Source organism: Pongo abelii, chromosome 1 (assembly GCF_028885655.2).
Source record: "Pongo abelii isolate AG06213 chromosome 1, NHGRI_mPonAbe1-v2.0_pri, whole genome shotgun sequence".
In the NCBI taxonomy this organism is placed as follows: domain Eukaryota; kingdom Metazoa; phylum Chordata; class Mammalia; order Primates; family Hominidae; genus Pongo; species Pongo abelii.
In genome coordinates this window covers 90871632-91015810 of record NC_071985.2, presented here as the reverse complement: position 1 = coordinate 91015810, position 144179 = coordinate 90871632, and the positions used below count along the sequence as shown (strand labels likewise).

The 144179-nt window shown below is 37.6% G+C and overlaps 2 protein-coding genes, 1 long non-coding RNA gene and 1 pseudogene across 10 annotated transcripts; 3 read left to right on the top strand and 1 right to left on the bottom strand.

Moving 5' to 3' along the window:
* Window positions 1-24419: 24419 nt before the first annotated feature.
* On the bottom strand, window positions 24420-27958 carry LOC100457018 (olfactory receptor 10J3-like; annotated as a pseudogene).
* A 28970-nt stretch (window positions 27959-56928) lies between these two features.
* On the top strand, window positions 56929-57860 carry LOC100445189 (olfactory receptor 10J4-like). The gene is given in 2 exon segments (XM_009235520.3): window positions 56929-57124; window positions 57127-57860. Coding segments are annotated over 2 exon segments (930 nt in total).
* A 6590-nt stretch (window positions 57861-64450) lies between these two features.
* On the top strand, window positions 64451-65425 carry LOC100454479 (olfactory receptor 10J1). The gene is given in 1 exon segment (XM_009242312.4): window positions 64451-65425. A coding segment is annotated over 1 exon segment (957 nt). The 3' UTR covers window positions 65408-65425.
* A 13386-nt stretch (window positions 65426-78811) lies between these two features.
* LOC112130626 (uncharacterized) lies at window positions 78812-106332 on the top strand. 8 transcript variants are annotated; one of them, XR_010141383.1, is made up of 6 exons: window positions 78851-78988; window positions 83069-83177; window positions 90716-90801; window positions 99799-99879; window positions 103062-103334; window positions 106019-106332. It is a non-coding gene; the product is annotated as an uncharacterized LOC112130626 (long non-coding RNA). The 8 variants fall into 8 exon arrangements; XR_010141387.1 differs by lacking the exon at window positions 90716-90801 and adding an exon at window positions 80428-80494 and having other exon boundaries at window positions 78974-78988; window positions 83045-83177; XR_010141381.1 differs by lacking the exon at window positions 90716-90801 and having other exon boundaries at window positions 78812-78988.
* The last annotated feature ends 37847 nt before the right edge of the window (window positions 106333-144179 follow it).

Genomic DNA, 144179 nt, shown 5'->3' with positions numbered 1-144179 from the left:
TAGCAGATCTGTGAGAAAAGGCCACTATCCTCCAGACCCCAGAATGTTAGATCCACCAACAGCTTTTACCAGGTGTCTGGAAAAGTGCAGACACTCAAGGCCAGCCCATGAAAGCAGCCAGAAAGGAAGCTGCACCCTGCAAAGCCACAGGGGAGGAGCTGCCCAAAGCTATGGGAGCCCACCACTTGCATCAGCACAGTTTGGATGTGAGACATGAAGTCAAAGGAAATCATTTTGGAACTTTATTGTTTAATGATTGCCCTATTGGATTCTGGACTTTCATGAGGCTGTAGTCCCTTCATTTTAGCCAATTTCTCCAATTTGGAATGAATGTATTTACCCCAAGCTTGTACCCCCATTGTGTCTAGGAAGTAACTAACTTGCTTTTGATTTTACATGTTCATAGGCAGAAGCGACTTTTCTTGACTCAGATGAGACTTTGGACTTGGACTTTTGAGTTAATTCTGGAATGAGTGAAGACTTTGGGGGACTGTTGGGAAGGCATGATGGTGTTTTGAAATGTGAGGACATGGGATTTTGGAGGGGCCAGTGGTGGAATGATATGATTTGGCTCTCCGTCCCCACCTAAATATCATCTTGAATTGTAATGTCCATAATCCGCAAGTATTGTGGGAGGCATATGGGAGGCACGATGTGACATAATTAAATCATGGGAGAGGTTACCCCATGCTGCTGTTCTTGTGATAGAGAGTGAGTTCTCATGAGAGCTGATGGTTTTATAAGGGATTTTTCCCCCTTCTGCTCAGCACTTCTCTGTTGCCTGCTGCCATATAAGACATGCCTTTGTTCCTCTTTCACCTTAAGCCATGATGGTGAGGCCTCCCCAGCCATGTGAAACTGTGAGTTCTTTAAACCATTTTTTCTTTATAAATTAATCAGTCTTGAGTATGTCTTTACCAGCAGCATGTGAACAGACTAATACATGAAGAGTTGTTGTTCAATGGATGTAGAGATTCATTTATACAAGATGAAAAGAGTTATGGAAACGAACGATGTTTGAAAGTTATGCATTTGACAATGAGTTACTATCCAAAATGTATAGAAAACTCAAACAATTCAATAGCAAATAATAATAATGGTAATTTTAAATTGGCAGACTTGAATAGACATTTCTCAAAAGAATACATAAAAATGTCCAACAGGTAGATGGCCGAATAGGAACAGCTCCAGTCTACAACTCCCAGCGTGAGTGAGACAGAAGAGGGGTGATTTCTGCATTTCCATCTGAGGTACCATGTTCATCTCACTAGGGAGTGCCAGACAGTGGGCGCAGGTCAGTGGGTGAGTGCACCGTGCACCAGCCAAAGCAGGGGCGAGGCATTGCCTCACTCAGGAAGTGCAAGGGGTCAGGGAGTTCCCTTTCCAGGGGTGACAGACGGCACCTGGAAAATCGGGCCACTCCCACCTGAATACTGTGCTTTTCCGACGGGCTTAGGAAATGGTGCCCCAGGAGAGTATAGCCCGCACCTGGCTCAGAGGGTCCTATGCCCACGGAGTCTCGCTGATTGCTAGCACAGCAGTCTGAGATCAAACAGCAAGTCGGCAACGAGGCTGGGGGAGGGGAGCCCGCCATTGCCCAGGCTTGCTTAGGTAAACAAAGCAGCCTGGAAGCTTGAACTTAGTGGAGCCCACCACAGCTCAAGGAGGCCTGCCTGCCTCTGTAGGCTCCACCTCTGGGGGCAGGGCACAGACAAACAAAAAGACAGCAGTAACCTCTGCAGACTTAAATGTCCCAGTCTCACAGCTTTGAAGAGAGCAGTGGTTCTCCCAGCACGCAGCTGGAGATCTGAGAACCGGCTGACTGCCTCCTCAAGTGGGTCCCTGACCCCTGACCCCAGAGCAGCCTAACTGGGAGGCACCCCCCAGCAGGGACAGACTGACACCTCACATGGCCGGCCAGGTACTCCAACAGACCTGCAGCTGAGGGTCCCGTCTGTTAGAAGGAAAACTAACAGAAAGGACATCCACACCAAAAACCCATCTGTACATCACCATCATCAAAGACCAAAAGTAGATAAAACCACAAAGATGGGGAAAAAACAGAGCAGAAAAACTGGAAACTCTAAAAAGCAGAGTACCTCTCCTCCTCCAAAGGATCTCAGTTCCTCACCAGCAATGGAACAAAGCTGGACGGAGAATGACTTTGATGAGCTGAGAGAAGAAGGCTTCAGACGATCAAATTACTCCGAGCTACGGGAGGATATTCAAACCAAAGGCAAAGAAGTTGAAAACTTTGAATAAAATTTAGAAGAATGTATAACTAGAAAAATCAATACAGAGAAGTGCTTAAAGGAGCTGATGGAGCTGAAAACCAAGGCTCGAGAACTACGTGAAGAATGCAGAAGCCTCAGGAGCCGATATGATCAAATGGAAGAAAGGGTATCAGCCCTGGAAGATTAAATGAATGAAATGAAGTGAGAAGGGAAGTTTAGAGAAAAAAGAATAAAAAGAAACGAGCAAATCCTCCAAGAAATGTGGGACTATGAGAAAAGACCAAATCTACGTCTGATTGGTGTACCTGAAAGTGACGAGGAGAATGGAAACAAGTTGGAAAACACTCTGCAGGATATTATCCAGGAGAACTTCCCCAATCTAGCAAGGCAGGCCAACATTCAGATTCAGGAAATACAGAGAATGCCACAAAGATACTCCTCGAGAAGAGCAACTCCAAGACACATAATTGTCAGATTCACCAAAGTTGAAATGAAGGAAAAAATGTTAAGGGCAGCCAGAGAGAAAGGTCGGGTTACCATCAAAGGGAAGCCCATCAGACTAACAGTGGATCTCTTGGCAGAAACCCTACAAGCCAGAAGAGAGTGGGGGCCAATATTCAACATTCTTAAAGAAAAGAATTTTCAACCCAGAAATTCATATCCTGCCAAACTAAGCTTCATAAGTGAAGGAGAAATAAAATACTTTACAGACAAGCAAATGCTGAGAGATTTTGTCACCACCAGGCCTGCCCTAAAAGAGCTCCTGAAGGAAGTGCTAAACATGGAAAGGCACAACCGGTACCAGCCACTGTAAAATCATACCGAAATGTAAAGACCATCGAGACTAGGAAGAGACTGCATCAACTAACGAGCAAAATAACCAGCTAACATCATAATGACAGGATCAGATTCACACATAACAATATTAACTTTAAATGTAAATGGACTAAATGCTCCAATTAAAAGACACAGACTGGCAAATTGGATAAAGACTCAAGACCCATCAGTGTGCTGTATTCAGGAAACCCATCTCACGTGCAGAGACACACATAGGCTCAAAATAAAAGGATGGAGGAAGATCTACCAAGCAAATGGAAAACAAAAAATGGCAGGGGTTGCAATCCTAGTCTCTGATAAAACAGAGTTTAAACCAACAAAGATCAAAAGAGACAAAGAAGGCCATTACATAATGGTAAAGGGATTGATTCAACAAGAAGAGCTAACTATCCTAAATATATATGCACCCAATACAGGAGCACCCAGATTCATAAAGCAAGTCCTGAGTGACCTACAAAGAGACTTAGACTCCCACACATTAATAATGGGAGACTTTAACACCCCACTGTCAACATTAGACAGATCAACTAGACAGAAAGTCAACAAGGATGCCCAGGAATTGAACTCAGCTGTGCACCAAGCGGACCTAATAGACATCTACAGAACTCTCCACCCCAAATCAACAGAATATACATTTTTTTCAGCACCACACCACACCTATCCCAAAATTGACCATATACTTGGAAGTAAAGCTCTCCTCAATAAATGTAAAAGAACAGAAATTATTACAAACTATCTCTCAGATCACAGTGCAATCAAGCTAGAACTCAGGATTAAGAATCTCACTCAAAACCGCTCAACTACATGGAAACTGAACAACCTGCTCCTGAATGACTACTGGGTACATAACGAAATGAAGGCAGAAATAAAGATGTTCTTTGAAACCAACGAGAACCAAGACACAACATACCAGAATCTCTGGGATGCATTCAAAGCAGTGTGTAGAGGGAAATTTATAGCACTAAATGCCCACAAGAGAAAGCAGGAAAGATCCAAAATTGACACCCTAACATCACAATTAAAAAAACTAGAAAAGCGAGAGCAAACACATTCAAAAGCTAGCAGAAGGCAAGAAATAACTAAAATCAGAGCAGAACTGAAGGAAAAAGAGATGCAAAAAACCCTTCAAAAAATTAATGAATCCAGGAGCTGGTTTTTTGAAAGGGTCAACAAAATTGATAGACCGCTAGCAAGATTAATAGAGAAAAGGAGGGAGAAGAATCAAATAGATGCAATAAAAAATGATAAAGGGAATATCACCACCAATCCCACAGAAATACAAACTACCACCAGAGAATATTACAAACACCTCTACACAAATAAACTGGAAAATCTAGAAGAAATGGATAAATTCCTCAACACATACACCCTCCCAAGACTAAACCAGGAAGAAGTTGAATCTCTGAATAGACCAATAACAGGAGCTGAAATTGTGGCAATAATCAATAGCTTACCAACCAAAAAAAGTGCAGGACCAGATGGGTTGACAGCCGAATTCTACCAGAGGTAAAAGGAGGAGCTGGTACCATTCCTTCTGAAACTATTCCAATCAATAGAAAAAGAGGGAATCCTCCCTAACTCATTTTATGAGGCCAGCATCATCCTGATACCAAAGCCTGGCAGAGACACAACAAAAAAAGAGAATTTTAGACCAATATCCTTGATGAACATTGATGCAAAAATCCTCAATAAAATACTGGCAAACAGAATCCAGCAGCACATCAAAAAGCTTATCCACCATGATCAAGTGGGCTTCATCCCTGGGATGCAAGGCTGGTTCAATATACGCAAATCAATAAATGTAATCCAGCATTTAAACAGAACCAAAGACAAAAACCACATGATTATCTCAATAGATGCAGAAAAGGCCTTTGACAAAATTCAACACCACTTCATGCTAAAAACTCTCAATAAATTAGGTATTGATGGGACGTATCTCAAAATAATAAGAGCTATTTATGACAAACCCACAGCCAATATCATACTGAATGGGCAAAAACTGGAAGCATTCCCTTTGAAAACTGGCACAAGACAGGGATGCCCTCTCTCACCACTTCTATTCAACATAGTGTTGGAAGTTCTGGCCAGGGCAATTAGGCAAGAGAAGGAAATCAAGGGTATTCAATTAGGAAAAGAGGAAGTCAAATTGTCCCTGTTTGCAGATGACATGATAGTATATCTAGAAAACCCCATTGTCTCAGCCCCAAATCTCCTTAAACTGATAAGCAACTTCAGCAAAGTCTCAGGATACAAAATCAATGTACAAAAATCACAAGCATTCTTATACATCAATAACAGACAAACAGAGAGCCAAATCATGAGTGAACTCCCATTCACAATTGCTTCAAAGAGAATAAAATACCTAGGAATCCAACTTACAAGGGATGTGAAGGACCTCTTGAAGGAGAACTACAAACCACTGCTCAAGGAAATAAAAGAGGACACAAACAAATGGAAGAACATTCCATGCTCATGGGTAGGAAGAATCAATATCATGAAAATGGCCATCCTTCCAAAGGTTATTTACAGATTCAATGCCATCCCCATCAAGTTACCAATGACTTTCTTCACAGAATTGGAAATAACTACTTTAAAGTTCATATGGAACCAAAAAAGAGCCCGCATCACCAAGTCAATCCTAAGCCAAAAGAACAAAGCTGGAGGCATCACACTACCTGACTTCAAACTATACTACAAGGCTACAGTAAACAAAACAGCATGGTACTGGTACCAAAACAGAGATATAGATCAATGGAACAGAACAGAGCCCTCAGAAATAATGCCGCATATCTACAACTATCTGATCTTTGACAAACCTGACAAAAACAAGCAATGGGGAAAGGATTCCCTGTTTAATAAATGGTGCTGGGAAAACTGGCTAGCCATATGTAGAAAGCTGAAACTGGATCCCTTCCTTACACCTTATACAAAAGTCAATTCAAGATGGATTAAAGACTTAAATGTTAGACCTAAAACCGTAAAAACCCTAGAAGAAAACCTAGGCATTACCATTCAGGACATAGGCATGGGCAAGGACTTCATGTCTAAAACAACAAAAGCAATGGCAACAAAAGCCAAAATTGACAAATGGGATCTAATTAAACTAAAGAGCTTCTGCACAGCAAAGGAAACTACCATCAGAGTGAACAGGCAACCTACAAAATGGAGAAAATTTTCGCAACCTACTCATCTGACAAAGGGCTAATATCCAGAATCTACAATGAACTCCAACAAATTTACAAGAAAAAAACAAACAACCCCATCAAAAAGTGGGCAAAGGACATGAACAGACACTTCTCAAAAGAAGACATTTATGCAGCCAAAAGACACATGAAAAAATGCTCACCATCACTGGCCATCAGAGAAATGCAAATCAAAACCACAATGAGATACCATCTCACACAAGTTAGAATGGCAATCATTAAAAAGTCAGGAAACAACAGGTGCTGGAGAGGATGTGGAGAAATAGGAACACTTTTACACTGTTGGTGGGACTGTAAACTAGTTCAACCCTTGTGGAAGTCAGTGTGGCGATTCCTCAGGGATCTAGAACTAGAAATTCCATTCGACCCAGCCATCCCATTACTGGGTATACACCCAAAGGACTATAAATCATGCTGCTATAAAGACACATGCACACGTATGTTTATTGCAGCATTATTCACAATAGCAAAGACTTGGAACCAACCCAAATGTCCGACAATGATAGACTGGATTAAGAAAATGTGGCACATATACACCATGGAATACTATGCAGCCATAAAAAATGATGAGTTCATGTCCTTTGTAGGGACATGGATGAAATTGGAAATCATCATTCTCAGTAAACTATCGCAAGAACAAAAAACCAAACACTGCATATTCTCAGTCATAGGTGGGAATTGAACAATGAGAGCACGTGGACACAGGAAGGGGAACATCACACTTCGGGGACTGTTGTGGGGTGGGGGGAGGGGGGAGGGATAGCATTGGGAGATATACCTAATGCTAGATGATGAGTTGGTGGGTGCAGCGCACCAGCATGACACATGTATACATATGTAACTTACCTGCACGTTGCACACATGTACCATAGAGCCTAAAGTATAATAATAATAATAAGAAGAAGAAGAAGAAGAAGAAAAAAAAAGGCACAATCCAAGATTCATCACATATTAACTGTATGATCCTCTGCAAGCATACAGTTTTCTTTAATTCATAGGATTCTCAATCATATAACAGGAATCTGTGACTACCAAACAAAATAATGCTTATAACGTACTTAGATTTTGCTAGCATAAAGTAAATGTTCAATAAATAATGTTTATTTTTGTTGTTGCTGAAAAAAAAAAATGTCCAACAGGTATGTGGAAAAAATGCTAATTATCACTAATCATCAGGAAAATGCAAATCAAAATCACAATAAGATGTTATCTTATTATATTAGAATGGTTATTATTTAAAAAGTCAGAAATGACAAGTGCTGGCAAGGATACAGTAAACAGGAAACCCTTATTCACTGAGGGTGGGAATGTAAATTAGTCTGTACAACCATTAGGGAAAATAGTAGAAAGTTTCCTCAAAAAATCAAAAATAGAACTATCATGTGATACAGCAATCCCACTACTGGGCATATAACCAAAGAAAATGAAATTAGTATGTTGAAGAGATAGCTACACTACCATGTATATTGTAGCCCTGTTCACAATAGCCAAGGTATGGAATCAACTAAGTGTCCATCAATGGATAAATGGATAAAGAAAATGTGGCATATATACACAATGGAGTAGTATTCATCCATGAAAAAAAATGAAATCCTGTTATTTGCAGCAATACAGCTGAACCTGGAAGACATTATGTTAACTAAAATGAGCCAGGTACAGAAAGACAAATGCCATATAATCATTTCTGGAATCTAAAAAAATTGATCTCACAGAAGTGGAGTGTAGAGTAGTGGCTTCCAGAGGCTGGGGAAGGTGAACTTGAAGGGAAGATGGGTAGAGGTTGGGCAAAGGATACATAAATACAGTTAGATAGGAAGAATACATTTTAAAGATCTATTGTACAGCAAGGCAACTATAGTAATGACAATTTATTGTATTCTTATATAATGCAATGCGAGAGAATGTTAAGTGTTCTCAGCACAGAAAGGATAACTGTGAGGCAATGCAACTGTTCATTAACTAAAATTACCCACTACACATGTACATATATTTCAAAACATCATCTACAAAACAAATGTCTACAATCTATCTGTCAAGTAAAAATATTTTCAAAATTTTTAAAATTTAAACAAAAAGAGGACATAGAAAAAGAACAAAATAAACCCAAGGTAAAATGAAATAAGATGATAATAACATGAAAATTAATTTAATAAATAAATAAAAATTAAATAAACATACCTTAAAATAATTTCATAAAAATTACAACAATAATAGGTCTTGAAAAGATTGTTGAAATTTAACCTTCAGTAGATATGATGAAGAGCAAATGGCAAAAGGACCACTTACAATAAAAATACTTCCCAAAAATGACATAAATAATAATACAAATAAAATTTTAAAAATTGTAAGATAATAGCATGGAAAGCTTTAAATCAATAAATTTGAAAATGTAGATTAAGGTGTTGTTTGTTTTTTTCTTGTAAATTTGTTGGAGTTCATTGTAGATTCTGGATATTAGCCCTTTGTCAGATGAGTAGATTGCAACAATTTTCTCCCATTCTGTAGGTTGCCTGTTCACTCTGATGGTAGTTCCGTTTGCTGTGCAGAAGCTCTTTAGTTTAATTAGATCCCATTTGTCAATTTTGGCTTTTGTTGCCCTTGCTTTTGGTGCTTTAGACATGAAATCCTTGCCCATGCCTATGTCCTGAATGGTATTGCTTAGGTTTTCTTCTAGGGTTTTTATGGTTTTAGGTTTAACATGTATGTCTTTATTCCATCTTGAATTAATTTTTGTATAAGGTGTAAGGAAGGGATCCAGTTTCAGCTTTCTACATATGGCTAGCCAGTTTTCCCAGCACCATTTGTTAAATAGGGAATCCTTTTCCCATTGCTTGTTTTTGTCAGGTTTGTCAAAGATCAGATGGTTGTAGATAGGTGGCATTATTTCTGAGGGCTCTATTCTGTTCCATTGGTCTATATCTGTTTTGGTACCAGTACATGCTGTTTTGGTTACTGTAGCCTTGTAGTATAGTTTGAAGTCAGGTGGCGTGATGCCTCCAGCTTTGTTCTTTTGGCTTAGGATTGACTTGGTGATGCGGGCTCTTTTTTGGTTCCATATGAACTTTAAAGTAGTTTTTTCCAATTCTGTGAAGAAAGTCATTGGTAGCTTGATGGGGATGGCATTGAATCTATAAATTACCTTGGGCAGAATGGCCATTTTCATGATATTGATTCTTCCTACCCATGAGCATGGAATGTTCTTCCATTTGTTTGTATCCTCTTTTATTTCCTTGAGCAGTGGTTTGTAGTTCTCCTTGAAGAGGTCCTTCACATCTCTTGTAAGTTAGATTCCTAGGTATTTTATTCTCTTTGAAGCAATTGTGAATGGGAGTTCACTCATGATTTGGCTCCCTGTTTGTTATTGGTGTGTAAGAATGCTTGTGATTTTGGCACATTGATTTTGTATCCTGAGACTTTGCTAAAGTTGCCTATCAGCTTAAGGAGATTTTGGGCTGAGATGTTGGGGTTTTCTAGATATACAATCATGTCATCAACAAGTGGGTGAAGAATATGAACAGACACTTCTCAAAAGAAGACATATATGCAGCCAAAAGACAAATGAAAAAATGCTCATCATCACTGGCTATCAGAGAAATGCAAATCAAAACCACAGTGAGATACCATCTCACACCAGTTAGAATGGCGACCATTAAAAAGTCAGGAAACAACAGGTGCTGGAGAGGGTGTGGAGAAATAGGAACATTTTACACTGTTGGTGGGAGTGTAAACTAGTTCAACCATTATGGCAGTTGGTGTGGCGATTCCTCAGGGATCTAGAACTAGAAATACCATTTGACCCAGCAATCCCATTACTGGGTATATACCCAAAGGAGTATAAATCATGCTGCTATAAAGACATATGCACATGTATGTTTATTGCAGCACTACTCACAATAGCAAAGACTTGGAACCAACCCAAATGTGCATCGATGATAGACTGGATTAAGAAAATGTGGCACATATACACCATGGAATATTATGCAGCCATAAAAAATGATGAGTTCATGTCCTTTGTAGGGACATGGATGAAATTGGAAATCATCATTCTCAGTAAACTATCACAAGGACAAAAATCCAAACATTGCATGTTCTCACTCATAGATGGGAATTGAACAATGAGAACACATGGACACAGGAAGGGGAACATCACACTCTGGGGACTGTTGTGGGGTGGGAGGAGTGGGGAGGGATAGCTTTAGGAGATATACATAATGCTAAATGGCGAGTTACTGGGTGCAGCAAACCAACATGGCACATGTATACATATGTAACAAACCTGCACGTTGTGCACATGTACCCTAAAACTTAAAGTATAATAAAAAAAGGAAATGTAGATGAAATATGCAATTCATTTAAAATATAAATTTACTACATTGACCTGAGAATAATTAGAAAATGAACACACCAATAAGCCAAAACAAATAAAAATAATAGTTAAAACATACTTTGCATACCCACTCAAGAGAAAGACATGAGAACAGATGGTTTTTCAGGCTAGTTTATCAAACTTTTCAAGAGAAAGATATGCAAATTATTTCAGGTTACACAAAAAGAGAATAATCTCCGCAACTCAAATCATAAGGCCACTAGCCTCAAAAAACCTTATATTTTACCAGAAATAGGCAGTTAAAAATAAGAAATGAAGTCCTATGTCACTTATAGATTGGAGCAAATATTCTAAATAAAATTTTAACTAAAGTAATCTATAGTTAAATTAAGCATGTCCAAATGTGTTTAAGCTAGAAAGACAAGGGTGACTCAACATTTAAAATTATATTAACAGAATTTACTATATCAAAAATTAAAGAATAAAACACATGATTATCTGAAAGGATGAAGAAACATAAAAATATTATAGACTCAACACATAATTGATTTTAAACATTAGACTAGAAAGGGATTTTCTTTACCTATGAGTAGCTATCAGAAATCTAGGCCAAATATCATACTCCGTGACAAAACATTTTGAGCATTCCAACTAAAGTCAGAAAAAGACAAAAATATATATATACATGGGTAAAAAAAGACAGTATAATTTTTTTGCTACTCTTTTCTTCTATTTGATTAAAAATACAACTGCATAAAGAAATAACTACAAAGATGTGTCGATAAATTTGTATAAAGATGTTATATGTATGACAATAATTGTGCAAAGAAAGATGAGAGAATGGAGTCATATTTGAGCAGTTTCTGTACACTAAGCAAATTAATAGGAATAGGAATAGGAAATAGATTATTGCAAGGTAAAAAGTTAATTATAATCCTTGGAGCAACCACTAAGAAAATATTTAAATATTTAAATCTAGTAAAAAAGTTACTTAAAATGTGAAACTAGAAAATATCTATTTAAATGTAAAAAAGTCAATAATGGAAGACTAGAGGAGCAAAAAGGCAGGACATATAGAAAACAAATGACAAAATGGTAAATGTAAATTCTACCTGTTCAGTAACTACATTAAAGAGAAATAAGTTAAATCATCCAATTAATAGGCAGAGATTGACAGAATAGATTTAAAAATATGACTCAATTATATGTCTGTCTACAAGAGACAGACTACAGATTCAAAGACATAAACAGGTTATAAGTAAAAGGGTGGAATAAAATATGTCATGTTTTATTCCAGCCACTTAAAAAGATCTATGGCTATATATTAATATCAGAAAAAATAGATTTCAAGGCCAAAATGTTCTAAGAGAAAAGAAAGATACTTTATAGTTGTAAAAGTTCAATTCATCAGGAAGACTTAACGCTTGTAAATTAAATATGCACCTAAAAATACAGCATCAAAATACATGAAACAAAAACTGACAGATTTGGGCTGGGCAGGATGGCTCACACCTGTAATCCCAGCACTTTGGGAGGCTGAGGTGGGCAGATCACTTGAGGCCAGGGGTTCAAGACCAGCGTGGCCAACATGGCGAAACCCCATCTCTACCAAAAATACAAAAATTAAATGGGGGTGGTGGCATGCACTTGTAATCCCAGCTACTCGGGAGGCTGAGGCGGGAGACGCACTTGGACTCAGGAGGCGGAGGCTGCGGTGAGCTGAGATTGCACCACTGCACTCCAGCCTAGGTGACAGAGATTCTGCCACAAAAAAAAAAAAAAAAAGACAAACCCTTATCTAGACTAACCAAGAAGAAAAGAGAGAAGATGCAAATCACTAAAACAAGGAATTAAAAAGAGGACATCTTAAATTTCCTGTGTGGTTACTAAAAACAAATAAGTAAATAAATAAATACTAAAAAGTGGACATCACCTTTAAAAAATACAAACTACAGAAATAGATTTAAGAAGGAATAGAAAATCTGAATAGTCCTGTAACAAGTAAAGACATTGCATCAGTAATGAATAAACTTCTCATAAAGATAGGTCAGGCCCAGATGCCTTCACTTGCAAAGTGTAGCAACATCAAATAATTCATATCAATCCTTCATACACTCTTCCAAAAAAAAGAGAAAATACTTCCCAACCCATCCTATGAGGCCATTATTATTTCTTGATACCAAAACCAATGACATCACAAGAAAAAACTGTAGATCCATATTTTTTCAGAATATAGATATAAAAACTTCAATAAAATACTAGCAAACTTAATCCAGTAACAATTCCATATTTAGGCATATATCCAAAAGAAATAAAAACATACATCCACACAGAAACTTGCAGACAAATGTTCATAGCACCATTATATTCATAATAGCCAAAAAATGTAAACAACACAAATTTCTGACAACCGATTAATGGATAAGCAAATGTGACATATGAAAAATTATTCTGCAATAAAAAGGAATGTAATATTGATTCATACTGCAACATTGATGAACCTTGAAAATATTCTGCTAAGTGAAAGAAATTAGTCACAAAGAACCACGTATGGTATGATTCCATTTATATGAAATGTCCAGACAGGCAAATCTACAGAAACAGAAAATAGTTTAGTGTTTGTCAATGGCTGAAGGCAGGAGAGAAATGGAGGATGGCTGCTAATGGATACAGGGTGTTTTGGAGGTGGTGAAAATGTTCCGAAATTAGATAGTAGTAATAGTTGTAGAACTTCATGAATGTACTAAAAAACACTAAATTTTGCACTTTAAAAAGATAAATGTTATGTTAGGTGAATTACAACTCAATAAAGCTATTATGTTAAAATATCCCATTTATATAACAACAGAACACTGAAGCATCTTATAAAAACATAACAAAAAAAACTATATCCTTATGTAAAATATTATGTAACCTTAATGAATGAGATAAATGAAGAGCCATATCCATTGATGGCTTTTCTTTAAAGTAGACAAAGACGTCAAATCTTTCTGAATCAATCTACAAATTCAGTGCAATCCTAAAAAATAAACCATGTGAGATGTTGCATGAATACTAACTCTAAAATTAGTTCAGAAGTGTAAACTCATTCCTTTAACAAGTATTTACTGAGTACTTATACTATGTCAAGCATTATTAAAGTTGTTAAGAGTACAATAATTGAAATAATAAGCTTTCATGGAATTTATATTTAGTAATGCACTAAAATAGACAAGACTTTTAGAAAAAAATTACAATGAGTTTCTTGATCTAGCAGATATCAAGATATATATAATCAATCAATATTAATTAAAGAAGCATAAAACTGGCAAAAAAAATAGCCACAATAGATTTATACAACAGAATATAACTCAAAAACAGATGTGTACACATACACTAATTTGGCATATGAGAAAGAGAAAAGGAATGTGATTAAATAGACCCCACTTTGATAAGTGCAAACATGAAGCTCTCTTTGAATAGATTTTTTTTGAATGAACTTTTTGGCTCTGAACTCCAGTGTGCTTAGAGCAAGCAACTATTAAAAAAAAAAATCCATCCAGTTGTTTATCTCCCTGCTCAATATTAGCAGTCCAAAGAAAGGGTCTCAATTGATTATCAGCTGATGCTATGAAGCAAAACATAGACTCTAGTTTGCTGGCTGGGGTCAAGGAACAAGAGAAAATCAGCAGGAAAACAAGTTTTGGAAAGCCCATCTCTCACTCATATACTGAGCACTAATGGGTAAGAAATCCCCCTTAGAATCTCCTGACCCTGGCTCCAAATCCCATTTCTTCCCCATCTTCCACTCAGGCATTCTTCTTTCTGATGCTTCTTTTAATGGGCCAAGAAATGCTCAAAGACAATAGAGGTCTGTGACCTTCTCATTAGTTTTGTTTGCTCACAACTCCCAAGAAGTGTTGCTTTCTCATCCCCACTTCAAGTTTTTTGCATTTTGTTTTTCTTTTCTTTTTTTTATTCTAAAACTGAGTGTGGTCAGTGTAAAGAGTGGGAGCATTAGTAAATACAGCTCATAGCAAGCAATACACTTAAACAATAGTCTAAGTGTGCTCAAAGAGTAGTGGGAAGCTCTCTTCCAGGGGGTCTATGAGATCAAACTGTTTTCATGATAATACTGATATTATTTACCTTTTTCATTCATTCTCTCATGAGACAGTTTTCCAGAGGCTACATAACATGTGATATGGCAACAGATTGGATATAGAAGCATACATAATAATCCAGCTATCTTCTATTAAACCAGACATTAAAGAGATTTGCAAAAATGTAAAGTAGTGCCACTCTTCTAAATATTTTGTTGTTTTGGTTATTTTTCATAAAAATGTTATTTATATTAACACATAATAGGTTCATTGTTAATTTCAGATAAATTAACAGTTTTAAAATTATCCATTTTAATTTCTACTACAGTAAAATAATATGGACAAAAGTTCATAGGGTCCCCAATAATTTTTAAGAGTTGAAAGGTTCCCATGATCAAAAAGTTGGTAGCCTTGAAGGTCACCAACCTTCTAAGAGCCAGCTGTGGCAGAGTAGCATAAACAGGAAATAAAGCCCTCAATAGACATGGCTTCAAAAACTGAGTGAATAAAATGATTAATATACTAGATTGTGGAGAATAATAGTTTAAATTAGATAATGTGTATAAAATTTCTAGCAGAGCACTTAACGCATAGACAATAATTAATTCATAAGTGCTTTCTTCTCTGACTTTGGAATAAGAACCACCAGGCTCAGGGAGAGAGGTGGAACAAGATGGTAGAATAGGAAGCTGCACCAATCATCCCCATAGCAAGGACACCAAGTTAACAACTACCTACACAGGAAAACAACACCAAAAATAAGGTAAGCACTCATAACACCTGGTTTTAACTTCATATTGCTGAAAAAAGCACTGAAGAGATAGAAAAACAGCCCTGAATCACCTATGCCACCCCTCCCCAACCCTCACAAGCATCTCTAGGTGCTGGAGGAAGGAGAACACAATTGTGAGGCATTGAACTCAGTGCTGTTCTGTTAGAGGAGAAGGGAAAACCAACAAACTCAGCTGACACCCATACCCAGAGGGAGCATTTAAACTAGCCCTAGCAAGTAGGGAATTGCCAATCCCAGTGGTCTGAACTATGAGTGCCTGCAAACCTCACCACCAAGGCCCAAAGTGCTCTCAGTCACAAAGTAAACTTGAAAGGCAGTCTAGATCATAAGGACTGCAACACTTAGGTGAGTCCCAGGGCTGAACTAGGCTCAGAGATAGTGGACTTGTTGTGAGGAGTGGGCATGGAATAGACTGAGAGACTAGCTAAGGAAGCCAAAGGAGTGCTGGGATCATCCCTCCCCTAACCCAAGGCTGCACAGTTCATGGCTCCAAAAGACACTCCTTTTTTCCACTTAAGGAGAAGGGAGGAAAGAGTGAGGAGGACTTTGTCTTGCATCTTGGACACCAGCTCAGCCACAGCAGGTTAGGGCACCAGTCAGTCAGGAGGCTCCTGTTTCAGACCCTAGCCCCCAGCCAACATTTCTAGACACACCCTGGTCCAGAAAGGAACCTGTTGCCTCAATGAAAAGGACCCTGTCCTGCCAGCATTCATTGACTGCTAAATAAAGAGCCCTTGGGCCCTGAATACCCAGCAGTGATACCCATGTACTGCACTGAGGGCCTTAGAGAGCCTCTGAGACTTGCTGGCTTGAGGCAAAACTCAGCACGTTACTAGCTGTGGTGGCTATGGGGCAAAACTCATTCCACTTGAGAAAAGCAGAGGGAAAAGTAAAGGGGACATTTTCTTGCACCTTAGGTAAGAACACTGCCACAAGGGGTAAAGCACCAAGTGGAATCTTGGGGGTCCTTGATTCCAGAACTGGACTTTTGGATGGCATTTCTGGACCTGCCCTGGGCCAGAGGGGAGCCCACTGCTCTGAAGGGTGAGTCCCAGGCTAGACAACATTCACCACAAGCTAACTTAAGAGATCTTAGGCCTTAAAGGAATATTGATGGTAGTCTGGCAGTACTCCTCATGGCCATGGGCGGTGGTGGCTATGGGGGTGAGGTTCTTCTGCCTTTGGAGAAAGAAAGGAAGAGTGGGAAGAACTGTGTCTTGTGGTTTGAGTGCCAGCTCAGCTGCAATATAATAGAATACCAGATAGTCTCCTAAGGTTTTTGACTCTAGTCCCTGACTCCTGGATGGCACTTCTGGACCCACCTGGGGCTTGGGGGACCTTGCCACTCTAAAGCAAAGGACACAGGCCTGGTTGCCTTTGCCACCTGCTGATTATAGAGCCCCAGGGCCTTGAGTGAACATAGGCAGTAGCCAGGGACTGGCTACAGCAGGCCTTGGGCAAGCCCCAGCACTATGCTGGCTTCAGGTCTATGCAGTCATAGTGATGGTGGCCACAGGAGTGCCTGTGTCACTACATCCCCAGCTGTAGGTGGCTCAGAAAAGAGAAAGAGACTCTGTATGTTTGGGAGAAAGTAAGGGAAGAGACTAAGAATCTCTGCTTGGTAATACAGAGAATTCTGGTAATCTTATTCAAAACCGTCAAGGCAATACCATAGCAAGAGTCTGCAAGAACCGCAGCATTATTGGACTTAGGGTGACCCCTAAAGCAGAAACAGCTTAAATCACTACACCCAAGTCCTTTCAAATATCTGGAAAGCCTTCTCAAGAAGGATGGCTGCAAATAAGCCAAGACAGAGAAGATTACAATAAATACATAACTCTTTGATTCCCAGACACTGAAGAATATCTACTAGCATCAACCATCAACATTGTCCAGGAAAACATGACCTTACCAAATTAACTAAATAAGGCACTAGGGACCAATCCTGAAAAAACAGAGAATGTGACCTTTCAGAAAGGGAATTCAAAATAGATGTGTTGAGGAAACTCAAGGAAATTCAAGATAATACAGGGAAGGAATTCAGAATTCAATCAGATATATTTAACAAAGAGATTGAAATAATTTTAAGAAACCAAGCAGAAATTCCAGTGCTGAAAAATGCAATTGGTATACTAAGGAATGCATAAGAGTCCTTCAATAGCAGAACGGATCAAGAAGGAGAGAGAATTAGTGAGCTGGAAGAAAAGCTATTTGAAAATATACTGTCAGAGGAGACAAAAGAAAAAAGAATAAAAAACAATAAAGTATGCCTACAGAATCTAGAAAATAGTCTCAAAAAGGCTATTTTAGAGAATTATTATTGAGAACTGGTAAGAATTTTTGGCCTTAAAGAGGAGGTAAAGAAAGAGGTAGGGGTAGAATATTTATTCAAAAGGATTATAACAGAGAACTTCCCAAACCTAGAGAAAGATATCAATAGCAAGTGCAAGAGGGTCATAGAGCATGAAGCAGATTTAACCCAAAGACTACCTTGAGGCATTTAATAATCAAACTTCCAAAGATCAATAATAAAGAAAAGATACTAAAAGCAGTCAGATAAAAAAAAAGCAAATAACATACAATGAAACTTCAATACATCTGGCAGTGGACTTCTCAGTGGAAGCATTACAGGACAGGAGAGAATAACATGACATATTTTAAGCGTTGAAGAAAAAAAAAAACTGTTAGTCTAGAATAGTGTATCCAGCAAAAATATCCTTGACATATGAAGGTAAAATGAAGACTTTTCCAGACAATCCAAAGCTGAGAGGTTTTATTAATACCAGATCTGTCCTATAAGAAATTCTGGCCAGGCGCGGTGGCTCATGCCTGTAATCCCAGCACTTTGGGAGGCTGAGGCGGGCATATCATAAGGTAAGGAGATTGAGACCATCCTGGCTAACACGGTGAAACCCGTCTCTACTAAAAAATACAAAAAATTAGCCGGGCATCATGGTGGGCGCCTGTAGTCCCAGCTACTCAGGAGGCTGAGGCAGGAGAACGGTGTGAACCTGGGAGGTGGAGCTTGCAGTGAGCAGAGATCGCACCACTGCACTCCAGCCTGGGCGATAGAGCGAGACTCTGTCTCCAAAAAAAAAAAAAAATGCTGAAGGGAGTATTTCAATCAGAAAGAAAAGAACATTAATGAGCAAAAAATAATCACCTGAAAATAGAAAATTTACTGGTAATAGCAAGTAAACAGAAAAACACAGAACATTATAACACTGTAACTGTTGTGTGTAAGTAAACTAATCTTATACTAAGTAGAAGGACTAAATGATGAACCAATAAAAAATAATAACTACAACAACTTTTCAAGACATAATCAGTACAATAAGATATAAATAGAAACAACAAAAACTTAAAAAGTGGGAGGACAAAGTTAAGGCAAATTTTTGTTAGTTTTCTTTTTGCTTGTTTGTTTGTTTATGTAAATAGTGTTAAGTTGTTATCAAGTTAAAATAATGGATTATAAGATAGCATTTGTAAGCCTCATGTAACCTCAAACCAAAAAATATGCAATAGATACACAAAAAATAAAAAAGGAAGAAACTAAATTATATCAACAGAGAAAATCATCTTTACTAAAGAAAGATAGTAATGAAAGAAAGAAGAGAAGATCACAACACAACCAGGAAACAACAAAATGGCAAGAGTAAGTGTGCACATGTACCCTAAAACTTAAAGTATAATAATAATTTTAAAAAAAAGAGTAAGTTCTTACTTATCAACAATAACATCGAACGCAAATGGACTAAACTCTCCAGTGAAAATATATTGACTGGCTGAATGGATGAAAAAACAAGATCCATTGATCTTTGCCTACAAAAAACACGTCACCTGTAGACACACATAGACTGAAAATAAAGGGATGGAGAAAGATATTCCATCCCAATGGACAACTAAAAAGAGCAGAAGTCACTATACTTATATAAGACAAAATAAATTTCAAGATGAAAACTATAAGAGAAGACAAAGAGTGTCACTATATAATGATAAAGTGGTCAATTCAGCAAGGGGATATAACAATTTTAAATATAAATATTTTAGAAAATTTAATTATATATTTATTATATAAAATATAACTATAAAGTACCCAATATATAAAAGATATATAAAGAAAATACTATTAGAGGTAAAGAAAAACATAGGCCCCAATACAATAAGAGCTGGAGACTTCAGTACCCTGCTTTCAGCATTGGACAGATCTTCCAGATAGAAAATCCATAAAGAAACCTCAGACTTATTCTGCACTATAGACCAAATAGACCTAATAGATATTTACAGAACATTTCATCCAAGAGCTGCAGAATACACATCCTTTTCCTCAGCACATGGATCATTCTCAAGGATAGACCATATATTAGGTGACAAAACAAGTCTTAAAACATTCAAAAAATGTAAATAATATCAAGCATCTTCTCTGGCCAAAAGGGGATGGAACTAGAAATGAATAATCAGAAATTTTGGAAAATATACAAATACATAAAAATTAAACAATATGCTCCTGAATGACCAGTGGGTCAATGAAATATTGAAAAGCTTCTTGAAACAAAGAATAATGGAACCACAACATACCAAAACCTATGGGATATAGCAAAAGCAGTACTAAGAGGGAAGTTTTTAGCTATAAGTGCCTGCACCAAAAAAAAAGAGAAAAAACTTCAAAAAATAATCTAACAATGCATCTTATAGAACTAGAAAAGCAAGAGCAAACCAAACCCCAAAATTAGTAGAAGATAAATAATAAAGATTAGAGCAGAAATAAATACAATTAAAATTTACAAAACATAAAATATCAATGAAATAAAAAGTTGGGTTTTTGAAAAGTTAAACAAAATTGACAAACCATTAGCCAGACTAACAAAGAAAAAAATAGAGAAGATCTAAATAAATAAAATCAGAAATGAAGAACGTGGCATTACAACTGATACTGCAGAAATTCAAAGGATGATTAATGGTTACTATGAGCAAGTATATGCCAATAAATTGGAAAACCTAGAAGAAATGAACAAATACTTAGATACATACAACCTACCAAGATTGAACCAAGAAGAAATAAAAAATCTGAAAAGATAAATAACAAGTAATGAGATTGAAGCCATAATAAAAAGTCTCCAGGAAAGAAAACCCAGGACCTGATGGCTTCACTGCTGAATTCTACCAAACAATTATAAAACTAATACCAATCATACTCAAATTATTCCAAAACATAGAAGAGGAAGGAATATGTCAAACTCATTCTACAAGGCCAGCATTATCCTGATACCAAAACCAGACAAAGACATCAAAAAAAGAAAACTACAAGTCAATATTTTTTATGAATATTGATGCATAAATCCTCAACAAAATACTAGCAAACCGAATCCAACAATACATTGGAAAGATCATTTATCATGACCAAGTGGGATTTAATCCTGGGATGCAGGAATGGTTCAACATTTGCAAATCAATCAATGTGATACATTACATCAAAAGAATACAGGACAAAAACCATATGATCATTTTAACTGATGCTTAAAAAAGCATTTGATAAAATCCAACATCCCTTCATGATAAAACCCCTAAAAATCAGGGGATAGAAGGAACATACCGCAATGAAATAAAAGCCATGTATGACAGACCTACAGCTAGTACCATACTGAATGATACTAGCTGAATGGGGAAAAACTGAAAGCTTTTCCTGTAAGGTCTGGAACACAACAAGAATGCCCACTTTCATTACTGTTATTCAGTATAGTACTAGAAGTCCTAGCTAGAGCAATCAGACAAGAGAAAGAAAGAAAGGGCATCCAAATTAGAAAGGAAAAAGCCAAAGTATCCCTCTTTGCAGATGCTATGATCTTATGTTTGGAGAAACCTGAAGACTCCACAAGACAACTATTAGAACTAATAAACAGATTCAGTAAACTAGCAGGATAAAAAACGAACAAACAAAAATCAGTAGCATTTCTATATGCCAACAGTCAAAGATGTGAGAAACAATTTTTTAAAAAAATCCCATTTACAATGGCCACACATAAAATGAATTATCTAGGAATGAACTTAACCAAAGAAGTGAAAGATCTCTATAATGAAAACTATAAAACGCTCATGAAAGTAATTGAAGAGGACATCAAAAAAAGCAAAAAGATTCCATGTTCATGGGTGGAAGAATCAACATTGTTAAACTATTTATAGTACCCAAAACTGTCTACAGATTCAGTGCAATCCCTATAAAAATACCAATGATATTCTCCACAGAAATAGAAAAACCAATCATAAAATTTATAAGGAATCACAAAAGACTCAGAATAGCCAAAGCTAGCCTAAGCAAAAATAACAAAACTGGAGGAATCACATTACCTGACTTCAAATTATACCACAGAGATATAGTAACCAAAACAGCATACTAGTGTCATAAAAACAAACACATAGATGAATTGAACACAATAGAGAACCCACAAACAAATCCACACACCTACAATGAACTCATTTTAAACAAAGGTACCAAGAACACAAACTAGGGGAAAAAGGACTGTCTCTTCAATAAGTGGTGCCGGGAAAACTGGGTATACATATGCACAAGGATTAAACTAGACCCCTATCTCTCACCATGCACAAAAATCAAATCAAAATGGATTAAAGACTTAAATCTAGGACCTCAAACCATGAAACTGCTACAAGAAAACATTGGGGGAAAATCTCTAGGACATTATTAACCTGGGCAAAAATTTCTTGAGCAATAACCCACAAGCACAGGCAACCAAATCAAAAGTGGACAAATGGGATCACATCAAGTTAAAAACCTTCTTCATAGTAAAGTATACATTTGACAAAGTGAAGAGATAACCCACAGAATGGAAGACAATATTCTCAAACCATTCACGTGACAAGGGATTAATAAACAAAATATATAAGGAGCTCAAACAACTCCATAGGAAAACAATCTAATAATCTGATCAAAAATAGGCAAAAGATTTGAATAGACATTTCTCAAAAGAAGACATACAAATGGCATGCAGGCATATGAAAAGGTGCTCAATGTCATTGATCATCAGAGAAATGCAGATCAAAACTACAGTGAGATATCATCTCACCCCAGTTAAATGGTTTATATCCAAAAGACAAGACAATAGCAAATGCTGGCATGGATGTGGAGAAAAGGGAACACTTGCACACAGCTGGTGTGAATGTAAATTAACACAACCATTATGGAGAACTTTTTGGAGGTTCCTCAAAAAACTAATAATTGAGCTACCATATGATCCAGCAATCCAACTGCTGGGTATATACACAAAAGAAAGGAAAGCAGTATACCGAAGAGATTGTACTCCTATGTTTGTGGCAGCACTGTTTGCAATAGCTAAGATTTGGAAGCAACCTAAGTGTCCATTAATAGATGAATGGATAAAGAAAATGTGGTACATATACACAATGTAGTAATGTTCAGCCATAAAAAAAGAATGCAATCCAGTCATTTGCAACAACATGAATGGAACTGGAGATCATTACGTTAAATGAAATAAGCCAGGCACAGAAAGACAAACATTGCATGTTCTCACCTACTTGTGGGATCTAAAAATCAAAACAATTGAACTCATGGACATAGAGAGTGACCAGAGGCTGAAAAGTATAGCTGGGGGCTTGAGGGGGAGGTGGGGATTGTAAATGGGTATCAAAAAATATAGAAAAAATAAATAAGACCTACTATTTGATAGCACAACAGGATAACTATGGTCAAAAATAACTGTACCTTTCGAAATTACTTCAACATTCTCTTGAAAAGGCTTGAGTTGGAGAAACTGGAGGTGTTTCAGCCAATAATAGCATTTAATGTCTTCCATCTTTTAGACAATCCAGGAATGAATATAGACTCCGGGAAAGGAACTAGGCACCTATTGTTTCCAGTATCCTTTTTCACACCCATCGTCAGAATTGCAGCATAGGATTCTGCAGGTTGTGCAGTGCGTGACAGTGCCACATTTGTAAATGATACAGGAGTATCATTTACAGCTCACACATCATAGATTTGTGATAATTTATTAGGAGAGGGAAGTAAAATTATTATGGCAGTTTTCAACAGAAATGTCTAGAGAAGATGCTTTTTTCCCCTAAAATGCATAGACATGCTTCATGGAACAGTGACAGCCTTGCCTGTACTATCCAATGAAGACCATGATTTTTCTCAAGAAGTTGCTGCTTCGTGTTACTCCATTCATTACAAAGAGCAAGTGACAATGATAAGAGAACTAGATCCAAATCCTATCACTACAACTGTCTAGTTTCGTGTGCCTGGGCAGATAAATTCTATCTATATGTGCTTTAGTATTTTCAGGTCTAAGATAGGGATGATAACATAATTGTTTCCCAGCCTACTCTATAGGGTTCATTAAGGATCAGATGAAATCCCATATGTGAAAGTTCCTTATAAACTATAAAGCAATGTACAAACATAGAGAACTTTGTTGTCAGTGTGATAAAGGGTAATTCCCCGTCTTTATACCCCATGATAATGGTGGTGCAAGACATAAGGTAGCGCTATCAAGGAGAAACAGTATATACTCATGGCTCACCATGGGCTCCATGGGGTGAGGGTGATGCCTACACCAGTGAAAGAGGAACCAGTAAACTTATACCAAAGTTTGTGAACAAATAAAGACATGAGGAAAAAAGGTGGATCTAAAGGGGAAATTGTATAAGGAACAACTAAATAAACACATTCCATTTTCCCCTCTGAAGGTTCCCTAGCCTCAAAACAAAATAACATATCTGAAGCTTTTTACAAGGTGTCCAACATGAATCTTCCATTTTTGTGTTATTTGGCAGGAGTAAGAACTGGTGAAACTCACAGGCCCTTTTACCTGGTTTCATGGGAATATGACTGCTAACCTGAGAGAAGGCATGTCCTGTGATGACATTCCAGGAGCAGGCCCCATAGAAGGCTCCCTGGACTGTGGAGAATCACAATATTCCTGACTGCCAAAACTTTGGAGAAGTAAGCACATGAAGGGAGACCACCACGATCTTGCCACACTGGGGGTTGAACAGTTTCTTCTTCATGGCTCTGCATAGAGCATCTTTGAGCTCCTTTTTCCTCTGGCTGTACATGACAGAGTTCAGCAGGGGAGTGATAATGGTGTAGGTTATTGAGATGAGTCTGTTCTGTCCCTGGAAACTCTGGGACTTAAGCTTCAGGTAGATGATGCAAATACAGCCATAGTGGCTGATGACCACTATGAGGTGGGAGGTGCAGGTGGCACAGGCCTTCTTCCTACCCTCAGTTGAAGCAATCTTAAGGATGGTGCAGATGATGAGGTCATAGGAGATAAAGTTCAGGCCCATATGTAGGACAAGGACACAGACACTGACAACAAAGTTGATTATCTCATTGACAGTGGTGTCTGTGCAGGCCAGCTTCAGCAGGTGTCTCACATCACAGAAGAAGTGGGAGATGACAAAGGCATCACAAAAGGGTAGGCCAAACATAGATGTTACTTGGCAATGGCCATGCCCAGGCCAATCCTCAGTGACTCAGATCCCAGCCAGACACAAGCCCTCTTACCTATGAATACCGTAAGGGGTTGCAGATGGCCACATAGCAATCATATCCCATGGCTATGAGCAGAAAGCAGTTGTTGATGCCAAAAGTCAGATAGAAGAGCTGAGTGACACAGCCTTGCATGACAATAAGCTAGTGAGGATTCAACAGGTGAGAAATCATATGAGGAATAATGGCCACCATGTAGCAGGTCTCAGAGATAGACAGCAATGCTCAGGAAGAAGTACATGGGGGTGTGGAGGTGAATGTCCAGGCGAATAATGGTCACAATAATCACATTGCCAGAGAGTCAGCAGGTACAAAGTTAGAAAGACAATAAAGAAGACAAGTTTGTGCTGTCACCTGAAGCTGGAGAAACCTTCAAAGAAGAGCTCAGTCACAGCAGTGGACTTTGACCTTGGCACTGAAGAATGTCTAAATCTGAAGGAAATGGACAAAGGAAAGACAGAGGTGAGGCTCTAATTATGTAACAGATTACACAGTGGTCTGAGCAGCATCAGTTTTTTGGATTCCTTGGATAATGTTCCAGGCACAGGGGTTATCTTTTTTCCTCTACTGATCAAGAGCTCAGCACTCTTGGGAATAAACTAAGAAGCTTCTAATGACCTACTGGATTAAGGGCAGAGATCAAAGGGAAGGAAATTTCAACATAATGTGAACAACGAAATTACGAAAACAGCTACCCTACTTGACCATTAAAGAGGTGGGTCCAGGTCAGAGGGGAAGAAAATGATGAATGGGCCAGGCACTTCAGCTTCCTCTATACTTACCCTTAATCTGAGCCTTTGATGATACAATGAGGAGGCAGAGATAGTGAAGGTTGATAAGTATCCAGGGTTAATCCATTCATTTTCATCAGTATGAATTGCCAGCAAAGACTGCCCTGGGAGGATCCCAGATCAAGCATTCTTCCCAAATATCTGGAGTCCTGGGCATTACTTTCCTTAGCTCTGCTCCTTTAGATGACTAGTGCAAGGCCAGGCTGTGGGCGAGCCATTCAAACTACAATAGTGGCTATGTTTTCAGAAATAGAGGTCACTGTTTTGGTCTTTTTTTTCCAGTTGTTCCCATAACAAATATTTCTGCAGTAGAAAACTTTGTCAGGATGTCATTTCACACATAAGTGAAGAACAGGTAGTGAAAAAATGCAGAGTCAAAGGTTATGAGCATCTTCAACTTTGAGAGAGTGCCATGTTTTTCTCTATAAAATTTTTACCAAGTGATCTCTCACAAAGAATGTATCAAAATGCAATTTTCCATTGTTATGCCTCAAAGAGGAAATAGAGTGTAATGGGAAGCAGTACGTACTCTGAAGCCACACTGCCCAGAATTTAATTTTGGTTCCACCAGGTCATAACTATGTAACTGTGGGCAAGTTATTTAACTTGTCTGTGTCTCAATTGCTTTATCTCTAAAATGAGCTTAATGATAGCACCTTCTTTACAGAGTTATTGTGAGGATTAAATCCATTAATATCTCAAAGTGCTTAGAAAAGTGTCTGGCACCTAGTGAATGCTATATGGTACTCTAAGTGTACATAAAGTCTGAAGCATTCCATCAGCAGAGATAGTAAAGGAGGTGTGTTTAACCAGAAGACTTCCAATGATGATTTTAGAAAGAATTGGAAGCCAAAGACAAAGGACAATAATTACAGAAACTGTGCATGAATACAATCAATTTTATAACCTATTCAATGTGCTTATGCAGTTAATTCTTGTATTTCTCTGTGAAATCAGTGATAAAATTCACAACTGATCTTAAAGGGAGAAGAATTCCAAAGAAGAGCATTAATTAATTTATTTATTCGTCAAATATTTCTTATTCCCATACTATGTGTCAAGGTCCATGAATTCAATGGCTAGTACATTTTAGTTTCTCGGTAATTATTTACTGAGTGAATAAAGAATGGGAAAGAGTCCCTGATGTTAAATAACTCACAACATCAATAGAAAAGAAAGGTAAATGGGAGTAACAATGTAGAGAGTAAGGGCTGCTATGATAGAGCTTAGTGTAGGATGATATGGAAACATGAAGAAGGGTTCCTAACTCAGTCTTAGGGTCAAAGAATACTACAAAGGAGGTATTGTCCAAGATAGTAAAGGAAAAGTGAATAAGGCTTATGTTGCAGGCAGCATCAAGTAAGAGGGCCCAGCATTTCTAAGATCCAGATGAAGCAGCATGAGAATCTCTGTAGCTCAGTGGTTACATATGGAGGACCCGGAAACAGAAGGCCCGACGATGAATTCTCATTCCACCTTGGGCAAAGTCTGAACCTGTCTGTAACACAAGTTCCTCATCTATAAAATGGGTAATGTTAGTACTTAACTCATAAGAATACTGTGAGGCTCAAATGAGTCAATACATAAATCATTGAGCAAGGTGACTGACAAATAGTAACATCCCAAAAAATGTTGGCCATAATTATTATTATCATGATTAGAGAAGATTATGTCATGTTTAGGGAATGAAAGGGTGGTTCTGAATGGGTCTAGGACTTTGTGCTTCATAACAACATTAAAGAGGCCGAGTCCTTGGGAACTGCTATAAGGAAGAAAGAGAAACCAAGCTACAACCCTGGGATTGAAAAGCACCATGGTGTGTGGGATTTTCCAAAACACAAATGATGAATTTGATATGTCATCATGTACTTCCTAGTATTGTGTGAGTTGAATGAGCCTATATTAGCTCTGTGCATTCCATTCATAACTGTATTTAAATGAATCACATCCCTTCTCTGCTTCTTTTACTGCAGACTTCAGAGTCTCTTCTTATCAGATAACTTGCACACTGGAGATCTTGAGACTCTCACCAGGGCATTTCCCCAGCTATTCTCTGAATCTTCTGCAGTAGTGTGAATGAGAAATTTACCTGCGCTGCATGAAGCTGACCAAGGATTTGCATACGGATTCTTTTCTTTTGACTGCTCACCAATTAAACCCATCTCCGTTTAGTTTTTAACTTTTTAGGCCTGTATACTTAGGAATAGCCTATTGTGGCATCAAATTCCACTTTCTTTTTAATTAGTAAGTCAGAACATTGTGCTTTAAGCATACTCCATACTCCGTTTTTCTAATACATTATTTTGCAATTTCTCACTGAGACTTACCTGCCTCTTCCTACCAGCTGCAAAGAGATTTTGGTCATTCATTTCCATTGATTTTATATCTTCACAAACTTTGAGGAGTCTACCTATACATTTCCATCAAGATAATTAACCACTTAACTTTACATGTATTATCTATCTCTAATCTATCCATAATGATAAAGTCTCTCCATTATTTTAATGGCTCAAATGTTGAAGACAGCTTCTTTTCCAATTTTTAAAAAATTATATTATTTGTTTTTATTAATCTTTCTTAAATGTATGTATAGCTCACACTTATTTCAATGAGTTTTTTAGGTTTCTAAATTGGCACATAATATTTTACATATTTATGGGGTACATGTGAGTATTTGTTACATGCAGAGAATGTATAATGATCAAATCAGGGTATTTAGGTTATCTATCACCTTCAGTATTTATCATTTCTATGTGTTGGAAACATTTCAAGTCCTCTCTTCTAGCTACTTTGAGATTTACAACACGTTGTTACTAGCTGCAGTCACCCTAACCTGCTGTGGACAATGAGAATTTATAACTTCTAACTGTATGTTTGTAACCATTGACCAACCTCTCTTCATCACTACCCTCCTACCCACACACCCTTCCTAGGCTTTAGTATCTACTGTTCTGTTCTATACCTCGATGAAATCAACTTTTGTAGCTCCCACATATGAATGAGAACATGTAAAATTTTTCTTTTTGTGTCTGGCTTATTTCACTTAATGACCTCCAGTTCCATCCATGTTGCTTCAAATGATGGGATTTCATTCTTTTTATGGTCAAACAGTATTCCATTGTGTTTATATACCACATTTACTTTGTACATTTGTCAGTTGATGGCCACTTAGGTAAATTCCATATCTTAGCTATTTTGAAGAGTGTTGCGATAAACATGAAAGTGTAGATATCTCTTCAATATATTGATTTCCTTGCTTTTGAACATATACCCAACAGCAGAATTGCTGGATCATATGGTAGCTCTATTTTTAGCTTTTGAGAAATGTCATACTGTTTTCTATAGCAACTGTACTAATTTACATTCCCACCAATATTGTATAAGAGTTCCCTTTTCTTTGCATCTTCTGTTATTTATTAATTTTAGTAATAGCCATTCTAACTAGGGTAAGATGATATATCTCATTGTGATTTTGATTTGAATTTCCCTGATGATTAGTGATATTAAGCATTTTTTCATATACGGTTGGTCATTTTTTGTATATCTTCTTTTGAAAAATGTCTATTCTTGTCCTTGCCCACTTTTTACTTGGATTTTTATTTTTACTGTTGAGGTGAGTTCCTTGTATATTCTGGATATTAGTCCCTTGTGGGATGAATAGTTTGCAAATATATACTCCCATTCAATGTGTTGTTTCTCAACTCTTGATTGTTTCCTTTGCTGTGAAGAAGCTATTTAGTTTAATAGAGTTCAATTTATCTGTTTGTTTTTATCTATGCTTTTGAGGTCTTCACCATACATAAATCTTTGCCTGCATCAGTATTCTGAAGTGTTTTCCCTACATTTTCTTCTAGTTATTTCATAGTCTTGGGTCTTACATTCAAGTCTTTTATCCATCTTGTGTTGATTTTTTTATATGGTGAGAGATAGAAGCCCACTTTTATTCTTCTGCATATGGACATCCAATTTTCCCAGTACCACTTATTGAAGAAGGTATCCTTTTCCCAATGCATGTTCTTAGTGCCTTTGTCTAAAATCAGTTGACTTGAACAAATGAATGTATTTCTGAATTCTCTATTCTGTTTCACTGGTCTGTGTGTCTGTTTTTATACTAATACCATGTTATTTTGGTTATGATAGCCTTGTAACACATTTTGAAGTCAGGTCAGGTGATGCCTCGAGCTTTGTTGTTTTTGCTCAAGATTGCTTTGGCTAGTCAAGCTCCTTTTTGGTTCCATACAAATTTTTGGATTGCTTTTTCTAATTCTGTGAAATATGACATTGATATTTGAATGGAGATTGCATTGAATCTATAGATCACTTTGGGCAATATGGTAATTTTAATGATATGAATATGGTAATTAATTTTAAATATATGACTAATATTCAATTTTAGTAATATGTTAATGATATTAATTATTTTAAGAACGTGAAAATATTAATGTGATTATTTAATGATAATTAATTGTTTAATTTATGAACATGAGACATCTTTTCATTTGTTGTGCCCTGTTAAATTTCTTTCATCAATGTTTTATAGTTTTTCTTGCACAGCTCTTTCACCTCCTTTGTTAAATTTATTCCTAGTTTTTTTTCAGTTATTGTAAATGGGATTGCCTTCTTTATTAAAGAAATAAAGAATTCACTAGGTCACTATTCATGTATAAAAATGCCATTGATTTTTGTGTGTTGATTTTGTATCTTACAACTTTACTAAATTTATTTATAGATTTAAGAGGTTTTTTCAGTGGAGTCTTTAGGTTTTTCTAGATGTAAGATTATATCATCAGCAAAGAGGGACAATTTGACTTATTCTTATCCAATTTGAGTATCTTAGTTTACTCTTGTTTGATTGCTCTGGCTACGACTTCTAGTACTACATCAAATAAGAATGGTGAAAGGGAGAATCCTTGTCTTGTTCCAGTTCTTAGATAAAAGGCTTTCAGGTTTTCCCCATTCAGTACAATGTTAACTGTGGGTTTGTCATAAGTGGCCTATATTATGTTCAGGTATGATCTTTCTTTGCCTAGTTTCTTGAGACTTTTTTAACATGGGGGAATATTGCAAAATAATTTTTCTTCATCTATTGAGATGATCATATGGTTTTTGTCCATCATGTTGACGTGATGTATCGTGTTTATTGATTTGTATATGTTGAACCATTCTTGCATCTCTGGTATAAATCCCACTTAATCCTGGTGCATTATTATTTTTTTTGATGTGCTGTTGGTTTTCGTTTGGTAGTATTTTGTTTAAAATTTTTGTATCTGTGTTCATCAGGATCATTTTACTGTAGTTTTCTTTTTTGTTGCATCCTTGTTTGGTTTTAGTATTAGGGTAATGCAGCCTCATACAATGAGTTAGAGAAAATTTTCTCCTTTAATTTTTTTGAAATAATTTGAGGAAATTGATGTTAGTTCTTTTTGGAAAGTTTGGTGGTGTTTTTTCAGGGAAGCCATCCAATTCTGGGATTTTCTTTGTTAGGAGGCCTGTTATTATTGATCCAATCTCATTACTCATTATTAGTGTGTTCAAGTTTTTTATTTCTTCCTGATTCAAGTCTTGGTAGGTGATATGAGTCTAGAAATTTATTCATTTCCTCTAGGTTTTCTATTTTGTTAGTGTGTATTGCTCATAATAGTCTCCAATAATCTTTTCTAATTCTGTGGTATCAGTTGTAATGTCTCCTTTTTCATTTCTGATTTTATTTATTTGGGTCTTCTCTCTTTTTCTCTTGGTTATTCCACCTAGCAGTTTATTGATTTTGTTTATCTATTAAAAAACATTTCATTTCATTGATTTTTTAATTTTTGAGTCTCTATTTCATTTAGTTCTGCTTTGATCTTTATTATTTCTTCTACTAATTTTGAATTTGTTTTGTTCTTGCTTTTCTAGTTCATTGAAGTAAATCATTAAATTGTTTATTTAAAATCTACTTTTTTCTATACGTGTTTATTTCTATAAAATTCCCTCTTAGCACTGCTTTTGCTGTCTCTCACAAGTCTTGCTATGTTGTGTTTCCATTTTATTTGTTTCAGTACATTTTATTTCTTCCATAATTCCTTTCTTGATCAAATGGCCTTTGAGGAGTGATATGGTTTGACTCTGACCACACCCAAATCTTATCTTAAATTGTAGTTCCCATAATTCCCACACGTCATGGGAGAAACACAGTGGGAGGTAATTGATTCATGGGGCAGGTCTTTCCCATACTGTTCTCATAATAGTGAATAAGTCTCATGAGATCTGAAGCTTTTAAAAGTGGGAGTTGTCCTGCACAAGTTTTCTCTCTTGTCTGCCATCATGTAAGACATGCCTTTCACTTTCTGCCTCCTCACCCACATGGAACTATGAGTCCACTAAACTTCTTTTTCTTTATAATTAACCAGTCTCAGGTTGTCTTTATTAGCAGTACAAGAAAAGACTAACAGTAAATTGGTACCGGGAGTAGGGTGCTGCTGTATAGATACCCAAAAATGTAAAAGCAACTTTGGAACTGGATAACAGGCAGAGGTTGGAACAGTCTGGAGGGCTGAGAAGAAGACAGGAAAATGTGGGAAAGTTTGGAACTATCTAGAAACTTATTGACTGGCTTTTACCAAAATTCTTATAATGATATGGACAATGAAATCCAGGCTCTGGTGCTCTCAGATGGAGAAGAGAAACCTGTTGGGAACTGGAGTAAAGGTGATTCTTGTTATATTTTAGCAAAGAGACTTGCATCATTATGCCCCTGCCCCAGAGATTTGTGAAACTTTGAACTTGAGGGAGATGATTTAGGGTATCTGGTGGAAGAAATTTCTAAGCAGCAAAGCATTCAAGAGGTGACTTGGGTGCTGTTAAAAGCATTTAGTTTTAAAAGGGAAGCAACATAAAAGTTCAGAAAATTTGCAGCCTGACAATGCAATAGAAAAGAAACTCTCATTTTCTGAGGAGAAATTCAAGCCAGCTGGAGAAGTTTGCATATGTAACAAGGAGCCAAATGTTAATTGCCAAAACAATGGGGAAGATATCTCCAGGGCATGTTAGAGCAGCAGCCCCTCCCACCACAGGCCAGGAGGCCTAGGAGGAAAAAGGGTTTTCCTGGGCCAGGTCCAGGGCCCCCCTGTTATGCACAGTCTGTTGGTGCCCTGAGTCCCAGCCACCCTAGCCATGGCTAAAAGGGAACAAGGTACAGCTCAGGTCATAGCTTCAGATGGTGCAATCCCCATACCTTGGCAGCTGCCATGTGGTGTTCAGCCTGCAGGTGAACAGAAGTCAAGAATTGAGGCTTGGGAACCTCTGCCTAGATTTCACAGGATGTATGGAAACACCTGGATATCCAGGCAGAAGTTTGCTGCAGGGGTGGGGCCTTTACAGAGAACCTGTGCTAGGGCAGTGTGGAAGGAAAATGTGTGGTTGAAGCCCCCACACAAAGTCCTCACTGGGACACTGGCTAGTGGAGCTATGAGAAGAGGGACACTGTCCTCCAGACCTCAGAATGGTAGATCTACCAACAGCTTGCACTGAGCACCTGGAAAAGCCACACACCTTCAACACCAGCACATGAAAGCAGCTAGAAGGGAGGCTGTACCCTGTAAAGCCACAGGGGTGGAGCTGCCCAAGATCATGGGAACTCACCTCTTGCATCAGTGTGACCTGAATGTGAGACATAGAGTCAAAGGAGATCATTTTGGAGCTTTAAGATGTGACTGTCCCATGGGATTTCAGACTTGCATGGAGCCTGTAGCCCCTTCATTTTGGCCAATTTCTCCTATTTAGAATGAGTGTATTTACCCACTGCTTGCAACCCCATTGTACCTAGGAAGTAACTAACTTGCTTTTGATTATACAGGCTCACAGGCGAAAGGGACTTGGCTTATCTCAGATGAGATTTTAAGCTGTGGACTTTTGAGTTAATGCTGAAATGAGTTAAGACTTTGTGGAGCCGTTGGGAAGGCACGATTGGTTTTGAAATGTGAGAACATGAGATTTGGGAGGGTCCAGGGGCAGAATGATACAGTTTGACTCTGACCCCACCCAAATCTTAGCTTAAATTATGGCTCCCATAATTCCCATGTGTCATGGGAGAAACCCAGTAGGAGGTAATTGAATCATGGGGATGGGTCTTTCCCATGCTGTTCTTCTGATAGTGAATAAGTCTCATGAGATCTGATCGTTTTATAAATGGGAGTTTGCCTGCACAAGTTTTCTCTCTTGCTTGCTGCCATGTAAGACATGCCTTTCATTTTCTGCCATGATTGTGAGGCCTCCCCAGCCACATGGAACTCTGAGTCCATTAAACCTCTTTTTCTTTATAAATTACCCAGTCTCAGGTATGCCTTTATTAGCAGTGTGAGAACAGACTAACACAAGGAGCATGTTGCTTAAATTACAAGTATTTGTACAGTTTCCAAAGTTCCTCTTGATTTCTAGTTTTATTCCACTGTAGTCTTAGAAGACATTTCATATGATTTCAGTATTATTCGATTTTTTGAGACTTGTTTTGTGTCCTAACATATGATCTATTTTGGAGAATGTTTCTTTTGCTGATGAATGGAATGTGTATTCTGTAGTTGTTGGATGAAATGCTTTGTAAATGCCTTTTAGGTTCATTTGGTTAAATATGCAACTTAAATTCATTTTTTGTTTTTACTTTTCCTTCTGGATGATCTATCTAATGATGAAAGTAGGGTGTTGAAGTCTCCAACTACTATTGTATTGGAGTCTCTCTCTCTCTTTAGATGTAATAATATTTTTTATATACGGATGCTTTGATGTTGGGTGCATATATGTTTATAATTTTTATATCCCATTGCTGAATTTATCTTTTGTTATTATATAATGACCTTCTTGTCTCTTTTTACTGTTTTTGACTTAAAGTCTGTTTCATCTGATATAAGTATAGTTTTTTCCTGCTCACTTTAGTTTCCATTTGCTGTAGGGTATATTTTTCTATTCCCTTTCTTTCAGTCTATATGCTTCTTTCCTGGTAAGATAATTTTCGTAGGCAGCATATCGTTGGGTCATATTGTTTATTCTACTCAGCTAGTCTATATATTTTAAGTGGGAAGTTCAATGTATTTACATTTAAGTTTATTATGGATAGATGAGGGCATATTCCTGTAATTTTATTGATTTCTGGTTGTTTTGTATATTCTTTCTTTCTCTCTTATTGTTTATTACTGTGGTTTGCTGGAATTTTGTAGTGGTAACATTTGAATATTTTTTCTTCGTTGTTTGTTTGCTAAACCAGTGGTTTTTACATTTTCATGTATTTTAGTGATAGTAATCTTTCTTTTGCTACCAGGCATAGGACTCCCATAGGACTCCCTTAAGCATTTCTTGTAGGATCAGTCTAAAGGTGATAAATTTGCTTATTTGGAGAGGACTCTATTTCTCCTTTATATATGAAGGATAACTTTGTTAGGTATAAAATCCTTGGTTAGTAGGTTTTTTTTTCAGCACTTTGAATACATCATACTATTATCTCATGGTCTGTATGGTTTCTGCTGAGAAATATGCTGTTAGTCTGATCAAAGTTCCTTTATAAGTGACTAGATGCTTTTCTCTTGCTGTTCTTAGAATTTTGTCTTTTTCTTTGACTTTTGACATTTTTAGTATAACGTGCCATGGAGACCTTCTTAAATTGTATCTATTTGTGAATCTTTGAGACTCCTATATCTTGATGTTCCCAAATCTCTTGCTAGACTTGGGAAGTTTTTAAACTATTATTTCATTAAATAGGTTTTCTAAAACTTTTGTTTCCTTCTTGTCTTCTGAGATACCACAAATTTGAGTACTTGGTCAATTTCTGGTGCCCCATATGTCAGATAGGCTTTGTAATTTTCCTTACGCCTTATACGAAAATTAATTCAAGATGGATTAAAGACTTAAATGTTAGACCTAAAACCATAAAAACCCTAGAAGAAAACCTAGGCATTACCATTCGGGACATAGGCATGGGCAAGGACTTCATGCCTAAAACACCAAAAGCAATGGCAACAAAAGCCAAAATTGACAAATGGGATCTAATTAAACTAAAGAGCTTCTGCACAGCAAAAGAAACTACCATCAGAGTGAGCAGGCAATCTACAAAATGGGAGAAAATTTTCGCAACCTACTCATCTGACAAAGGGCTAATATCCAGAATCTACAATGAACTCCAACAAATTTACAAGAAAAAAACAAACAACCCCATCAAAAAGTGGGCAAAGGATATGAACAGACACTTCTCAAAAGAAGACATTTATGCAGCCAAAAGACACATGAAAAAATGCTCATCATCACTGGCCATCAGAGAAATGCAAATCAAAACCACAATGAGATACCATCTCACACCAGTTAGAATGGCGACCATTAAAAAGTCAGGAAACGCTGGGCGCGGTGGCTCACGCCTGTAATCCCAGCAATTTGGGAGGCTGAGGTGGGTGGATCACGAGGTAAGGAGATCGAGACCATCCTGGCTAACATGGTGAAACCCCGCCTCTACTAAAAATTACAAAAAATTAGCCAGGCGTGGTGGCGGGCGCCTGTAGTCCCAGCTACTCGGGAGGCTGAGGCAGGAGAATGGGATGAACCCAGGAGGCGGAGCTTGCAGTGAGCTGAGATCGCACCACTGCACTCCAGCCTGGGTGACAGAGCGACACTCCGTCTCAAAAAAAAAAAAAAAAAACCAAAAAAAAAAAAAAAAGTCAGGAAACAACAGGTGCTGGAGAGGATGTGGAGAAATAGGAACACTTTGACACTGTTGGTGGGACTGTAAACTAGTTCAACCATTGTGGAAGTCAGTGTGGCGATTCCTCAGGGATCTAGAACTAGAAATACCATTTGACCCAGCCATCCCATTACTGGGTATATTAGCAAAGGACTATAAATCATGCTGCTATAAAGACACATGCACACGTATGTTTATTGTGGCACTATTCACAATAGCAAAGACTTGGAACCAACCCAAATGTCCAACAATGACAGACCGGATTAAGAAAATGTGGCATATATACACCATGGAATACTACGCAGCCACAAAAAATGAGTTCATGTCCTTTGTAGGGACATGGACGAAACTGGAAATCATCATTCTCAGTAAATTATCACAAGGACAAAAAACCAAACACCACATGTTCTCACTCACAGATGGGAATTGAACAATGAGAACACATGGACACAGGAAGGGAAACATCACACTCTGGGGACTGTTGTGAAGTGGGGGGGAGGGGGGGAGGGATAGCATTAGGAGGTATACCTAATGCTAAATGAGGAATTAATGGGTGCAGCACACCAGCATGGCACATGTATACATATGTAACTAACCTGCACATTGTGCACATGTACCCTAAAACTTAAAGTATAATAATAATTTTAAAAAAAGAAAAAATTTAAAATGTTTATAACCCTCTGTTAAGTGTAAAGAAAATATTGTGCAAATTTCATTTGGTTCTGCTTTGACAATTTTTAAGACATCTTAATGAATCAGAAACCCATGCAATCAATGGCATCATTTGCAATTTGGGGTAAATTCAATTTAATAAATACACTCGAAGAGTTCTTGAAAAAAAATTTTGCCTGAGTTATTTCAAAAGGCCCATTTTTTTTGCTTTATTATTATTATTATACTTTAAGTTTTAGGGTACATGTGCACAATGTGCAAGTTAGTTACATATGTATATATGTGCCATGCTGGTGTGCTGCACCCATTAACTCGCCACTTGGCATTAGGTATATCTCCTAAAGCTATCCCTCCCCACTCCTCCCACCCCACAACAGTCCCCAGAATGTGATGTTCCCCTTCCTGTGTCCATGTGTTCTCATTGTTCAATTCCCATCTGTGAGTTAGAACATGCAATGTTGGGATTTTTGTCCTTGTGATAGTTTACTGAGAATGATGATTTCCAATTTCATCCATGTCCCTACAAAGGACACGAACTCATCATTTTTATGGCAGCATAGTATTCCATGGTGTATATGTGCCACATTTTCTTAATCCAGTCTATCATTGTTGGACATTTGGGTTGGTTCTGTCTTTGCTATTGTGAATAATGCCACAATAAACATATGTGTGCATGTGTCTTTATAGCAGCATGATTTATAGTCCTTTGGTAATATAGCCAGTAATGGGATGGCTGAGTCAAATGGTATTTCTAGTTCTAGATCCCTGAGGAATCGCCACACTGACTTCCACAATGGTTGAACTAGTTTACAGTCCCGCCAACAGTGTAAAATGTTCCTATTGCTCCACATCCTCTCCAGCACCTGTTGTTTCCTGACTTTTTAATGATCGCCATTCTAACTGGTGTGAGATGGTATCTCATTGTGGTTTTGATTTGCATTTCTCTGATGGCCAGTGATGATGAGCATTTTTTCATGTGTCTTTTGGTTGCATAAATGTCTTCTTTTGAGAAGTGTCTGTTCATATCCTTCACCCACTTTTTGATGGGGTTGTTTGTTTTTTTCTTGTAAATTTGTTGGAGTTTATTGTAGATTCTGGATATTAGCCCTTCGTCAGATGAGTAGGTTGTGAAAATTTTCTCCCATTCTGTAGGTTGCCTGTTCACTCTGATGGTAGTTTCTTTTGCTGTGCAGAAGCTCTTTAGTTTAATTAGATCCCATTTGTCAATTTTGGCTTTTGTTGCCATTGCTTTTGGTGTTTTAGACATGAAGTCCTTGCCCATGCCTATGTCCTGAATGGTAATGCCTAGGTTTTCTTCTAGGGTTTTTATGGTTTTAGGTCTAACATTTAAGTCTTTAATCTATCTTGAATTAATTTTTGTACAAAGTGTAAGGAAGGGATCCAGTTTCAGCTTTCTACATATGGCCAGCCAGTTTTCCCAGCACCATTTATTAAATAGGGAATCCTTTCCCCATTGCTTGTTTTTGTCAGGTTTGTCAAAGATCAGATAGTTGTGGACATGTGACGTTATTTCTGGGGGCTCTGTTCTGTTCCATTGATCTATATCTCTGTTTTGGTACCAGTACCATACTGTTTTGGTTACTGTAGCCTAGTAGTATAGTTTGAAGTCAGGTAGCGTGATGCCTCCAGCTTTGTTCTTTTGGCTTAGGATTGACTTGGCGATGCGGGCTCTTTTTTGGTTCCATATGAACTTTCAAGTAGTTTTTTTCAGTTCTGTGAAGAAAGTCGTTGGTAGCTTGATGGGGATGGCATTGAATCTATAAATTACCTTGGGCAGTGTGGCCATTTTCATGATATTGATTCTTCCTACCCATGAGCATGGAATGTTCTTCCATTTGTTTGTATCCTCTTTTATTTCATTGAGCAGTGGTTTATAGTTCTCCTTGAAGAGGTCCTTCACATCCCTTGTAAGTTGGATTCCTAAGTATTTTATTCTTTTTGAAGCACAAAAGGCCCATTTTTAAGTTTTGAGATTTTTTTTGTCTGCTTGATCTAGTCTATTGCTGAAGATTTCAAATGTATTTTGTATTTCATTTAATGAATTATTCAATTTTAGAAATTCTGTTAGGTTCTTTTTTATGTTATCTATGACTTCAGTAATTTTAAAATTCACAACCTGATTTTTTTCTGATTTTTTATATTGTTTTCAGTAATCTCTTTTATCTCACTGAGATTCTTGAGTATCAATATTTTAAATTCTTTTTTGGGGATTTGGCAAATTTCATTTTGACTGGGATCTCTTGCTGGAGAATTTTTATGTTACTTCAGAGGTGTTGTATTAATTTCATGTTTCCTGTGTTCTTCCATTGATATCTGCACATCTGGTGCAATAGTTGCTTTTTCCAATTTTTTGAATTTGTTTTCATGGGGGTGGAATTTTTCCTGAAGATATATCTATGGCATTGGTTGGTTAGGGCACTGTGGCTTGGATCGTGGGTGCATACAGTGGTGTAGTGTCTCTATGATTTATTTAGCTGTACAATGTCAGTGGTGTCTGTGATTTCCTCAGTGGCTTATGGTGTAGTAGTTAGTAGAGGCTGTGGTGAAGTTTGGATAGGAACTGGAATGCCAGGTGAACTAGTCTTTGGGCCTGGGTGGTGATGGCAGTGGGATGATCATGCCTGTTCATGACCCAATGTTGACGTACACTGGCACTGATTTTAACTTGTGCAAGCAGGCTGATTCTTGGGGCTCCAGGTGACTTGCTTGGGTACCAGCAGTGGCAGGGAGGGTGGGCAGGTTCTTAAGCACCTGGGCATCAGGCATGGCATGGGCAATGACAGTAAGTGGCAGGAAAACCCTCTGGGACCCAAGCAGTCCACGGTGATGTTGGCGGTTGCTGCAATGAGCTGTACAGGCCTGCAGGTGGCACATCCATGTGATGCTATCTGTTGTAGCTGCAGGTTGAGTGTGCTTGACCTCACACCCCAACAGTAGTGTGCTCAAGTGCCAAACACTGTTAGGCTGGGCTGGGTGATTTCCAGGCCTCAAACAGTGTGCTGAGTACTGGAGTTGGTGGATCTGGGCTGGGCAGTCTCCCCGGTGGTGCATTCAGGTATTGGCTTTTGTAGGGAGAGACAGGGTGATCCCTAGGCCCCCAGAAGAATGCTTAGGTGGGGCAGCAGTGACTGCACTGTGGCCCTACTACTGAGGAGTGTGGAGTTGCTTTCAGTGGAAGTAACCTTAGGCATGTTGCTGGGGACTGTGCATGATGCTTGTGCCTCAACCCTGCACCAGCCTGCAATGGAGGCAGCTGTGAGCTGTGGAATTTTTCCTTGGGGCACTTAAAAATGTGCAGCCATCCCTCTGCAGGTGAGATGCAGGGGTCTCTGCCCATGGTTCCCACCTTGATCCCAGGAGTAGCAGCGGTAGGTACAGAATGTCAGTGGGGCTTCAGGGATGTGGAGATGCAGAGGCTGTTAAGCCCTAGGGCAGGACAGAGACTAGTGGAGGCTGGGCTCTCAAAATGATGCTGTGTTGCAGCTGCACAAGACTCCGGGGGTTGTGGGACCCAGCATGAGCTCCCTCTGGAGCAGTGCCTTTGTGTAGTCCCCAGGCAGTTCTCTATGTAAGTTTTGAACCTTACTAGAGTTGAGCTCCTTTCCTGTGGCTAGAGTTGTAGGAGTCTTGGGTGGAAATGAGGACCACTGGGGGGCTTCTTGCTTACCTTTTCCCCATATTAGGGAACCTCTTCAGGCTGCCAGCAGATCCCAGCTGAACAGGCTACATTGCTTCCCTCTCCTTCCTTGCTTCTGGTGCTTCCCATAACTGTTCTGTTGAATTCTAGTGTTCTCAAATGAGCTATTCAAAGTAATTATATGTTCACTAATTTGGTTCCTCTCCATGGAAGAGGTGAATACCAGATGCATCTAGTCAGCCATCTTGAAGCCCCTCTTCTATTTCAATCCTTTCCAATTTTTCGAAACCAAAAATACATTTTTTTCTTTATACAACAGATGGTTCATGTAGCCTCTTAAAGAACATATCTCCCTTATAAAAGCCATGCTGCTTTTCTCCTACAGGTGATGCCAATGCTTCTACACTTTATTATAGAGGCCAATATTTACCCCACCCACTGCCACACACAATATATCTTCTTTCCCATTTAGCTTTTGGTTTACATGCTTGAATTGACTGTGACAATTCTCTGTGGGCCTCTTACATTTCTGTACATCTTGTGAAGACAGGCACTGATGATCCGTTGATCCATATGATTTCAAAGATATTTGTATAGGGAACAGCCTTGAAACACAGAGACAGTGTCTCCCTCTGGAGCAAAGAGCAGGCAGGCATACTGCATATTATAGCAGATTTAGTCTCCCTAAGCCCAGGGTTGCACATTTCTAATATAACTCACTGTACTTCCCATATTCAAGTAAAATACTGCAGATTTACATTTTCCAGAAGGGTTTGAAAGTTGGAGAGGAAGTGCAGTGTAGACAATTGAGGAGATTAAGAAAATTCTACCAATCATGCAGAGAGATTTTCCTCCAGTCTCCTTTTTCTTCTTTGACTCCCACAATTCTGGCAACTAGGTTTACAACCACCAGAAAGAACATTAAAGGAATTCTTCCTAGGGAAATGAAGAATTCTGAGAGAATAAACTTATAGATACTGACATCTGGGTGCTTTCTAATGAAAACTACTTGCCATTGTATTGCTGTCAATGCAAGAAACACACCCAGAACTTTCAATTGGCTTATTAGAGCTTTTTTATTAGATATGAATGGACAGCCACGGTGGTTTCTAAAATTAAAAGCTACACTACATCTGTAATCCCAGCACTTTGGGAGGTTGAGGCGAGTGGATCACTAGGTCAGGAGTTCAAGACCAGCCTGGCCAAGATGGTGAACCCCGTCTCTAATAAAAATACAAAAAATTAGCCGGGTGAGGTGGCAGGTGCCCGTAATCCCAGCTACTCAGGAGGCTGAGGCAGGAGAATTGCTTGAACCCAGGAGACGGAGGTTGCAGTGAGCAGAGATCATGCCACTGCACTCTAGCATGGGTGACAGAGCAAGACTCCATCTCCAAAAAAAAAAAAGCCACACTGGAACAAGCAAACAGGAAAAATTAAAAAATTGGAAAAAAAATAGAGATAATGCATTAAAGGGGAAATAATTTAACATTTACATATGTGTTAATATGCACATACATATGATTTAAATATATGTAAATATGCATATATGTATATGCACATATATGTGTATACATGTACACGAATATACATATATTCAAATTAAGTATGTATTATATATAAATATGTAAATATATAATATAAATATATAAGTATACATATATGTATATTGAAATACATGTATGTGTGTGTATATATACATATGATGTGTATGCACACATGTTTAATATCCTCAATGAGATGAAAGAACTGAGTGTGTCCGTGAAATAAAAACAGGCTTCTACAGAAAGAAAACTTTGGAAAATAAGACAGTTTCTTTCAATAATACATTAACAAATTGGAAAATAATTTTGAGGAAGTCTTCTAGAAAATGTAATAAAAAGATTAAAAAGTTAGGAAATAAGAGACAAAACAATGTGAAGATTGATAGAAGAGGTAGAATGTCCAACAAATATGAGTTCCAAACAAGAAAATAGAGGAAGAACAGCGCCAAGGAAAATAGTATTTCAAAATACTTGAAAAATATAAATTTCCAGATTCAGTAATAACATAGCAAGAAAGAAAATAAGAAAGGAACACACATTGAAGAGTACCATCATGTCACATCAAAATTCTAGGGATAAAGAAAAATGCTAGGAGTTTCCAGACAAAGAAAGGGAGAAAAACACATTGTATTAAAAGACTGAGACTTTAAATGAAATTAGACTTTTCAACAATTGCACTAGAATTTGGTAAACAATGAAACAATGCCTTCAAAATTGTGATATAAAATTATTTCTAAAATAGATTAATACATCCAACAAAATACAACATATGTGGATACAATAAACATATTTTTAGAGAAGTGGACATTTCAAAAAATTTACATCCCATGTTTGTGTTCTCAGATAGTTATTGAAGAGGTTCTCCATCAAAATGAGGGATCTAGGAAGCAGGGAAACTAACACAGGTGAGAGACAAGAAAATTCCAGCATGTTGGTGAGGAAAATCTCCAGCACTATAATCATGCGGCAGTCCTAAAGAACAATCAAATCCAGATTGCAGGAGAGTAAAGAACTTCAGAATGGTGGTATTAGGCCAAAAAGAAACAAAATAACTAGAAGGCTAAATAAATAACTAAATAAATATGACCTGGGGAGATTATCTCATGTATTTGACTGTACCTAACTGTATCTAACTGTATCTATAGATAAAAGGCTTTATAGTTCTGATGGAGAGTTTCAGAATTGATTCAAGATACTTCACAACTTAATAGCAGAGCTCAATTACAAAAAATTAGCAAGAAAAAAATTGCAAAGAAAGAGATATGAACTTATAGTAAGCTGCATGGTTCGGTTGTGAAAAATATGTTCATATCATAATAATGTATGTTCTGAAAATAGATTTAATTTTTACTGAAAGGATGACAGGAGAAGTATGTGGGTGTGTTTGTGTTCATGTACACAGAGATGGTGTTGTAAATGAGCTAGGAAGTCAAGAGAGAATGCCTAACATTTAGAAATCAAGAAATATCATTATGTGCATATTTTATACAATATAACAGAAACATAAAGATGCATAACACAAGAAACAGGTAAAAGAACTGAAAGTGGCTGCCTCCAAAAGGCAAGAATTATGTGTGGATAATAACTAACTTTTAAAATAATGTAGTGCTATTTCACATCTTAAATTCTATATTTGGATTATTTAGCAAAAATAAAATTAAACTGTAAAAATTAAGGATGACTGCTGGAGAAATAGAAATGGTGGATATCTAACTGCATAGTGTGCATAGTAAACAATGGAAACAAATTTTAAAAAACAATTAACCAAAAGGCTGGCTAAGAAACAAGAAGAAATTAGGAAAACCTAGTAAATAAAAAATATAAAATATGGTGTAAGTAATATTCAAAAATTTATTTAATTACAATAAATGTGAATGGATTAAGCTAATTAATGGAAACACAGAGGCTCTCAGACTGAATTTTAATAATCTACCACTTCAATTTTTTTAAATGTATATTAAAATGACAAAAAGTTGGAAACTAAAGAGGCTGAAAATGGTATTCGAGCAAATGAAAACAAAAAGAAAATTGTTGTAATATTGCTCATAACAAACAAAATATTATTTAAAGTGAAAACAACTAAGGAACTTATGATGTTGATAAAGTAATTCACCAGGAAGATACTCCATTTATGAATGTATAAGGCCTTAACAACTTAGTTTTAAAATGTACTATGCAAAAACTGATAAAACTACTAGGATAAATTGGCAAACACACAATCATAGCTGGAGACAACACATTTTTTTTTTGATACTAAGAAAATATTCAATGGTTTAGTAGGACTTAAAAGAGTTGTAGCAACAGGCCTAATCTAAAGCTCAAACCTTCATAAAGAGAATGTTCACTCTTTTGATCCCAAAGGATGTCTCAGTATTGATATTATGTAAATATTTTTTCATGGACCACAATGCAATAAAATAAGAAATCAACCAAAAAAGAAGTAGCCAAACTCTTCTCCATTAACCTTCAAAGATCTATGTACATCATAGATATTTAATAAACACGTATATAGCACTTACTATATGTTAGCCATTATTCTAAGCACTTTGAAATATTTACTCATTCAGTCTTTAATATTGCTTGAGATAGGTAGTAGTATTCCTCTCAGTATACAAATAAAATTGAAGCACAGAGAGGTTGAGCAATATGTCCAAGGTTATGTAGTTAGTGAGTGGCAGAGAGAGACACAAGTGCTCTTGACTCCTGTATTAAGCTTATTCTCTTAACATAAGCATCTAAATAAACTATGAGTTAAAGAAGAAATAAAAATAAAATTTTAAAATATATACTACTATGGCTTCACAAAAAGAATACAAAACTAATGACATGGGGGGGAGGAGCCAAGATGGCCGAATAGGAACAGCTCCGGTCTACAGCTCCCAGCGCGAGCGACGCAGAAGACGGGTGATTTCTGCATTTCCATCTGAGGTACCGTGTTCATCTCACTAGGGAGTGCCAGACAGTGGGCGCAGGTCAGTGGGTGAGCACACTGTGCACCAGCCGAAGCAGGGGCGAGGCATTGCCTCACTCGGGAAGCACAAGGGGTCAGGGAGTTCCCCTTCCAGGGGTGACAGACGGCACCTGGAAAATCGGGCCACTCCCACCCGAATACTGTGCTTTTCCGACGGGCTTAGGAACCGGTGCCCCAGGAGAGTATAGCCCGCACCTGGCTCAGAGGGTCCTACGCCCAAGGAGTCTCGCTGATTGCTAGCACAGCAGTCTGAGATCAAACAGCAAGGCAGCAGCGAGGCTGGGGGAGGGGCGCCCGCCATTGCCCAGGCTCGCTTAGGTAAAGAAAGCAGCCTGGAAGCTTGAACTGGGTGGAGCCCAACACAGCTCAAGGAGGCCTGCCTGCCTCTGTAGGCTCCACCTCTGGGGGCAGGGCACAGACAAATAAAAAGACAGCAGTAACCTCTGCAGACTTAAATGTCCCTGTCTGACAGCTGTGAGGAGAGCAGTGGTTCTCCCAGCATGCAGCTGGAGATCTGAGAACCGGCTGACTGCCTCCTCAAGTGGGTTCCTGACCCCTGACCCCCGAGCAGCCTAACTGGGAGGCATCCCCCAGTAGGGGCAGACTGACACCTCACACGGCCGGCCAGGTACTCCAACAGACCTGCAGCTGAGGGTTCTGTCTGTTAGAAGGAAAACTAACAGAAAGAACATCCACACCAAAAACCCATCTGTACATCACCATCATCAAAGACCAAAAGTAGATAAAACCACAAAGATGGGGAAAAAACAGAGCAGAAAAACTGGAAACTCTAAAAAGCAGAGTACCTCTCCTCCTCCAAAGGAACGCAGTTCCTCACCAGCAACGGAACAAAGCTGGACGGAGAATGACTTTGACAAGCTGAGAGAAGAAGGCTTCAGATGATCAAATTACTCCGAGCTACGGGAGGATATTCAAACCAAAGGCAAAGAAGTTGAAAACTTTGAAAAAAATTTAGAAGAATGTATAACTAGAATAACCAATACAGAGAAGTGCTTAAAGGAGCTGATGGAGCTGAAAACCAAGGCTCGAGAACTACGTGAAGAATGCAGAAGCCTCAGGAGCCGATGCGATCAAATGGAAGAAAGGGTATCAGCCCTGGAAGATGAAATGAATGAAATGAAGCGAGAAGGGAAGTGTAGAGAAAAAAGAATAAAAAGAAACGAGCAAAGCCTCCAAGAAATGTGGGACTATGTGAAAAGACCAAATCTACATCTGATTGGTGTACCTGAAAGTGACGGGGAGAATGGAAACAAGTTGGAAAACACTCTGCAGGATATTATCCAGGAGAACTTCCCCAATCTAGCAAGGCAGGCCAACATTCAGATTCAGGAAATACAGAGAACGCCACAAAGATACTCCTCGAGAAGAGCAACTCCAAGACACATAATTGTCAGATTCCCCAAAGTTGAAATGAAGGAAAAAATGTTAAGGGCAGCCAGAGAGAAAGGTCGGGTTACCATCAAAGGGAAGCCCATCAGACTAACAGCGGATCTCTCGGCAGAAACCCTACAAGCCAGAAGAGAGTGGGGGCCAATATTCAACATTCTTAAAGAAAAGAATTTTCAACCCAGAATTTCATATCCTGCCAAACTAAGCTTCATAAGTGAAGGAGAAATAAAATACTTTACAGACAAGCAAATGCTGAGAGATTTTGTCACCACCAGGCCTGCCCTAAAAGCACTCCTGAAGGAAGCGCCTGCCCTAAAAGAGCTCCTGAAGGAAGGCACAACCGGTACCAGCCACTGCAAAATCATACCGAAATGTAAAGACCATCGAGACTAGGAAGAGACTGCATCAACTAACGAGAAAAATATCCAGCTAACATCATAATGACAGGATCAGATTCACACATAACAATATTAACTTTAAATGTAAATGGACTAAATGCTCCAATTAAAAGACACAGACTGGCAAATTGGATAAAGACTCAAGACCCATCAGTGTGCTGTATTCAGGAAACCCATCTCACGTGCAGAGACACACATAGGCTCAAAATAAAAGGATGGAGGAAGATCTACCAAGCAAATGGAAAACAAAAAAAGGCAGGGGTTGCAATCCTAGTCTCTGATAAAACAGACTTTAAACCAACAAAGATCAAAAGAGACAAGGCTATTACATAATGGTAAAGGGATTAATTCAACAAGAAGAGCTAACTATCCTAAATATATATGCACCCAATACAGGAGCACCCAGATTCATAAAGCAAGTCCTGAGTGACCTACAAAGAGACTTAGACTCCCACACATTAATAATGGGAGACTTTAACACCCCACTCTCAACATTAGACAGATCAACGAGACAGAAAGTCAACAAGGATACCCAGGAATTGAACTCAGCTCTGCACCAAGCAGACCTAATAGACATCGACAGAACTCTCCACCCCAAATCAACAGAATATACATTTTTTTCAGCACCACACCACACCTATTCCAAAATTGACCATATACTTGGAAGTAAAGCTCTCCTCAATAAATGTAAAAGAACAGAAATTGTAACAAACTGTCTCTCAGATCACAGTGCAATCAAGCTAGAACTCAGGATTAAGAATCTCACTCAAAACCGCTCAACTACGTGGAAACTGAACAACCTGCTCCTGAATGACTACTGGGTACATAACGAAATGAAGGCAGAAATAAAGATGTTCTTTGAAACCAATGAGAACCAAGACACAACATACCAGAATCTCTGGGATGCATTCAAAGCAGTGTGTAGAGGGAAATTTATAGCACTAAATGCCCACAAGAGAAAGCAGGAAAGATCCAAAATTGGCACCCTAACATCACAATTAAAAGAACTAGAAAAGCAAGAGCAAACACATTCAAAAGCTAGCAGAAGGCAAGAAATAACTAAAATCAGAGCAGAACTGAAGGAAATAGAGACACAAAAAACCTTTCAAAAAATCAATGAATCCAGGAGCTGGTTTTTTGAAAGGATCAACAAAATTGATAGACCGCTAGCAAGATTAATAAAGAAAAAAAGAGAGAAGAATCAAATAGATGCAATAAAAAATGATAAAGGGGATATCACCACCGATCCCACAGAAATACAAACTACCATCAGAGAATATTACAAACACCTCTATGCAAATAAACTAGAAAATCTAGAAGAAATGGATAAATTCCTCAACACATACACCCTCCCAAGACTAAACCAGGAAGAAGTTGAATCTCTGAATAGACCAATAACAGGAGCTGAAATTGTGGCAATAATCAATAGCTTACCAACCAAAAAAAGTCCAGGACCAGATGGGTTCACAGCCGAATTCTACCAGAGGTACAAGGAGGAGCTGGTACCATTCCTTCTGAAACTATTCCAATCAATAGAAAAAGAGGGAATCCTCCCTAACTCATTTTATGAGGCCAGCATCATCCTGATACCAAAGCCTGGCAGAGACACGACAAAAAAAGAGAATTTTAGACCAATATCCTTGATGAACATTGATGCAAAAATCCTCAATAAGATACTGGCAAACAGAATCCAGCAGCACATCAAAAAGCTTATCCACCATGATCAAGTGGGCTTCATCCCTGGGATGCAAGGCTGGTTCAATATACGCAAATCAATAAATGTAATCCAGCATATAAACAGAACCAAAGACAAAAACCACATGATTATCTCAATAGATGCAGAAAAGGCCTTTGACAAAATTCAACAACCCTTCATGCTAAAAACTCTCAATAAATTAGGAATTGATGGGACGTATCTCAAAATAATAAGAGCTATTTATGACAAACCCACAGCCAATATCGTACTGAATGGGCAAAAACTGGAAGCATTCCCTTTGAAAACTGGCACAAGACAGGGATGCCCTCTCTCGCCACTTCTATTCAACATAGTGATGGAAGTTCTGGCCAGGGCAATTAGGCAGGAGAAGGAAATCAAGGGTATTCAATTAGGAAAAGAGGAAGTCAAATTGTCCTTGTTTGCAGATGACATGATAGTATATCTAGAAAACCCCATTGTCTCAGCCCAAAATCTCCTTAGGCTGATAAGCAACTTCAGCAAAGTCTCAGGATACAAAATCAATGTGCAAAAATCACAAGCATTCTTATACATCAATAACAGACAAACAGAGAGCCAAATCATGAGTGAACTCCCATTCACAATTGCTTCAAAGAGAATAAAATACCTAGGAATCCAACTTACAAGGGATGTGAAAGACCTCTTCAAGGAGAACTACAAACCACTGCTCAAGGAAATAAAAGAGGATACAAACAAATGGAAGAACATTCCATGCTCATGGGTAGGAAGAATCAATATCATGAAAATGGCCATCCTTCCCAAGGTAATTTACAGATTCAATGCCATCCCCATCAAGCTACCAACAACTTTCTTCACAGAATTGGAAAAAACTACTTTAAAGTTCATATGGAACCAAAAAAGAGCCCGCATCGCCAAGTCAATCCTAAGCCAAAAGAACAAAGCTGGAGGCATCACGCTACCTGACTTCAAACTATACTACAAGGCTACAGTAACCAAAACAGCATGGTACTGGTACCAAAACAGAGATATAGATCAATGGAACAGAACAGAGCCATCAGAAATAATGCCACATATCTACAAGTATCTGATCTTTGACAAATCTGACAAAAACAAGAAATGGGGAAAGGATTCCCTATTTAATAAATGGTGCTGGGAAAACAGGCTAGCCATATGTAGAAAGCTGAAACTGGATCCCTTCCTTACACCTTATACAAAAATCAATTCAAGATGGATTAAAGACTTAAATGTTAGACCTAAAACCATAAAAACCCTAGAAGAAAACCTAGGCATTACCATTCAGGACATAGGCATGGGCAAGGACTTCATGTCTAAAACACCAAAAGCAATGGCAATAAAAGCCAAAATTGACAAATGGGATCTAATTAAACTAAAGAGCTTCTGCACAGCAAAGGAAACTACCATCAGAGTGAACAGGCAACCTACAAAATGGGAGAACATTTTCGCAACCTACTCATCTGACAAAGGGCTAATATCCAGAATCTACAATGAACTCCAACAAATTTACAAGAAAAAAACAAACAACCCCATGAAAAAGTGGGCGAAGGACATGAACAGACACTTCTCAAAAGAAGACATTTATGCAGCCAAAAAACACATGAAAAAATGCTCACCATCACTGGCCATCAGAGAAATGCAAATCAAAACCACAATGAGATACCATCTCACACCAGTTAGAATGGCAGTCATTAAAAAGTCAGGAAACAACAGGTGCTGGAGAGGATGTGGAGAAATAGGAACACTTTTACACTGTTGGTGGGACTGTAAACTAGTTCAACCCTTGTGGAAGTCAGTGTGGCGATTCCTCAGGGATCTAGAACTAGAAATTCCATTTGACCCAGCCATCCCATTACTGGGTATATACCCAAAGGACTATAAATCATGCTGCTATAAAGACACATGCACACGTATGTTTATTGCGGCATTATTCACAATAGCAAAGACTTGGAACCAATCCAAATGTCCAACAATGATAGACTGGATTAAGAAAATGTGGCACATATACACCATGGAATACTATGCAGCCATAAAAAATGATGAGTTCACGTCCTTTGTAGGGACATGGATGAAACTGGAAATCATCATTCTCAGTAAACTATCGCAAGAACAAAAAACCAAACACCGCATATTCTCACTCATAGGTGGGAATTGAACAATGAGAACACATGGACACAGGAAGGGGAACATCACACACCGGGGACTGTTGTGGGGTGGGGGGAGGGGGGAGGGATAGCATTGGGAGATATACCTAATGCTAGATGACAAGTTGGTGGGTGCAGCGCACCAGCATGGCACATGTATACATATGTAACTTACCTGCACATTGCGCACATGTACCATAAAACCTAAAGTATAATAATGATAATAATAATAATAATAATAATAATAAAAGAAAAAAAAAGAAAAAAAAAAGAAATAAAAAAAAAAAAGTAGCCAACTAACATCCTAATTAACAAAATATTACAAACTAATTTATTTTAGGACTGTCCTGCTTTTTATTTATTTCGGATCACTTAAAATGTCAGCATGTGCCTGGTAAATGTCTCTGTTAAAATACAAAATCTACTCCAGGGATGCATTAGAGAAAAATTTTGAAAACTCATTTGGTAATTGCATCTCACTGCCCATCAGTTAATCTGCTTATATATTCATGCATCCTGAGAGACAATTTACTGAATTAAATCCTTGGAGATCAAATTCAGTTACTTAAAAACAAAATGTAATTTTTTTTCCAAACAACAACTTGAAATTAAAATTTTAGGCCTCCCAATTTTGCTTTTATCTATTTATTGTTAGTGTTACATAAAAATAAAATTATGTTACTAACACAATAGTACAGCAAACATACAAGGTATTTATCAGCCATAAACACTAATGAAATAGCAAAATGTCTGTCTGTTGGGAATTTCACTTCAACCACATCAAGAACTCACAGTGCATGCCATCATTCCTTTAGTCTTCATTATTCAAACAGTGTTCACTATAACATTATCAATGAAGTAAAAACAAGGCTTATAACTCTAAAAAAAAAAAAAAAAAAAAAAAAAAACTAATGACATACATCCAAAGCAGTTCTCAGAACTGCTTTATATATTTACTGGAAAATAATAAATGAATATTTAAATTCAAAAAGTTTCCAAAAGAGTAGCAAATCTAGAGAAGGTAAAAACAAATAATTATGATGAATTTAAATGCAAAAATAAAGAAAACTAAAACAGTAGATATTTTATTTTTTAAGTTCGAATAGTTGAAGAGATTAATTAGAAATGAAACCCATAACAGCCATGATCAACAAAAATCAAAGAGACACAAGAAACAATATCAAGTAGGATACAAGGGCAGATACAGAGGAACAAAATACTTATAAAAGCATATTTTGAACAACTTTATACTAATTTATTTTTAAAAGGTATATAAAATGGGCAGATTTGGAGAAAAGGATATATTACCATAATTAGACAAGAAATAGAAAATGTACTAGAATAAAAACCCCATAAAAAGGGAAAGGCTAGTAGTGAAAAACCTACTCTTTCCAAAAACAAAGACACAAAAAACAACATCATGCTCAGAGGATAGAAAGGTGTGAGATTTAGCCAGCATTTAAAGAGGCTGCTAATTGCAAACCTTTCATACCAAAAATAGCCAAGTAGGAAAGGATAATTATCAGCCAATAATGGATAGATGAAAACATAGTAAACTGAATTCAGCAGTATATAAAAAGATCAAGTAGGGGTTTCCGTTAAAACGTATGAATGAGCCAATATTTTAAAAATCTATTAATGTAATTCACCCCTAACAACTTAGAGAATAAAAAGCATATGATTATGTCAATAAATGCAGAAAAGAAACTAGCTGAAAATTTAACAGACCATTTATGATAAACTTGCAAACAAACAAGGAATAGAAGGGAACTTCCTTATATCTGCCAGAGATCTACAGCAAGCATCATGTTTAATGGTTAATAAAACATGAAAAACATTTAAAGTCTGAAAAAAAGACAAAAATGTATCTATAACTGTTAGTATTGAATATTATATTTCATAACCAAATGCAACATGGAGAGAAATAAATAAGAGAGATAAAAATCAGAACAGAAAAGACAGAACTGTCAAAATGTGCAGATGATGTAGTCGTCAATATATTTTTCTCCTTTGTCAGAAAAAAACCTACATTCATCCTAGATTTTCTTAGCCTTTTTCCCCTAAACCCATCTTTCTTCAGATAAACACACAATAAAACTTATATTTAAAAAAGTCAGTCACTTTCCTGTTCACAATTTCAGTATTGGGGTTTCCTTTTCTTTCTCATAGGTTTCAATTCCATTCTATTTCTAATTTCAAAGAGCTACATGTTTAAATAGCTACCAGGAGCACTATAAAGAAGAGACATTGACAAAAAAGGCCCAAGATTAACTGATTATTTCAAGGTCTTAATAAGGCTTGCTGCCCAACTTTAAGCCTTCTTTTAGCTGCTCCCTGAAGGATTTCAAACAGTCCTAATGAAGTTATGCACTGGCCATTCTTAAGCAGTGATAAATATGCCGTAAATTCATCTCTTGCCTGTGGGACTTTGGATCTTAATAGCTTATGAGCTCAAGTATTTCCAGTTTCTGTTGGGTAAATGTTTGAGGGCCTTAAGAGAGATTATGTGGAATTGAACTGAATGCCTGGCAACTCTTTCATGCTTGTCAGTCTCTCCCAGCTTACTTGGCTAGTCAAAGACACCACAATAAACTGTCCTGCTTTCAAATATTTATTTTTCAGTATGCTGGTACTTAGAGAATCTCTAAGAGAAAGGTACAAACTGGGCACCAGAACTAGGAATTACGGAAGAGCCCAAGTCTTAGGGTATCCTGGGGGATTTGGTATCCAATTCTCTTCCAACCTTCAGAAAGGCCCATCTTGGGCTCACCTTCTAAAAGGAAAGCAAGGATGGGTCACTTGATGGACTAAGTGCTGGAGAGAGAAAGAGGGAGCTACAGAAATTACTTCAGTAAAGCTCTTCCTTCTGATCTCCTCAAGGAGAAGGTGCTCAGCTTTTTGTGGGTAACACACAGGGGTGGCCAGGTACTGCAAAGCAGGGAAAACTGGCTTACGCTACAGGTGTAGTGTTAGCCAGTTTCTGCTGTATTCCATGCTCCTAGCATGAGAGACATTCTGTAAGTATTTGCTGAAGAAATCAGTAAATGAATGAGTCATGGTTCCCACAATATTCAAACTGAAGAGACCTCAGAGGTAGGTCCTTCAGCAGTTAGGACAGAGATACCCTGGAGTGTGAGTGATTTGTCTCACGATGCTGCATCCTTAAACATGATTGGTTCTGAGGCCCTCCCCATAATGCGATCATGAGGTATGAGTCCTCTTCAACCACGGAGCAGTCCAGGACCTTATGCTGATGCAAAGACTTCATTCCTGTGGGAAAAACCAAGATTGTCTAAGTACTAGCTGTACGATTGTTGATGAGCCACTTTTATAATGAGATCCCCAGACATCAGAGTGTTTGGATTGTGCTATTGCTGCCTTGCAGACAGTCACTGTGGTTTTGGGGACAGGGACCTCAGAGTCCTAGCGCACAGGAGAATGGTCCTGTTGGGCAGCCAGCAATTCAGACTTAAAGGGATGGGGCAATGGGGAGGTGCAGGAGAGCCTGGTGCTGCTTTCTGTATGTTTGTTACTCCCAGATCTGACTAATCAGGGAGATAAATTAACTGAAAGGTCCTGGTAGGTTCTGTTTTACTTCTAGTCCTCCCGTTTGGAAGATTCTCTGTGTGCTGTGTCTGCCACAGTACAATGGGAGTCCTGGAAATTCTAGTTTCAAGCCTCACTCTCCTGAATCCTGAATAAGCCTCCATCCTGCCCAGTGATATGTAAGTCACATTTCAGGACTTGATGCAGGGATTCTTGTTCTGTAACTAAATGTGACCTCGTGGCCCTCATCTCATAACCTCATGACCCTCATCTCTCTCTTTTATCTCCTGAGATAATTATCAAGTGGAAAAAATGAATATGCAGCTGTGTCACAAAACTTAAGAATCAAAAAGCATAAATAGTGAAAAAAATCACCCAGAAAGGATAATCTGGGTACCAGCCTTAAGGAAGGCAAAGCTTCCAAAGCCTAAATGCCTTATCCAGCATATTCTCATTGAAATGCTGTCCAGTCTCCGCAGCCCTCAACAAACCATCTCCATCCCAGACTGTGCCACTCAGCATTTCTTCATAGCAGTCTCTGAGATAGATATTAGCACAGTCTTCATCTTACAAGTGAAGAAATTGAGGCCTAGAGAGGTGAGAACTGTTTCCAAGGTCATATATGAGTAAGTGGGGCTTGGGTTTGATCACAGAGGTATTTAACTCCAGACTACCCTGCCCCCAAATCCCACACATTTCAAAATCTAGAGTTGGAAGAGAAGTGAGTATGGAAAGTAAAGACCGGACCTTCCAACAGGGGTTGAAGAAATTAATGACAACGACCATCCATGAACATGAAAAAAAGAAACAGAGCAAAAAAATTATGGTGTGTGTGTGTGTGTGTGTGTGTGTGTGTGTGCGCGCGCGCATGTTTGGGTGGCCAAGCATACAAATAGAACCCAGAGTTATGGGGAGTGGGGATGGGAAGGACAGAAGAAGGGAGGAAAGCAGAAATTTAATGTGGTATTTGCTCGCTATGTATCAGGAACTGCACTTGGCAATTTACATACAGTAATTCATATGGTCTCCATAGCAACACTATGAAGTAGATATTATTATTCTATTTTATAGATGAGCAAATGGAGACAAATGAAACGAGCAAAGAAAATCAGGCATCCCTCCATTTACACTGGGGTTAAAGCCAGAGATTATTATGAACTTAAATATTTTGTTGTTACTATTGCTGTTGTCTTATAGTTACTAGTGTTTTAAATCTATAAAAAACCTTCCAAGCCTTCGTTGTGTATACAGACTAAAAAATAGAAGCAGAAACTACCCTCCACACGGAACGGGGAGACTCGGGTATTAAACACGTGATATTTGGGGCTTTTGGAAGAAAGCAGGACTGAAAAGAGAAGTGGCTATGCACCACAGAATGTTCTAGGTCAGCACACTGGACTACCCACACGGGAGAAAAGGAGTGTCTCCTCTCACTTCCTTATTCCAGACACCGGCCACTGTGAATTTGAACCTTGAGAAAAGGCAGTGCTTTCTACCTTGACTTACCAAATGGAAGCCCTTCTGAACAGAGATGGAGCAAGTTTTGAGAGAGGGACTCCAGAGTCCTGGGACACAGGAGAATGGTCCTCTCTTGACTTCCCAGGGGTGTGCCTCACACAGCCATCTGTCCTTGGCTTGAACTCATTCCAGAACTCTTTAGGTACGTCCCTTTGCACTGGCCTTTGACGAGCAATGTGCTATTGCTGATTTAAACCAGGTGAGTCTGAGTAGAGTTTCACGCCTGGGCACACGTATTCAGTGCTTTCTCTGGTCTACATCTACTTCTAGTCAAACCAGTTTCCAATACATACAGTCTCTGACTTTATAATAGTGTGAGAGTGATATGCATACAGAAGAATTTATACTTCAAGTACCTATACAACCGTTTGGTTTTTCACTTTCAGTACAATATTCAAAAATTACCTATGATATTCAACACTTCATCATAAAATAGACTTTGTTTTAGGTGATTTGCCCAGTTGTAGGCTAATGCAAGTGTTCTGAATACATTTAAGGTAGGCTAGGATAAGCTATGATGTTCAGCCAGGTGTATTAAATGCATTTTTAACATGATATTTTCAACGTATGATGGGTTTATCAGGATGTAGCCTCATCATACATTGAAGGGCATCTGTACTACCTTTACACATTTACTTCCTGTCAACAGACACATACTACATCTGTCCCTCAGTCTCAGGGCCCAGAGAACCTTGATGGGTCCTTCAGTACTTGCCTGTGTCTGAATGTTGAGAGCATCTGAAACCCAGAGCTACACTCCATTTCAGTGCCTGCACATGGCTGATGATGATCCTGGACCAGCCTACTGTTTCCAACCTGGATGCTTAACATTCCCACTTCATCTCTTTCAGACTCAGATTCTCCTCAATGCCAAGGCCCAATTTCACGGTTGTGACAGAGTTTACCTTTGAGGGTTTCCCCATTTTTGAGTGGCATCACAGACTCATCCTCTTTGTGTTCTTTTTGGTCTTGTACCTTTTGACCCTTGCCAGCAATGCTATCATCTTGACACTTATCCGCCTTAACCATCAACTTCACATGCCCATGTATTTCTTCCTGAGTGTGCTATTTCTGAGACCTGTTATACCATGACCATCATCCCCCAAATGCTGTCCAGTCTCCTCAGTCCTCAACAAACCATCTCCATCCCAGGCTATGCCACTCAGCTCTTTTTCTATCTCACTTTTGGTGTCAATAAATGCTTCCTGCTCACAGCCATGGGGTATGACCGCTATGTGGCCATCTGCCGCCCCCTACGGTATTCAGTCATCATGGGCAAAAAGGCTTGTATACAACTGGCAAGTGGATCCTGGAGCACTGGCCTGAGCACAGCTATCATTCAGCTGTCTTCTGTATTCAGCCTTCCCTTCTGTGATGCTAATCTCATCTCCCACTTCTTTTGTGATATCCGGCCCATAATGAAGCTCACCTGTGCAGACACTACTATCAAGGAATTTATTACTTTGCTCATCAGTCTCTGTGTCCTTGTTCTGCCCATGGTCTTGATCTTCATCTCCTGTGTCCTAATGGTCACCACCATCCTCAAGATTGCATCAGCTGAGGGCCGGAGAAAGGCCTTTGCTACTTGTGCCTCACACCTCACAGTGGTCATTGTCCGCTATGGCTGTACCTCTTTCATCTACCTAAAACCCAAATCCCAAAATTCCCTGCAGGACAGACTTATCTCTGTGACATACACTGTTATTACTCCTCTGCTCAACCCTGTTGTATACAGCCTGAGGAACAAAGAGGTTAAGGATGCCTTGCTCAGAGCTTTGGGCAGAAAGCCTCTCTCTTAGGTGCTGGTCAGTTCAATAACAATCAAAGAAAAAGAGTTTGATGAGGTGTCACAGTGAGGGGGACAATCAGATGAGAGATACTGTGAAAGAACCAGGTGGCTGATCTAGGCAGCATCTAGGAATTTATTCCCCTCATAGATTGAAACAAGGAAGAAAAATATTAATGAAAAAAAGAAATAGATGGATTTGCCAAGTCAGATATATGGGTTTACCAAGCTTGATGAAAATCAAATAAGATAAATGATATCCAGCACTGCACTATAATGTTAGACATTATTCCTGTTACTCTTGTCATAAGGTATTGTAAACCAGCAGGGAGAATAGGAAGAATATATACTATCATATCATAGGAGTTTATGTAAGCTAAACTTGACTTCATGAATGACACAAAGGTACAAAAGGCCACCAGCACCCCTTGTCTGAAGATGGGACCAACTCTAGGGCACAATTCTAGATCCCTCCATTAGATCAGGCTGAAGTTATGCTCCAGCTAAGACTGTGTTCTTGCATAGTGATTCCCCTGCCCCATCCTGCTTCTCTCATTCCCTTTCCTCTGAGGGAACTCCTTAGTCAATCACTGTACCCAATACCTTATTTCAGGCTCTGCTTCTGTGGAACCTGACCTAAGCAAGGTGGTACCTATGTCTATGGGGCAATTATTCAGACTTCACTGCGAGTGCTCTTTTTGCATCTGTTGCACTTAGAACAGTGCCTGGTGCATAGTAGATGTTAAATATTTATTAAAAGGAAGAAAGAAGGAAAGAAGGAAAGAAAAAGCAAGGAAGACTGCTGTGAGCAGCTAAAATACACTAGAAGGTAGCTCTTCTCTCTTGTTTTCCTTCTATGATTTTAACACTTTCAGGCTGTTTGTCCTTCTTTGTGACATCTCCTTTTGGTACATTTATTGAATGTATCCTAGATAGTAGTCATTATTTTAAGTATGTTATTAATTTAATCTTCACTATAAATCTATGAGATAGATATTTTATTATTCTTTTTTATGGATGAGGAAACTGAGACCTCAAATATGTAATTCCTTAAGGCAGAATCAGGATTTAAACACGTGCAACCCAGCCCTGAAGTCTGTAGTTGCATTGTAAGCTCATGATGTTCATTTTAACCAGCTTTCTCCTCCATAATAACTAATTTATACTGCTCCATACTCCTAGGAAAAGGAGAAGCCTCCACCCCATTCCAAATTGTGGATTTACACATATCTCAGATCCTATTCGTGATATCTTGGACTTTGGAATCAGTCTGGAAGTTTAGAAATAGTGTATTATAATACACTCCTTTTCCTAAAATACTTTGGTGCATCCCTTTTTCACTCAGCACAACCCCAAAGAGGAAAATAGGAAAGGAAGTCTGAAGTGGGCCAACAACTACTGAAGAACAGTTATTGTTTACCCTGAACCCCAACTCTAAGAACCAATGACCTTGAGTAGGAGATGCTAAAACAGTATGATATTGTAGATAGAGTACAGGCTTTGAACGGAGCGGCATGCATTCCCAATCATAGATCCGCCATTACAAGCATGTGTCCTGTTATGATACTTAACCTCCCTGGTGTTTGTTTCCTATCTGCATGGTGAGGCTGACAATATCAACTCCCAAGGTTGCTGTTAGAAGTCAACAATGTTATGGACATACCATTCCCTGGCACATGGAAAGCTCTCAGTGCCTTCTCCACCACCACCCTCCACAGACATTGCTCCCTGGGTCACTCTGAGGTCAACGTCAAGTCACTCTTGATATGGACACAGAGCCCTAGCTTTAACAATAGGATTCTCATTTGTTCTTTGTCAATAGAATTCCCTTTTGCCCAGGAAGTCTTGACTTTGTAACTGGGCTTCTATTATAGTCCCTGATCCTATGTTCCAGCAAAAGGAAACTAACTATTCTCCGAGGGTCTTCCAAGTATTACTTCCTGGATATACCCAGGACCTTATTTCAGGCTCTGCTTATGTGGAACTAGACCTAAGCAAAGTGGTATCTATGTCTATGGGGCAATCACTCAGACTTCACTCCGAGTGTTCTTTTTGTGGTTAATAAACCACTAAGAGCACCTGTCTGCATTTCTCCTCCAGATTCCCTTTATTTATGCCCTCCTTACTGACCTGCCGAATACATCTCATAACATCATTCCCTCTTCTCTCCTAGTTGCCTCAGAGTCACTGCAAGAATTCCCAGGGTTCCTGTGGGCATCAATTCTCACATGCAGTCTGAATAAATACTGACAAAAGCATCTGCAAGTATTTTTTGAAGTACCATAATTCATTTGAAAGCACCAATTACTAATTCATAGTTCTCCTTTTCAGAACTTATTTTTCCTATCAATAGGTACAAATAGTACAACTATTATTATCCAAATATTATCAATTTGGAGATCAAGAAATATTTGAACGTAAAAAGGGGTTTTCATACACAGACAATTTGGACACGCCAGCTCTAGGTGACAGAAATAGTGTGGAAGACGGTGTGAGAGTAGACCTAACTTTAGGAACCTCAGTTAAATCTGTTTTGAGCCCTATCCGGGGCCCTGAAAGACTCCCATTGACAATTCCAAAGCCTTCTTAAGAGGTCTAGACCCAGGATCCTAAACTAAATTGAATGCCATAAACAAACTATAATAAGAACTACTGGAATCTGTTCCCCAAATAAAGCAGTCTGCAGAACTAGAAGATTTTGCATTAGGTTATTTTGGCTGTTTTGCCAGCTTTGTTTCTATAGTCACTCCACATGTGTTCATTTTTTTCTAGCATAAAATCCCAATATATTTGCTATTGGTGGCAGATTGGACTTTCTGTACATCCCTAATCTGTAAAATTAGATACTGCTACTGACTTCGGAGGGTTATTTGGAGGCTTATGTGAGACAAAAATCTGTGAAAGTGTTTGATAAATATTAATTGCTACTGAAGTGGTATACCTGTCCTTTTTGCCAGATACCACATTTTTATATCATCAACCCAGTTCCCCATTTCTACAGTCTTCGTAATTTGTCCCAAAGCAATAGTATCATAAAGACTTGAGCTCTTTTGCCCAATTCTACTCTTTTCCTGTTGAGATCTCATAGCCACCAATGATACCTGATCATGAACTGTTAATACGGAGATCATTTTCTTTGCTTCATCTGTTACAAGAAGAAGCTATGTATATTTATAAATAATCAGAGAGTTGGCATGAATGAACCTGATGAGAGCAGTTTATGAAATTATTGGTTCTTTCCTCTCCTTTGAGCCACACATTGAGTCAATTACAAGCCCTATTGATTTCCCTCAAATGTCTCTCACATGTGTCCCTCCCCTCTGGGCCAATTACCACCCCTCTAGATCAATCCCAATTATCTCTGTTACATCAGCAGCCTAGCTGGTTTTTCTTCCTCTTTTTTGCCAACTTCAAATCCATCTTCACACCACTCACAGGTCAATATACCAAATCCCAGTGCAGGGTAGTTTTTTTTTTTTTCAACAAGGAAGCAAAATCACCAGAAAGAACAGAAAAGGGAAAAAAATGGTTAGTGGTTTAAAAAAAAAAAAAGAATGACTTCCTTAAGAGGCCAGTTGCTAAGGAATTTTAGAGTCTAAGAACAGGAGAGATAAGTGAGAATCACTTGAGAGGCTCTTAAAAGTGATACATTCAAATACTCTTTTGTAATCTGTTCTTACTTTACCTACACAATGTAATTTTTCATAATCAACCTGAGTCTAATCAAGGACTGTCTCCTCCCTGTCTCACTTACAGTTACATTTCAGTTATTATGATTATCACCTGCAACTAAACCCTGAGCTCCTGAAAGGTTGGTGCAGCACCTCATCCATTTCTGTATTTCCAGCAACTAGCACAGGGCCTGACATATGCTAAGTGCTTAAAGAATGAATGGATGCAGATAAATATCACACGAAAGACTAAGAAATTTTTAAAGAAGTAGTAAACAACTCATGGAAAGTATTCAGTGAGAAGTAAGTTTGGAGTTGGGTCTTGACAGACAATTAGAAGCTTACCAAATAAAGGGAAGAAAAATCCAGGCAAAGAGAACAGTGTTCAAAAGCTAATTTGTTTCCTAGCCTCCAGGAGAGAATCTTTGGATCTAAAGATGGTGTACTTCCAATCCTGAATGCCACAGGACAAGGACAGGCGGCATGAACTGCCCTCTGCAGAATGATGACCATATTTAAATACTTCTATTCCAAAAAGAAAACCAGATTCTTATACTAGATAGGGTTCCTGCCTATAAGCAAAAGGCCCTAAACTTCCTTAAATCCGAGGTGGTATGGCTCTAAGCTTGAGCTGCCTAGATTTGTCAATATGAATTTCTAAGACACATCTGTAAAAAAATAAAAAATAAACCACATGCACATATACACACTCACAATGTGCTTATTCAAACAATTAAAATCAACTAAATAAACCAGCTTCCTCAAATATTATTTCAACTTGAAGCAAAAACTTTCCCCAGGCTCCCCAAGCGCTAGCCTGGAATTAAGTAAATGAGCCTCACACATAATGAGACCTCCAGGTACCTGATACCTGCATCCTCCCAGCCCCAGCGGGGTGGCTCTCAGAATGTCTTCAGGGAGTGACTCCCAGAAGCCCAGCTGCCTGATCCTGGGAGAGCATCTCCTCTGGCTTCAAAGACTTTTCCACACAGAGGGGTTATCAGGAATGCCTATGACTCTCAAACCTAACTATATTCCTACTAGTGTGTGTTTATGCCCTGCCTGCTCAGCCTCAGGTCCTGCCGTAGGCACTCTTGGTCACCTTGCTCACCTTGGTCACCCTGTGCCTATCCATTGTGGCCAAGAGAGCCTGACATTTCAATCTTTACTCCTCGGCCTCCTCCAGCTCAGCTTTCTCGTTGTGCCTCAGTGCTAAGCAGAGTCATGTGAGTGGTCTTCAGAAGAAGGACTGAAATGGGGCTCATTACATATGAGCTGACTTTATTGTGGTATTTCAGCTCCTATCACAGCTGGACAGGTCTTCATAAGCTATGTTTGCTCTTCCTTCCATTTCCTTTGAAGAATTATAGACTTCCAAGAGTGGGGAGGATGCTAACCAAATCATAATAGCTGTTCTTCTACCTCAAGACAGACAAGTTTCAGCCAGATAAGATGATATTTTAGCCATGTGCTTCTCAATGGGAACTCTATTGGTATTTGGAATAAGACAATTCTTCCTTGGGCAGAATCACTACAAGTTTTGCAGGACATTTCACATCATGAATGGCCAAGAGCTTCTGTGCTCATTATTGTAACAGTTAAAAGCTCTGCCAAGCATTTCTGATTTCACCTTAGAGGCACCATACCACTCCGTGGCTGGACTACTACATAGTTTTTGCTCAGAAGCCTCACAGAAGACAAATGTCTTTAGACATATATTTTAGTATCAAATGATTTTCTTTATTGGAAAATATTCTCTATTGCAGCTTTACTTTCTTTTTAGCATTCTTAGTGTAAATGATTAACAGCTGGTCATCAACTTCTTTTAAATAGATTTTTATGAAATTGAAGAAAGTCTTCGTGCGTACTAACCATCATTGATGTGATTTACTTTATGCAAAGCTTCTCTTTCTGAATATGCATAAGCAAATCAGAATATAATTTAAATACCCTACAGAAGCTTACTGTTTAAAGAGATAAAAATGTGAAATATTGCATAAATTGAACTGATCCCCTTCCTTCAACAAAATGATGTATCTTTGGTGTAACTGTTTTTTTATATTCAGGGTCTGCTTTTGCTTTAGGTGAGGGACACTTAAATTTGCTGTATCTTTCCTGATACAATTGTTTATCTCTGCAGAGTGGGTGTAGGCTTACTCATGAAGTTGTATTGGCTATAAATTTGCCTTCTAGTTTAGGGAAGGTAAAGATGTAGCATAGTTTATAACATACGTGAATCAGTGCTCTGAACTGTCAGCAGACTTCCATCACTCGGACAGAAGTGGGGAGAGGCTGGTGGTTGGCTAAGATTTTCCTTTTTCTTCTTGAAGACAAGAAGAACCTTTTTACTTTGCTTCTACTTCTTAAAGGATGTGCAAGGGGGATGATTCATAGTTTTGAAAGAAAAGACATCAGTAGTCCATCCCTAAACAAATTATTTTCAAGCACCCAATCCATGCATAATTTGGAGCTAGTGAAATATGAAAAGATGTAAAAGGTATTATAAAGTTGCTAAGTGTTTGTGTGAGGTGAGGCAGCAATAATGGGGTAAAAATAATCCAAATAAACCTGAGAACCTCCGAGTGTAATACGGTTTTATGAAGGCCTGAAAATGTGCACTCATCTCTGAAGAATAGGAAAGAAATAAGAGGAGAAAAGAGGAGCCATTCCAGATGTCAGGGAGGAAGAGTAAAAATGAAGTAGGAGCATGTATGGTTATACAGTGAACAAGTGAGACTATATGATTCTGTGATGCATGGAAAATTATAACAGATGGTCACAGAGTAAAAATATTTTAAGTAAAGATAAGTAAACCCAGGGATTAACTTAATCCACTAGGAAATATATCACCAGATTTGTAACTGAGAACTATTGAACTTCAATCAATTTCAGAAATGTGCTTCTACTGCTTTACTGAGACTATGTGACTTTTATGCTTTTATGTTTCAGATTGGGGAACCAACCAATGAAAAGAGAGAACTTTACTCTCATCACTGATTTTATTTTCCAAGGTTTCTCCAGCTTCCGTGAGCAGATCACCCTTTTTGGCGTGTTCCTTGCACTATACATCTTAACCCTAGCAGGCAATATCATCATCGTGACCATCATCTGAATTGATCATCATCTTCACACACCCATGTACTTCTTCCTGAGAATGCTGTCCACTTCAGAGACTGTATATACATTGGTCATTCTCCCAAGGATTCTCTCCAGCCTCGTAGGTATGAGCCAGCCCATATCATTGGCAGGGTGTGCCACACAGATGTTCTTTTTTGTAACCTTTGGCATCACTAACTGCTTCCTGCTCACAGCAATGGGATATGACCGCTATGTGGCCATCTGCAACCCCCTGAGATACATGGTTATTATGAACAAGAGGCTGCGTATCCAGCTTGTCCTGGGGGCCTGCAGCATTGGGCTGATTGTAGCAATAACACAAGTGACATCTGTATTCAGATTACCCGTCTGTGCTAGAAAGGTGCCCCACTTCTTCTGTGACATCCGACCTGTGATGAAGCTCTCCTGCATTGACACCACTGTCAATGAAATCCTGACTTTGATTATCCGTGTGCTGGTGCTTGTTGTACCTATGGGTCTGGTTTTCATTTCTTATGTTCTCATTATCTCTACAATCCTCAAGATTGCTTCAGTTGAGGGCCGGAAGGCTTTTGCCACCTGTGCCTCCCACCTCACTGTGGTCATTGTCCACTACGGATGTGCCTCCATTGCCTACCTCAAGCCCAAGTCAGAGAACACCAGAGATCATGACCAGCTGATCTCGGTGACCTACACTGTCATCACTCCCCTACTGAACCCTGTGGTATACACCCTGAGAAACAAAGAGGTCAAAGATGCTCTGTGCAGGGCTGTTGGTGGGAAGTTTTCCTGACCATTTAGGAAGAGTTCTCCTGAGCCTGTCAACATCCACACTAGGCAGGAATATGAGGTGTAAACTCACAAACCCTTGGCTCCTAGAGACCTGCCCCTTAAATAAGAGGCAAAAGAGGAATAGCAGTTTCATACAACTGGGAGTCTGAAGCTTTAAATAAAGTTACTGGATGGAGTGTTATCCCTGTTTTGGGGTATAAATAGACAAACAAGGATAAGATATCCCTAAATAAAGTAGTGTGGGCTGAGAATTTTTTACTGACCTTTTGGTTTCTTTGTGAATCTCCACCTAATGAAGGCAATAGAAAGCCCCTTGAGAAAATAGAATCCAAGACACACTTAAAATCTTTTTCCTACAATCCCTTTCTTCCTATACTAGAGCACCAGGGCTTCTAAAACTGGATTCCCTATTGGAGTATGTTTATGACATGTCAAGTAATAAGTTACTGTGTGGGGAGGGAGAGTGGCCTCAGGATTAGATAGCCCAGGAGAAATAGATGTTCTCTCCTGGATGTGTTAATTTATCCCAGATTCTAGCAAAACTGCTTATTAAAGATGGTGAGCATACACAGTTTAATTAGAGATACTGGCAATTCTACAGTCATCATGACAGTGTTTTGAGGGCACAATCTGAGATACTCAAATTTGGTTAAATCAGAAAACACATAATGGGCAAGAGCTATGAACTAGCCTCTGTGCTAGGTCCTGGAGAAATACATATTAAAAAAGCTTCCTTGTCTGGCTTCAGGAAGCTACAAGCCTAGTGGTAAAAACAAGCATTTGACAGTATGGTTTCATTTCTTTATGATAAGTGGCATTTACAAACAATTAAAGAAGAACTCAGAAAAAGAAAGAAAGGGAAAGGGGAAGAGAGAGAGACTGTTGGAGATGTTAGAGAAGTTTTTAAAGAGGAGGGGACCTGTGATGTAAACTGTTTTTAAAACACAAGAGATTGTCTGAATGATAAGAAAGAATTGCAAAGAGAAGAAACAATGTAGCTACAGGTATGAAAGCAAATGGACTGATCAGGGAACGAAAAATGATTCAGTTGTGCTGACTCCAGGACATGGAGGAGGTGGGGACTGAAGGAGATAAAACCAGAAGGGTAGGTGGGGGTCATATTCTGTAGGCCTCATATGCCAAATTAAGGAATTTCAGCTTTAACTTTTTTTTTAAAACAGAGTCTTGCTCTGTTGCCCAGGCTGGAGTGCAGTGGCACAATCTCAGCTCTCTGCAACCTCCACCTCCTGGGTTCAAGTGATTCTCCTGTCTCAGCCTCCCGAGTAGCTGGGATTACAGGCATGCGTCACCGCATCCGGCTAATTTTTGTATTTTTAGTAGAGACAGGGTTTCTCCATGTTGGACAGGCTGGTCTCAAACTCCTGACCTCAGGTGATCCACCCACCTTGGCCTCCCAAAGTGCTGGGATTACAGGCGTGAACCACTGCACCTGGCCAGTTTTTACTTTTAAACATGAAAACTACCCAGGACTTAGGAGAACTAGGATTCAGTTTGTGAAGCATCTATATGAATTCTTAACATCTTTATCATACTTAGCTCCCCTGAGATATCTAAAAAGCCGTATGGCTGGAGGGAGACTTTGGACTCCAAGCCAAAAAACTCATGAGTAAAAAGAAAATGTGACTAAGATATTGGGGAGAATACACAGAAATAATTATGTACTTAAGATGAAGCTGAATCAGACTGTCATAGAGAACATGGAGTGGAGGCTGTCCAAGGACTGTCACGTAGATTTGGGGTTTGAGATACAGATGAGCACCAAGGGAAGAATAAGGATTTGCTGTCAAATCAGTGACTAGGCTGGGCCTCAGACCTGGTGGCAGTATGGTCTCAGGGCACACTTTCTACTAGGCTGAAAGGGTGGACTCTTTAATCAGAAAGGCCTTCGAACAAACAAACAAACAAACAAAAAAATAGCAGAGATCCAAAGGACACATGTATCTGCATTCCAGACCACAATAGAACTACTAGGGCATTTTTCAGGATTAACAAGGTCAATGGCAAAAATAAAACCATATCTAAAGTTCTCTAAGAACATCATAAGGTGGCTAAAAGTAACTAAGACAAGTTGTTAACTGACAAAAAAAAAAAACTGAAAAATTAAAAGCAAAACATTGCTGGTAAAGATTTTGACAGGCATTCGGTAAAAGTTCATGAAATGTTTACCAGTCATTCAATAAACATTCATAAAGTCTTTACTATGTGCCAGATACTATGCTAGACATAAAAAAATCTTGAAATAAGCCTTGTACTATCCCTTAAATAGTTTCCAGTCTTGAAAGGGAGATGGGCTTATGCAGAACTCACTGTAATTCAATGTGATGGAGAAATGAAAAAAGTATGCTTAATATTTAATGACAAAAATGTAAGCCCCGGGATATTTTTTCCTGATCTATATAAAGCTAAATCTCATTAAGCTAAGAATGGACTTTGCATGTTGAAGTTCAGTGAAGTAAATGCCTGTTACCTGGACAGTAAGGTTGCCTTGATCTGTGTGTAGTGCTATCTCCTGGGGCCAAAGGCTATGCAGCTCCTGCTGGGCATCACTCAGAACATTTCATCACCATGGAATTTTAGAACATTTATCACCCAGGTTTTTCAGAAACCTTGTTTGAACAGAATAGCTTAACAGTCAGACATTATGGAATCAAATGTTTTCAACATTCCCTTTTTTTGGAATTATTTTAGTCATCATTCATGCTCTGTATCACTGCTTTCATACTGCAGCCCCTTGCCACAAGACAATTTCCCAACCATTATCTCACTAGGTCCTCAGAACAATCTCAAGGGAGACAAGGATAAGGCTCTCATTATACAGATAATAAGACTGAGATAGAAAAAGGAATGAAGGCAGAACTTGAACTTGCACCAGTTGGCTGGCATTTTCTGTTTTCCTAGAATAAATCCTCACCCAAGGGCAACTCACAATGAGGATAGTGATGTACTAGAGAAATCAAACCAGGCAAAATTTACATTATCCGGGGCCTCAAACATTCCAAATAAATCAAAACCTCATCCTGGAGGCTTTTCCAAGAGAGGTCCTATGTAAAAGGGCCACCTGGGACCCTTACTCTAGCCAGTGGGGACTCACAAGGAAGATCATCTCCAGCACAGCACAAGCTGTAAAGTCTTATTCATGCAGAACCAGCTAAGAATTTAGGGAACATGAGGATCCATTTTCTCCAATATTAAAACAAATTATAGAAAAGCATTTGGAGCTCCACAAGCAAACCTAACCCTTACTTAAACAGATTCAAGAATTCAGTAGACACTGTGCTGCGTTAGATCTGGAGCCAGGTGCTGGGAATAAGTGGTCAATTATGCCAAGTGTCTGGCCTGTGGACAGAGAGACTGCCATATATATAGCATATATATATATATATATATGGCATATATATATAGCATATATATATATATGCCATATATATAGCATATATATATGCCATATATATATAGCATATATATATGGCATATATATATAGCATATATATATGGCATATATATATAGCATATATATATAGCATATATATATATAGCATATATATATAGCATATATATATAGCATATATATTAACATAGCATATATATATATGGTAGACTATATATATATATCAAATATATATATATATTTGGTAGACTAATGAATGCTAAACTAGAGCACAGAAGGAAGGGAGCTTTAGTTCCAATTGATGTTTTTAAAGTATAAATAAAGAATAATAAATGCAGGTTCTTGGCCAGTCACCTGGCTCACCTCTCTTCAAGCACATACTAAACACCATTAGCAATAAAGGGACAGATCATGCAATAGAGTGATTTGAGATCTTTATGGCGGTGCAGGACTCTTTTTTGTAAGGAAACTTCCAGCAACTCAAACTTTAAACTCTTATTTCTGTGGATGCCATCGAAGACTTTAGAAAGCATGAGTACCTCACTCACTCACTGCCTAGTAGAACTGAGGCTAGGATATGTTAAATGCCTTTGCAATATTTCTGTCAGACACACACTCCCTCCTCCCCAGCAATCTACAGACATATATCTCTGAGACATCTGTAAGCCCAAAGGAAAGCCTATGCACTTGTACTGGGTGGGGGTAGGGAGACACAATATAAACCTGAAGGCCACTGAACTAAGATAGAGGTTAATGATTCACCCACAAAGACCTCTTGAAATTGAGTCACAACATTTAAGCAACTCAACCAGGAATAGAGAGTTAATGAATGAGAGAGCTAAGGCTTCAATTCAGTCTGCTGACTTCAAGCCTTCCCATTCTTTATGTTGTAGCTATGAGAAGTGACTGGTAAAAATGGGCTCTTAACCAAAGTCCACCATGGGATCCCAGTATTCACTAAAAGAAAACTTTCATACTTTAAACAAAGTAGATTAGATTAAGTAAATAGGAAGATCTATTCAATAGGGTTGGGAAAACAGAAAGAGTATGCAGAAAGAATGTGCAATTTTCTTTGGCGATAGAATTTTCTTATCAACGACTAGAAGTGGATGTTGCAGTTTCCAGATGTCACTCTTGAGGCATTCAAGGATCCTCAAAATAGCTTCATAATAGGCTGTGCTCCCACCAGAGTCTGGACTTTCTTCCTGTCTGCTCATTTGCCATCTATAAGCCATCTCATTTTTTCCCCATTTGGCTTCTGGACCCCTAGCCTCAATAGCTCCTTCACTCTTGCCCTGGAAATGAGCTTACTCTAGCTTCTTATGGCCTGTGGACCCTTAATATAATGTGTTAGCAGCACCAGCATATAGTTTATAAAGCATTTTCATTTGACCCTCACCACATGTCTTTGATATTGGTAGAGATAATCTCATCGGCACTATATCTGTTAGGAAAGTAAGTCTCAGAGGAGAGATGGGTAACTCTGATAGGTAGTCAAAGTCATATAGCTGGTGATTGTCAGAATTACTTAAACCCAAGTAGTTGCCCCAATCCTCCTTACTGCACTGTCTTCTTGGCTTAAGAGAAGTTCCTTTCATTTACTGTGTAGCAACTGAGGTTTAGCTCCAGCATTCCTCCATCCTGATAACCGAACACATCTGTATTTAAACATTTTCTGCCTTCTTTGGAAATGACAGCAAAGCATGCCCTCAGGCATGCTGTGTTGTTCCATTATTGTGGCTCAGAGGAGAGTTTTCTAGCTGGTTCCATATTGTCTCAGCTCTCCTAAATATAAAGGCTTACTTTTTACCCCCCGCTCTCCCCCCAATTTCTGTCTAATGTTCCTCTTCTTCTCTTGTACTATTTCTACTTCTTCTTCTTCTATTCTAGAGGCTTTTATCTTTTTTCTTTGATATTTCATGAGGGACTATCTACAAAGGTATTTTGGATGGGAGAATTGCTAAGCCACTTCTGGATGATCAATAAGCTTCCAGCTGATTGCTGTCAACAAACCTCACTAAACTGCAACAAGATGGACATTGCATCTTGGTTCTAAACTCTCAGAAAGTTTCATGCATTGTTCAGACAAGACTGGTCAGTGTTTCATTGCTAATTTCACTCCTGTGTGGTTCCTTCCTTTGAATTTGACAAGCCCAAAGCTATATCCCGTTTAAGAAATTAAAAAATCTGCTCTCCAAGTGTGCATGCAAATATTTCTATTGTATACCTTTTGGAACTTTAAAGTCAAGAACTTTTCACTTTTGTTTCTCGAGCTCTTTAATTATCTCATTTTTTTCAAAGGAATTGAGGAGCTGAGTGACCAGAGTTTAATTCTGTGGACTGGAGACAGGAGGTGGGGAGAGGAAAGGCCTTTAGGATAAAAGTAAAATATAAGATGAAATGGGGGAAGGAAGGAAAACAATGGAAATATTTTTCAAATTTATTACTCTAGTCTTTCATTGGATTTGTTGATTTCTTGATTTAGAATGTTTATCCCACAGAACAATTTAGACTCTAGGCTTTCTGTTACTGGGCAATTTTAGCTAAGTTTCTTATTTCTGACCAAACTGGGAATGAATGGATGCTACTGTTAGTGTTCAATCTGTACAACATCTTTTTAAGGTTTAATCAGAGGAAAAGGAGTTTAGAAGTTTTCATTCCATCCTTAGAATCAGAAAAAGCTGGACAAACTAAAAGCCAATAACTTTTTTGGACCCATTAGAGAACTGAGGTTGTAAGTCAAGTTGCCACCTGGATATCTGAAGAGATATTATGGCTAAGACACAGCTGAGATCTGCCTCCTTTCAGGAGGCACTGGAGCCATAAACTAGAGTACTCGAATGGCAATTTTGATGAACTGCTGGGAGCTGCATATGGACTAGCTCGACAGTGAGAAATTCCTGGGCGTCACAGTCTTATAGGAGCTCCCACACTTTCATGGATTTTGCATACAGGAACCTCACCAGATTCTCATGGTGAAGATTCAAAAAGGATCTCCTCTTGGCTCTGGCAGGGGGAAGGGAAAATTAATCATTGTGAAATACACTCACATCCTTCTCCATAACAAAGGCCTGTATTTCATAGAAAACTAACTTTGCTACAGTCTTAGGTCAGGGGAAGGGAATCCTTTCTATCCAGTCACCTTTACCCTTTCCATCTCAACTAAGAGGGAAAAATAGTCAACACGGGTCAGGACTTCAAATGAACAGATGGGCAATTCTGCAGGCAGGGAAAGGAGATGACCTGGGGAAAATATACTAAAGGAGAAAATCATGTGATGGTCACAGCTTTGAGACATGGGCCAACTAAAAGACTGAGAACTAATTAGTAGATAATAGAAAAGTTCCTCCACCCTAAATTACCACCACACCAACAGGGCTCCAGTATAATAACAGTGGATTACAGCTGAGAGAGTGTCAGATGCAGACTTTTTGAGGAAGAGTACTTATGGGAACCCAAAGTCAAAAGGAGAGATAAAAACAAGGACAGTAGAGGAATTTGAAGTCTCTGACCAGATTAACATAAATTCTTGCATTAAAGGCCTATTTATGTTACTTTCTATTACCTAATACAACATGTACGGCTTTCAACAACAACAAAAATTATAAGGTATGCTGAAAAGAAAAAAAACAGAATCTGAAAACAAAAGTCAAGCATAAACCATATTCAGATATGTCACAGATATTGGAATTATCAGTCAGAGAATTTTAATAACTATGAAGATCTAAAATACATGATAAGGGCTCTAAAGGAAAAAGTAGACAACATGCAAGAAAGATGGGTAATATAAGTAGAGATAAAACCTAAGAAAGAATAATAAAGAAATGCTAGAAATCAAAAACAGTGACAGAAATAAAGAGAGCCTTCCATGGACTCATTATTACATTCAACATGACCAAGGAGAGAGTAAATGAGCTTGGAAATTTGTCAATAGAAACTTCACAAACTAAAATGCAAGAAGAAAAAAAAAAGAGAAGAAAATAAAACAGAACATCAAATAAATGGGGGAAAATATTAAAAGGTATAACATATGGAATTAGAATAACAGGAAGAGAAGAACAAAAGAATGTAATAAAAAAATTGAAATAATAATGATTAAGAACCTTCCAAAATTAATGACAGGCATGACACCACAGATCCAGAAATCTTAGAGAACACCAAGCAAGGTAAACCAAATGCTCCTACGAAAAAATAAGCAAACAAACAAACAAAAACTCCACTTAAGCAAATGAGTCATATTATATTCCAGGTTCAGAAAACCAAGGACAGAGAAAATCTTTAAATAAGCCAGAGGGAAATAATTATCTTAACTGTAGAGGAGTGAGAATAAGAATTAATGCAGACTCCTTATCTGAAACCCCTGCAAACAAGAAGAAGGTGGAGTAAAATGTTTAAAGTGTTAAAATAAAAAACACAGCCACCTAGAATTCTATGGCGAGCAAAATTATTCTTCAAAAATAAAAGAGAAACAAAGACTTTATCAGACAAGCAAAACTAAATGAACTTAATGCCAAAATACTTGCTATTCAAGAAATGCTAAAATAACATATTTATGAGGAAAAAATTATATAGATCAGAAACTTGAATCAACATAAAAAAGGGAGAGAGTAGATTATTCTTAATTGAACTAAAAAAACTAGTTTTTTTTTAAACTTTTATTTTAGGTTAAGGGGTATGTGTGCTTCTTTAAAGCAATAATAGTACCAATGTACCTGGTTAGTGGAATAAATAAATAAACAAAATAAACAGTTGCTGGGAAGAATTGGGAATAATCATTATTATAAGATATCTACACTACATGTGAAGCAGCAGAGTGTTTTTTGAAAGTGAACTTAGATTAGCTTAAAATATATATTGTATACTCCAGGATAACTATTATAATTTTTAAAGAACAAAAACTGCTATGCTGAGACAATAGAGAGTTATATAAAATGCTTGATTAAAACCACAGAACACGAAAAAGAAGAAAACAAACAAAGAACAAATGCAATAAATAGAAAACAGTTGCTTCAATTAAAAGACTGTCAAATGAATAAAAAACAAGACTCATTTAAAGGTTGTTTAAATATGAATGGTCTAAATACATTTAATTAAAAGACTTTTGAGGCACACAGGATTCATTTATAGGTTATTTATAGTTTCTATCTGAATAAAAACCCATGTACACAGCTTAAAAATAAAGAAATGGAGAAAGATATACCATGCTAACACTAATCCAAAGAAAGTTGCAGCAATTATATTAATTTCAGACAAAGCTGAATTCTGAACTGGGAAGATTATGAAGTATAAAAAAGTGTATAACATAATGATAAAAATATTGATTCTACAAGATGAAAAAATATATAAATGTGTATGTTTGGAGCAAAAGGACATCAAAATACATGAATCAAAAACTTTTAGAACTGAAAAGGTAAAGTGCCAAATCTATTATAGGTGAATACTTAAATGCCCTTTCATCAGTAATTGTTTAAGAACACAGAATATCAGACAGAATATAGAGGAACTAAACAGAACTATCAACCACTTTCTCTAATTGATATTTATAGAATTCTCCACCCAATGACAGTGGAATACACATTCTTCTCAAGCTCACACGAAACATTCACCAAGAAAGACATTCTGGAGCATAAACCACAGGTTTACCAATTTTTAAAAATAGAAATTATACAATGTATGTTATCAGACCACAGTGAAGTTAAAACCAGAAATCAAGAACAGAGGATAGCTGGAAAATCCCAGCATATGTGAAAATTTCTATATAACACATGGGTCAAAGAAGAAGTCTGAAGAGAAATTTTTAAAATATATTTTGAGCTGAAAGAAAATGGAAATACAACTTATCATTTTTGACATGCAGAAATAGTAATGTTTGAAGGCAAATTTAAATCATTAAAGGCATACAATAGAAAAGAAGAAATATTTGGCATCGATAACATAAGCCTTGTCATAAGAAACTAGGGAAAGAAAAACAAAGCAAGCAGAAGAAAAATAAATATCAGCAGAAATCAATAAAATTGAAAGTAGAAAAACATTTGATATTGAGACTATCAGCAAAGTTTAAAGCTGATTCTTTGGAAAGATCAGTAAAATTTATAAACCTCTTGAAAGAGAAAGAAGATAAATAAAAGAACACACAAATTAGCAATACCCTAAATGAAAAAGGGGCCATAACTACTGACCCACTGACATTAAGAAGATTATAAGGGAATATGAAAAACTCTATGCCCAGAAATTTGACAACTTAAATAAAATAGGTCAATTCCTTGAAAGATACAATGTACCACAACTCACACAAGGAGAAATAAAGAAACTGAATAGCCTTATATGTATTAAAGAAATAATTTAATAATAGCCTTTCAAAAAATTAAAGTAACAGGCCCAGATGGTTTTAGTGGTGAATTCTACCAAATAATTAAGTAATAAATAATACCAATTTTCCACAGTCTCTTCTAGAAAGTGGAAGCAGAGAAAATGTTTTTTGAGTAATTCCATGAAGTCACTATTACCTTCATACCAAAATCAAATAGACACATTTTTTAAAAACATAGACAATATCTCTAATGAATGTTAAGGCAAAAATTTTGACGAAATATGAGTAAATCAAATACAACAATATATAAGATAAAGTATACACCACGACTAAATGTCGTTTATTTCATGTATTCAAGGCTAGTTCAAGATTCGAAAGCCAATCAATGTAATCCACCAAATCAACATGATAAAGAAGAAAAATCATATGTTTATGTCAGTTGATGCAGGAAAAGCATCTGACAAAAGCCAATGCTGACTTCTGATTTAGAAAAAGTAAAATTCTCAGAAAATCAGGAATAAAGAAGAACTTTTCCAACTTGATAAAGAATATTTTTTAAATCCACAACTAACATTATACTTAAGGTGAGAAACTGAATTCTTTCCCCCTAAGATCAAAAGCAAGACAAGGATGTTCCCTCTCAGCACTTCTATTCAACATCCTACCAGAAGTCCTAGTTTCTGCAATAAGACAAGAAAAATAAATAAAAGGTATATAGATTGGAAGAAAGAATTAGTGTTGTCTTTATTAACAATTGACATTATTAAATAAACCCCAAAGAACCTACAAACAAAGCTTCCAGGACTAATGAGTATGGTAATGTAATAGAATACAAGGTCACTGTACAAAAGTCAATTGTTTTTCTATGCACCAGTAATGAAAAAATGAAATTAGAAATAAATACCACAAATAATAAAATAAACATAAATCTAAACAAAAGTGTAGAATTTTAATATAGAAAACTACATAACACTGAACAGAAAAATCAAAGATTATCTAAATAAATTGAGATATTTCATGTTCTTGGATTGAAATAGTCAATATTGTTAAGATAGCATCTTTTCTCAACAGATTTACAGATTCACACAATGCTAATCAAAATCTCAGCAAGGTATTTTGTAAATATTGACAAACTGCTTCTAAAGCTTTTATGGAAAGATAAAGCATCTAGAATAGCCAACACAATACTGGACAGAACAAAGTTAGAGAACTGAAAGCTACCGAAATTGAACTTGTATCCAAAATGTACAAAGAACTCTTACAACTCAACAATAACAAAACAAGTAACCCAATTTAAAAATGAGCCAAATAACTGAATAGCAACCTCATCAAAAATCTATAGATAGGAAATAAGCACATGAATAAATGTTCATCATTATTAGGAAAATGAAAATTAAAATAACAATGAAATACCACCACGTAGTTATTAGAATGGCTAAAATTTAAAACACTGACAACTCCAGTTGCTGGTGAAGATGTGGTACAGTAGGAACTCTCAATCATTAAGGGTTGGGATGCAACATGGTATAGCTACTTTGGAAGAGAGTTGGACAGTTTTACACAAAGATAAACATATACTTGCCCTGTGATCCAGCAACCACACTGCTAGGTGTTTATCTAAATGATGAAAAACTTTTGTCCACAAAGAAACCTGCATACAAAAGTTTACAGCAGCTTTCTTCATAGTCTGTAAAAATTGGAGTCAACCAAGAAGTCATTCAATAAGTGAGAAGGTAAATAAGCTGTTGAACACCCACACAATGGAATCCTATTCAGTATTATAAATAATAAGCTGTCAAACATTTTAAATTTTGATGAAGTTTTAAATTTTAATGAAACCCAATTTATCATATTTTCCATGGATCATAATTTTAGTGTAAAGAACCCTGCCTATATTTATGTGCGTAGTCTACTTTGACTTAATTTTTATATAAGATATGAGACTTAGGTTGAAGTTTATTATTATTATTATTTTTGCTTGTGAATCTCTAAGTGCTCCAGCATCATTAATTGTTGAATAGGCTATCTTTCTCCGTCAAATTACTATGTAACTCTAAAAAATAAGTAGGACATATCTGTGACTATTTTAGTTTCTCTATTCTGTCTTATTGATATGTTTATCTATCTTTCTACCAATACTTAACAGTCTTTATTATTATAAATATATAATAAGCCTTAAAATTTGGTAGACTTATTTCTTCACTTTACTCCTTCTTTCCTGTATTATTTTAACTATTCTAGTTCCTTAGCTTTTCCATATAAATTTTAGAATAATCTTTTCTATATCTGCAAAAAAATTCTGAAATATTGATAGAAATTACATTATTTCTATATATCAATTTAGGAAGAAGTAATGTATTCACTATGTGGGTCTTCCAATCCATAAACACATATATCTCTTCACTTACTTTGATCTTTGATTTTTTTTATCAGCATTTATAGCTTTGAGTATACAAGTCCTATACATATTTTGTTATACCTACTGCTATTTCACCTTTTTTCCAGTTGTAAATGGCTTTTTGCTACTAATTTCAGTGTCTGCGTGTTCATTACTAGTATATAGAAGTACAATTGATTTTTGTAGGTATATCTTATATATTATGATCTGACTGAACTCACTTATTAGTTCTAAGAGATTTTTGTAGACTCCTTGGAATTTCTACATAGACAATTATGTCTTCTGCAAAGAAAGACATTTTATTTCTTTTTTTTTCCAATCAGGATGTTTTCTATTTCCTCTTTTTGCCTTATTGTGCTGGCTAGTTATAGCATTGTGTTAATAAGAGGAAGTGGACATATTTACCTTATTTTCAAACCTATAGATAAAGCAGTCAGTCTTTCACCATTAAGTACAAAGTTAGCTGTAGGTTTATCATCATATTATGTCTCTCTCTTTCTCTGGTCATTTTCTTTTCTCAGAAGCCTACCTTATCTGATATTAATATACCCACTCCTGGTTTCTTTTAATTAATACTTGCATGATTATTCTTTCCTATTAGTTTATTTTCTACCTGCCTATATTTAAAGTTAATTTCTACTAGACAGCATATATTTAGGTCATGTTATGACATCCACTGTGCAATCTGTTTTGATTTGGTATATCTAGACCGTGTATATTTTATGTAATTATTAATATGCTAGGACTTAAATCTGCTATTTTCTTTCTTTTCTATTTTATCTGTTTTTTTGTGTTTCTCTTTTTTATGCCTTCCTATGGGTAACATGGATATATTTTCAAATTCCATTTTGATTTTTCTGTTTCATTTTAGATGTAGATTTTGGTATAGATTTTTGGTGGTTGTGCTAAGTATTATATTATATATCCAAAATTTATCATAGTCTAGGTGTCATCAATTTACCAGTTTGAGTAAAGAGTAGAAATCTTACCTCCATTTATATCCCTTTATCCTCCTTCTTTTATAACATAATTGTCTTAAATATTTCCTCTACCCAAATTTAAAACCAAATCAACGCTTATAGCACTAACAGTTATAATTTTCATTTTAACCAAACATAATTTTTAAAACTCCAGAGAAGGAAAATCTATTTTATTTACCTCTATTTTCACATTCAATTTTCTTTCTTCCTCCCTGATATTTCAAGCTTCTTTCTGGTACTATTTCCTTTTTGAGAGAACATTCCTGTCTGGGAGGGAGAGGTATGTCTCCTTGCCACTCCTATGTGACTTCCACTGACCCTATGAGTGGGGTGGTCTTATTACTACTGGCTGGCAATATAAGTCCTGACATGCAACTCAGCCTCTTCTGACTCCATCCCAGCAGGAAAGGAGCTGGGCCCTCATTACTGCTGGGTGGAGTGGACATAGCTGTTCAGAAAGAACTTCTATTGGCCATTCTTTTAGGGTAAGTCTGCTGGCAACAAATTCTTAATTTTCTTTTATCTGAGAATGTCTTGTTTTCCCTTTTATTCCTGAGGGGTATTTTTGCTGGATATAGAATCTGAGTTGTTTTGTTAAGTACTTTAAAAATGTTGTATTGCTTCCTTGTTACTTTGTGGTTTCTGATCAGAAATTCTCTCCATTTGAGTCTTTTTGTTTGGTTGGTTGTTTTTGTTTTGTTTGGTTTGGTTTGGTTTGTTTTGTTTTGGTATAGGTAATTTGTTGTTTCTCTAACTGCTTTCGAAAATTTTCCTCTTTCTATAGCTTTCAGAAGTTGGATTATGATGCATCTTGGTGTGAACTAGTTTTAATTTATCTTGTTTCAGGTTCTCTCAAGTCCTTGAATATGTAGCTTTATGTCTCTTGCCAAATTTGGGAAGTTCTCCGCCTTTAATTCTTTGAATACTTTGAAAGAATTATTTGAATTCTTTCAGCTCTATCCTCTTTCTCCTTTGGTTCCAGGAAATCAGTTACACAAATGATAGCTCCTTTGTCATATTCTCCCAGGTCCTTGAAGCTCTGTCAATTCTTTTCCGTCTATTTCATCTGCTTTGCAGACTGGATAGTTTCTATTTTTTAATCATCCAATTCACTGATTCTTTCCTCTGTCCCCTCCTGTCTAGTGTTGAGTACATACATTGATTTTTTTTCAATTCTAAAATTTTCATCTAGTTCTAATTTATATCTTCTTTTTTTGCTGAAAATTTCTATTTATCTGCTAAGATTCTTTGTTTAAAGCATGTTCATAATTGCTCTTGAAGCATTTTTATGGATGGCTGCTTTAAAATCTCTCAGCTAATTCTAACATTGGTATGATTTTGATATTGGCATCTATTGATTGCCTTTTATCATTCAGTTTGACATATTCCTGATTCTTGATAAGATTCATGATTATCTATTGAAACATAGATATTTTGTATCATGTTATGAGACTTTGGATCCTTTTAAAAATATTCTGCCTTAGCTGGCTTTCTCTGACACTGCTGTTGCAGAAGATGTGCCACCTCATTAATGCTAAGTAGGGACAAAAATCCAGGTTCATCACTTGGCTTCTGGTGACACCTAAAGGGAGGTCAATCTCCTTATTACTGATGGGTGAGGATGGGAATTAAAGTTTCTCACTAGGCTTCCACTTAAACCATCCTGGCTCGGAGGGATAGGTGTGCCTTGTTACCACTCCTGTGTGACCTCCACTGACTTCCACTGACACTCTGAGGGGGATGGTCGGTCTTATTGCTACTGGCAGGTAGTGTAAGTCCTGACACTCAACTTGGCCTCCTCTGACACCACCCCAGCAGGGAAGCAGCAGCACACCTCATTACTGCTGAGTGAAGAAGACATAGAAATTCAGGCTCTCTATGTTGTCTCTCCTCATTTTAAAACATTCTTTTTTGTGTGATGCAGAACATTTAAGCACTCCAAATCTCTCTTCCAACCAAAATATCCAAATTCACCTTAACTTGGATGACAGGTGAGTGCTTTACTTTAGCATAGTCCAATCTCTTAAAAGAGCAGTTGGAATTATACCTCTCAATAATATTTTGCTTTAAATTACATATTTGGGTTACTTCCTCTGTAATGGGTTTTCTGATTTTATTTCAATTTTCTTGCTGAGTTTTCACCAAAGTTAATCTTAGCCTCTCAGTATTTAAAAAAAAAAAAAAGCAAAGACATCATTTATGAGGATATATTCATATTGGTAATATTACAATAGAGTTGTAATACCCATAGCTTCATTATTAAGATTGTGAACTGCTGAAATCCACCAGAAAATAATTTTCTAAATTTTTAATTAAGTTTTTTAAAATTATCACATAGGAAAGTTGACTTGTGTGTGCGTGCAATTCTATAAATTTAGCAAGTATTCATTTGTGTAACCAGCACCACAATTAGGATACAGAACCATTTGATCATCTAAAAAACTCTCTCATTCTATCCCTTCAGTCACAACTCTCATTTACCCCAGTCCTAACAATTACTGATCTATTACTGTAGTCTTCTCTTTTCAAGACTATAAGGTAAATGGAATCGTACAGTATGTGACCTTTTGAAATTGTCTTCTTACACTTAGCTTAATACTATTGAGATGCATCCAAGCTGCTGAGTCAATCAACAGTCTGTTCCTTTATAATGCTGAATGGTATTTCATTGTATGGATGTAACTCTTGTTGTTTGTTCATTGAAGGAGATTTGGGTTGGCTACAGTTTTTGGTAACTATGAATGGAGCTGCTAGAAACATTCGCCTATTGGGTTTTTTTGTGAACATAAATCTCCATTCTATTTGGATAAATAGCAAAGAATGAGGTATCCATGTCATATAGTGAGTGTATGTTTAATTTTATAAGAAACTGCCAAACTGTTTTCAAGTGGTTGTACATTTTTTCTTTCCCAATGTGATAATTCCAGTTGTTCTGCATTCTTGCCAGCAGTTGGTAATGTGTGTGTGTGTTTTTTTTTTATCTTTTAGCCATTTTTTTACATGTGTAGTTGTATTATAGAGGTTTTACTTTCTATTTCTTTAATGGCTTATAATACTGAATAGCTTTCCGTGTGCTTGTCATCATTACATCTTATGGTGAAGCGTCTGTTCAAATATTTTGACATATTTAACTGGATTGTTTATATTCCAAGTCTGGGATTTTGAGAGTTCTTTATATATTCCAGATACAAGTCTATTGTCAGATATATTTTTTGCAAACATTTTATCCTGGGCTATTGCTGGTATTTTCATTCTCTTTACAATTACTTTCACAAAGCAAAAGTTTTTTATTTTGATGAAGTTTGATCTATCAGTTCTGTAATTTTTTGGCACCATGTCTGAAAACTCTTTGCCCAATTCCAGTTCAGGAAGATTTTCTCCAAAAAGTTTCATAGTTTTAGATTTACATATGTATCTATAACATATTTAAGTTTATTTTTGCATAAGGTGAAAGTTAGGTCAGGTTTCATTTTCCTATTGAAAAGATTATCCTTTCTCCACTAAATTGTTATTGTATTTTTGTCAATTGTACATATTTGTGTAATATTTACCATTGTCATTCTGGAATATAATATGTCTTTTGTAAGATCTGCCCTCTTCCCATCACATATCTTTGTATTGCTTCATTTTGTCTTCATTAATTCACTTATTTCTAGGAATTTTGCTAGACATTTTTAGCTAGGAATTTTAGCTGGAAATAAAGGTTGTATGCTTGAGGCAGGAGAATAGGGTCTGGAGGCAGGGAACCTAAGGCTGTTTCATGCCGACTTCCTAGAACTAAATTGAAAGGAAAACCCTAACTTTCCACGCCTAAGTAACAAAAGGACCAGAGGCTACTCCCTTTGACCTTTTCTGCAGGCAGATGGGAAATTGACTGTCCGCAACAAATCAGACTTATTGCAGGTCCAGTCTTCCTTTGCAAGTTTGTAACTTCACTCCAGCTTCTGAATGGTTGCTGTCCACAACCAATCAGATTGATTGTGGGTGCGGTCTTCGTTTGCATAGAAGTATAACTTTGTAACTTCACCCTACCCTCTGATTGGCAACCAATCAGATGTTTGTACAGGAGTGTGACCTTTGTAACTTCACTTCAGCCTCTGGTTGGCTGCTTTCTGTAACCAATCAGACTGATTGCAAGCTACCACTTCACTGACATGAGGTGAGCATGAAGTGGCCAATGGGAAACTTCCAGGGAGTATTTGGACCCAAGAAGATTCTGTATCCTGGCCCTAGAGCTACTGCTCAGCCCACTCCCACACTGTGGAGTGTACTTTCATTTTCAATAAATCCCTGCTTTCATTCTTTCATTCTTTTGTTGCTTCATTTTTTTCTTTGCTTTGCTGGGCGTTTTGTCCAACTCTTTGTTCAAAACACCAAGAACCTGGACAACTTGCGATCACGACCCTCTACAGGTGACATGCTGACTGACACTGTGTCTTTCAGTCTTCTCAAAAGAGTAGAAAAACTTCTCCAAGCGGCATTGCTCTTCATTACATAGAAACAGAAACAGACACTCTTTTATTTATTTTTTTTTTTTTGAGACGGAGTCTCCCTCTGTCGCCCAGGCTGGAGTGCTGTGGCGCGATCTGCAAGCTCCGCCTCCCAGGTTCACGCCATTCTCCTGCCTCAGCCTCCCGAGTACCTGGGACTACAGGCGCCCGCCACCACGCCCAGGTAATTTTATGTATTTTTAGTGGAGACGGGGTTTCACCGTGTTAGCCAGGATGGTCTCGATTTCTTGACCTCATGATCCGCCCACCTCGGACTCCCAAAGTGCTGGGATTACAGGAGTGAGCCACTGCGCCCGGCCAGAGACAGACATTCTTATTCCTACAGAGCCCGTCATGACAACAGCTGCCCTGCAGCACCTCTTCTAGACATCTCAATTGGAAACAGGAAATACGCTGTCCCTCTCCAACCTCTGCCTTCATCTCCCCTCCCCTTGTACAAGTTCCTTCACAGAAGTTCTTTCACATAAAAATTATTTTATGCAAATGGATTCCTGTAGACTTCAACTCTGACAAGTCTGAATCCCAGTGGAAACACAAGTTAGCCTCAAACTGAGAACCTCATACTACACTCAGAATATGTTTTCATGTTTCCAAAATGTCACCAACAATGAGATGACAGGAACCTGAACCAAAAGGATGAGAGTAGAGATGGAAAGTAAATGTTGTTACAAAGGCTAAATCAGAAATTTGTCCCAGATCTAGTATGGATCATGAAGAAGAAGATAGAATGAAAGAACACTCTTACCATTCTGAGTGTCCAAAGCAGGAGGTGGTTCCTAAAAATATGAAGTTTGGGTGAGTTCGGTTGTAAACACATTTAGTTAGAGATGACCTCAAAGACATTAAGTGGAAATACTCAGCAGAAAGTTGAAAAGATAGGTAAGAAGTTCGTAGAATATAAAATAGGGAGCTATCAATATAAGGTGAAAAAGTTAAGCTATGAGAATGAACAATATCTCTGACAGAGAGATTACAGAGAAAGAAAAGCAAAAGGGTGAGGATTTAGCCTTGAAATTAATGAGTCTCATTCAAGTGGTCACCAAAGACCAGGCAAAGAGAGGTGCCAAATGCAAACAGAAAAGAGGTAGTTGAAAAGGGGCAAAGAGCTTTCCTTTGCTGCAGGCACTAAATTAATTTTTGCTTTAATGTAAGGAGTTTGTTGTATATTTGTTTTGTTTTGCTTGCTGTTGTTATTGTGTGTTTGCTGTACCAGCTGATGCTCAGGAATATCACTCTCTACTTGGCCCTGCTTTATCTTCTATAAGGAAGAAAATGCTTTCTGCTCTCTGAGGGGTGGGAAAGGCAGGAGACTAAACTTTCACACTATCACCAACAATATAATATCCTGTAATAATAATTTTCTAATTTTACCCTTTCAAAAAAAAGAGAGCATTTCTGCTTTCAGCAGTTTTATTGCTACCAGATATCTTTTGATTAATTATTTGCCTTTATGAATAACTGTTCTCTCCAAAACAATCTAAGAGGTTCCTTATATATGCCAAGACTTAATCAGATTATACACAAGGAGGTTTTCAAATTAAGTATTTCATTTTCCAATTACAAATAAAAATACTGTGGACCCATTTGGAAAAAATAGGATATTATAAAAAATACATAAAGAAGAATGAATGAATCATTCAAAATCCAACTAACTGGACATTATAGAAAGAACATTTCTTATAGTTTTTTATGTTGAGATAATATTTTATATAAAAGTCAGATTTTAATTTTTCACTTAATAAAGTAAAAGATTTTCTCTATAGTATTACAGACTCTTCATAAGTATAATATTTAAAGCATGCAAAATAATTCATCATAGGTGTGTCCAATATTTATTAGTCATTAGCCAGTTTTTAGCATTTGAATTGCAATCTAATTTTTTTAGTACAAAAATATTGTAGAAAATTGTAGTTTTTAATTTTTTAAATCATCAATTTTTTACTCATTCCCACATCAAATAGATTTAATATGAACATCAATTTCAGTTAAATGCAAAAGGGTGATGTTTCACTGCATATAAAATTCCTCAGGTCCTCTCTGCATGTGAAATTCCCATGGTGCACAAAAATGGTCCAAAGACTTCTTTTTGGGTAATGAATACAAAACTAGAGTTAATCCTTCTCCTTTGCTGTATTAATCCCAAATCTCTCTTCTCATAACTCTATTTCCTTTTCCTTTTTAAAAATCCTAATTACTTTAAATTATTTTCTGCCATAAAGTTCACTGGGCTTTGGTTATTTATGGGTATCCTATACAATGAGGGAGGAATGTGTATCTTCATTATGTTCAAGTACCCAGATAAATAAGCCTGTTGTTATAAAGTATTATCTTAAAGACTGTCTGATGTTTTCTCTTAGGACTTGATTGCAATGAAATGTTCACACTGGGGCTGGGGTACATAGAATACTAGGCAGAGAGTTATTATTGTAGTTTAAAAATTTGTTAACCAACAGTTTATAAAATTTTTCAACTAAAGCAATTTTTAAAAACATGTAATCTGAGAATAATATGGCTTCAAAATTAAGCTGTATGGTGTTTTCTCTACAAATAACTTCTCCTGCTTCTCTTGCTATACCTTGCTAGAGTTCTACTTTTGACAGTCTTACTCTTTGCCTCCAAAGTTGTGGGGCAGATATGCAATTTGGTCCTTTTGTTGAATCACTGAGCACGAGACATTGGAATGATCTAGTACAAAGGCTTCATTTTATAAGTGAGATAACTGTATCTTACAAATTTTAAGGAATCTGTCCTACATCATGCAGCTAGCTGGTATATGGCTGATTTGAAGCTAGTGTATTTTCCAAAATACTATGCTACATCATAAAGATGGATAATTACAAGTTAGCTGAAAACATTTCTTCTGGGAGGGTAAATCATTCAGAGAGAAAAATTGGGATGACTTTAGGCTTTAATTTAAAAACTGTTTGTAAAGGTATGAACCACACAGAGCAAGAGCATAAATCTGACTCAGGATAAATCCATCCCGCTTTAGCCATGGTGATCTTACCTTCAGTGAGAGATGAAAAGGGGGATCTTGAAGCTTATTTTACCAAATGACTTCAGTTGTATATTAGTCCATTTTCACATTGCTATAAAGAATTGCCTGAGACTGGGTAATTTATACAGGAAAGAGGCTTAGTTGACTGACTCACGGTTCAGCATGTCTTGGGAGGCCTCAAGAAACTTACCATCATGGTGTAAGGCAAAGGGGAAGCAAGGCACCTTCTTCACAGGGTGTCAGGAAGGAGAATGAACACAGGTGGAACTATCAAACACTTATAAAACCATCACATCTCGTGAAAACTGACTCACTATCATGAGAACAGCTTGGAGGAAGCCGCCTCCATGATTCAGTTACCTCCCCCTTTTCTCTTCCTTGACATTTGGGGATTATGGTGATTATGGGGATTACAATTCAAGATGAAATTTTGGGTGGGGACACACCCAAACCATATCAAGTCCACTTTAATTACAGTGGCTATTTTAATAACCTCATCATCCCCAGTAATCTTGTGCTGCATATATACAAGGGTTGTGGGTTGGGGCATATTTGTCATGAAAAAAAAAAAACTTCTACATATGTTTCCCAGGATAAAACTTCCAGTATATTCTCAGAACCAATGTTAAATTAATTTTTGTTTTAATGTAAGGAGTTTTTTGTATATCACCCTTAGTTGATTCTGCACAAAACTAAGGAGATCTTCTCCAAGATGACTTTTTCTTCATTATTATTTATATAACTATTATTTATATAACTAGCTAGGACTTTAAAATGGCAGTTTGCCTTACTAAAAAGTAAAGAAAAGAAAAACTAAAGGGAAAACTAAAGGTTCTGCTTTTTTGAGCACCCAACTATATGTCAATAAATGTTTAAAAACAAGATCTCTCTATATCTTCCAGTACCAAGTATTGTGTTTTGCACAAACTGGTTCACCATTAAATATCTATGGAAGGAGATAAATATCCATGGAAAGGAGAAAAAGAAGGAAAGGGGAGAAGGAAGAAAAAAAATGTATGAGCTTTGGACAAAGAAGAAAAAGAAAGAACTTACATAACCGACATCTAACCATTTGTTGGACATTTGCCTTATAGTCTTATTTTATCCTAACAAAGAGAATAGGAATTTTATCTATACTTAGCCGATGAAGGAAATGAAGTTCAAAGTTCATGTATAGTTAAGGAGCCATGAAGAGAGAAATTCAAACTGCTACACTTCCAGCTCTCCCTGTCTTCACTATGGTATTTTCCTAGGATTACTGTAACAGCTTCCTGACTCTCCTTGCTTCCACTTTAGCTTCCCTAAAAATAGTAACTGCTCAGCAACCAGAGCCTCTTTAAAATATAAATCAGATTGTGTCACTGTTCCCTGCGTGAATCATTCTGGTGGCTTCCTTTTGCATTTAGAATAAAATGTAAATTTCTTCACAAGTCTAAAAAGCCCTACCTGACCTGGCCTGTACCTCTGTCTCCAACACCCTATCACTCTCACTCTCACTAGCCTCCAGCCATACCACTTTCCAAGAATACAAAAATACAAAGCCTACACCCAGCCTTGGCCTTTCAACTTCCCAGATTCCTCCTGCCTAAAATGCTTTCCCCTGCAAGCCAAATTTGACTCCCCCACGGGAACGATGGCTCAATTCCAGCACTTTGGGAGGCTGAGGCAGGCAGATCACAAGGTCAGGAGTTCGAGACCAGCCTGACTAACATGGCGAAACCCCATCTCTACTAAAAATACAAAAATTAGCCTGGTGTGAGGGCACACACCTGTAATCCAAGCTACTTGGGAGGCTGAGGCAGGAGAATCACTTGAACCCAGAAGGCGGAGGTTGCAGTGAGCCAAGGTTGCACCACTGCACTCCAGCCTGAGCAACAGAGCGAGACTCTGTCTCAAAAAAAAAAAAAAAAAAAGACTTATTAGTACACACCCACACCCATTCCTTTATGTATTACCTATAGCTGCCCTAAATTATGATCTATCTGCCTCTATCTGTTCACTTATATGATGTTTCCTTCTCAGTTGCTGCTTCCAAAGAGAGGCCTTCTCTGACTACCCAGTCTAAAATACCTCCTTGCCACAAATCTTATCATCCTATTGTCCTTATAAGATTTATTTTACTCATTTATGGATGTATTAATTATCTAACTCCTCTCTTTAGAATCTGTGTTCTATGAGAGTAGTAACCTTACAAGTCTTATTTATAACATTTGCCAGTTACTAACATAGAGTCATCTCTTGATAAATATTTTTAGTAAATGAATATATGATGGAACACTTTGTTTTTATGACTCCATAATTCAAGATTTTTTATTACATAATGACCCTCTCTAACAACAAAAGAATGTCTGGCCATAGGAAAGAACATTGTATAATTAAGCAATTTTTGTTCAGTTCTGAAGATCTATTTGATATTCAGCAGAGATAGGCATCATACCATCCTCAAGAAAACCATAAAGTCTATGAAACACAGAGTACACATTTGTAGAATACATATTTGTAGCATACTCTCCAACTTAATGGGCAGTGCCATATGAGATCAATTCATAACAACCAGGCAAAAGCATTTGGAAGGTTTCCACATGGGGAGGAGTTCGTTCTGGGTTAGTCCTGGAAAACACTTCAAAGTAAGCAGTGTATCTTTTGAGCTCAATAACTTGACTTTTGTCTTCATAGCATTCCCGCTTTCCACTGATGCAATCACTACCCTCCTGCTGATTAATCGTGATATACCCAAACAGTATCAAAGCTGCTACAGTCTGAATGTTGTGGTCCCAAAAATTCGTATGTCAGAAGCTAATACCCAATGTGATACGGTGGGGCCTTCAAGAAGTGATTAAGTCATGAGTGCTGCACCCTCATAAATGCAATTTGTACCCTTATAAAGGAGGCTTAAGCAAGCTTCCTTGCCCCTTCTGCCAAGTGAGGACACAGCAAGTGCCATCTATGTGAAACAAGCCCTCATCAGAACCAAATCTGCTAGCACTTTGATCTTAGACTTCTCAGCCTCCAGAGCTATAAGCAATAAATTTCTGCTGTTTTATAAATTACCCAGTCTAAGGTATTTTGTTACAACAGCCCAAAAGGACGAAGAAATAAGCCCATAAGACAGCTACCCAAGCTTGTGACAGCCTTTTCCGATAAAGTTTACTCATCTTGAGGCTGATTCCTTAAATACCTTTATCTGCTACTAAAAGTTGATGGTAATACACTGATCATGCAAATAAAAAGCTGGTAACAAGTCAGCTGATATGTTGCTCCCTACTTGAAAGAGCTGTTCTTGGAAAGCCATTTGCCTTCATTTAGGGTCATTAAGAAAAAAGATATTTTAAACCTTTTTGCAAGCCAGGTTACTAACATTACCTCCTGGATGTCCCTAAAAGTATAATATTCTATCAACCAAGTCTTGGGGTAAGAATGGCTCTAATTATTTGGGACATCTGTAATAACTGTAAAGTGAGTATATAGGATTAGATAATCTCTAAGTCCCTTCAATTCCAAAACCCTATGCTTTTATAATGAACTTTATGGACTTCAGAGCAGTGGGGAAGTATATGGAGTGTGGACCCTGAATGAAACATCACATTGATGGGAAATAGAATGTCATTTTTTGGGGGGGAAATGCCTTAATCTTGTTAAGCCGTAGTTTCCTAGGTACAATATAGACATAATAATGCCTGCCTCTTCTGTAGTTATGATAATTACAATGCACTAATTGCATATAAAGCAACTTAGAGCTGTAGCTAGTTGATAAATGAAACCTAGTTTTATTATTATTTTTCTAGTGTTCTCAACTCTCAATATATTTATGGTAATATGATACTGAATATTACATTGGTTATATTCTGATAAAATCATCATCTTAGGAAATGGGACATACTAGAGATAAATTTCAAAGAACTGGAAGAATATGGAAGAGTTGATAAAGTGAGCCAACAAGGATGAGCTCTTGTCTTGGAATTTGGAGGGTTAATTAACACAGCTACACAAATGAACTACGATCTATTTTTGACCTTAAACTGAGAAACTTGTTATCAAAGGGAGATTATTAAGGACACATGGGGGTAGGAAGGGACATAAATGAGAAAAATATGTGTTGGCCTTGTCTTCAGACTGATGAACTGCTCTTGTAGTGCAAAACAAGATGGAACCTGCCTTGTTATTAGAACAGAAGGTGCAAGCTGCAGGTAGACTATATCAACCCAAATGTGATGAGGAATGATTGTCTTACACTAAGGAGACTTGAGACTTGGTAAAGCTCCTTATTATATTTACCAAAATTCTTAGCATTGAAATCTTTACTTTCTAAACTTATCCAATTTATTCTGTGTAATGAAATGAAGAAAATCATATTTCCCAAAATTCCTCTTAGGGAGACTTTGTATTTATTCAAAAGAAATTACTTTTTTTGGAGTATGAGACCCTAAGGAAATGCCGAAGGAACACAATACAGCAATTAAATTGTTCCGCTTACTAAAGGGATGAGGAATTTTAACAGGAGTGAATCTTGTAGACGGAGGAAGGGGCCAGTGAGGCAGGAAGATAGTGGAGAGAGGGAGGAAATAGCAGTAGGGAGCCAGAAGCCCTATTCATTGAGTAACAGAGAAGGGATTTAGGAAAACATTAGAAATGACTAATTGGACGGGGTGTTAGATTTGCTTTAAGGGTGCAGTGTAAAGTCCTTCATCTATTTTCATTTACAGCTCTTCAAGAATACCATTATCATTGCTTACCCAGGCTTTTGGAGATTATTTTGCAGACTTGAAGAGGTGCCAAGTTCTGTGTTCAGGTTAGTACAGGGAGAAAACAGAATGTTCCAGAGTTTCATAACTTAGGGGACAGGATGGGAGAGCCAATATCAGAGTCAGATGTAGTCGTATTTCTTTGTGGTTTCTCATAATGTTTTTAATGAATTTTTTTAAGTTACCTCATCTAAACTGTAATATGGATAATTAAAACCAGAGAAGCAGGAGAACTCGAAATGCGACAGAAAGACCCTCACAAGAGGGAGATGCAAACTTAGAAGGTAGAGTTCAGGGACTAGTTCTAGCATTAATGTCCAAAAGAAATATGATTAAATTACATATGTAATTTTAATGTTTCTAGTGGTCAAAGTTTTTAAATGCAGAAATAAAGAAATAAAATTAATTTGAATAATATATTTTATTAACTCAATATTTCTTTAAAATATCATTTCACTATTTAATTAGTAAAAAATTATTAGTGAGGCATTTTACATTTACTTTATACTAAGTCTTTGAAATTCAGTGTGCATTTTATTCTTATAGAACAGTTCAATTCAGACTCAGCAAGTTTCAAGTGCTCAGTCCTACCATACTAGACAGCACTGACTTAAATTGTCAATCCTATACATAGTTATATCACGGATGGACAAACTGACAGTAAATCCATCTTTTGAATATTATTGACATGATTTGGGGTTGAAAATTAATACTCTTGATTATGAGTAAATGGTTTAAGAAAGAAGACCCAACAGTTATTGAATATTACTACATTTAGCTGCTGTAATAAGCAATTCCATATGTTATCACATTTAATCCTTTCAAAAACCATCTGATGAGGGATCGTTATTGAGATGAAAATGGTGGACTCATGTTCAACATCTACTTCACTCTTCTAGTTTGCCTTTCCAAATGGCAGAGAGTGAGAGGCTAAAAAGTATATTTCCTGGACTCCCTTGAAACTACAGTTCTCAAGGTGATTTTGGTTCAGCCCATCAGATACATATATGTAAGATTTAGAGGCTGGTAGTAAGACAGAGACTACATATCTTCCTGTTTTTTTGTTTGGTTTTTTTTTTTGCCATTTTTACTGACAAGCACAGGGACTGATTTTTCAGCAGCAGAATTGAACCAAGGTGCCATCTTCCAGCCTTTCCTTATGGGTATTGAGAAGCAGGGCCCTGGGCAATGTTGCTGGAGTAGATTAGAGCAAATGCAGTGCGACTATAGAGGAAGCATCTCTCTAAATATGTGAACTTTTGAATTTTGTGGATTTCTAATACTGGTTGTAACGGTGTACATTGTGGAGCAATCTGCATCCTAATTGTAAAAGAAGCAGGTGTTCCTTTGACTCAATTCTGCAGTATGGATGCAGAGGCTTCTCTTCAATACTCATGCTAGATTCTGTTCCTTTCATCCAATGGTTCTGAAAGCCATTGCCACAGAACATCACACTGATCCACCATATCAATCACATCACGTTGCTCAGACAGGATGAGTGCAATGTGGCTAGCATACTAGAGGGTTTGGTAAGATACATGTACTACAGAGAGAGAGAAAAAAAAAAACTCTGAACACTCAGAAATTTGTCATTTTGGTTTCAGAAATCCCATGGTCAGAGGTATGCCATGACACTCCCTCCAAATAAAACAAGTTGGTGCATCTCACATCCCCTACCACAAAAAAAGGAAGCACAATACTTGGTAGGCCCCTTTTCATTCTGGAGGCAGTAAGTCCACAAACTAGGTGTAATGCTCTAGCTTTTATATTACATGATAGACTTGCAACTTTGAGTAGGACCTGGAATAGAAGGAGTTCTGCAGCAGATAGAGGTTGTAGTGCAATTAGACCTGTCACTTGGGCTATATGATTTAGCAGACCTTATTTTATTGTAGCTGTCAATGGTAGAAAAATACGTAGTGTAGAACATATGGCAAGCTCTAGAGGAAGAATCACAACATGAGTCTTTGAGGTTCTATAGCAGGGTTATGCCTTCTAGAGCAGAGAATCACACACTTTTGGAAAATCAGCCCCTGGCAAGCTACGAGGCCATAGTAGAGATAGAATGTTTGGCAACAGTGGACACCAGGGATCATGCATTTAGAATTTTTCTTCATGAAGTAGATCTTGCTTGACCTTCAAAATTGTAAAGTCAGATAGGCCCAGTAACAATTATTCAGAAGATCCACAGTATATATCAGAGAGAGCACAAGCAGGACCAGAAGGCAAAAACATCAAAACAAGTTGCATAAACATGTAAACTAAATCTCCATCACCAGCCAGGGTGGTATCTGCATCACCCTTCCTTAGTTTACTATGAAGGTTCTGCATAAAGAAAGTGTACTAGCTTGGTTTGTGGATGCATCAACTCAATATGTGGGTACAAGTCAAAAATAGATGCATTATAGCCTCACTCAAGGATAGCCTTCAAAGATGGTGCAGAAGGAAAGTTTTCCTAACTGGTGGGGCTTTGGATGGTACACCTGATTATTTACTTTTTGCTAAATGAGAAGTGCCCCTACATTAGAATATGTGTAGACTCATAAGCATAACAAATAGCCTGACTTGTTTGTCAGGAACCTAAAAGGAAAAGGATTGGAAGATTGCAGACAAGAAAGTCTGAAATAGAGGCATGCGGATGTATATGTGAGAGTGGACATAAAGTGTGATCCTTGTATCACACATTTGTTACTACCAGGAAGCATCAACCATAGAAGAATCACTAAACAATCAAGTAGATGGAGTGACTCAGCCACTTGATATTAGCCAGCTTTTATCAGTGATCAACTTAGTCCTGATTTGACAGGAACATCTTCAACAGTGGCAGAGGTAGACGCTATGCATGTATTGCCATTCACTAAGCTTTTGATAACTACTAGCACCTCTGATTATCCAACTGCCAGTAACAGAGACCAGTAATGAACTCTAAGTATGGCACTATTTATCAAAGAGACAAACCAGCTATTTATTGGCAAGTTGACTACATTGGGCTCCTTTCTTCCTGGAAGGGTTAGCAGTTTATTCTCACAGGACAGAAACTTACTCTAGGTAATGGTTTGCTTTTCCTGCCTGGAGAGCCTCTATCTGCACCTCTATTAGGGGGTTTACAGACTACTAGATCCTCAAGCATGAAATCCTGCTCTACAAAGCATCCAACCATTAGACCCACTTTGCAGCAAAGGAGGTGCAGAAGTGGGCCCATGACCATGGGATCCACTAACTGTACCACAAACTGAATAACTTAGAAGCAGCCTGCCTGAGAGGATATTGGAATGACCTGCTAAAGACATAGCTGAAGTACCAGCTTGGAATAAACCATTTGCAAAGATAAGGTGCTTTCTTCCAAAACACAGTATGTACACTGGATCAGAGACATCTGTCTATATGATGCTGTGTCACCAGTGGGAATAATGCATAGGTCCAAGTCCAAGAAGTAAAAACAGAAGTATCCCCACTTACCATCATTTCTGTGTCCCCTTGGGAGAATTTGTGCCTTCTGTCTGTTTATTCTGAGCCTTGCAATGTTAAAGGTCCTGGTGCCCCCAAAAGGCCCACCCTACACAGGACACATCAAGGGTGCCATTGAATTACGACCTATGACTGCCACCTGGGCGTTTTGGACTTTTTATTTTCAAGGACTAGCAGGTAAGAAAAGGAATCATCACTGTGACAGCAGGAAGAGGTAGGGATGTTTTTACACAATAGGGACACAAAGAAATAATTGTGGAACTCAGTGATTCATTTAGATTAGATACTTCTTGGTAATTCCTTGACAATTGTGACTGTGAACATTCAAGTGCAATAACCTCTACCTGTGAAGGATGTGATTACTAGACTCAGACATCTCAGGAACAAGGGTTGCAGTGAAACCACACGTAAGCCACTGAAAACTTTAGAAGTGAGAGCTGAAAGTAAGGGGGAAGTTAGAATTAATAGATGAAGAAGAAAATAATAGTATCAGCTGTGGCCTCAAGACAGACTGCAAAGATGAAGGCTACAGTTTTTCCCACTAATCTCCATCATCTAGGTTTCTCTTCAGAAAGAAAGGCTTCCTAGAAGCCTTAAAGAGGTACTTCCTGAAGGTATATTGAAAATGTATCCATGCCATATAAAAGGTAGACTATTAAAGGTGTGGAGATATCCTGTTCAGATTCCCTCTTCAAGAAAGAATTTGTTACCTATACGCAAAGAGTATGGACAGATAAGAGTCTCAAGATGTTAAAACCTCCAAGTCCACGGGGGCTTTTGATTCAACGTCATATTCTTTTGGGGGTCTCCCAGCCAATGACTAAACAAGACTGTGCTACGGTGGCCATTTCTACCAATATGGGATTCCTTTACTAAGTGATCATCTCTCCAGTGTTCCTCAATGGGTTGGGAGGGACTCTGTCAAATCTACAGCACAGCCTGATCATGCACACTCCCTATCCTCGCTTCCTCCCTTTTGCTTTCACAGGTCACTCCACAATAGACCTTTCACACTCCTATCTCCAGCTCAGATTCTGTTTCCTGAAGGACTCAGATGAAACAAAGTGTTACCTTTTTTCATGAAGGTTTCTTCTTGGTAGGGAGAAGTGTCATAAACAAATACATAAATATACAAATATAATGTCACACATTATTTTTAATAAAATAATACAGAACAAGGGTAATATAGAGGCGTTTTTATTAATGGGCTGGACTTGTAAGGCTTCTGTAGAAAGGTGACATGTGAGTAGAGACCTGAATAAAGCACAAAAATATGAGATATACACATATCTGAAGAAAGTGAGTATGTTTTTGCCTTATATCACATTCAACACAGTAGCTTTTCCAAATCACCAGCTATAGCCCTATTCATTCCATTCTTAGTCAGTGACTTGGTATCCTACCTTACCAGGAATATTAAGGCATTTTGACGTGTGTTCCTTCAAATCTCTCCTCTTAACCAAATGCCTCTCTGTATCTTTATTCTACCTCTGTTGTCCTGTGACCCTCTTTGGGGAAGAAGAGTCTGCTCTCATGGCCAACACTAATCTCTCCATTTGTAACTGAAGACAAGCAATGTAGTGGTGTTCTCAACTGCCAAGAAAAAATTATGCATTTCTGCCTCCGGGGAACACTGCTATTTTCACAGAGTATGAATCAGAAACTGCTGATGCTTCATAAAATAAGACAGATGACTCTCAGTGCCATATTGCAAAAGGACATGTTCAGTAGACTGTTCATTAATTTATCATTTAGTGAGCACCTGCTTGTGTGCCTCATATTAGCAGTGATAATAGAAAGATAGCCAGGACCCCAAATCTTTGGCCAGCTGTCTCCTGCTATAAATTCTTAATAGGGCATGTTCGGCACAGATTACACTCCAGGAAATTGCATACATTTGTCCCCAAATAAAGTCCAGTGTCTGATGACCAGGCCTGGTTCACATGTGCCGTGTGAGATTTTCTTTAGCCGGTGCAGATGTAAAGTCTTAGGATAACCTCTTTGGCTTTTCCCACCAGGTCTACTACAGGAATTTGGCTAGCTGGGGTTTTTCGTTTGTTTGCTCATTTGTTTGTTTGTTTTAATGAAACAGTAAAAGGAGGGACAGAAAGAAGATCCTGAGAATAAGAACTCAAATCTCCCTAAGGCCCAGAGTATGGTCCAGGCTTCCCTCACTCCAGGAGCTCACTCCAGGCTTCTCTCTGTGCCCTTTCCAGTACTGTCGGCCTGTCCTGATGCAGACATGCTTCAAAGCCTGGGAAAGTAGGCACTATTGCTGTACCAGCCCCATTGGAATAAGTGCAGAAGCAACAATAATTCCAGCTGACAACCTTCTTGAAAAAAACATGTAACCTCTTTGACCAACCTGTTAAAAGATATACCTGTTTCTTTTACTCCTCCCAACATCAACACTGTATTATAATGCCCCAAGAAACCTAAGAATCTTTTTACTTTTATTCTAAAGCTGATAAGTACTTCTGTTGTCAATGATGTATCCTGCTTTTATGACCTGTCAGAAAATAAATAGTCATATAATAAATAACTGACAAATCATTACACATAAAGTTCAGCATTTTCCATGTCTAAGTGCATCAGAATTTAAGTTCAGTTCTTACTCTTGCCATTGTTGTCTGGATAAACTTGGAAGGATTGCCTCCACACACAAACATCACCACTTACACCTTGCACCTCTGGATTCTTCCTAACTCTCACAGAAACTTTGTTCCTATTCCTGAAATTGTGATTTCCCATCATTGTGAAGACAATCAAAACTTTGGGAGTCATGGTGATGAGCTCTTAGAAAATCTTTATCCACTTCACAGCTGGATGAATTATCCTCTTTCTTTCATCAAGATCAAGTCTGCCACTTGTTCAGAACCCAAATCTAGCACTATAAAACTTCAAAACAGTTCTTCCAATTGTGTAATAATACTCAATGTGTTCTTAAACATGATGTCTGCTATGACCCTCAAAAAAAAATTTTTAATTGTAAAGTGAGCATTGCAGAAAGTGTTAGCTCCATTTTATAGGAGAGAAATGTGGCACACATTTTTTGTGAACCTGTCAAACTCCAAATGTTTTCTTCACTGTAACTGCCTTTACTCTGAATCCACATTGTTTAATTCTTAAAATTTGTCTCTTTATAATGTGACCCTATCTTTGGTCAGAGTTGGTTGAATCAGAAAAGTTTATCAAATCCCAGTTGGATCACTCTGATTCCCTCCTTTAGGAATTTGGAACTAGGAAAGAAGTAGAAATTGGGAAGTAAAAATGTAGAGAAGAAAATGAAACAGGAGAGTCAGGAAGTGGTGGGGAAAGATGAAAAGAAACTGTTCATGTAGATTAAACTATAACATTAAATTGGTAGTTTTTGTGGGGAAAACAGCCATCTGAACAGAAAAAAAGGAATTAAATAGATTACAGAAAGAAATGGAGACAAAAAAGTGAGAGAGAGTGCTAAAACTTCCCAACTCCATCATCTAATGTCTTCTTAAGGTATGGCTACATTCTTGCACTGAAGTTTTATGGGATGCTGCTACAAGTTACAATGAATTTTTCTTTTTCTTAAGCTAGGTCTAATTGATTTCTACATTTGCAACCAACATGAAAAATAAGATTCAAAGTGATTAATAGTACCAAAGATCACACTGTCTGATAATGAAAACTGAAAAATTCAAAAGCAAAGCCCAGGTCCCCTGACTTCTAGTGAATTAATTATGATGGGTTATTTTATCTTAGAGACATCTGTGTAGATCTAGATGGAACAAAAATAGAAAGATTTGTGCATCAAAGTCAAAAGGAGGAAGACGGTCCCATAATTTTAAAAAGTGAAGATGATTGTAAGGTTGAATGTTGGCCTTGAAAAGATATGTCTACCGGGAACCTGTGGAGGTGACCTTATTTTGAAAGTGTCTTTGCAAATACAATTAAGTTGAAGATCTTGAAATGAGATCATCCTGGATTGGGTGGATCTTAAATCCAAAGACAAGTGTTGTCCTCATAAGAGGAGAACATGAGAGAACAATTGAGAATACTTAATGAAATAATTTTCACAGAAAAGAAGTCAATGTTAAAACAGAGGCAGAGATTGAAGTGATGCATCTGCAAGCCAACAAACACCAAGGATTGCTGGAAACACAGGAAGATGGGAGAGAGCCATGGACTTGACCAGCTCTGTAGAGGTCTTGGTTTTAGACTTCTAGCCTCCAGAACTGTGAGAGAATAAATTTCTGTTGTTTCAAGTCACCAAGTTTGTGGTCATTTTTTATAGCAGCCACAGGAAACTAATGCAATGCTTAACAATATAAATAAATATGGAGAATGAAAAGAAATTAGAGAATAAGAACTAAAGAATACATTACTATAACCTGGGATATTTAAGCTGTAAAGTCTGTACGAGAAGGCTAGGGTCAGTAGTCACTTGATTCAGGTGTGGTTATCTAGTTTTTATTTAACACTTTGTAAGTGCTGGGGAGACACACTGCTGAGGATACAGGGAGGAGAAGAAAACATTTGACTTCAAGGAGCTCCCAGTTTGTAAGTCTGTGTTGAGGTTGAGTTGTTGACACCCATGCTGCTAAAGAATAATTATTAGTCTTAAGTTTACTGCTAAATTTTATTTCTTCGGAAAAAATTATTGAGAAATTAATTGTTTTCTTTTTTCTGTTATGGCCTCATTAGAGAATGCATGTCTTTTTTTTCCTTCCTCATTAACACCAGCAAATACGCTATATGCTTCTCTACCATTTCTTACTTTGGAAGCTCTTTGACTGCAGGAGAGTAGTAAACTGTATTTTTTCCATACACTTCAAAACGAGAAAGGCCATCAAGTGGGAATGCTTGGAGACTGTAGCTTTGGGGGGAAGTGGGTGGCACAGTTTCAAGGGAGTTCATTCTCCTAGAGGAGGAACAGGAGAAGATGGGTCACTTGAAAGAGCTCCATGTCATGGATTCACTAATATCTGCACATTCTTCAAACACAGCACCCCACAAGCAGAAAGATCCCAGAGGAAAACAGCTGTATGAATGCCCATGGAGATTAAACTCCGTGAAAAGAATCATTTGCAGATTATAATGAAACTAGAACCTGTGAGGGCATCTTTTATTTGTGGTGGCATCAAGGAGAAGAAGTAACCATGAGATATGAGTTCTCCCACACACACTTTTTCTTTCACTGAAAAAGAAGAGCTTATATGATTTACAGAGTGGTGAATCAGACTAACATACAGCTGATTAGTTCATTTGCAATTTTAATGAAAAATTCAGTTTCCTATAATGTATATTTTATACATAAAATGAACAGTATATGTTTTGTAACTCTTCAAGTGATGGTTACATCTCAGGGTGATTACATAACACTTGAGTATACTTAATGAAATAATTTTTCTAGGAGGAACCTGTGATAAATAACTCCAGAAAACCCTGTGACTATCTCAGAAAGTTTCTTGCTTCTTCTTAACAAATGGAACAAGAAACAGAGCCTCATGCATTTAAATTTCATGTTCTCTTAGTACCTTGTGCTCCCAATGTCACTAGATTGTGAAAGTTCTTCAACCTCTTCCCACTTACTTTACTAGGGGGAGACATGACAAGCTTTACGTGTTGAAAATACAAAGAGCCTGACCCTACAGGAATCTTTCTTTCCGGCCTTTTTCATTGTGAGTACATGCTTTCGATTTTGATCATGGTTAAATAAAAAATATTTAAATTATAATTTCTATCCACAAGGATATAATTTCTATCCACAATTTCTAACCAACAAGAGTCCCTGTGACTCACCTGACACAGAAGTTGGGAAACTTCAAGTTGATTCCCAGGCCTAAGTATGGAACAGTCTTTATCACCTTCCAAAATTTAGCCTGTCCACATTTTCTTGTGCTGCATAAGCCCAGCATCCCAATATAATCCAATAGAGAAAAAGAAACTGATGCTGAAATTCTCATGGGCTTTGATGAGCAGAAGCTTGGTAATAGAATTAATTTGATTTAGAAAAATAAAGAAACATGACATTTATTATCCCTAGAGATTTATAAATTGATTCAAACTTATCATTACTGCACGTGGAGAATCCGTGCTTAGGAAGGACTACCTGTGTTTATTACTCAAAAAATCAGGGTAATTTGAGAAAAGTTGAAAAATGTTGACTAAAGACTCATCTTGGCCAGGGCACGGTGGCTCACACCTATAATCCCAGCACTTTGGGAGGTCCAGGCAGGCGGATTGCTTGAGCTCAGGAGTTCGAGATCAGCCTGGACAGCATAGTGAAACCCCGTCTCTACAAAAATACAAAAAATTATTAAGCACCTATTGATCCATTACTAAATAAATTTACTGTGCATATTTGTTATATTCAAGAAACAAAATGGACAAGTTCTCTGCTATTATTCTAGTAGTTATGGAGAGACAATAAATATTTAACAAATAAATACATAATATTTCAGATGGCAAGAAATGCTAAAGAGGAAAAGTGAGGCAAGGGAGGTAAGGAGTGCTAAGAGCAGGGTTTCTATTTTACATGGGATAGTTCACGAAGATATTACTAATGAATGACTTTGCAGCAGAACTTGAAGAAATGAAGGAGTCAATCATGCAACTTCATGGTCAAAAAGCATTCCAGAAGAAGCAGAGAATCATTTCAAAGACCTTGTGGCAGTACTGTGCTGCGCATGCAGGAGGAACAGAAAAAAAAACAAAAAAAAAGCTAGTATGTATGAAACTGAGTCATCTGGAAGGGCAGTGGTTCTCAAATGTGGCTACACATTGAAATCACCTGGGGATATATTTTTTTAAATGATGCCTTGATCTGCCAGCTAGATATTGTGATTCAAATGGTCTGGGGCATAACCAGGACATTAGGATTATTTTGAAAGCTTCCCCAAGATATTCTAATGTGCAACAAATTTGGACTAGAAAAATATGATAAGGTTGCCTAGCAATACTTAAACCCACAGTGTCTTTAACACAGAGTGGAATCAAAGGGTCTGTGTGTTGTTCTCCAACTGTCTACTGTTTGTTTCAGTGGCAAAGTAGGTTGAAAGTTGGATTTAACTAGGGTTGGAGATTTTTTCAGGTAAATGCAAAGGAAAGAGAAATTAGCTGATACTCTGCCAGAGAGTGATTATAAAAAGGGACCATGAAATCTAAGCTGGGTAAGAAGAGAAGCTAGGACAGGAGAAGAGTAAGAAACAGTGTTGGGATCAACAAAGTGCTATTTAGGTCAAAGATTTGTTCCCTCAGATACTAAAAGGAGAAAGCTGGAAATACAGGCAGTGATGGACATAGTGATTAACAGAGGGGATATAGTTGTTGATAATGGACAGATCTAGCATATGACATAGAAATATGTGGCTGAGCTAGAGTAAGAACAAAAATTATCGGAGGATAAGACAAAACGAAAACACCAAGGTTTTGACAGGATAGTCTACATGGTTATTAAAATCACTAAGAATTATGATAACAGCATTACAGAGAGTGATAGTAATGTAGGAATTAAAATATTCAAGGAAGTAAAGGGAGTAACCAGAAGTGTCTTTAAATGACAAAAAAAAAGAAAAAAAAAGGGCCGGGAGCAGTGGCTCACGCCTGTAATCCCAGCACTTTGGAAGACCGAGACAGGCAGATCACGAGGTCAGGAAATCGAGACCATCCTGGCTAACACGGTGAAACCCCGTCTCTACTAAAAATACAAAAAAAAATTAGCCGAGCATGGTGGGCGGCCCCTGTAGTCCCAGCTACTCGGGAGGCTGAGGCAGGAGAATGGCGCGAACCCAGGAGGTGGAGCTTGCAGTGAGCTGAGATCGCGCCACTGCACTCCAGCCTGGGGGACGGAGCAAGACTCTGCCTCAAAAAAAAAAAAAAAAAAAAAGGGAGAGACAGTTCCAGTAGTGGAGTCTGATAGCAGGAGTTTCAAAGCTGAAAAGTTTTTAAGGAGGATGGAGAGAAATGGACTGGAAGCAGCAGTAAGGAGCAAAGAGCTACCCTATCCCCAGGACAGAAAATATCTACTCTATGAGGGACCACAATAGAGACAGAGCTTCAAGCGAGTGCCAGGTTTCAGTGTGAACACAAAGGTGAAGGAAACATTCAAGAGAAGAGACAAAGATATTAGGGACCTTGCCAGTGATGGGCCATAGATCCCCTAGGGAAAGGATTTGGCAACTGGAAGTGGAGAAAGAGCAATTTAGACTGTGAATGAATACCTCAATCGAGAGGGGTGACTTGGTTATTTGATGCGAATATGTGTCAAGCCATTCAGACAGTGTCAGATATAGAGTAAGTGCTCTATAGTCAGCCACTATTGGTTGTATGGTGACTGATGAGTATAGGGAGGTAGGTCGTGATGGAATTAGTTCCAATGGACTCTTGGGATGGTTGTATTGATAAATACATGATTTGGGAGGAAAACTATGAGTACAAGTCTTTACAAAAATTTGTGGAGTTCTGGTGTTGTATAAATGGAAGTAAGTACAGGACCTAAAAAAAGGAATGGAGAACCTAGATCACCACAGCTCAATGAAGTTAAAGAAAAGCTATTAAGAAAATACTTCACAAACCTCTGGAGAAAAAGAATGTCTTCAGTGGACCTGAAATTTTTAGGAATTCCTGAAAGCTAGAAAACAGCAGGGCACCAATGAGTATTGTGTGGTGGTTGTAGCTTAATGTTTACACACTCTTACATACTCTTCCTTTCAAATAATGGAGCCTAACTCCTCTCTCCTTGAGTGTGACCTGTGCTTAGTGACTTGCCACTAATGGAGTAGAATGTACAATAGGGACTGCATGTGACTTCTGAGGCTAGGTCATAAAAGGCACTGTGGCATTATCCTTGCTGTCTTCCTAGGATCACTAGCTCTGGGAGACGCCAACTGTCCGATCTCTAAGGACACTAAGCAGCCCTGAAAGAGGGCACACATGACAGAACTTAAGGCCTTTCGACAACAACCAGCTCTAACTCACTAGCCATGTGAATGACCACCTTGAATGCTGGTCCTCCAGCCCCAGTTGAGTCTTCTGATGAGCCCAAGAAAATACCTTGACCCATGAGAGGCTCTGAGCCAGAACCAACCAGCAAAGTCACTCCCAGTGTCCTGACCCACAGAAACTGTATGAGCTGGTAAGTTTTTTTTTTTTTAATTATACTTTAAGTTTTAGGGTACATGTGCACAACGTGCAGGTCATCATTCTCAGCAACTATCACAAGGACAAAAAACCAAACACCGCATGTTCTCACTCATAGGTGGAAGCTGAACAATGAGAACACATGGTCACAGGAAGGTGAGCTGGTAAGTTTTCAAGTAATTTGTTATGCATAAGTAGATGGTTAATACATTATGTTTGAGCTTTGATAGACTGGGCACACTTTTTTATTTTTTTAAATAACTATAATTGGCATGTAATAATTGTACACATTGTGGAGTATATAGTGATGTGATACATATATAGAGGGTAATTAGCATATGCATCATCTCAAACATTTATCATTTCCTTGTGTTGGATACATTCAATATCCTTCTTCTAGCTATTTGAAACTACATAATATATTATTGCTAACTTCAGTCATCCTACAGTGCTATAGAATGCTAGAACCTTTTTAAGTAGGAAAATTTTCTCATCCCTTTAACTCCTTTTTGGGGGCATGACCCATTACCCCCTACATTCTTCTTAAGCTGGATGCATACCAATTTAGGAACAGGACAGAGATGGGATGGGGTGGGAAAAGAGATCTTTCTCTTCACCTACTTACTGAACCTTGACTAATAGACTTCTCATCCTGCAGCAAGTCATGTACCTTGCACAGAGTGCAGAAGGTTTATATTTTTATAACATCCCTCAAAGCACAGAAAAGAGACGAATTTCTTAGTATAGTAATGCACAGGAGCTGTACTAAGAGGCAGTCACTCTTGGCAATGTAAAAAGTCTGATGGACTATAGATGTTTGACCCTGAGGCCATATCATCCACAGCATCTCTTTTGTTGTATTTGTTTTATTCCCTCTAAAATTTATTGAATTTTGCTTTCAAGCTACAAAAGCAGTACCTACTTGTTTGAGCAATAAAACAACTGTCAGCATATAAAGAAAGTCAACAGTCTCTTCACTTTTCCTCATTCCCAAAGTAATCAGTGTTAACAGTTTATTCTCTATCCTTTTACCCCTTATCTTTCTGCATTAACAAATATAAAGATACCTATTTCCCTTTGTTTCCTTATTTTTACCAAGACTAAACCACATGCATTACTCTGCAATATGCATTTTTCACTTAGAATATGCTATAACTGTCACTTCAGATTAATACACACAGGTTTAACTCATTTTATGTAGCCGCATAATATTCCACAGTAAATATGGACTATAATTTATTCAACCATTCTCCTGTTAATGGTTGTTTTACATTTCACAATTAAAACATAGTGTGACAATCATTCTTTTAAATATATTTTTACATACTGGGACCTATTAGGTTGTTAGACCTTAGTGATTTATGAGTCAATGGGTTTTTTTTTTATTTTTTTATTTTATAACAATGTTCCAAGTAACTTTCAAATATTTGTAGCCTTTCACAGTGATATCACCAATATATGAATCCCCATTTCTCCATATTCTTGGCAGGGCTGAAGAGTTCTAAACTTCTGTAACTTGAGGCAAAAATGATATCCCAATACTGTTTGACTTGCACTTCCCTGATTAGATGCTGAGCATCTTCTCATGTGTTTTGGGACACTGGCTGTTCTTTCAGTATCCACAAGATTTGCTGAAGAAGACAAGAGAGGATGGATATTTTATTTTGTTTTTTGAATTTTAAAATTGAGTTGAATAGACTTTATTTTTTAGAACAGTTGTAGGTTAACAACAAAGTTGAGCAGAAAGTACAGAAAGTTCTCACATACCCTCTCCCCACTCCCACATACAGCCTCCCCAACCATCAATATCCAGCACCAGTTACAATCCATGAACCAACATTGATACATCATTATCAACCAAAGTCTAAAATTCTCATTAGCATCCTCTTTTTGTGTTGTACAGACTATGGGTTTTGACAAGTTTACAGAGACATATATCCACCATTATATAATCATACAAAATGGTTTCAAAGCACTGAAAAAAATCACTTCTGTGCCACCCATTCATCTTTCTGTCTCCCATAGCCCCTGGGGATGTTGTTTATATAACTAAGTCATCTAACACAACCTGTTAAAAGAAAGTTAGATTCTTTCTGAAATGGGAAGATAGATATGGTAGAGATGGCTCCCAATGGCTACAGTAGAACTCTGGACTGATATCCTTCTGTTACCCAGTGTAATGCCTGTGTGACATAGCTGAATTTCTGCTCTGCCCTAACTCTGCTGATCTTTAAGAAAAAGAATACCTGCAATAAAAATTTTCCTTTATAGCCAGACCAGCTGAAACTGGTTATAACCAAGAGAGATCAACTTCAAAAAAACCTCAGGTTTCATTATAATCTCATTTCCATGCTAAATGACACTCCCATCAGTGCTGTGACTGTTGACAATTGCCATGGCAATGACCAGAAGCCATAAAAGGACAAAAAGGAAGGCAGAACTCTGGTTCCAGGGAGTTCACGGCCCATTTTTGGAAAACACATGAATATTTCTCCCCTCACTTGTAATGTCATTAAAGAAACATTCATTAAAGAAATACTATATTTTAGCCCGCTCACCCTTCACTAGTGGAGAAATTGATTTGTGAGCCACGCCCCCACATCTGAATTCTATGGCCATCGAATAAAGTTTGCTCTGCTTGATGCTCACTTTTCGTTTTGTGTATTGGTTTCATGACAGGAAACAAGGAAAGACTCTATCTTTTGGAGGACCAGCTTTGTCAGTAACACTTCTGCTGAAGACAAGATGAATGATGCAAGCAATGTTGAGTGCTACCGGATATCAAAACCTGATAATTTTGGGGGATACAGAAAAGAAGAGAGAAGCTTGAACTGTTGATTCAAGTCCTATTGAGTGGTCACTAAATTCACTCATACTACAAGTTCAGATACGCGGAGAAAATATAAATTCTTTATTGTCTGTAGCTCATTTGCCTTCCTGCCAGGTCTGTAGTCATTGGTTAACAGGAATAAACAAATGTATTACATAGTTCAGTCTTAGTCCTATGCAGTAATTTCTACAGTTCATTTAGATAGTAGCCTCTTATTTGGAGAAAAACAGTCTCTCAGGTAACCTTCCCCACCCTTGTCTCTCTTCCCAAGATCTTGTTGAAACCAAGGGCTAATCTTTTTAGTCACTTGCTTTTTGTTGATTTTTTTTAACCCATGTAGCTGAAAGCCACACTGCTAAACACTATAACTTAGCCTTCACGAGCTCCCTTAGAGATAATGCCTCTGATGTATATGTCACCTTGGTAACAATTGCTTAAGTTGTTTTCAGGAACTTGGGGGTCATCTTTTGTCCAACTTAAACCAGTTAAGACCACTGATCTTTCAACTGGGCCTGCACAAATGCTCCAGAGGCGAGCTTTTGATGTCAAAGAGCCAAAAATTCTTCTCTCAAATCGTGCTACCACCACCATTTTCTGAACATGCATCCTATAAGGAGCCATGAACGCCAACTACACTTGTACACATCATCAGTTATCTCATTTATCCCTACTGCCAATCACTTTTCTTCATGCTTTAGACTACCTCGCTTCTGTACCCCATGAATATCCCTGAGCCAGCCTTATCTTCAGGGAAGCCAATTTGAGAGCTGTTCTCCTGTCTCCTCTCTGGGTTTCCCTATGAATAAATCTTTCTCTACTGCAAAACTCATCATTTCAGTAATTTGCTCTCTGCATGATGGGCAGAATAAGCTTGGTTTTGTATCAATATCTGGGTAGTAGTGAGAAGGGTGTGTGGGTGATGCTTCATAGGTGGAGAAAAGAGGAAAAGGTCTCCCTGTCTCTGTGTGTACCCCCGGTCTCCAGATCTCTACTATTGTCCTCCTGCTGGTTGTAATTCTGTAATGATTAATTTGATATGTCAACTTAACTAGGCCATGATACTCAGATATTTCATCAAATATTATTCTAGTCTAGATATTTTCGTGAAGGTTTTCTTTCTTTTTTTTTTTTTTTTTTGAGATGGAGTCTCACTCTATCACCCAGGCTGGAGTGCAGTGGCGCAACCTCAGCTCACTGCAATGTCCACCTCCCGGATTCAAGCGATTCTCCTGCCTCAGCCTACTGAGTATCTGGGACTACAGGTACTCACCACCATGCTGAGCTAATTTTTATATATTTAGTAGAGACAGGGTTTCAGCATGTTGGCTAGACTGGTCTTGAACTCCTGACCTCAGCTGATCCGCCCACCTCAGCCTCTCAAAGTGCTGGGATTACAGGCATGAGCCACCACGCCCCACCCTTCATTAAGGTGTTTTTAACATCAGACTAACATTTAAATCAGTAGACTTTGAGTAAAGCAGATTATCCTTTATAATGTGCGTGGTCTCATCCAATAAGTTGAAAGCCTTAATAAAAAGAGACTGACCTCCCTGAAGAGGAAGGGATTCTGCCAGCAATCCACCTTTAGATTCAAACTGCAACTCCTCCCTGGGTCTCCAGCCTGCTGCCTTACCCTGCAGATTTTGAACTTTCCAGCCTCCCCAATCATATGAGCCCAATTCCTAAAATAAATCTCTCTTTCTTGATAGATATATACATAGATAGATAAAGACAGGGTGATAGTTGCTTCCTTGGACCACCTGACTTCTGGTTTATCTGGACAAAAAGATACACACATATACACACACTTACATGTATATACATAGGCATACAGGTATATACATATGTATGTATATATATGTGCATTCACACACACACGCACACACACACACACACTGTAGTCTGTGGCTGGTGAACAGATGATCCACTCTCCTGGCTTGGGTTATTCTTCCATGACATCACCCGTATCTTCCTGAGCCAAGGTGGACTCCCATCTTTGGGTGTTTACCACATCTTCCTGCAGAATCCTTGGCTTGGCAATTCTCTCCTCTTCTCCAGCCTCAGTTGTATTGTTTACTTTCCTTGCCACAAGTTTCCCAGAGGTCCCATATCTCTTGATCTATTGTCCATACCTAAAACCGCTGAGGGTGTCTTGGAAATGTCCTGTATGCCTTCTCTCTTATCTAGGTTGAGCTGCCTTGTTTTGGACTGCAGGCTCCTGCACATCAGATATCTGGAATTCAAAATCAGATCTGAGTCAGGAACTGTCTGTCCTTAACATTGCCTTTACTTCTCAAATGTTCCCTTCACCCAACCCAAGCTGAAGATCCACATTTTGAATATAAGGCTCTCTTCCCTCACACTGATCTTCTTGTCCCTCAGTGGAAAGGGAGCAGGTCTTCTTAGACTTCCCTTATTTTTATCTGTTTTGTATATAAGGAGTCAATCCTCATGGAATAGCTACTAAAGGTAGAAATACCTTCTTCTCTACACTGTAGGAAAACTTTAGAATTTACTTTTCCTCGGGGCTAATTGTTGATAGGTAAGCTATGTATGGGAGGAATGGAGTGCTTCTAAAATAATTTAGCAAATTACTTCATAGCACAGTAATCTAGCTTGTAAAGTTATTTACCTATTGCATCATCTCATTGTGTCAGAAGCCAAGTATTGTCTGGGTCTTCCTTCTTTCATCTCTTCTATAACATTTATTAGCATTTTCCTCACCCCGACTCTATCCCAGATGGAGCCACAGGCCAACTAGGTGAAGGACACAGCCTCAGCATGTCAAAAGAGAAACACTTATATTATGCTCATGGTGTACTCTTCTAAACAGTTATTTATATTAATTTATTTAGTCATCATAACGGCTCTATGAAGTAGACACTAATACCATTCCTGCACTTGAGGAAACTGGGGTACAGAAAGTTTAAAAGCTTGCCCAAAATCACACGGTTATAAGAAGCTGAGCCAGGACACAAACCCAGACAGTCTGGCTCCAACATCTTTGCTATTAATCACTACTATAGCTGCTATTATATTCACTGTGAATCATGCTCCTGGAATTTTTGTGCCATACAGCAATCCTATTGGAACTCCAATTGAGAGTGATCTATTCTATCCTAAGCCCCAAGTTCATCTCTGTGTGGCCATTGTGGGTCCAAGTCCCTGGAATGATTTTTCTCTCAGCTTCACACTGGTGAGGCTGTCAGGGAAGGTATTAGCACAAACAGGTGAAATTCCATGCCAGGTCCCAAGCAGAAGGTCACAAATCACTTTTATCTTCCATGCACTCTATGAAAGACATCTAAGCCACTTCGCTAAAATGACCTGATAGATTAGGCTTTTGTCGCCCAAGTGCCAAGGACTACCTAAGCTTAAGGTATATGGTAGTGAACTAGGAATTTCTGGAGAATATAGCTGAGGAGAGAGGAGAGTAAGGCCTCTGATGCTATGAACTGCTCTGGACTCTGGCCATGGCTAGCATGGACACTCAAGCTGCCACCAGCTCCAGTTTCTCCTCACCAGAGAAGTAGAGAGCACATTTGGCCGTCTACCCCATAACTAATCTATGAACTAATGTCCATGGTCTGCTGTAAGGCAGGTGGTGCAAGGAGGCAACTTTTATTACCCCACCTGACAAGCTCAGGAAGGAAGAGAGAGAGAGAGAGAGAGAATGTGTGTTTTGGGGGATGGGGTGGGATGCTGAAAATGAAGATAGGCATCTTTGTATTTAGTGATTTCTCAGTGCATAAGAAATTCAAATACAATTAAGGAAGAATCTTCAGACAAAGAGATTTTAGTATTCTTACATGAGCTGAATGAAAATGAAGCAGCACATATCCATGTTTTAAGGAACACTCAAGGTAGAGTACTAGGTCAAGCATAAATGATGCAACAGACAATATTAAATATCTCTTAATGACATATTTGAGTCTCAAGGTTTTAATGCTTTTACAATTGTGGTGATACGTGAACAATGTGGAAAATTTGAGTGTGACTGATTTAGATGACACTAAACAAATGGGTAGATAATGACTAATACAATATATCCTACAGCAACTTAGTAGGGAGTCAGTAGTTTTCCGGGTAAAACTTAAGAAGTGGGTATGATCAGATACACACGCTGAAAATGATAAGAAAGAAACAATCATCAAATATTTGTCTCAACTGGAATTTTCATTTTAAAAGCATGCTTTATCTCCAGAGCCCCAGCACTTTTTGACAACAAATGAAGGAATTCTGAGATATAAACTTTTTAATAGTGCTCTCCCATGTAAATGATATAATTATATTCAGAAGAACTTTGAATGAGCATTTTAAAACTTTCCTTGGCCAGGCACAGTGGCTTATGCCCGTAATCCCAGCACTTTGGGAGGCCAAGGCAGGTGGATCACTTGAGGTCAGGAGTTCGAGACCAGCCTGGTCAACATGGTGAAACCCTGTCTTTACTAAAAATACAAAAATTAGCCCAGTGCTGTGCTATGCGCCTGTAATCCCAGCTCCTTGGGAGGCTGAGGCGGGAGAATTGTTTGAGCCTCGGAAGTGAAGGTAGCAGTGAGCCGAGGTCATGCCTCTGCACTCCAGCCTGGGCGGCAGAGCGAGGCTCTGTCTCAAAAAAAGAAAAAAAAATGAATTTGTAAATCATTTACAAGGTAAAATAGAACAAAACATAGAGAACAAAGCAATTTTGTTATTCCACCAAAAATTGCACTATTATGTGAGTAAAGATAACCACACCTTAGGTTTTAATTTTGAGGTTACAGGATCTGCCCCTCTCTTCAGAGCCGGCAGACAGGAAAGATTAAGTCCACTGAAGCTGCTACCGCGGCTGCCCCTCTACCTAGGTGCTCTGTCCTAGGGAGATGAGAGTTTTATCTGTAAGCCCCTGATTGAGGCTGCTGCATTTCCTATAGAGATGCCCTGCTCAGTGAGGAGTGATCTAGAGAAGCACTCTTGCCACAGCACTTCGCCGCACTGTGGTGAATTCCGCCCAGTCCCAACCTCCCAGTCTGCTTAGCACTGTCAGGGGAAAACCGTCTACTAAAGCCTCAGTAATGGTGGACAGTAATGGCGGATGTCCCTCCCCCAACCAAGCTAGACTGTCCCAAGTCGACTCCAGACTGCTGTGCTGGCAGTGAGAATTTCAAGCCAGTGGTTCTTAGCTTGCTGGGCTCCCTGGGAGTGGGACCCGCTAAACGAGACTGGCTCCCTGCCTTCAGCCCCCTTTCCAGGGGAATGGACGGTTCTCCCGGCTCACTGGAGTTCCAGGCACTGCTGGAGGAGGAGAAACTCCTGCAGCTAGCTTGGTGCCTGCCCAAACACCCGCCCAGTTTTGTGCTTGAAACCCAGGACCCTGGTAGTGTAGGCTCAGGAGAGACTCTCCTACTCTGTAGATTGCAAAAATCTGTGGGAAAAGCATAGTAGTACCCGGGAGGGGTAGCACAGTCCCTTACTGCTTCCCTTGGCTGGAGGGAGGGAGGTCCCCTGGCTCCTCGCACTTCCCAGGTGAAGCAACACCCCATCCTGTTTCTGCTTGCTCTCTGTGGGCTGCACCCACTGCCTAACCAGTCCCAGTGAGATGAACTGGGTACCTCAGTTGGAAATGCAGAAATCACCTGTCTTCTGGGTTGGTCTTGCTGGAAGCTGCAGACATGAGCTGTTTCTATTCAGCCATCTTGGCCTGTCCCCCCATACAAATTTTAAATAGGTTTCTCTTTTACGGCTGCAAAGAATGTCATTGGTATTTTTTTTTTACTTTTTTCTTTTTTTTAAATTTTATTATTATTATACTTTAAGTTTTAGGGTACATGTGCACAACGTGCAGGTTTGTTACATATGTATACATGTGCCATGTTGGTGTGCTGCACCCATTAACTCGTCATTTAGCATTAGGTATATCTCCTAATGCTATCCCTTCCCCCTCCCCCCACCCCACAACAGTCCCCGGTGTGTGATGTTCCCCTTCCTGTGTCCATGTGTTCTCATTGTTCAATTCCCTTGATAAGAATTGCATTGACTCTGTAAATCACTTGGAATACTATGGACATTTTAACAATATTAATTTTTCCAATCCATAAACACACAATATCTTTCCACTTAGTTGTTATCTCTTCAATTTCTTTCATCTCTGTTTTATAGTTTTCATTGTGGCATTCTTTCACCAACTTGATTAAATTTATTCCAAGGTATTTTATTTTTTGTAGCTATTATAAATGGGATTGCTTTCTTGCTTTCTTTTTTAGATTGTTCATTATTGGTGGACAGAAATGCTACTGACTTTTGTATACTGATTTTTTATTCTGAAACTGTATTGAATTTGTGTATTAGTTCTAGCAGTTTTTTGGTAGAGTCTCTAGTGTTTTCTACATATAAAATCATGTCCGCTGGAAACAGGAATAATTTGACTTCCTCCTTTCCAATTCGTATGCCTTTCTTTTTTTTTTTTCCTTTCTTTTCCCTTATTGCTCTGGCTAAGACTTCCAGTACTAAGGTGAATAGGAGTAGCAAAAGCTGGTATTATTTCCTATTCTAGATTTTAGGGGGAAAGCTTTCAACTTTTCCTAATTTAGTATAGTGTTAATGTGGATTTGTCATATATAGCCTTTATTGTGTTGAGATATGTTCCTTTTATATCTAAGTTACTGAGAGTTTTTATCATGAAAGGATGTTAAATTTTATCAAATACTTTTTCTGTATCCACTAAAGTGACAGTTTTTGTCCTTGATTCTGTTCGTATCATGCATCATGTTTATTGATTTGTGTGTGTTGAACCATCCTTGCATGCCTGAAATGAGTTCCACTTGAGTATAGTGAATGATCTTTTTAATGTGTTGTTGAATTCAATCTGCTAGTATTTTGTGGAGAATTTTTGTATGTATGTTAATCAGAGAAATTTTCCTGTAGTTTTCCTTTTTTGTTGCTGTTGTGTCTGGTTTTGGTACCAAGGGATGCTGGTCGTATACAATAAATTTTTGTATTTTCTTTAATATTTTAGAATAGTTTGAAAAGTATTTATATTGGTTCTTCTTTAACTGTTTGGTAGAATTTAGCACTGAAATCATCAGGTCCTGGACTTTTCTTTGGTGGGAAACCTTTTATTTCTGAATCAATCTTCTTACTCATTGTTGGTCTGTTCAGAATTTTTATTTCTTCATGATTCAATTTTAGTAGGTTGTATGTGTCTAGGAATTTATCAATTTCTGTTAATGGTTTTCCAATTTATAGGCATATAGTTGTTTATAATAATCTCTAACAATCCTTTGTATTTCTTTGATATCAGTTGTGATGTCTACTTTTTCATCTTTAACTTTATTTTAATCTTCTCTCTTTTTCTTACTTGGTCTAGCTAAAGGTATGTCTGTTTTATCATTTAAAAACTCTTTGTTTTATTGATCTTTTGTAATTTTATAGTGTAATTTATTATTTCTTTTCTTTTAATATTTTTGGGTTTAGTTTGTTCTTGTTTTTCTAATTCCTCAGGTGCAACATTACGTGGTTTATTTGATATCTTTCAAATTTTTGGTGTATTCATTTATTGCTATAAGTTTTCCTCATATAACTGCCTTTGCTGTATCTAATAGATTTTGGTATGTTGTATTTTCATTTTCATTGTTTGAAGACAGTTTTAATTTTCTTTTTAATTTCTTAATTGACCCATTTGTTATTCAGGACTATATTGTTTAATTTTTGTATACATTTATTGTTTTCAAGATTCCTCCTGTTATTAATTTCAGATTTTATCCCACTGTGGTCAGAAAAGATACTTGATATGATTACAATATTTTTACATTTTTTTGAGACTTGTTTTGTGGCCTAACATGTGATCTGTCCTGGAGGACATTCCATGTGCTGATGAAGAATGGATTTTATAGCTGTTGGGTGGAATATTCTGTAAAAGTTCTTAGATTCATTTTATATAGAGTCCATTTGAAATCCAATGTTTCTTTATTGATTTTCTTTCTAAATGATCTGTCCATTGCTAAGCATGGGATGCTTAAGTCCCCTACTATTATTAAATGTTACAGTTTATCTCTCTAATTAGATTTATAACATGTGCATTATACATTTGAGTATCCAAGTGTCAGATGCATATATATTTATAGTTGTTATGTCCCCTAGTTGAATTGACACCTTTATAACCATCTTTGCATCTTTTACTTTTTTGATTTAATGTCTAGTTTATCTAAGTATAGCTACTTTTGCTCTCTTTTGGCTTTCATTTGCATGAAATATCACTTATCCCATTTCCATAGAATATCCTTTTTCATCCCTTTACTTTCAGTGTATGTGTGTCCTACAGGTAAAATGACTCATTTGTAGGCAGCATCTAAATGGATCTTTTTTTCTTTTTTATCAGTTCACTCACTCTATATCATTTAATTGGATAACTTAATCAATTTACATTCAAGGTTATTACTGATAGGTAAGAACTTAACTACTGTCATTCTGTTAGTTATTTTCTGGTTATTTTATAGATCTTTTATTCTTTTACTTCTCTTGTTGCTTACCTTTGTGGTTTAGTGATTTCTTTAGTGATAAGTTTTGTTTCCTTTCTCTTTTTCATATGTGTATCTGCTGTAATTTTTTAAATTACTCTGGGTTTACATAAAACATTACAGCTATAAAATACCATTATAAGTTGATAACAACTTAGCTTTGGTCACATACAAATATTCTAGACTTTTACCCTTTTCCCCACAATTTTTCTTTTTGTTGCCTTAATTTAAATCTTTTTATGTTGTGTATTTCTTAACAGTGTATTTAGTTTTGGTAATTCTAGATGATTTTTAACCTTCATACTAGACATTTGAAAGATTTACATACCACTGTCACAGTAATGCAGTATTCTGAATTTGATTATGAGCTTTTCTCTCACTGAGTTTTATATTCTGTGATTTAATGGTAATAATTAAAGTCCTTTCACTTCCAGTTAAAGCATTCCCTTAATCATTTGTTGTATGATCAGTATAGCAGTAATATGGTTTGTCTGTGTCCCCACCCAAATATCATCTTAAATTCCCATGTGTCGTGGGAGGGACCCAGTGGGATGTAATTGAATCATGGGGCAGGTTTTTTAGCAGTATCACTTATTCATGATAGTGAATAGGTCTCACAAGATCTGATGGTACTGTAAGAGGGAGTTTCCCTGCACAAGCTCTCTCTCTTTGCCTGCTGCCATCCATGTAAGATGTGACTTGCTCCTCCTTGCCTTCCACCATGATTGTGAGGCCTCTTCAGACACGTGGAACTGTAAGTCCATTGAACATCTTTCTTTTGGAAATTGCCCAGTCTCAGGTAATGTCTTTATCAGCAGCATGAGAACAGACTAATACAAGCAGTGATACATTTCCATAGCTTTTACTTGTCTGGAATTTTGTGTCTTCATTTTTGAAAGATAGCTTTGCTGAGTATAGTATTTTTAGCTGATGATTTTTTTTCTTTTAGCACTTTGAGTAGGTCATCCTATTCATGATCCTATTCTCTCCTGGCCTGCAATGTTTTTTCTGAAAAATCTGCTTATAGTCTAATGGTGGTTCACTTACATATTGACTTGATGCATTTAGAATTCTTTTTGTCTTTGACTTTTGATAGTTTAATTATAATGTACCTTGGAGAGGATCTCTTTGAGTTGAATCTAATTAGGATCCTTTAAGCTACATGGATCTGCATATTCATATCTCTCCCAAGACATGAGACATTTTCAGCTATTATTTCATTTGATAAGCTTTCTATGCCTTTCTCCATCTCTTCTTCCTGTGAAAATCACATAATACAAACATTTGTTCATTTAATGGTTGGTGTCCAAAAGGCCTCATCGGATTTTTTTGCTATTTTTCATTCTTTTTTCTTTTTTTCCCCCTGACTGGGTTATTCAAGAGACTGGTCTTCAAGTTCAAAAATTCTTTCTTCTGCTTGATCTTAGACTGCTGTTGAAGCTTTTAAGGGTATTTTTATTTCATTTACTGAAGACCTCAACTCCAAGATTTCTAAGTTTTTTCTTTTAATGATATCTATCTCTTTGTTGAGTTTCTCCATCAAATCATGATTTATTTTCTTGATTTTATTGTATTTTCTATCTGTATTCTCTTACATCTTCCTGAGTTTTCTTAAGATCATTATTTTGCATTTTTTTCAGGTAATTTGTAAATTTCCATTGCTTGAGGTCAGTTACTGGAGATTTCTATTCCCTTGATGATGTCATGTTTCTTTGCTTTTTTATATTTTTTGTGTCCCTATGTTGATATCTGTGCATCTTGTGGAATGGTCACTTCTTTCAATTTTATACAGTGGCTATCACAGGGAAAGATTTTTGCCTGCAGATGTGTCCTAGGGTATTGTTTGAATAGGGTGCATTGGCTTTGGCTCCATATGGGCTCAGTAGTATAGTCTCCATGCAGTTCCTTTAGCTGTAGTCAATATCAGCATGCCTTCAAATACCTTAGAAGCCTAGGCTGCAGGAGTTTGTGCAACTGCTCCACTAGATTGGGTGTAGCCACCCCACTAGAGGGTGGGGGGGTACCAGGCCATTCTGCATGGGTGCATAGAGGCTGCTCTGCTGGGGTCACTCCCAGCCTTCCTACTGGAGGCAAAAACAGCAGTCTGTTTTATCAGTGCTTGAGGTCAGCTGGACCAGGGTTGGGCGTGTCCTATTTACTAGGGAAAGGGACATGAGGCTGCTTCACCAGAGTCAGGCAATGCCTCTTTCCTAGGCATGACTATGTGTTCTTTGGACAGTGGGGCATCAACTGGGCCTGGGTTCCACAGTTACAGCTATACTGCTGGGCCTACACTGCAAGTAGATGAAGTTGGCATGCTGCAGTCACTGGGACGGAAAAGATGAAGTGCCTCCTAGGCACTTTATTCTTAAGGGGTATGGAGCTATGACTACTTGACTAGGAATAGTGCACTACTATGTATGGGCATGGCGTAGTGGTGGTGGAACCTTGGGGATGGGGAGATGCAGTGGCTACTGGCCCTGGAACATGATATACTAGAGAAGTGACTTCAGTCTTAAGATGGCACTTTAGGGTAGCAGCTTAGATCATGGAGGAGGGAGCATAATGTGGGCTTCTTCTTTGAGGTAATATGGCCATGTGAACTCCAGGCAGTTTCCTTGACTGGTCTGGGGGTCTTTGCAGACTGCAGAGTTCTCCAGCAGCAAAGACTGCAGCAAGTGTCAATGGCTTTAATTGGAGCAGCTGGGGGTCTCCCATTCACTTTTTCCCAGTAGGAAGAGTCCATCCTGATTCTAAGCTGATCCTAATTGGGGAGATGGGGTGGCAAAGACAGGGTATTTTGTTGCCTTTTTAATGCAGCCATCCCAAATCTCCATGCCTCACAGGGTCTCTGTCACTCCCCTGTTTTACTCAAGCACTCTCCTTCAGATACCGTAGTTGAAATGTGATTGTTTATTCTTTTGGTCCTTTTTGTGCAGAGACAAGCATTAGGCAGCACTAACCAGCCATCCTGCTGATGTCACTCCCTTCTATTTCCTTCCCTAGAAATTCTCAATGTGAGGATTTCATCACAAGGCCTTTTGTGAAGGCTTTATCTCTATCCATCTTAAGAATTTCTCAGTAAACACAAAGGGCAAAAACAAAAACAAGCCTCTTCCCTTTAAGTGTACAACCTAGTAGATCCATATCTCCTCCATTTACATTGACCTATTGGATATAATGTGATCATATGGCATCTGTTGTTTTTAGGGTTTCCAAGTGAGATACTGGTGGATCACTAAGAGTCTCTTACACATTCACTAAACCAGTGATGGTTCTTAATATAGGCTGTCCACACATTGATGAATGTGCAAAATGACTCATTGGACTAGGAAGAAAATACTTAACATTTTATTTATTTGTATCTATAACATAATAAAAATAAGGTTTACAGATATGTAATGTGCATATTGGCAATGATACAATCAGTGCCTATTTGAGATGGATTCATTTCACATACAGTACACATGCTTTCCTGAGTGTGAATCTATGGCCCAGGGCTATTAACAGTAGGGACCCTCACACATTATGCACTTTCAGCATATTGAATATTAAGACAAAAATAATGTACATGTATCTGTCTACATAAGTTCACAGATGATCTTATCTAGTTTTTATTACATTAACCATCATAAAAGGAATGAGGGGCTTAAAAAGATTCCTGTGAGAAATTGCAAATTAAAGAGAATCTTCATAAAGCAAGCACAAGCAAACAACCAAAAAGTGGAAGTCCTATTACTTTTCCTGCTAGAACAATCTCTTTATTGGCTACACTGTGAGCTGAAACAATTACACATTTACTTCCATTATTATTAATGATGAACTTTGCCTTGATGATATATAGTGATGTAAGAGACTAGCTAAAATTGACAAAAAATTAATATTATATATTTCAAATTTAACTCAACTATTTAAATGTTTTATTTTTGTGTTTTTAAATGCACAGATTAGTATAATCAACTATGTATAACTTACAAATAAATGAATTTGTAACTAAGAGATGAATTCAAAAAATTGTAAAGACAATTGTGAATGTTTAAAAAATAAGTTTGAAGACCACTGCACTACACCCACCCCAGCCTCTGTCTTAGGAATGTAATGAGAGTTATGTTATAAAATTGCCAGCTTCCTTCGATAGGGAAAATGGTTATGACATGTGTCTTTTCCCTCTTCTTGAGAAGAGGGAAAGGAGCTGGCATTCAATAGAAAATAATGAAGAAGAGGTATTAGAGAAGAGAATGATGGAAAAAAAATCAATCTTCCACCACAGGAAGAACATATAAGATAATATTTCAAGTTAAGGTAAGTGAGAAAAGACAAGTCAGTTCCTGGTTAAGATACCGGGTAAAAAAGAAAAGACCACCAAAAGAACAAGGGTGAGGCTGTCTCCACCAGAGAACTGACTTACGGACTGTACAAACATTAGAAGGGCCCTTCTTTTTCTATTGGTGGATCTTTGCATGTGCTGAAGGCTGAGCTGCATTATAAGCTCAGCTCCACTAGCTGGGGGAAAGAACACCTTTGCTACAATCCTGCTCCATAATAGCCTTTCTGGGAATGCTGTCTTCCAGTCAGCCCAGTAAACCAGAGCAGAGCTGTCTTTCTCTCCAGGGAGCCATGTGGGCCACAGCTTATCTCTTCTCCTGCCTGGATCCCCCAGAGTTTTTTCCAGGGGCAGAGGAAGTTTGCATGAGACAGGCTGATGCTCTCAGGTTTTGTCCTCTCTTGGGAACTTTGTAGACTTCATGTCACCAGCCCCCTCCACTGTAAGCACTAAGTTTCTCCTTGTCCTAGGTGCTGCGGGTTCTCAAGAGAGGTAGAGCCCTTTATTTTTCTGAGCCAGAGGAGCAAGATTTCCAGCTATGAAAGAAAGCAAAAACTTTATTCCTAATGATGTTAGTAGCTGGGGCCTTCTCCATACCTCCTAGTTTCTGAACTCTCTGTGCTGCTGAAAAACAAAGACAATGCAAAGTCAGGTCCTAGTTCATCTAAAGAGATCAATGCTGCTCTTACATCATTTCTACAATAAAATGATGTCAATAAGAACAGTTTCTTCTCAGTCCACTCCATATTCTCAGCCTTCAGCAAGACAAACACCATGCACTGACATATGAGGCATAACGTTCCTTCTCTCCAAATCAGACAAATGTTAGAAAAGAATTGCAGTGAATTAGAAAAAAAAGAATGAAATCTAAGACCACTATCCTATTCTCTGGCCTCTTCCCCTCCCTTGCATGCAGCCACGTATTCAAAGACAATTTCATCCTGTATCTTAAAAATCCAATTGCTCACCACACGCAGTTTTACCCTTTAGTTCTTTCTTACATTTTACAAATTCAAGCTATCTGACTCCTCTGTTCAGTCATTTTAGGCTCTGAAGGGGCTTTTATCCAATAAAACCTAGTATTAAAAAATGAAATAGGAGCTGGAATGTCCAGGCTGACATTATCCTTTCCAAAATATCACTAATGGATAGAGTTATTTCTCCAATAATGCAGCCAACTTCGTGCAGTTAAGAGGTATGTCTTTTTATAGAAATTCTCTATTTCTGTCTCCTGCCCACACTTCTCCAAGGACAGTACTACTTCAACTCCCAGGGAAGACCTCCCTTTCTGGGATAGAAAGTAATTCTTCCTTGTTGGAGACCCTCAGAACAAGCATTCGAGCAGATCGACCACATCCACATACAGAATTAAGCCTATAAGGGCCAAATGCTCTACCCCAAAAGAGATTCTAGAGCAGTGAAAAGTAACTTTAAAATTTCATTGATTGGTAAAATTTCCCATTTTTAAAATTTCGCCAAGTAATTTTTTAAAAATCTGTCATTATTACTGCTTTATTAAATTAACAATATTTTATATCACCAAACTACCAAGGCATCATTGTAGGGACATTTCTTTAATTTAGTGTTTTATTTAAATAGGTTTATCATTATTTTTCAAATTTACCATATAGCCCTTTTTTTCTTTTTTTTTTTCACTCAAGCTAGGGAAAAATAGTGGAAATTTGACAAATACAAGTCTTTGTGCTATCCATTGGGCTAGAGGAGAGTAGCAGAGAGCAAGCAGCTTCCAGGAGAAGTTTATTCTGTTACATGTTAAAGGTGAAAGACAGGGAAAATAAGCTGACATGATCATTCTGGGCTCAAAGGACACATTTTTACAGGCTTTTAACCCATAGGATGTAAACTTTTTTATTATACTTTAGTTCCAGGGTACATGTGCACAACGTGCAGGTTTGATACGTAGGTATACATGTGCCATTTTGAAGATGAGACTATGTCTTGCAATTCTTCAGATTCCCATGGTGTCAAACAAAGAACATGTGGGCAGTACAAACATAATAATATTATTATTTTATTAGGTATTGCTTGCTTTAATTGATTTTTACAATTTGTCTCACTTATTCAATACTTAACATACATTTATTTGCACACTTATTTTTCTTCTGTTGTGCAATCTTACATACTTTAACTAAAAATTAAGCCCCTAAAAATCGATAACTTTATTTTGTATATAGTTGGGTAGCAGATATAAACCTCAGTCTATGAATATACAGATACAGTAAAATTTACTTTTTCTTCTCTTTTTTTTTTTTTTTTTGAGACAGAGTCTCGCTCTGTCGCCCAGGCTGGAGTGCAGTGGCTCGATCTCGGCTGACTGCAACCTCTGCCTCCCGGGTTCAAGCAATTCTCCTGCCTCAGCCTCCTGAGTAGCTGGGATTACAGGCACTTGCCACCACACCCAGCTAATTTTTGTATCTTTAGTAGAGACGGCATTTCACCATGTTGGTCAGGCTGATCTCGAACACCTGACCTCGTGATCCACCCATCTTGGCCTCCCAAAGTGCTGGGATTCAAGGCGCGAGCCACCGCGCCTGGCCTAAAATTTACTTTTTCTGTATTTTGGCCTATATTTTTCCTTTTTTATTGATACACATAGTAATACATATTTATGGGGTACATGGGATATTTTGATAACTACTATGTGTAATGGTCAAATTAGGGTAATTGGGATATTAATCACCTCAAACATGTATCATTTCTTTGTGTTGGGAACATTCGAAGTTTCTTTACTAGCTATTTAAAAATATACAATAAATTCTTGTCACCCTGATGGGTTAACAAGCACTAGAATTTATTCCTTCTAATGGTATTTTTGTATCCATTCACCAATCTCTCTTCATTCTCCCCTCTCTCCAAGCCTTTCCAGCCACTGATAATCACCATTCTACTTACTATCTCCATGATATCATATATTTTTAGTTCCCACGTATGAGTGAGAACATGTGATATTTGTCTTTCTGTGCCTGGCTTACTTCCTCTAACATAATATCTTGCAGATTCATCCATGTTGTCACAAATGACAGGATTTCATTTTTATGGCTAAACTGTAGTCTATTATGTATATATCCTACATTTTCTTTATCTATTCATCCATAGATGAACATGTAGGTTAATTCCATATCTTGAGTATTGTGAATAGTGTTGCAATAAACATAGAAGTGCAGATATTTCTTCAATATACTGATTTCCTTTTTTTAGTTATATACTCAGCAGCAAAATTGCTAGATCATATGGTAGTTTCTATTTTTAGTTTTATGAGGAACTTCTATATTGCTTTTCATACTTGCAGTACTAATTTACTTTTCTACCAACAGTGTATGAACATTCCACTTTCTGCACATCCTCACTGGTATCATTATTTTTGGTCTTTTTGATAATAGCCATTTTAACTGGCTATATCATTTTAACTGGTCATTTCATTGCGGTTTTGATTGCATTTTCCTAATGATTAGTGATATTGAGCATTTTAAAATATATATTTTGGTCATTTGCATGTTTTCTATTGAGAAATGTATATTCAGGTCTTCCTCTCCCTTTTAAATCAGATTATTTGGGATTATTTTTGCAATTGAAGTGTTTGAGTCTCTTGTTTCTTTTCTCTTGCTGCTTTTAGGACCCTCTCTTTGTCCTTAACCTTTGAGAGTTCGAGTGTTGTATGCCTTGGAGTATCGTTTTTGAGTTTAAGCTGCCTGGTGATCTTTGACATTCTTGTGCTTGGATCTCTATATGTTTCTCTAGGCTAGGAGTTTCTCCATGATTATCTCTTTGATTGAACATTCTACCACTATCTCTTTCTCCACTCCCTTTTTAAGGCCAATGACGCTTAGATTATTTTTAAGGCTATTTTTTAGATCTCACAAGCATTTTTCATTTTTTCCTTTCTTCTCCTCTGTGTGCTTTCAAATAGCCTGTCTTTGAACTCTTTTATCTGCTTGATAAATTCTGTTGTTGGGATACTCTAATGCATTTTTTAGTTTGCCAACTGTATTTTTCAGCTCTAGGATATCTGGGTGTTTTTTTAAATTATTATTTCAATCAAGAGATTTTTAAATTTATCTAATAAATTTCTAAATTGTTTTCCTGTTTTCTTAAAGTTTATTGAGCTTCCTCAAAACAACGATTTTGAATTCACTTTCTGAGAGATCACACATTGTCACATTGTCTTCACTTCAGGATGTCACTGGTGACTTCTTTAGAACATTTGTTGAGGTTATATTTCCCTGAATGTTCTTGATGCAGGTGAACATGCATCAGTGCCTGATGTTCTAGTCCTTACAAAGGTGCTTTCTTGTGCAAATAGTTGTTCAGATGATTTTACTGAAGGAGGACAACTGCTCAAGGTTTCTACTCAACCATCTTCTTCACCCCCCTTCTCCAAACCTGATGTATTCTTTTTTTTGAGCCTCTATCCCATTGAGCTTTGAAAAAATATAGCCTCACTTTACTAGGGATTCCCCTTTTGTTCCCTAAGTTGTACCAGTTTTTCAGAGTCTTGTGAATATTCAACAGCACAACACTCTTATAGGAGTGGCCCTATAGGAATTGGGTCATCTGTCCACACAGGTAATCAGCTGAAAGATGTGCATTATCTTTATCAGCTTCCTTTTCAGATCCAGTAGTTGTCTCTGCTGCTTTCATGCCACACCTGGGACATGAAATTATAGTGGAAGTATTTGACAAAATTATCAGAAGCTGATAGAATAGGTAAATGAAAAATTGTATGGAGACAAAAAATTTAACAACTCATTAACAAACTTGATTGAATTTATATGTACATGTATATAGATATAGATGTCACTACTCACCAACTGTAGAATACACACTCTTTTCAAGTGCATACAAAACATTTTTTAAACTTGACTATATGCTAGGTCATAAAGCAATTCTCAAAAAATTTCAAAGAATTAAAATCATGTAGTGTATATTTTCTGACTTATAATTAAGCCAGAAACCCAAATCTGTTAAAAAATTATTTTTAAAATTTTAATAAGGTCATGAATATTTCAGTTAATGGTATTTAGTTAATAAAATGACCCAGTTGTTGTTTGATTTAAAAAAAAATTTAAATATATTTTTAACAAACAGCAGGTGAGAAATAAATCTCAGTGGAAATTAAAAAATAATTTATCTGAATGATAACAAAGATAAGCCATGTAAAAACTTGTCAAATATTGCTACAGCAGTGATTATAGAGCAGTATACAGCTTTAAATGCACATCTTAGAAAAGAAGATAAAAATCAATCAATTAAGCATTTGTAACTTAAATCAAACTAAGGAGCTATAATTCAATAAATTAAGGCAAGAATTTGTCAAATAGAAAAGACGAATAAACTAGAGAAGATCAATAAAGCAAAAAGTTTGTAATTTGGAGAAACCAATGAAGTTAATATTCCCCTACCTAGACAGATCAAGAAATAAAGAAAGCAACCACAAGAAACAAATATCATGAACTTATGGGCATGTGAAATCATAAGAAGATATTACAGATAATTTTATATCAAATAATTGAAAAGTTTTAGATAAAATAAACCTAAAAATATAACTCATAAAATCAAACACAAAAAAACTGAGACTCTAAATAAACTTATATTAAAGAACTTGAATTTATACTTTTAAATCTTTGTATAAAGACAACACCTGGATCAGATCAGATGATCGCTGTTAAGCACCAATCTTACAAAAATTGCTCCAGAGAATAAAAATGAGGGAACTTTTCCCAATTTATTTAGTAAAAGCATAGCCAGATAGCAAAATCTGACAAGGACAGTAGTAGTATTTAAATCTGGTTATTCATCGCAATTGTGTTGGATTTACTCCAAGGATTAAAGCTGAGGTTAACATTTTTAAATCAATACATTTATTTCACCACAACTACAAAAATAAGAAAAGCATGCCATCATCTCAATGTGGAAAAAGACTTTCATGAAATTCGGCATCCATTCATAATGAAACTCTTAGCAAACTAATCCCAGAAAAAAATGCTGCCAATACATTTTAGAGCATAGATTTATTTAGTCACATCATTCTGGCTTTTCAAAATATATTTTCGGTTACTCTTTAATTCTCTGCTGCTCAGGGTAATAAAGAACTGATTAATGAAGATCTTAATAACTATACACAAAGCCCTCTGTTTAGGAAAAAATCATCTTACAAGCTTAACAAAGCATTTAAAAATTAAATTTTGCAGGCAACTTGAAGCATAAGCAATGCAAAACAAGTAGCAGAAACATAAGGAAAGTAAGCTAATAATGATCCAATTCAAATGCCAGTCATATTTATTTCTGAGTTCTTAGATGGGGCTTGGTGATAAAAAACATTTTACTCTAGAGTTCGGAAGTGAACTCTTTTCCACTGCTCTAGAATATCAGGATGGCAGATGTACCTCACATATACACACACACGCAAAAGAATCTCTGATAGCCAGATTACTTACACAAAGAACTGGTCCTTGTGGAACCCATTTCCATAGAAATCCTACTGGTGTCCCAGGACTGTCTTGGAATGAGCCCACAAAATATCCCTGCTATAGACCTTGCCTCACCATGCCTTTCTATTGACCCAGAGTCCAGCAATGCCTCAGGAGGACTCCTAAAGCTAGTAGCAGTGAGTGCTAGGGTGGTTAAATCTTCAATGATTTGGAGAGCAACATTTTAACTCCACTGTACAAACTGTATTCTTTAATTCTCGACTTAACTAGAACTAATTCACTGTCTTTGTACTAGGTTTTAAAGAAATGGAGCCTGCAGGTAAGGGTGAAGCTAAAGAAGGCTCAAGAACAAAGTAACTGTCTGCAGAAGTTTCTCTAGCCGTAGAACCAAGCTCACATAGTAAGTAATAGATTCTCTAAGAAACAAGAACTCTAAGAAACAAGAACTCATTCTTATGTATGCCCAAGAAAGAGAAAAGAAGAAAAATATTTACCCAAAAAAATGTTAGGTAAGAAAAAAGCAGATTGAACCCTTTTATTAGCAGTTTTTTTCCCCACTTTTCCCACATGCCCTCCAGCCCACTACCTCTCCTATATGTCCGAGCAAAGTCCAATGCCAGCAGCAAGTGTGAGGAGGCTACACAACACCCTCACAAAGTGCTAAGTGTCTCACTAGTTAGGGGAGCTTCTGCCACAGAGCTCAGACCATTTACAGTTTACCTACATAGGGTAGGAGGTGGAGGGTGTTGAAGAGAATCAATAATTTGTGAATGATTTTTCACTTCTTCACATATCTATGTGTCTGAGTCTGAGCTTAAGAAAGGTAGAAAGAGAATGACCTTTGGATGAGAAATCAGTGATAGTTAATTATTAAAACTACCAGTTACTGTTTGCCTCCCAACCTTTGTGGCCGAAGTTCCAGTAACGAGAAGATCCAGAAGCATTTGAAAGTATTCATGTCAATGAACAGCCAAAGTAGAGAAAAGATGTATATACCCAACATCTTCATGCCCCAGGAGCCCAAGTTTGGAGATCTTTGTTTCATTCTCAAAGGACAGCTCTACTTATCCTTCCAATGATCCCTGCCAAGTTCTCTTTAGCCATGGTAAGCTCTCCATTAACTCTGGCCTTGCGGTCTGAAGGACAAATCCTTAGAGTATGTATGTTGACTTCTCTCATATTGATTAGAACAGTAGTTCCCAGAACAATGACAATGTGCTCCATCTTCCTCCCTCCCTCCCTCCCTCCCTTCCTACCTTCCTTCCTTCCTTCCTTCCTTGTGCTTTTTGAATACTCACTATGAGCATTGCACAGGCCCAACCTTATTCAGCACCCTCACTTTCAGCAGATTGCATCACCTTCTCTTTTATAGAGATCTAAGGAAACTTTCCACTCAGAACCCAAAACCCCATAGTGTAACCCTCTCTCTCTGGCCTAGTGTCCTCTGGAAAAAAATGTGTCCCTGTTGCTGCACAAATTCTGGAGCTAAGGACAAACACCATCACAAATAATTCCTGTTTCACGTGATACAGTCTGAAGAGGATGTGGAAAGTGCTGATAGATAATGCTATGGAGTCAGTGTTATTTAGGGGAAAAAAATCACTCAACTGCTGATTCTGGAAATATTATTCTCTATAATCTTAACTTTAATCGTTTAAGTTTAACCGGGTTCCTTCCTATTCTCAAGTTTAAAACCTTGCTATTATAAACAAATAAAGGTTTATCAGTGTCTACCTAAACCAATAAAGGTTTATCAGTGTCTACCTAGCACAATTTACATTTGATAGGTACGCAGCATATTTCTTAGGGAAACAGATATCTCTTCAGTGCAACCACATTTTGTTTATTTTCTAATAAAAATTTTTTACATTTAAAAATAAAAAATATGTATCTATCATTATTATTGTAATCCTGTGACTAAAGTCACAGTGGTTCTTAGTTAGAGATTATTGTTTCCTCCTCTTCTCAATACATCAGAATTCCTTCCACTGTTGTCATGAGAATTTGGAATTGTAGTAAAAATTTGGAGGTCAATCGCAGTAGATTCCTAGAAAAATATTTTATAACTCTCAAAATTCAACAGTAAGAAAGCAAACAATCTAATTGAAAATAGGCAAAAAAAAACATTAATACTATGGAATATTGATCAGCAATATAAGTGAATGAACTATTGATATATGCAAAACTTGGATGGCTCTTACATTGAGTTTGTTTTTCTTCATCTAGCTTTTTAAGGTAGAAAGATAGATCACTGATTTTATCCCATTCCTCTAATCTTATATAAAAATGCAATGCTGTGATTTCTCCCTAAGCTCTACTTTAACAGCATCATGACAATTTTTTAAATTTTCATTTAATTTAAAATACTCTCTAAACTTTCTTTTGATTTCTTCTCTGACTCATGGGTTAATTAAAAGTGTGGTGTTTAATTTTTAAACACTCAGGTATTTTATACATATATGTATGCTATAGTAGAAGATACTCTGTATTATTATACTCCTTTTTAATGTATTTTAAAGGATTTAGACTTATTTTAAATTCCAGCAAATGGTTTCTCTTGACAATTGTCCCATGAACACTTGAATGTGTATTCTGCCACTTTAAAATGAAGTGCTTTATAAACAACAAACAGCTCAAGTTAGCTAAAAATGTAGGTCTCCTTTTTTTATTCTTCAACATTTTCCTTCCTTTTTCTTCAATTCTTTTTATTTTTTTCTTTAATTTTATTAATTTTATGTCTACTTGTTACAACAATTATTGAGGGAGAAGTATTAAACTATCAATATAGCAGAATATAATTGTGAGCTTGTCAATTTTTCCTTTCAATTTTATCAGTTTCTGTTTTATTTATTTCGAAACTCTGGTATTAAGTGCATAGATATGTTATATTGTTATGTCTTCTTCATTCTTGATGTCTTTTATCATTTTGGAATGATAATATCTATGATAATATTCTTGTCATACTACTCCTATTTATCCATGATAATGTTCTTTATTCTGGAGTCTGCTTTGTCTGATATATCATATGAAACCTATGATGCTTACTGTTTTGTATGGCATACATTTTCCATCCATTTACTTTTATCTATTTGGTATTTATATTTAAAGTGCACTTCATACAAACATCATATAAGAGGTACTGCTTTTTTAATTCAGTTTGGCAAACTTTGACTTCTAATTGAGATGTTTAGTCTACTAGGTCGAATTGCTAATATGTTGCTAATATGGTTGGGTTTAAGTCTCCCGTATGACTATTTATTTTCTATTTTATTTATTTGTTTTTCCTGTAGTCCTCCTTTCCTGCTTTGTTTTGCATTAATCATATATTTTTAGTGTTACATTGTACCTGTTAGATTGGCTTTTTCAGCCGCTCCATCCCCTCTTCCTCCTTCCTATTTTTCTTCATCATTGATCTATGATTTATATTATGGACATTTAAGTTTCCAAAGTCTATCCTTAATTCACATTATATCATTTAAACATAATACAAGAAAATTAAACAGTTTGATGCCATTTACTCATTCCTCTTCTTTGTGCTATTTGTAATTCATTTTATTTCTACATATGTCGTAAACCCTGTAGTTCACCATTAAGTATAATTATGGCTTATTTTAAAGTACAACAAATTGTACAAATCTAAAACAAATCAATCATTATGCTTATGATAATAGCTGGCAGTTGAGAAGATTCTTTCCTATTTCTAGGTTGCCAGAAGTTTTTTTGTGAATGAAGGCTAAATTTTGCCAATTATTTTTCCTGAATCAATTTTCAGTTAATCACATGACTTTGCCTATATACAGCAAATTATATTAACTGATTTTTAAATGTTAAACCAACCTTTTATTCCTGGGGTAAATTTTACTTGTTTATATGACCCATTTTAATTATTGTTGGGTTTTATTTACTAGCATTTTGTTAAAGAGCTTTGCATCTGTATTTATGTGGGAGGTTTTTCTTTAGTTTTTCTTTTTTTATGTTGTGCATGAAGACTTTGCCTATTTTTGATATCAGAATAAAGCTGGCCTTATAAAACTAAATGGAAAGTATTTTCACTTCCTCTACAATCAGAAAGTTTGTGATGAATTAGTACATGTTCTTCCTTAAATCTTTTACAGAATTTACTAGTGATGTCATTGAGCCTGGCACATTCTTTGTGGGAAAATTTAATTTAATTTAATTAATTTAATAGATATATGGCCATTCAGATTTTCCATTTCTTATATTTTCTTGAGTAAAATTTGATCGCCTGTGACTTTTGAAGAATCATCCACTTCTTAAAAGTGGTGGAATTTATTGGCACAAGTTCTTCATAATATTCCTGTTTTAATCTTCTTATATGTACAGAATTTATAGTTAGAGTCCCTCATTAATTATGTCTTCCTCTCTTTCTTGACTCATCTAACTGGAAGTTTATCACATTTATTTTTTATTTTTTTTTTATTATACTTTAAGTTTTAGGGTACTTTTTTAAAAACTTTTGGGTTTTTTTACTTTATTTTTGTTTGCTTTTCATTTCATTGATTTCAGTTCTCCTCTCTGTTATCTTATTCTATCCAATTTGGCTTCAATTTTCTCTTTCTTTTAGCCTCTTAAAATGCTTAATCATTGAATTTGGACATTTCTTACTTACCAATATAAGCCTTAGAAACTACCAATTTCTAAGAACTGCTTGATGTTTTTTCTACAAATCACTAAAGCACAGTTTATTGTTTTCCAATCTTTTCTCTCTGTGTGCTCCTTATTTTGATAATTTCTATTGCTTTGTCTTCAATTTAAATGACCTTTTCTTCTGCAGGTTCTAGTCTGCTACTAATCTTATCCAGCGAAATTTTTATTGCAGATATTTTCTTTGATTTCTAGAAGTTACATTTGGTTCTTTTGTATCACTCATTCCTCTCCTTATTATACCCATATTTTCTCTTAACCTTAAACAAATTTGTAGTATTTGTAATTGTTTTAGCATCCCTGTCTGCTAACCCCATCATCTTTTTTTTTTTTTTGACTGACTTTTCTTCTGATTATAGGTGACGTACTTCTGCTTCTTCATATATCTAGCAGTTTTTTAGTGAATGTTGGAGATTTTTAATTTTATGTGTGGAGAGCTGCATTTTTTTCTTGTGTATTTTAAAAGAGTATTGAACTGTGTTCTGTTAGGTATTTGAGTTACTTGTAAATAAGCTTGACCTTATTGAACTTTCTTCCTAAGTTTGATATGGCATTTCGCATTACCCATTACTTCAGTGTTAGAGTAGCCCTACCACTAAGGTGTGGCCTTATTGAGATCTCAGTTGAGGGCCCACAGTGTTCAGTTAAGCATCTCTACTCTAGCTAGTTACAACATCCCCCAGCCAAGTGTAAACTTAATAATCTCTGTTTAGCCCATGTCTTCCCATAATTCTTCTCTGCCAGCCTTATGGTATCTGGCCCAGTGTACACACAGTTTAGTATTCTGTTACAGACATGAGGGATGCTTATGCAAATTTCTGTAACTCTTATTTTGTGCAACTTCCTATTTTCTCATGCTCTGCCTCATAATTTCCAGTTATATTGCCAGTGTGATCCACCTGGCAGGTTTCTTTAGTATAGGCTGACTTCACCAACACCGAATTCCTGCAACATGGTCAGCTTCACCAACATCCAGCTCTTGCAGTACACAGTAATTAATAGCACCAAGTTTCCCTCAACATCCCTCTTTGCATGGTGGAGTGCCTCTAGTAAGACATATTCTTCTGAATAACTTTCCCCAGTACATTAGAGAGCTTTTTTTTGCAAATTTCAAAAGTATAGATCCCATCAAGTTCTCTCTGAATGGCACATTGCAGCATCTTAATTGCAACATCGCAGCCATATGGCAGATCAATGCTGAGACAGGGTCTCACTCTGTTACCCAGGCTGGAGTGCAGTGGCACAATTACAGACTCAGTGCAGCCTCGACAGCCTGGGTTTCAAGTGATCCTCCCACCTCAGCCTCCTGAGTAGCTGACAGGCACATGCCACCAATGCCTAGCTAGTTTTTGTATTCTTTGTAAAGATAGGGTTTCACCATGTTGCCCAGGATGGTCTCAAACTCCTGGGCTCAAGAGATCGACCCACTTGTGCTTCCCAAAGTGCTGGGATTACAGACATGAGCCACTATGCCAGACTGTGCCCTCTCTAATAAAGTCTGGGTATAAGCCCTGATGCAGGAAGGGTTGCCTCTGGGTGCATGTCAGCTTTTTAATATTTATCTTTATTAAATTTTCCTTAATGCATACATGAAGTTTCTGGATAAAAGATGATTTCTCAATAAAAGTTGATTTCTTACCATGTTCAATGTACAATCAATAGCCAAAATGACATTGCAGTATTAGTCTCTCCACACCCAAAATCCTGCATTATAAGACCCAAATAGAAAAAAAACTGATACACAAGTGACAGAATTACTCTCTATGCAAGAGATGAAGAAACATAAATGTCCTCCATTTATAAAGGGGAAAAATCATTTTTATCCCTCCCCTTCTGAATCTCCTTGGAACTGAATAGGAAAAGTCTTTACTCTAACTCTTTGGTTTGTATATCAATTTCTCCAAGAGGAAGATAAACCCAGTGTCTATGCCTTTTACAACCTAGATGTTTCTTCATGGCCCTGGGGTTCTTCCCATTTGGGATGTAAACAACTAGGGAGATAATGCTTTAATTTTTGTGCCTAACCCAAAATTACTATTTGGCTCTTGAGATGATAAGGTTTATAGTATGGAAGCAATTAGATCCACCATTAGGGAAACAAATGTTTACAGATTTAATACTCAGTGTATCTACAAAACAAAATGTTTCTAGAGGAAATGAAAGTAAACATTCTCTATTCTTATATTGTATACATTTCCATGTCTCTGAAGACTGAGGTTTTTGTAAGAATGCTAAAAAAATCCATGGAAAATTTGTTTTCTCACACTACTCTATCTTAACCCTAGGGGTAGTGACTGTTACTTATATCTGCTATTCCTATATTCTTTAGAATTATTTTTGCTAATTACTATCAAATACCTCATTACTCAAGTTCCCTCTTGTACTTAATAATTCGTTACATTAAACTCCCTATTCAAATCAGTGTGTGTTTTTTCTCCTAATTGGACCCTGACTTATACAGTATGAGAACTTTCCCTCTTATTTATGCATCTTTATTACTAAGGCCTCTAAAGTATGTGTTACCTTCCCTTTGACAGATCCAATTTGCTTAACTTTATCAATATAAGTTAACAAGTGTGACGTTCTATGAAATTTTATGACAAACAACATTTTTGTGATCTATATTATGATGGAGGGCAGCAGAATTATCATAGCCCTAAGGCAAAACTGTGAAAGTATACTATTGGTCCTGCCAGGTAAAAGCAACTGCTTCTGGTTCTCCTTAAAGTTAATGTGGAGAAATAGTCACTATTTCAATAGCTACATACCAAGTGCCAGGTGCTATGTTCGTTTGCTCCAATAGAGATACTACATCTGGAGGAGCAACTGCATTAGTGTGACAAGCTGATTAAGTGTACAGTAGTCCAGAGTCTTTCTCTAATTTACATCTAACTTTTTCACAGACCAAACTGTGAGGATTAAAGAGGGACATGATGGCTATAATCACCCCTGCTTCTTTTAGGTCTTTTAAGATGCCATTAATCTCTACAATTCCCATAGTAATGCAGAATTGCTTCATATGTACTATGTTGGTAGGAAAAGGAAGTTCTAGGGGCTTCTACTTAATACTTCCTATTATAATGGCCCTCATGCCATGGGTCAGGGAACCACTTTGAGTATTCTGCCGGTTGCTATGTATGTCTATTCTAATCATACATTCAGGAACTGAAGAAATAGACACAGGGCAGGTCCTTGAACCAACTTACCAGAGAGTATGTCAGACCAGAGCTAACACTACTTCTATCATGTGACTTAAGTTAATACAACACAGCATCATAGTCTCTCAACCAGTTTCTAGACCTATCATAATTCACAGAACCATGGCCCTCAATTGAAAGGGAGTTCAAGTCTTCTTGGGGAAGTACCACTGATGCAAGCACACACTGTAAATCTTCCACCAAAACTTCCCCCAAAAGGATCTGTGGCCGTATACTAGAGGTGTATACATATACTCCATTGTGAAGTAGAAAATACTCAGACATTTCAGAATAACTTGACCTTGTCCCTGAACTGATGCTAAAATCTCAAAACCCAAAATGTTACTGTGGCCCACCAAGCAAAATGAAGGCTTACAATGGTCACATGAGCAAAATGGCATGTTCTGTAGATGCCAGTTAGCTTCTTTCCCCAGACACTTCAGTGCTTATACAACGGTCTGATGAACAAAGTGGCCATGTTAGCAGGGACAGAGGCTACACATGGATTTAACAATATGGGCTTCCCCTTACCAAGGCTGACCCAGCTAACACTGCTGTTGAGCACATAATTTGTTGAGAACGGAGACAAATAGTAAACCCTAACTATAACACCATGCCTTGTGAAAAATGGCCTCATAGCAGGTTGATTATTTAAACATCTTTTATAATGGAAGGGGAAGAAATTTGCCTTTGCTGGAATAGGCTTGTATACTAGACATGGATTTGCTTTCCCTGCCTGTAATGCTTCTGGCAGCACCACTATCTGTGGGTACACAGAATGTCTTAAACACCTTCATGGCATTCCCCATAACATTGCATCTGCTCAAGGAACTAATTTAACAATAAAGGAGGTACAGCAATGGGTTCATGTCCATAGAATAAACTTGTCTTACCACATGCTTTATTGTCCAAAAATAGCTTACGTACTTGAAAAATGAATGGTATACTAAAGACTTAGTTACAACACTAGTTGGGAAATATCTTGAAATTATAGAGTTCTGTTTTATAGAATGTAGTGCATGTTTTGAATCATACTGTTATATAGTACTGTCCCCCCATCATAGCTAAAATTCAAGGGGTCAGGAGTTAAAGGGTGGAAGTGGGAAGGATTTCTTTTATTCCTATTACTACGCCTAATAATTCACTTACAGAGTTTTTTATCCTGTCTCAGCAAACTTGAACTCTGCTGGTTTTAGCACCCCTGGGGAAAATACTTCTACCAGAAAACATAACAACAGTCCATTTAATTGGAAGATGAGACTGCCATCTGGCCATTAGTGGCTCCATATGTCACTGAACCTACAGGCAATCTCCTGTTACAATTAATTTATTATATTAAATTTTCATTGTTCAAATCACTGTGTGATTTCTGTCTCAAGAATGGACCATGGCTGATATACTGGTTTTCTTAACTATAAGCATTCAAACTATAATTTCTATGTACTGGTTTAGCTGAATTTCACAAGATTTAATACTTTTTGTCTTCATTTCCATTCAACTTATAATATTTTCTGATGTCCCTTATGATTTCTTCTTTAATCCATCAGTTATTTAGCTGTATGTTGTTTAATTTCTAAATGTTTAAGAATTTTTTATATTTTTTGTCTTATTACTAACTGAATTTCATTATGATCAGAGAAAGTCTGTATTATTTTAATTTTTGTAAGTTTATTGAGTCACTGTATGATTCATCACATGTTCTCTCTTGATTCCATAAGCACTTGAAATGACAGTATGTTCTGTTTTTGGTTAGAATGTCCTTAGATATCAATAGGTCAAATTGATAGAAACTGTGAAACAGATGCTGTATATTCTTATTTTATGTCTACTTGTTAAATCAATTGATAAAAGAAGAGGGCTAAAATCCCAATTAGAATTGTGAGTTTGTCTGTTTCTCTTTTGATTTCTCCTAGTTTTTGCTTTATTTATTTTGAAGTTCTGTTATTAGGAGCAGGAGCATTTAAGATTGGTATGTCTTACTGATGAATTAGACCTTTATCATAATGAAATCATTTTCTCATCTGTGGTTATATTTATTGACGTTATGTCTACTTTGTCTGCTAATGGTTTAGAAATAAAGCTGAAAAACGTTTTTAGGTAGGTGGAAATTCAAATAATTTCTACACTACCAAAAATGCTACAGAAAGTTCTGGAATGTATAACCACTCTAGTATAATTAGAGTTTGCATACTATATCTTCCTCCATACTTTTTTCAATATATCTACATATTTTTATGTTTGTCTTCTAAAATAGAGTATACTTGGGGTTTGCTTCTTTTTATCTATTCTGGTAAAATACAATAACTGCCTTTTCATAGACATGTTCAATATACTTAGGTTAAACATAATTACATATATTGTTGGATTTAAGTCTACCATTTTTCTAATATTTAGGAGATGAGATCTCACTCTGTTGCCCAGGCTGGAGATCAATGGCATCATCACAGCTCACTGCAGCCCCAAATTCCTAAACTCAAGCAATCCTCCCACTTCAGCCTCCCAATAAGCTGGAACTACAAGCACACACCACCATGCCCTGGTGGGTGCAGCGCACCAGCATGGCACATGTATACATATGTAACTAACCTGCACATTGTGCACATGTACCCTAAAACCTAAAGTATAATAATAATAATAATAATAATAATAATAAAAGAAAAAAAAAAAAAAAAAAAAAAAAAAATTTTTTCTTAGAGATAGGGGTCTCACTATATTGCCCAGGTTGATCATAAACTCCTGGCCTCAAGTGATCCTCCTGTCTCAGCCTCCTGAGTAGTTGGATTACAGGCACGAGTCCCCACACCCAGATTTTGCTATTTTTTCTATTCGTCCTATCCTTTATTTGTTCCTCTATTTCTCACTGCTTTCCTCTTTTGGATCAAACAAATTTTTTAGTATTCTATTTTATTTCTCTATTGTCTTCTTAGCTATACCTCTTAGCATTAATTGCTGCTCTGTGGCATTAATTGCTATACCTCTTAGCATTAATTGCATTAATTGCTGCTCTGTGGACTAACATGTATTCATAACTCATAACAATTTTTCTTAGAGTTAAATTGTACCACTTTTATTAAACAAAAGAATTTCATAAAAGTATATTTACATTTGTCTTTTCCTTTGTGCTATAGTTGTCATAAGTGTGATGTCAACACACATTATAAACATAAATCTTACAATAATATTTCATAATATTTTTCTTTAAATAATACATTATTTAAAACAATTGACAAAAAAAGATATTCCTTTATATTTACCCACTTATTTGCCATTTTCAATTGCCCTTATTCTGCAAATATAAAGCTTGCATCTGATGTCACTTAAATTCAGTCTGAAGAACTCCCTTTAGCATTTCTGGTAGTGCATAAATTATCTCAATTTTTACTTACCTGAAATTATCTTTACCTTTAACTTGAATAAAATTTTTGCTGGATATACAATTCTGGCACAACACTAAAAATGTCATTGAATTTATTCTGGCCTCCATTGTTTCTGATTAGAAGTCAAGTAAGATTATTCTTTTTTTTTTTTTGAAATTCATCTTCATTTATTTATTTATTTATTTTATTATTGTTATACTTTAAGTTTTAGGGTACATGTGCACAATGTGCAGGTTAGTTACATATGTATACGTGTGCCATGCTGGTGTGCTTCACCCATTAACTCGTCATTTAGCATTAGGTATAACTCCTAAAGCTATCCCTCCACCCTCCCCCCACCCCACAACAGTCCCCAGAGTGTGATGTTCCCCTTCCTGTGTCCATGTGTTCTCATTGTTCAATTCCCACCTATGAGTGAGAATATGCGGTGTTCGGTTTCTTGTTCTTGCGATAGTTTACTGAGAATGATGATTTCCAATTTCATCCATGTCCCTACAAAGGACATGAACTCATCATTTTTTATGGCTGCATAGTATTCCATGGTGTATATGTGCCACATTTTCTTAATCCAGTCTATCATTGTTGGACATTTGGGTTGGTTCCAAGTCTTTGCTATTGTGAATAGTGCCACAATAAACATACGTGTGCATGTGTCTTTATAGCAGAATGATTTGTAGTCCTTTGAGTATATACCCAGTAATGGGATGGCTGGGTCAAATGGTATTTCTAGTTCTAGATCCCTGAGGAATCGCCACACTGAGTTCCACAATGGTTGAACTAGTTTACAGTCCCACCAACAGTGTCAAAGTGTTCCTATTTCTCCACATCCTCTCCAGCACCTGTTGTTTCCTGACTTTTTAATGATTGCCATTCTAACTGGTATGAGATGGTATCTCATTGTGGTTTTGATTTGCATTTCTCTGATGGCCAGTGATGGTGAGCATTTTTTCATGTGTTTTTGGCTGCATAAATGTCTTCTTTTAAGGAGTGTCTGTTCATGTCCTTTGCCCACTTTTTGATGGGGTTGTTTGTTTTTTTCTTGTAAATTTGTTGGAGTTCATCTTACATTCTGGATATTAGCCCTTTGTCAGATGAGTAGGTTGTGAAAATTTTCTCCCATTTTGTAGGTCGCCTGCTCACTCTGATGGTAGTTTCTTTTGCTGTGCAGAAGCTCTTTAGTTTAATTAGATCCCATTTGTCAACTTTGGCTTTTGTTGCCATTGCTTTTGGTGTTTTAGACATGAAGTCCTTGCCCATGCCTATGTCCTGAATGGTAATGCCTAGGTTTTCTTCTAGGGTTTTTATGGTTTTAGATCTAAGGTTTAAGTCTTTAATCCATCTTGAATTAATTTTTGTATAAGGTGTAAGGAAGGGATCCAGTTTCAGCTTTCTACATATGGCTAGCCAGTTTTCCCAGCACCATTTATTAAATAGGGAATCCTTTCCCCACTGCTTGTTTTTCTCAGGTTTGTCAAAGATCAGATAGCTGTAGATATGCGGCATTATTTCTGAGGGCTCTGTTCTGTTCCATTGCTCTATATTTCTGTTTTGGTACCAGTACCATGCTGTTTTGGTTACTGTAGCCTTGTAGTATAGTTTGAAGTCAGGTAGTGTGATGCCTCCAGCTTTGTTCTTTTGGCTTAGGATTGACTTGGGGATACAGGCCCTTTTTTGGTTCCATGTGAACTTTAAAGTAGTTATTTCCAATTCTGTGAAGAAAGTCATGGTAGCTTGATGGGGATGGCATTGAATCTATAAATTACCTTGGGAAGTATGGCCATTTTCATGATACTGATTCTTCCTACCCATGAGCATGGAATGTTCTTCCATTTGTTTGTATCCTCTTTTGTTTTGTTGAGCAGTGGTTTGTAGTTCTCCTTGAAGAGGTCCTTCACATCCCTTGTAAGTTGGATTCCTAGGTATTTTATTCTCTTTGAAGCAATTGTGAATGGGAGTTCACTCATGATTTGGCTCTCTGTTTGTCTGTTATTGGTGTATAAGAATGCTTGTGATTTTTGTACATTGATTTTGTATCCTGAGACTTTGCTGAAGTTGCTTATCAGCTTAAGGAGATTTTGGGCTGAGACAATGGGGTTTTCTAGATATACAATCATGTCGTCTGCAAACAGGGACAATTTGACTTCTTATTTTACTAATTGAATACCCTTTATTTCCTTCTCCTGCCTAATTGCCCTGGCCAGAACTTCCAACATTATGTTGAATAGAAGCAGTGAGAGAGGGCATCCCTGTCTTGTGACAGTTTTCAAAGGGAATGCTTCCAGTTTTTGCCCATTCAGTATGATATTGGCTGTGGGTTTGTCATAGATAGCTCTTATTATTTTGAGATTTGTCCCATCAATACCTAATTTATTGACAGTTTTTAGCATGAAGTGTTGTTGAATTTTGTCAAAGGCCTTTTCTGCATCTATTGAGATAATCATGTGGTTTTTGTCTTTGGTTCTGTTTATATGCTGGATTACATTTATTGATTTGCGTATATTGAACCAGCCTTGCATCCCAGGGATGAAGCCCACTTGATAATGGTGGATAAGCTTTTTGATATGCTGCTGGATTCGGTTTGCCAGTATTTTATTGAGGATTTTTGCATCAATGTTCTTCAAGGATATTGGTCTAAAATTCTCTTTTTTGGTTGTGTCTCTGCCCACCTTTGGTATCAGGATGATGCTCGCCTCATAAAATGAGTTAGGGAGGATTCCCTCCTTTTCTATTGATTGGAATAGTTTCAGAAGGAATAGTACCCGTTCCTTCTTATACCTCTGGTAGAATTCGGCTGTGAATGCATCTGGTCCTGGACTCTTTTTGATTGGTAAGACATTGACTATTGCCACAATTTCAGAGCCTGTTATTGGTCTATTCAGAGAGTCAACTTCTTCCTGGTTTAGTCTTGGGAGGGTGTATGTGTTAAGTAATTTATCCATTTCTTCTAGATTTTCTAGTTTATTTCCATAGAGGTGTTTTTAGTATTCTCTGATGGTAGTTTCTATTTCTGTGGGATTGGTGGTGATGTCCCCTTTATCATTTTTTATTGCGTCTATTTTATTCTTCTATCTTTTCTTCTTTATTAATCTTGCTAGTGGTCTATCAATTTTGTTGATCCTTTCAAAAAACCAGCTCCTGGATTCATTAATTTTTTTGAAGGGTTTTTTGTGTCTCTATTTCCTTCAGTTCTGCTCTGATTTTAGTTATTTCTTGCCTTCTGCTAGCTTTTGAATGTGTTTGCTCTTGCTTTTCTAGTTCTTTTAATTGTGATGTTAGGGTGTCAATTTTCGATCTTTCCTGCTTTCTCTTGTGGGCATTTAGTGCTATAAATTTCCCTCTACACACTGCTTTGAATGTGTCCAGAGATTCTGGTATGTCATGTCTTTGTACTCGTTGGTTTCAAAGAACATCTTTATTTCTGCCTTCATTTCGTTATGTACCCAGTAGTCATTCAGGAGCAGGTTGTTCAGTTTCCATGTAGTTGAGCGGTTTTGAGTGAGTTTCTTAATCCTGAGTTTTAGTTTGATTGCACTGTGATCTGAGACACAGTTTGTTATAATTTCTTATCTTTTACATTTGCTGAGGAGAGCTTTACTTTCAACTATGTGGTCAATTTTGGAATAGGTGTGGTGTGGTGCTGCAAAAAATGTATATTCTGTTGATTTGGGGTGGAGAGTTCTGTAGATGTCTGTTAGGTCCGCTTGGTGCACAGCTGTGTTCAATTCCTGGGTATCCTTGTTAACTTTCTGTCTCGTTGATCTGCGTAATGTTGACAGTGGGGTGTTAAAGTCTCCCATTATTTTTGTGTGGGAGCCTAAGTCTCTTTTTAGGTCACTCAGGACTTGCTTTATGAATCTGGCTGCTCCTGTATTGGGTGCATATATATTTAGGATAGTTAGCTCTTCTTGTTGAATTGATCCCTTTACCATTATGCAATGGCCTTCTTTGTCTCTTTTGATCTTTGATGGTTTAAAGTCTGTTTTGGGGGGAAGAGCCAAGATGGCTGAATAGGAACAGCTCTGGTCTACAGCTCCCAGCATGAGTGACGCAGAAGACGGGTGATTTCTGCATTTCCATCTGAGGTACCATGTTCATCTCACTAGGGAGTGCCAGACAGTGGGCGCAGGTCAGTGGGTGAGTGCACCGTGCGCCAGCTGAAGCAGGGGCGAGGCATTGCCTCACTCGGGAAGTGCAAGGGGTCAGGGAGTTCCCTTTCCAGGGGTGACAGAGGGCACCTGGAAAATCAAGCCACTCCCACCTGAATACTGTGCTTTTCCGATGGGCTTAGGAAATGGTGCATCAGGAGATTATAGCCCCTACATGGCTCAGAGGGTCCTACGCCCATGGAGTCTCACTGATTCCTAGCACAGCAGTCTGAGATCAAACAGCAAGGCAGCAGCGAGGCTGGGGGAGGGGCGCCTGCAATTGCCCAGGCTTGCTTAGGTAAACAAAGCAGCCAGGAAGCTTGAACTGGGTGGAGCCCACCACAGCTCAAGGAGGCCTGCCTGCCTCTGTAGGCTCCACCTCTGGGGGCAGGGCACAGACAAACAAAAAGACAGCAGTAACCTCTGCAGACTTAAATGTCCCTGTCTGAGAGCTTTGAGGAGAGCAGTGGTTCTCCCAGCATGCAGCTGGAGATCTGAGAACGGGCTGACTGCCTCCTCAAGTGGGTCCCTGACACCTGACCCCCGAGCAGCCTAACTGGGAGGAACCCCCCAGCAGGGGCAGACTGACACCTCACACGGCCAGCCGGGTACTCCAACAGACCTGCAGCTGAGGGTCCTGTCTGTTAGAAGGAAAACTAACAGAAAGAACATCCACACCAAAAACCCATCTGTACATCACCATCATCAAAGACCAAAAGTAGATAAAACCACAAAGATGGGGAAAAAACAGAGCAGAAAAACTGGAAACTCTAAAAAGCAGAGTACCTCTCCTCCTCCAAAGGAATGCAGCTCCTCACCAGCAACGGAACAAAGCTGGATGGAGAATGACTTTGACGAGCTGAGAGAAGAAGGCTTCAGATGATCAAATTACCCCGAGCTACGGGAAGATATTCAAACCAAAGGCAAAGAAGTTGAAAACTTTGAAAAAAATTTAGAAGAATGTATAACTAGAATAACCAATACACAGAAGTGCTTAAAGGAGCTGACGGAGCTGAAAACCAAGGCTCGAGAACTACGTGAAGAGTGCAGAAGCCTGAGGAGCCAATGAGATCAAATGGAAGAAAGGATATCAGCCCTGGAAGATGAAATTAATGAAATGAAGTGAGAAGGGAAGTTTAGAGAAAAAAGAATAAAAAGAAATGAGCAAAGCCTCCAAGAAATGTGGGACTATGTGAAAAGACCAAATCTACGTCTGATTGGTGTACCTGAAACTGACGGGGAGAATGGAACCAAGTTGGAAAACACTCTGCAGGATATTATCCAGGAGAACTTCCCCAATCTAGCAAGGCAGGCCAACATTCAGATTCAGGAAATACAGAGAGCGCCACAAAGATACTTCTCGAGAAGAGCAACTCCAAGACACATAATTGTCAGATTCACCAAAGTTGAAATGAAGGAAAAAATGTTAAGGGCAGCCAGAGAGAAAGGTCGGGTTACCATCAAAGGGAAGCCCATCAGACTAACAGCAGATCTCTCGGCAGAAACCCTACAAGCCAGAAGAGAGTGGGGGCCAATATTCAACATTCTTAAAGAAAAGAATTTTCAACCCGGAATTTCATATCCAGCCAAACTAAGCCTCATAAGTGAAGGAGAAATAAAATACTTTACAGACAAGCAAATGCTGAGAGATTTTGTCACCACCAGGCCTGCCCTAAAAGAGCTCCTGAAGGAAGCGCTAAACATGGAAAGGCACAACCGGTACCAGCCACTGCAAAATCATGCCAAAATGTAAAGACCATCGAGACTAGGAAGAAACTGCATCAACTAATGAGCAAAATAACCAGCTAACATCATAATGACAGGATCAAATTCACACATAACAATATTAACTTTAAATGTAAATGGACTAAATGCTCCAATTAAAAGACACAAACTGGCAAATTGGATAAAGACTCAAGACCCATCCCATCAGTGTGCTGTATACAGGAAACCCATCTCACGTGCAGAGACACACATAGGCTCAAAATAAAAGGATGGAGGAAGATCTACCAAGCAAATGGAAAACAAAAAAAGGCAGGGGTTGCAATCCTAGTCTCTGATAAAACAGACTTTAAACCAACAAAGATCAAAAGAGACAAAGAAGGCCATTACATAATGGTAAAGGGATTAATTCAACAAGAAGAGCTAACTATCCGAAATATATATGCACCCAATACAGGGGCACCCAGATTCATAAAGCAAGTCCTGAGTGACCTACAAAGAGACTTAGGCTCCCACACGCTAATAATGGGAGACTTTAACACCCCACTGTCAACATCAGACAGATCAACGAGACAGAAAGTCAACAAGGATACCCAGGAATTGAACTCAGCTCTGCACCAAGCGGACCTAATAGACATCTATACAACTCTCCACCCCAAATCAACAGAATATACATTTTTTGCAGCACCACACCACACCTATTCCAAAATTGACCACATACTTGGAAGTAAAGCTCTCCTCAGTAAATGTAAAAGAACAGAAATTATAACTATCTCTCAGATCACAGTGCAATCAAGCTAGAACTCAGGATTAAGAATCTCACTCAAAACCACTCAACTACATGGAAACTGAACAACCTGCTCCTGAATGACTACTGGGTACATAACGAAATGAAGGCAGAAATAAAGATGTTCTTTGAAACCAACGAGTACCAAGACACAACATACCAGAATCTCTGGGATGCATTCAAAGCAGTGTGTAGAGGGAAATTTATAGCACTAAATGCCCACAAGAGAAAGCAGGAAAGATCGAAAATTGACACCCTAACATCACAATTAAAAGAACTAGAAAAGCAAGAGCAAACACATTCAAAAGCTAGCAGAAGGCAAGAAATAACTAAAATCAGAGCAGAACTGAAGGAAATAGAGACACAAAAAACCCTTCAAAAAATTAATGAATCCAGGAGCTGATTTTTTGAAAGGGTCAACAAAATTGATAGACTGCTAGCAACATTAATAAAGAAAAAGAGAGAGAAGAATCAAATAGACACAATAAAAAATGATAAAGGGGATATCACCACCAATCCCACAGAAATACAAACTACCATCAGAGAATACTACAAACACCTCTACACAAATAAACTAGAAAATCTAGAAGAAATGGATAAATTCCTGGACACGTACACCATCCCAAGACTATACCAGGAAGGAGTTGAATCTCTGAATAGACCAATAACAGGAGCTGAAATTGTGGCAATAATCAATAGCTTACCAACCAAAAAAAGTCCAGGACCAGATGCATTCACAGCCGAATTCTACCAGAGGTACAAGAAGGAATGGGTACCATTCCTTCTGAAACTATTCCAACCAATAGAAAAGGAGGGAATCCTCCCTAACTCATTTTATGAGGCCAGCAT